This window comes from Pezoporus flaviventris, unplaced genomic scaffold (assembly GCF_033815535.1).
Source record: "Pezoporus flaviventris isolate CSIRO_AGI_PZ_B2104156 unplaced genomic scaffold, CSIRO_AGI_Pfla_v1 ptg000081l, whole genome shotgun sequence".
Lineage (NCBI taxonomy): Eukaryota > Metazoa > Chordata > Aves > Psittaciformes > Psittacidae > Pezoporus > Pezoporus flaviventris.
The window spans coordinates 2,463,206-2,585,101 of NW_026892629.1; the positions used below are offsets into that span (position 1 = coordinate 2,463,206).

General features: G+C 40.6%; 1 long non-coding RNA gene across 2 annotated transcripts; it reads right to left on the reverse strand.

Moving 5' to 3' along the window:
- Positions 1 to 47,914: 47,914 nt before the first annotated feature.
- LOC133280323 (uncharacterized) lies at positions 47,915 to 118,500 on the reverse strand. 2 transcript variants are annotated; one of them, XR_009747122.1, is made up of 3 exons: positions 118,420 to 118,500; positions 103,362 to 103,468; positions 47,915 to 49,088 (listed from the first exon to the last, which is right to left on the reverse strand). It is a non-coding gene; the product is annotated as an uncharacterized LOC133280323 (long non-coding RNA). The 2 variants fall into 2 exon arrangements; XR_009747121.1 differs by lacking the exon at positions 118,420 to 118,500 and adding an exon at positions 114,413 to 117,097.
- Positions 118,501 to 121,896: the final 3,396 nt, after the last annotated feature.

Genomic DNA, 121,896 nt, shown 5'->3' on the forward strand with positions numbered 1-121,896 from the left:
TGTTGTCCAAGACCTTATTGTACATTTTAGATTAATATGTTTGACACATTTTTTGTTAGTTATTGGAAGATATGAGTAAAAATCAATAATTTGGAAGGCATGTATTTACAGTGAAAGTAATAGAAGACACCCCATGCATAGGAAAAGCATGTTCAAAACTTTGCCTTGGGCTTCTCTGCACTACCTTGAAGCCCCCTGTCAGATGTGTTTACCCTTCCCTGAGCCTCCTTGGAGGCCCCTCTTCTCCTTTTGTCCTTCCTGTAAAGAGGTAGCTTTTCCCCACAAACTGACTTACTTTTTTGGCACAGCTCCTGCCACTGATTTCACTCAACAGCTATTCTGCACTCTGGTTGCAAACCCAATGGTCATGCCTCAAGTGAATTTAAATTTGCAATGATCCCTGAAGCAACCTGGGCCTTAAGTCGTTCCCTGTATGAAGCCGTCAAGAGAACAGAGCACGTTAATGAATCACCTCAAGATGACCATTGCTCTGATCCTCAGCCTAGGACTGGACAAATCCTGTGTGTGAAGTTCTCCTGAAATAGACAGTTTTATGTGAAAGGCAGGTCCCCACAAACCCTAGGAACACATCACCGCAGTCTTTGATGTTTTTGGGATATAAGAAAAACTTCTGTTTTTCTACAGTACTCAAAATCTAGGTATCTTTACAAGACTTTTTTTCTTTTTTGTGAGAGACTGTAGTCTATAGAGAGAATTTAGTATAATGCTTTCAGGATTTTATTGATGAAAACAAAATGCTGAAGCAGCCCTTCTTCATTTTTCCCCCATTCAAAGTTTTTTTTATACTTAAATGCCAAGGTAAATGTGTCTGAGATCAGGTTACTTTGTTGTTGTTGTTGTCAGTAGTGTTGTCAGTAGTTGACTATCATGTCATTTGTCTATAAATCCTATCCGATTTGTTTCTGTCCCAACTGTGCTCAGTAGTCAGATGCTCTCTGTTCGCAGAGTTTCAGACAACACAACCAAAAGTGTGTAGAGTCATATTTAATACGCTTGCCCTGGTCTGCTTCTCATTAGCCAAGAAAAGGAATTCAGGAGAACTGCCATGTCATGCATCCCAACAGGATGTGGCTACATATTCCTGCTTCAGCTCACAATCTTAATTTCACCATTAAAATATATAGTGCTAATATTCACTCACTGAGGACATGTTAAATTGCCCTCTAAAGTTTCAAACTTCTTTTAGATAAGATTATTCAAAATTATATGACGTTCATATTTCCAGATACTTCTCTTTTTTTTATATATTTAATGCAACTACCACAAAGAAGAAGAGTGAAAACGCAACTCCAGAGAGTTCAGGGTAGTTACACAAGAGATCAATTTAGGCCCAATTTCTCCAGGGAAAACTGGTGATCAACAGAGAGTGCGCTCCATGTATGAATTCTTTGATGCTCCACTGCACAGTTTGGCTATATGCTCCAGAATGCAATTCCTATTTAAATACTAGTACCAAATCTATACTGTTATATGAGAAAGGTGAGTTTTTTTGAAAAACATTCCTGAAATCTAAAGGCATTAGTGAAAAACATGAACAATTTAAGCATTTGTGTAGCAGTCATGCATGTGCAATATGTATGCACAAAATACCATGCATAAATTCTGAGAGAGACAGGTTACTTTTTCTGTTTAAAGTAATCTTTCTGACATTTTGGCCAGAATGTTAAAAAGTGTTGTCACTTTCTGATGAGCCAAGAGTAGGTATTAAACAGATATAATGCCCTTCTCCTAACTGTTGAACCCATTTATTTTGTGCACAAGGTAGAAAGAAACCTGGTTTCAGAAAATGATAATGGCTTTGGAATAGAGTTTAGCTGCAAGTCACACTTGCTGTCTGAAAGAGCTTTTGGTCCATTTGGTACTTCAGTAATAGTCAAAGTTAGGGAACCATTTTTCTCTCTCCTAAATATGTTGTAGCACCAGCATGATTTTAACAAGACAGCTCTTAGCTTTTCTTTCTTTCACTCATTCCTTGGGTTTGTTGCCAAGAGCAACACAAAGAATGCACCAGGGTGTCATAATAATCCTCCATTAAATCCCTAGTATTTGAATTTTAATGCTATAATTCAACAGCTGACAAAAGCCCATTGAGCAAGTCTAAGGAGAGGAAAAGAGCTGGTCCCATTTTCTCAGGGGGTGATGCTATAGCAACATGGAATGAATTTGGGGTCAGGGAACAAGCTGTCTCCAAGCTTTGTTTGCATTTCCTGGCTAAAAGTAGAATCTGGTGTTATAAATTTTACCAAAATAAGTGGTTATTTGGAGCTGCATGAAGATTGCTCACTCTGTATAACATTCACCTTATAAAAAAAGAGTGGAGACAACAAAACCAGCAGCCAGAAAGAAAACAAACTTACAGGCTGGTTTAGAAAGTGCCAGCCTAAGAATTATTTCACAGTCCCTCTTCCTTCTCTGGTTTCCCTACCTTCCAGTGCAAACCCTGCACCAGAACCTGAAGTGATGCAACACACTAAGTCCATTTTAAAGGAGTAACACAAAGACAGCAAAGTCAATAATGGTGAAACAGAGACCTCTTATAGCCATCAAAGACCTCAGGAAAGTCTGGTATGTCATTTGTTATGCTTAGCTGTCTGCACACTGAAGGCTTTTGTGCTCTGGAGAATGTTTTTTGGTGGAGACAAATGAATACACCTGGAAGACAATTGTCCATTGTGCAGAAGGCTGCTCATCGACAGCACAGCACAGCCCCCTCCCTGCTGCTCTCCCCTCCCAGAGCCCTCCTCTTTGCTCAGGGCTGAAGTCACTGTGTGCATGGCTATTCTTTAGTGCGGATTAGAGCCCAAGGTGTCCTTAGATAATACAACATATTGGCAATTTCTGTGTTTTTCACTGTTTTTTATGGCATAGTTTAAAGAAGAGGGCTAATGCATTCTTCTCTCATTTAAAATAATAAAATAAAATAATTTAAAATATCTAATTCTCATTAGATAATAATGATATAATGAGCTATAAAAGATTAGAAATAACAAAACACAATTCTGTGTGTGGAGATACAGATTTTGTCGCTAAATAAAACTATCAATGTTTTATTGTATTGGAGAACATTGAGCTTCTTTCTCTATTTTTCCACTTTGAAATCCATTGCTGATCATCTGTAGCCAGCCAGCTTCCTGTCTGCTCCATTGCCAGAGCTTGCTTGCAAGGACCTCTCAGCTCTGGTACTTCTTGTTCAGGCTGAGATCAGAGCAACCTCAGCATAGAGAGTACAGGTGTTAGCAGCCTGATGTAAGGTGGGTTGAGTGCGTTTGGCAGGTGAAGTGGCAAAGCTAGGATGCATGAAGGAGGGAGGAACTGCTGTGACAGTAGGGTGGAGAAGTGAGATAGGTGGTTTTAAGGCCTTTGAGAGTTATATGCATATGTAAGAGCAGGATGCTCTTGCAGGGTGCATGGGAACGAAAATGCAGGCACTGCAGCAGCACGTCTCGTATGTCTAATTAGCCCTTGGTCCTGCAGGCATTGGTGGTGGATCACAAGACACATGGAGTAGAGGGAAGGTTGCCTTGAATCTCAGTGCCTGCACATCTTACTCAACAGGGTGGCATTTTCTGTCATTCACACAGATGCTTCTGACAAGGCTTTGCTGTTCAGCAGGAGGCTTAGGAAGCCTTCCTCCTACCTTCAAAAGCTTTCTACAAGCAAAACAGGGCTACATCATGTCTTCTTCAATTCTCAACCTTTCCTCCTGCTTGCTTCTGGATGGGGTAAGCCACTGAGAAGTCAGTGAAACACCTTCCTCTTCAGCTTCCCTTGTGACAAAAGAAAATCTCCCTTATTTTGATTGTCAACAAATTCATTACAACAAATGATTGTTTTTTCCAAGCCTGCATTTCAAATATAGATAGGCCAAATTTGTATTACAGGTGCTACATGCAATATATGTGACTGTTGTTAGGCTGTCCACATACTGCGTTTTGGAAGTGGTACATCCGTTTCTGATCTACATCATGTAAGCATTAATTTTCTGTCCATTATTACAGAACTATTAAGCTGCTCATTCGCAATCCTTTAAAAACAGAGTACCTTGTGCTTGCATTTTCTTTCCCATGTCTGTGAATTGCTTTCTAGTTCAGTTTTTCTGTATCTAAGATGAAGAGATTTTATGAAAATTCCATTCTTTCTCCCTATAAAGAACTGATTTTCAATAGAAAAGCTGTGAGCATTGGAGCCCCACTCCCAAAGAGTTCAGCTCACTTGACTTCGAGGTCTTTAGAGCAGGAATGATTCCTGTCAGCCTGCTAGATCTAAAAGGGAAGCAGTTCATGTGCAAACAGCTTTCCATCATTATCCTGGGAAGAATCCCACTGGGAGAATAAAGAGTAGCCATAGGAGAAAATTTTTGCAGTAATGGCATGTCATTCCCTTGACGCTCTGCTGAAGCGTTCATTTCTGTTATAGCTCAGGCAAGAAATATGACATTTTATTTTCTGAGATTTCCAGGCAAGCATTCCTGAATGGGGTGCAGTTCTCATTGGGTAATAATCTACGGGACATCCAAGAGGAAACAAGAAACTTCACTGTTATAGCTTTAGAGCCTCACAAGTTATAAACTGTGAAGATCCTTTGTTAGATATTTTTTATTTAATGTCCTTTGTGTGACTGAACTGATTTACATACAGATCTTACTGGATTTATATATTATCCTCACCAATTCTGATTTTTCCAAGCAATGGGGAACAGAGGCAGAGTTTTAGAAGATTTGCCAAGGCTTTGAAGCACCTTTTCTGTTCTTGAATTGTGGATTCTATAGATAAAATGAAAGTCTCACAGCTTGAATTATGGAGCTCCTGATCTTTTGCAGCAACCACCTGTTGCTCTGAAACTACCCCTAAATGCTGTCCTAATGTGACTGAACTGGTGGCCACATCTGGCAGCAAAGTTTAGAGATATACATGAATGGCTGTGCCTGGCATTCACTGCAAGGCAATACTTCACTGAACAGCATTTCACTATTTAAGTGCTGGTCTTCTAGTCTTGGTGTACATCGAGGCTCTTGGAGGAGCAGCATGCTCAGGCCTTTAGCATGTCAAACACATACATGTAAACACATACTAAAAATTCCAGCAATCAACCCTCAGAAAAATGCTGCTTGAAGATTTCCTTATTTTACAGCTATTTCTTTTCTTGGCGATAAGTCTTGGAATCAGCAAACTAAATGACTTCAGTGTAAAACAGATTTCATGTGTTAGAGAAGGAGAGTTGAAACTGAAACAGAATGGACCAAGATGAATCAATGCTGAAAACAGGGCTCACTGCATTTATGACACTGGGTATGTCTATGCTGGTTTGGCACACCCTGTTGAGGATTTGTTATGGCTATACATGCATCAGTCTCAGTCTAAAGGCACCTAATTTTGTCAGTACAATATTGGACTGGTGCTGGGCCATAGCTGTAGAGCTGAGCTCTGAAACTGCAGTGACTGTATTTCGATTACCTCCATTTTCAACATGAGTAGGGTACAAATGTCCTTTCATGCTAATTTTGCTTCTTACTGCCTGTGAAAGCCTCTTTTAGTCCTGTTAGTCTGGTGTAAATCCTGAGTACTAACTATAGTTCTGTTTTAGATCTTCTTAACTGTTTATCGAACTCCTTTATAACTTCTGAAAGGCATCAAGTGATACTTGCAGCAGATTTGGCTGGCACAGTCATAAAAATTTTTCCGTGGCTTTGCCCAATAAATTTTGTCATGTATCTCACAGTGAGGATTTAAAAGACCTGTTAAAACTAGCTAAAAATATGTTGGAACATCTCTTCCTCAATGATACTAATAATTTCAGTGTAATAGACGAATGAGTTCGGTCTCACAGGTCGGTGTCTCATGTGCAGGTAGTATTAACATACTAAAAATGGAGAAGTAGAAGACATCATAAGACAATTCATGGCCTAATGCTCTGTTATGTAGAAGGCAGCACTGGAACTCAGGGTTACTGTGACTGCAACACTGCTGATTTCTGCAAATGAGTACATCCAAGTGTTAAAATGTCTGGAACTGTCATACTAGAACCCAAAGGAAAAATATAGTATTATTTTTTTAACATTATCTTCAGCACTTGCATACAGCTTCAGAAGAAAATGATGCATTTCTGAAGCATTTCCAAAAATCCTGTCATGTACCCATGATAGTGACTAGGTCTTTGACTTCCCCTATAATGTGCTAGCTTTGGGTCTAACTCTTCCAAAAGGTGCTCCCATCAAAATAACTGATCTCCCTTTTTGAAAGACCCAATCTCTTTAAGATAAAACAAGTCTTAGGGAAAGCAATGGACAGCTTACATATGAGGAATCTGATGTCCAGAATGAGATAACATTGGAGTTTCCAGTCAAGGGCTCTCAGAATCTACCCAAATGGCTTCCTTCAAGTTTTCCATGGTCCACTACATATAATCATGAGAGAAAAGAATCCTATTGCTAACAAATGCCAATCAGAATCAAATCTGTCATCATAAATGTATCCTTGTGTTTTCTACTCTTTAGTTCCTGTTTTCATGACAAGCTGACTTACTTCTTTGGGCAGAGAAGTGTGAAAACCTAGCTGGGAAGCAGAAAAGGACCTCCTTCAAACTGTAGGTGCTGCTGAAGTATGTGGATGCTCCTAAAGAAAGACTATTCTTCTTGTAAAGTCATGTGAGAAAGGCTCTCCCTGACACTCCCCATATTCCCATGAAGAAATCTGACCTAGTCTAACCAATGGAGATTAGAAGGTTCTCCATAATACCTTTCTGAATTAGTCAAGGCAAGGAAACTGGTGAGATTAGAGGCAGATATTTAGCTGGTGGCATATAATTAATGAACCTGTGATGCTACCTTGCTTTAGTGGTCTGAATTACACTTTAACACTTGGACCAGATGAGGAAAGACCATAGTGAGAATGATTCAGGGTCTTTTAAAAATGCCAAAGGTGAAAAGGATGGAAATTCATAGTTATTTAGCTTGCTGAACAGAAGACTGAGAGAAGACATGAAATCTTCAAACAAACCACAAGTTACTGCAGAGAGGAAGGGCATATTTAGTTCTCCATGCCATTGCTAGGCTGAAACAAAATCTGTGACCTCAAATGCAACAAGGAAGTCTATATTGTAGATAACACTGAATATTCTTACAGGAAGGGTAATGAGGGACTGAGACATATTATCTGGGAAGTTTTAGGAATCTCTATTGGTGGAGGTCTTAGAGAACATGACATCTAATCATTTGCCAAGTGGGACCTAGACATATCTGGTCCTCCCTTGAGGCATGGCCTGGACCATGTAATTTCCCTCCTTATGCTTCTGTGGTGTTGTGGGGATTTTTAACCTCATCACTGAATGGGTGTTTACATGGTCTGTATTTTTTAATGGCAGGCATATAGCTTAGAATACCTCAAGCCTTTATCCAAACAGCAGAGCCTTTCGTTAATCGTATATTTTTTTTTACCAGAGCTACCCTTCCATCTTAACTGAGTTCCTTCTGATTAAGGCTGGAAACAACATTACTGTACTTTCAGCATCTTGGTGGTTACATTCCTGCATTTCAGGAATGAATGTGGGACCTCTCTGTAGCCTGTGGACATGAAACACGTAATCCTTATCCACTTCCTAAGCCATTAGAGACCATTTTTCAGGAGAAATATGTACACATTTTTCCCAACTACAGATGAATGATGGCAAAGGAATAACGTATAGGATATTTCAAAGAGAACAAGAAACATATTACTTCCCTTTTTTTTTTTTTTTCCCAACTTGTTTGGAATTTGTTGGTGGTAACTGTGGCCAGTTAAACAGCAATATCCTGATGTTACTTATCTGTCAAAGGAAAGGAAAGTTATTTCACATGATGAAATCAACAGATGTGAGTTTCACCCTGGAAACTTAACCTCAGTCAAACAAGTACTTCTTGAGAGTGAACAGTACAAAAATTAAATTAAGAACAACTTAAGTTACATTTATAGTTTAAAAAGATGGATTTTTTTAACCCTTTTCTCAGATGCAACACATTTGTTAGCTGACAGTTGCTATGAGAAAGATACAAAGTTTTTTAGTTTTGAAGTTAGGCAGTGTTTTGCTATGTGTTTGACTAAGCAATTGTAACCATGTTAGTGAAAGCTGATTTGGTTCCCTGTCTGTGTACTGAGAAGGGCAAACACAGAGTCAAGAAACTCCTAACAATGACGACTTTAGTGTAGGTACTGAAAGTGCTCCCATGTTTCCATGGGGGAAATCCTGGGCTAGAATGCATGTATGCATGCACAGGTGGCTAACATATGCAGTCAGAAATGGTTTTGGGTGCATGAGACTAGATGCAACAATTGACCTCTGAGAGTATGCACAATGAGCCCAGGGGTTTTTAGGATACCAGTTTCCTTAGTTTTCTTTGTAGTATCATTTTAGAGATCATTTAATTGTTTTTAAAGATAACTGGTCAGAATAAACATTCCCACCTTAAAAGGTAGGAATGTCTTCAAAACTATAAACCTTAATCTGGCAAGGAATAATATAATATTGTCAGATGAAAATGACAGTCTTTAACTTCTTAATTTGCAACACTATTTTGCATTGTCCCCATCTCTTCTAGGGGCAGAAAAAGAATTAGGCCTTGCCCTCTGTGTAACTTATCTCCATTTGTAGAAGTGTTGCAGAAGCATAATAAACATCCTACTGAAGTTCAGTAGTAAAAGTAGTTTTCATTGCTTTATATTGAGAAAGTCATTGTGACAGTATGAACAAGCAGCTGAACCTGTCAGAAATCTAGGAGACTTTGTTGCTGTGATGTTGCAGTCTTTATAGCCAAGTGATATATTTCTCTTCAGTTTGGTCAGTCTAAATATCAGATTCTAGGAAGCCTTCAAATTTTAGTTTCTCAGCTGCTGTCCAAACTTTGCATGTTTATCCTTATATAGAGACACTTGGACCAATCATCTTCTGAAATGAAATTATGAAAGGAATAGTCATGCCAAGTCAGATTCCAAGGTTTAAGGTTTCTGGTTTTGGGTTGCCTTTTTTTTTTTATATATATATAAATTATTTTCACACACAAGAAAAGATCAGCTGCACACAAGAGCTGTACTCTGCAGCTCTGGATCTGCTTCCAAGTCTGAATCTGAAGGTGGGATACGGACTTCAGATATTTTTAGCCACAAAATATGTGAACCACAAAAGTATGTAAACTACACACATATATTTGCCTGTTTTTTCAAAGGAATTCTCTTCACTGCAGTAGAAAAAATATTGCCCACAGAAAGTTGGCAGAGCAGTAGCCCATGTCCCAGCAGATGCCTATGGAATGTTCCTGACTGCTTTGCATGCTAAAATGTGTGGCTTTATAAATATTAAATATTCAGCTCTAGGTTAAAAAAAAAAAAAAAAAAAAAAGAAACACAAACATATTCCCCCCAAAGTAAACGTAGTATGGACAATAAAAAATGCGCTAATAAACTGGTCATTCCCTAAATGCTTTTTGCTTTTCTCATCTGCTGCTTTAAAAACACAGCCAGAGTGGGCCCAGTTAGGTCAGAAAGGACTATTTTCTAATTAAGGTAATACTTGGGGAGAGTGTGGTTGATGCAATATGGTGCTTATTCATCAGCAATTTCATATCTAATTATGATCATAGGCCTAGATTCAGGAAAGCACTTAGATGAACACATAGCCAGTTTCTCTTCAAAACAGGTTATGAATACTTGTTGTATTTTAGTTAAGCATCTGTGCCTGTTTTTTTCCTAGTAGCTAATTCTAATTACTACTTTGCTTAACATGTAGTTTAAGCTCTTTGAATGATTCTTGAAAGCATGCTTAGTTCTCCTAGACATGGAGACTTAAAGAGAATTCAGGCTGTGTAAGTGTAGCCCAGGATGATCAACCTGAAGGAGGTACGTACTTCATCCAAATGAAATTTTAAGGTATGCTTAGAGTTAATCATGTTCTTATTTATCTTTCTGAAGAGACAATTATTGTTTTATTAAAACAATTACATACATAACTAAGAGAGTTTTTCATTACCTTAGTATCTTTCACCCGATAACCTAAAAATATGTTTTAAATGTGTGTGAATTAAGTTAGTAAATATTCCTCAAACATGAATAACTATTAACCCTCAATTCTTAATATTCCTATCAAGGGGTACATTAAATTCTCCTTCTCTCTGATGAATAGTTATAATTGAATCTGCATTTTCTCAGATAATATATTTGAAAATATTCTACCTTTGCTCTGAACTGGGTTAATCTTCATCACACCACTTGATAGTCTAGGCCTAAATTCAGCTACTTCCAAAATCAAATGGTTTGCTGCAGTCATATGATATTTCTGTACCTCAATGGAATGCCTGTCCATTTTATGCAGTTGTCAGCTGTGAAAGCTCATCCTGTTTCCAAGGCTTTTGTTACTCTTCTTCCCCCTTGTTTGCCATTTGTATGTTACTGTTAGAACATAAGTACTGAGCCTGGTTGAAATTGGCTGATGGGTTCAAATGTTGTTGGACTGAAACTTCTGACAGGCAGAGATGCACATAACACAATCTCCAAACTGTTAGTGCCTTATGCAAGAAACCAGACTAAAAGATTATGAAATAAAATATCCACCCCACTCTATCCCAAAAAGTAAGACATAAGCATAACAATCTTCTGCAAGAATATTTTCCTCAGAGAAAGAAAAAAAAGCTCTGACAAGTCCCAGATGCCCATTGTGGATTCAGATACTGCTTGTGATTTGATGTGAATGTCCTTCCTATCCAACTGCGTTACCTATGGGTACACAGCTGGATGATAACCCCAAGCAGATAAAGGTGGTCTTCAACAAACTACTCAAGGCAATCACCAAATCAAGTTTCACATAAATCACCGAATAATCACAATCTAAAATAGATCATGGTTGTCCCATGTGTATTTGCTCCACTATCTGCTGTTGATGTCAAATATCAACATAAATCACATAAACAGATTTGTATAAATATCAGCATCACTGTTGAGGCAGCATGAGCTGTTACCTACCTTCTACTTTGCATCTTGAGAACTAGATAAAGGGATTTTATTTACTACTTAAAACTGCTAAACCAGTTTTAAGTTTGAATACTTAAATACTGAAAAATTATTAAGTGCTATAAGCTGCATTTGTCTTTGAGCTGTTGCTCTGCCTTCATGCTCATCCTCATTAGACTTGTGCCTGTTGCATAGATATTAAAAAGTGCTATGCAGTTTAACCATAAGACCTTTGAAAAACAAGGCTGTAGGGCAGGAAGTTTGTTTCCCTCTGAAAGGTTCTCCTGTTTTTCTACATTACATAAATACTGAATTAAAAAAGGAAAGTCTTAAAACACAGACCTTGTCATAAAAGTTTAACCAGCCAGGTGAAAACTTGTTCTTAAAAGCAAGTCTCCTCAAAGAGATTTCAGATTTAGTTTGTCCAGATTGTATGAACTATAGAAAAACAAAGCTGCTTTTCCTTAGCTTATCAGAGTTGAAAGTATATTTCCATAATTTAGCAATTAAATATGTAAATTAATAAGGTCAAACTTGATCAAGCTTTGCCTTTTTGATGGCTTGACTTATTGGCGTGTTACCAGTTCTGCTTCAGCGCCATCATTTCCCAGATCTGTGAGCTGGCACTAATTTCTTATTGCAAAAATAGCAACTGTATTTGCTTTATGTGTTGCCAGTGCATTATGAGCAGCTCACTGATTCTTGAACTTCCTTGTCCCAAAAAGCAGCAGAAGAAAAAAGAATGCTCTACCCTGAGTTCTTTCCACTCAATACTCTGTAAGTTGCATTTTTTCCATTGCTTCGCTTCATATTATGCCATGCAGATGACTTGATTGTATGAGGGTTGAAATTCAGGTATGTATCTGTACTAACATGTATTGGAGACCAACAGAGGAGAATTTGTAGGGCTAACTAATTGGTGCTGAGGACCTGACATCCAATATTAGGCATATTTCAGCATTTCAAGGGTTTTCAGGCTTCAGATTAACCTTTACCTGGTACCAGGAGCTAAATGTCTGACTTGAGCTGGAAAGTGCCAGCTATGGTCCCATTGTCCAGCTACAGGAGTAATCTACTAGTTCCACAATGCACAACAAAGCACAGGAAGGAAGTAGGGCTGTCATATTCGCTTCAAAAGTGCAGTCCAGTTCAGTCAAACTCTAAAGCAGATACACGTCTCAGAACAAAGACCTGCCAAGACCAGATACCCTCTCTTGTAGAGGTAGTTTATGGGAAAGATGCAAGAAGCAGGACAAGCACATGGTGATTTTTGCTTTCAAAACACAGTTTTTAATGACTTTCTGCTTGGAATTGGCTGCAATTTCTCACGAATATTAATATGCTGTATAGGATTGTCACGCTAATCTTGTAACTGACATGACAAAGAACAACACTACAGTCCTTGAAAAGTTGATGTGGCTTTGTATAGTTAAGAGGAACGGACACAAGCCCATCTGTTCTTGGTTAAACACAATTTATGTTTGCATGAAGGGCAAGTTTACCTCTTTCAGTGGTTCTTACCTTCCCCCCTGATAAGTACTCTTATTGAAAATGTTAAATACATTGCATTCCTATGATAAAACATCATTGTCACCGTAGCTTGATTCTAAACTTTCACATGACTTACACATTTGTGAAAATGATGTTTACCTATTTGTACATAAAATGGAAAAGAAAGATGCAGTAAGTGTGGAAAGCAATTACACTTCTTGCAAAATACACATTAGTTCTTTGCAGAACTAAACCTCAGACTGGTTTCTCTATGATGTGTCCCTTTCTGTCGCTGTATCAAAACACTTTTAAAAAAGCAGGTCTTTCCTTGAACCTTTCAAGGGCTTGTATGTGATCTCCTTCCTGCCTTTTCCACTTTGGCTTTGCCTGAGGAGCAAATAACAGTTCATGTGAGTAGGTAGCTCTGAGAAGGGCAGCACTGGTGCACAGTGAAGAAAGCAGCAAGTAGACAAAGGAAAAAATAAAATCACACTGAGCTTGGCGAATCAGTGTGGCAATGATGGCTATGTATATACATCACTCGGCCTTGAGTCAACGTAATAAAATTCCAGCACAGATATTGTATTTTTGTATGCCATTTCTCTCACTTTATTCGAGACCAGCATTTACCCATGTACATGGATCTTAACTACAAATCAGTGTAAAAATACAGAGGTGATATTTCAGTGGGATCTTACCATTTCCACTGAAATCAGGCCTACACTGTGCTGAGCATTATATGCATAGTAAGGATCTCTGTCTTCAGGAGCACTGGGATAAGGTGCATAAAACCTGGACACAGTTCCCACTCTGACAGAGTGGGAAATAGAAGAACAGAGCTAAATACAGATGATCGTCCAAGGCAATGCAGGCAGACTGTGCCAGAAGTGAACTTTGCTGCAATTAAACCCATATATTTTAAGATCCCTATTTTTGTGCCTTACTTTGAAACAATTTTTTGCCTAAAATGCAATGATGCAGTTTGGGCTTTTGTTTTTCCTTAACCTCAGTTGTTTTCTCAGGCTTAAACGGCTACACTGGGCATAGGGTAAGAAAGCCAGGCCTCCTAGACTGAAAAGCAGAGCAGTTTAATGCAGATATGAATGTTAGACCTTAAGACAGCACAGTATAGTTACATCTTGTTCTTAGAGATTATAATTGTCCGTAGAAGACACAGTTTCACTGAAATGGTAGATCCTTAGTCAAAAGTATGGAGAAGGCTCTCTGTGAAGGTTCACATGTTCCAATACTGCTTTTTCCACAATTTTTCTTGTAACAGTTATTAAACTCAGTCTAATAGCAGCTCTGATGATACGTAATCACATCCAAATGTGCCTGTTTGTGGAGCTTTAGAGCTTTCACTTTCATTTTTTTGTCTCACATCAGTTTTTTCAGACATTCCCACACAATGATGTGAGCAATGTGTCTTGCATGGGATCTCTAGAAGGAAGCAGACCAGGGATCTTCAGTGTTGTGTAGCTCCACTGTGCTAACAGAATAATATTTGGACCACGATGGGCTGGAGTGATGAATGTGGCCTCCAAGTCAGGCATGCTTCATCTTTTCCAAACAACATTCTTGTACAGATTAGAGGATAATCTGACAGGCAGGCACAGCCAATTAAAACAGTAATTGAAATAGCTGAGAATGTTTTATTTGGCAGAAACTGATCTTTTAGCTTCATTTTTTAAGGATCAAACAAGTAAGGTTAATCATAATAGTTTGATTAATTCAAGAAGTCATTTTTCTGCTAAGACAATTTCCTACCTTGTATTCCTAAAAACAAAACCAGAAGAGACAGACAGAAAGAAAAGATTTCTTTGGACTTTGGTGGGACACTATAAACATCAGTCAATGAATAAAATCCTGAAATGATGGTCAAACCACAAAATCAAAACAGTTCCCCTTTTGGCTAGAGGTAGGCAAAGGTATTTCAGTTGCAGGGAAGGGGGAAACCTCAGGAAGCCCACGCTCATTAAAGGATTGAGGTTCATTTTCCTGAGTCTCAGAAACATTTAGGAAAACAACATTAAACAAAAAGCAAACTCAAACTTCCTCTGCAACTTCTATAACCTCATTGAGGCTCTTGCAAAGAGCTAGGACTTACTTTCGTTCCACCCGCTTTTGACCAACCCTTTATAGTAAAGAAAAACCAAGAAAAAAGAACCTAGTCCAAAAGAAAAATTTCAGGTAGGAAAGTAAATATAAGGCATATTTGAAACAACCAGCACACATTGCTAATTGACAGTTGCTTAGTGATTTACAGGAGACAGCTTGTTAGCTTTGGTACAATGCCAAGTGGTACCCACATCACTGAAAGTATCTCAGCTGGCGTTTGGATGTGGATATCTCAGACTCTCCTTCCTGATGTCCGCTGTTTAGGAAAGCATCATTATTCATCAAAGTACTTAGGCCAGACGCTCAATTTTAAGCATGTGCTTTCCTCAAAAGGGTTGCATTTAAATGTGCACTAGAGATTTAAACATGTGCAAGAGCTGTTTATGGAATTGCTCCTTCCAGCAATGGCATACATCTGAAGGCAATACGGGAAGTATTGACTGCCAAGATGAAAACTGTGTCTTTTCTGTGGGTAATCTGTGGATCTGAGCCCTCAGACCAACTAATTTGGCACCTTGCAGAAGGAATTTAAAGATGTCAACTGTTTCCTGAAGATAATGAGTGAATAAAAAGACACTGTGTTCAGTTAAAAGTTGGAATGATGCATTCAGTGATATTGACAAAGAACACAAAACACTGATCTGTGTGATTTAGACTGAAGCAAGGGCAGCTGTGGGAACCACAATGTACTTTGGATTTAGCAATTACTTACCTTCAAACATTTTCATCCTTGTTAAGTATGTGTTAGGTTTTCCAGTACAATGTGAAGGCAGATTTAAGTTGGGCTAGTCAGGGATGTCACTCCCAAATAGCAGAAATGTCACCCCATACCTTACATTATATTGCAGATGCACATTAAAGCCTGTCTTCTGTGAACTTCGAGTGTTGTGAAAAGTCATGCAGAGTTTTTTCATTGCTTCTGACTAATTTCCTGAGCAAGAAGGAAAAATGTATTGAAGTGCAAGAAGCAAACACCTTTTCTCTCACAGTCCCATTGTTACAAAGGAATCTTGGCAATTTAGCTGCAAGAAGAATTAATCACAGTACTACTGGATATGTACTCATGGATCATTTTCTCGTTTTGTCGATAAGCTGGAGTGGCGGGTCTGAGCCATGTAAGATGCAATGAAATGAGGCCACATCTTGCCAGCTATGAACCCTCTCCTCCTCTTCCTTGCTAGTCATAGAATAGGCTGTGCCCTTACCTAGCTTTTAGGCCATAGCACAGCTACACCTGCTGCTTCCATAGGGACACTCTATTCAACATGCACGGGTACCCACAGTTAAGGATTTTGTTCAAATAAGGTCTAGGATTCTGGTGTGCTCTGCTGTAGAATAATTTGAGTAGATGTGCTATTCAGCTATTAAGATGCTTCCTTCTGCTTTTCAAGTCCTAGAAGGACAAATTTCACAGAAAAGTTTTCCTATCAGATGCTGCCAAGTAGATCAGAAAACTCCGGCTTCATGAGTTACCCTAGATAGCTCTCCTCTTCAGTTCTCCTCTCATATGGACCATATAGGCCACCTCCAACCTCCCTAAACAAAAGCAGCTTATTCCCTATAGCACACTCACAGAGCCTTACAGGAAACAAAATTGATTCGTTGCTTCAGTACTTCCCCTGGGCTTAGAATATATCTATCTCGTAGCAGACAGGATGGTCAGGTTGCTGATCCCTGGAGCACACATGTTAATCTCAGCAATAGCAGAAAATGTCTCATGACAGCATTTGCCAAACTCTGCATTGAAGTGACAGCTCATCTGCACTATTTAGGGCAATGCTGTGGTGCTCTGAGCTGGCTAATTCAATGTTATACAAAGCCCAACATCCAAAATGCACTTTCAGCTCAAACTTCAGTATCTTAATCTGCCACCATAGGTTCCCATAGGTTCAGTCCTTGCTGCAGCTTGGCTTTATCAACCTGTTGGCCGTTTAGACTTAACATCTGAGATGAAAAATTCTGAAAGATATAATACTAAAGCACCTGAGAAAAGTAGTATATTAGTTAATATCCAGACAACAAAAATATGATGTATGTCATTGGTAAGAGTTTAGGCAAACAGGTCATGTTTCTGGGAAATTTTATCTGTTGCTTTCTTGGCTTTTTTGTTTGTTGCTTCCCCTTGCAGTTTCTTCATCGCTTGTTGAGTCAAGAGCTCTCACAGCTGAAAAGCTCTGAGGCCATGTAGTCATCTGCTCTGGCGGTTTCTCTCCATACTTGTCTCCTTCTGCCTCTTTGCATCAGCTTATTTCAAAGCCTATTGCTATCTTTTCAAGATGACTGAAGGTCAGAAGTTCAAACACAGACAAATTACAGTGTTATTGCAGAAAAGCTTTAAGTAGGAGTGTAAGCAACTGTCTTGGTGCCCTTATTTCCATTTGTTTTCTGTGTGTAATAAATGCAGCCAAGTATATTAATATTCTAACCATTACTTAAGGCCACAATTCCATGATCTGACTGAGTTAAAGCTGAGATTTGGAGCTAAGAATCATATTCTATTTCTATAAACAACCACAGTAAAATGTTGTGCAATCGTTTTGATGCTATCTTGTTAGGATATTTGGAGTCCCTTTCCATGCTCAGGATGGCTTAATAGGATTGTCTCATTGTGAAAGAAACATTTATCCACAAGTTGAAGAGGTGGATATTAAAGATTTACGTACTACACCACAGAATGGACTTTACCTCAGGATGTGTGTGCCCTGCGTCAGACATAATTTGTACTGCAAATATCACCAGATTTGCAGAAAGAAGCTTTTCTGGAGACACCAGAAAAACAGCTTTCTCAGCTAGCTGTGCTTCTTATCTTTCACTTGAGAGAGCTGTATCATGTTTGAGATTTTTGTAATAATAAAATAAATTCATTTTGTAATACAATAAAGTAGAAGTAATTTTATTTTAAATTGGAATTATTGCATACCATAGCATTTGAATCTGGCAGGTAGAAAAGAAACCACATCAATAAATTGTACTATGAAAGAATACTTCTTGGTTTTATAATGTCTTTCAACTGAAGATCCCAACACACTTCATAAACTTATATTACCTTTCATAACATGTTTGTGGGTATCTGAAGCCTTATTAATTCCCACAAAAATATGAGACATAGATAGAAGACCCAGCCTGCCTAAGGATATACATATTTTACAATCTGTGACTCTGTGAATACCCACTCTAAGAAAAATCCAAAGTGTGATCCCTGTTTGCCTGCCCTAAACATAATTTTGGATATAATTTTTCTTAGTGAATGATCACAAGCAACATGGAAAAAAAGACAGAATTTAAATTAAAAAAAAACACTTTTGTCAGAGGTTTGCAGTCTTTGAAGCAAAAACTACATGCATAGATAGATTTTTCTGCTGGTTCAAAAATTCTTATTGTGATGTAGAACAGTTGAGCAAATGTAACCAAATTGGCCCAGGAGCTCAAATTCTTCTAGCTGCCTCTGCTGTTATAAACTACTTCTGTACGTATAATGATGATGCTACTTTTCCTCGTGTTTTTTTGCAGATAATAATCAAACAGACAGCAAACCAATTGAAAAGTCTCTTCAGCCTACTGTACTCCCTGTTGCCCAATACCCGTCTTAAGGCTAATGGTTAATTACCCATGAACTGATGCTGTAGTATTTGGCTTGTTGGTAACATCTCATAAGATCTGAATAACCCTCCCAGTAACTTAAACTTTTGCTGACAGGACAATCAGCAAAAAAAACAGATATGGAGTTCAGATAGAAAGAAGGCCCACCTTTAGGAAGCCAAAGCATCAGACCTGTCTGCAACAGGTTCTGTGGCTTTTCCCAAATTTAATGGAAGTTTGCAAAGAGCATGATTCAGTTACACTGCATCCTCAAGACTGCTGCCTGCACAGCTTGCTTTCACAGAAAGGCTGTCTTCCATGTAATTACAGCCTACTGAAGTACTGTCATGCTCAGATTTACTTGTTTTATCTGTGTGTGGTATTGCCCATCTTCTTAAGTCATCGTGTTCGATCATGAAGAGACCATCACTGTTTAGTTAAACAGCATATTTCATTGGAGCTATTTCTGTCACCTTATATGAGGAAGATGCCATGGCTCTGGTTCCAGGAGTCCATCTGTCTCTGCCAGGAACAAGGGATAACTAGGAACTTGCATTTTAAAAACAGGTGCAGAGTGGTAAAGGAAACAAACTACAGGAAGGGAAAAAAATGAAGGAAAATTGAAGAGAAGCATTCCTGTATTTAGGGAGTGGAGGCCAGAGGCGAGGAGACAGCAGGGAAGGCACAGAGGTTGTCTTTGTCTGATAAAAGTAGGAAAGGTCAGTTCATTCCAGTTTTTGTGCCCACTGCTGCCAAACTGTGGAATAAACGTATAAAGCTTTCAAAACTTCCTCATTCAAGTAAACAAACACCAGTTGAGAGAATCTCTTGTATTTGGTTTTCAGAAGCTGTCTGGTGTCCCCAGATTATCCTAACTATTTGGATACTATCTACACTCTTCAAGTAGCCCCCCAAACTCATGTGCTTTTCTCTCACATAGGTGTAGCATCAGTCAGACAGATTTTTTTGACCCAAGTGGATTACTTTTAAGAGTATTTGTCACTACAAATATTTTTTAAACACAGAGCCATCAGAGGCCAGTCAGCCTCACCTCTGTCCCTGGGAAGGGAGTGGAACAGCTCAACCTGGATGTCATCTCCAGGCATGTGGAGGAAAAGAAGGTTTTCAGGAGTAGTCAACATGGAATTACTGAGGGAAATCATGCTTGACCAATCTGGTAGCCTTCTATGATGGAATATCTGGCGGGATAGATGAAGGCACAGCAGTGGATGCCATATATGTTTGACTGCAGTAAGGCTTTTGACACTGTGTCCCGTGACATCCTCACAGGTAAGCTCAGTGAGTGTGTACTAGATGAGGGGACAGTGAGGTGGATTAAGAACTGGCTGAATGGCAGAGCTCAGGGGGGGCAGAAAAGCACCCAGGATCTAGCTGGAAGGCTGTAGCTAGTGGTGGGCAGTACTGGGTCCAGTACTTCCTCAATAACCTGGATGAAGGGACAGAGTGTAAGGACATCAGCAAGTTTGCTGATGATACGAAGCTGGGGGGAATGGCTGATACACCAGAAGGCTGTGCTGCCATTCAGTGGGACCTAGACAGGATAGACAGCTGGGGGGAGAGGAGCATAATAAAATTCAACAAAGGCAAGTGTAGGGTCCTGCACCTAGGGAGGAACAACACCACGCACCAGTACAGGTTGGGGGCTGACCTGCTGGAAAGCAGCTTTGCTGAGAAGGTCTTGGGAGTCTTGGTGGATAGCAAGCTAACCAAGAGCCAAGAAGGCCAATGGTATCCTGGGGTGCATCAGGAGGAGTATGGACAGCAGGTCAAGGGAAGTTATTCCCCCCACTCTACTCTGCCCTAGTGAGGCCACATCTGGAGTACTGTGATGATAGAGAACTGTGTTCAGTTCTGGGCAGGTTTGCAGAAGTAAATTATCCATTCGTGATTTTTAAAACACATCTGAGCTAATGAGTTTTCTGAAATTCACTAAATGAATGCAGTGCACAGCAGAGCATGGGCATGCTGTGTGAACAGCCATATCTCTGCCCCTTTGTGAGAACACTCCTAGGGGGTTGCACTAACCCTTCCACCCTGCAGGGTCCCTGCTTACCTCAGAAATAAAGCAGAATTGTGTCTCTGACTTCAACAGTAATAAGTCCACAGATCCTTTGCCAAACCATGCAGTGAACATGGAGGAGGATGTGCCACAGCCACTGCTGTGTACCACACAGCTGCCATTAGTCTCCCTTAGTGTAATAGCCATAGAGAGCCTTCTGCACAGATTAAAAAGTCCTTTTGCAACTTCAGGCCAGAAAAGGAGAAAAATACTATATACTTGGCTTATCCAATAAGGTAAAATCATAAGGGTAACAAATAAGGTAGGATTTAAGCCTGGCTATAAACTCCCATCTTATTTGGAAGAACCTAAGAGTTTCAGCTATTCCCCAAACTCTGGAATTTACGTTGGAGAAAGAAATTTGCAGAGCCACAAAGAAGAGGCAATGCCACACTGCCTGTTGCTAGCAAGAAGGGCTGGAGGGGGTCCACAAGATACTTTTTATGTCAGGGAACAATTATTTTGTAGTGAGACAGAAATTATCTCATTTAAATAACATTTTTCCTACAGTACTTTCCCAAAGCTCAAGGGCTGCTCTTCCAAAAAAATGACATTTTTGGCAGCCCCAGAGCTTTTCTCGTATTTCTGTCTGTCCTACTCACACTATAAACAATATTCTTACAGAAAGATTTCTAGACTACAGTTTCTCCATCAGGCCACTGGAGGAGGAAGGAAAAGAAAACCCTATGTTTTATGTAACTTAGCAGCTGCAGACAGTTAGTCAGTTGTGCTGTAAAAGCCTACCATTTGTTAGCCAAACAATCCAATTCTATGGCTGGGATTACATGGGAAGTCAGACTAGATGTTTGAATAACCATTTTTGGCATTAAAAGCTATGAAAACAACTATTATTTCAGTATCATAAACAGTGCTATTAAATATAAATGCAAAGTGTCTGCAATGCTAACAGTTTTTATGTTGCACTGGATTCACTCATCTCACTGAATGTACTTTATGGTTTGGGGACAAATTCAAACTTCTTAAAGGCTGGAAGAGACTGGATGATAACCAACACATACTAATAAGAATCCATGAGCACACAAAATTAGATTTGAGGAAACCGTGTGAAAAAAATCCTTGTAATTCTGCATTCAACTTCAAAAGCAAATATCAGCTTCTGTTAACTACTGTATTCAATTTTCATCTTACAGGGAATCAATCTAGTCTTGGAAAAAAGGCAAGGACCATTATGTTTGAATATCCAACGATAAACCATTTCAGAGTGCTAAATCCATTTTAGAATAAAAAATTAAAGTTGATTACTTTCATAAATCATGTGAAGATCAACTGAACTGTGATAGGTAATTCTGAAAAAATATCAGATAGATTGAAAGTGTTCCCTTTGCCTTTATTTCTGTGTATCTGTGAATAACTGAAATACAGTCGTTGTCCTGCTAAATCTAGTCAGGGGGTTTGGTTGAATTTGTGAGCCATTTTGGCAATAGCTAAACCAATTGTTTTATTGATCAATTTCTAATTTGTGAATACTTTTGCCCTGCATAGGTGTCCAGTGTTGTCCTGGATGTGGATTGAATGGACAGAATGTAAATTGCCCCTCCTTCTGACCAGGGATGGTGGTTGTCAGTTTAGCAGTCCTGTGATGCCCTAAAACATCTTGGGGACACAGAACTCCACAGGAAACCTTGAAACTGAGAACAGCCACTCCACCTGGGGCCCTGAGTACAACTCTGGCATAACTGTGAATCAGAGACACCTAATGCCCTAAGCTCCGTGGCACCTCCTCAGTCAATTCTTATTAAAACAAAATAGAAGATGATCTGCCAAGCTCTTTTAGACTTTCTGAAGAGGGGAAAAAAAAAACCCAAATGATCATGAAAGCAACTAGCTGAAGCAGTAAGGGGAACTGTGAATGGCTCCACCAAACAGAGGTTTAGACGAATAGGCTGTTTCCTCATAGGTATTTTAAATGATATTTTTGTATTTTATATGTTCTATAAACAATTTTAAATGCAGTGGAGTTACTGGTGATGAAGGGAAATACAAGAAGTGAGCAGGGTGGGAGTGCAGGATGAGGGAGGATATGAAAGATGAAGCTGTCTGAAACATGAAGATCTTAAGTACTGGTGTGTCTGGTTGTTTAAGTGTCCCTAGCAGTCAAATAATGAGCCTTCTTCATGTTTTGCCTTTCTGGACTTGGCTTGCTTAGAGAAATTCGTAGGCATTAGGGTCTGTCTGGAGTTAGTTCCAAGATCTTTTTTTTTTTCCCTTAACATTTTGCAGCTGAGGCAGCCTTGTGAAAAAGACACTGAAGAGAAACATTACCAAATATGTCTTTTCTCCTACCCATATCTTCTATTTCCACAGGAAAGGGACGCAGGCACAAGCAGACCAATGGAAATGCAGGAGCAGCCACCGTCACTGGAGGAAAGACGAGCCCTGCCTGAAACCCTGCTCGTAAAAAGAGGAAGCTGCTGAAGGTAAATGTCTTCATCAGTAACGGGGACGCTGTCACCTTGATGTTTCTGCCAGTTTTGCAAAGGTTTTACTCAGTGCTTCATCCCCTTCCAGCCACCCTTGGCCATTCCTGGCCAGCCAGCTCCAAAGATTGTTTTGCTTCCCTCAGCTGCTCTTTGCGAGCTGCAGACAGCAAGAGTCTGTCTATTTTTGTCAGGGGGCATCACTCACACAAGCAGAATAACTGAGCCCTGTGCCATTAATGCATCCTGCCAGAACCTCAGCTGCAAATACAGCTACATAACCTGCTCCCGCCCCTGTGTTTCCAAAGATTTTTAGGTAATAATAGAATGAGAGTGGAGCAAGAGCTACTTGTTCCTTTTTCACACAGTATCACAGTATTACAGTATGCTAGAGATTGGAAGGGACCTCAAGAGATCATCTAGTCCAATCCCCCTGCCGGAGCAGGAACACCTAGATAATGTTACACAGGAATGCGTCCAGGCGGGTTTTGAATGTCTCCAGGGAAGGAGACTCCACAACCTCCCTGGGCAGCCTGTTCCAGTGTTCCGTCACCCTCACTGAGAAGAAGTTTCTTCTCAAGTTTAAGTGGAACCTCTTGTGTTCCAGTTTGTACCCATTACCCCTTGTCCTATCATTGTTTGCCACTGAGTAGAGCCTGGCTCCGTCCTCGTGACACTCCCCCTTTATATATTTATAGACACTGATAAGGTCACCCCTCAGTCTCCTCTTCTCCAAACTATAGAGACCCAGCTCCCTCAGTCTTTCCTCATAAGGGAGATGCTCCACTCCCTTAATCATCTTAGTTGCCCTGCGCTGGACTCTCTCCAGCAGCTCCCTGTCCTTCTTGAACTGAGGGGCCCAGAACTGGACACAATACTCCAGATGCGGTCTCACCAGGGCAGAGTAGAGGGGAAGGAGGACCTCTCTCGACCTACTAACCACCGCCCTTCTAATACACCCCAGGATGCCATTGGCCTTCTTAGCCACAAGGGCACAGTGTTGGCTCATGGTCATCCTGTCGTCCACTAGGACCCCCAGGTCCCTCTCCCCTACACTGCTCTCTAACGGGTCATTCCCCAACCTATACTGGAACCTGGGGTTGTTCCTGCCCAGATGCAGGACTCTACACTTTCCCTTGTTATATTTCATCAAGTTACTCCCTGCCCAACTCTCCAGCCTATCCAGGTCTCGCTGGATGGCAGCACAGCCTTCTGGCGTATCAGCCACTCCTCCCAGCTTAGTGTCATCAGCAAACTTGCTGATAGTACACTCAATTCCCTCATCTAAATCATTGATGAATATATTAAATAATACCGGTCCCAGTACTGACCCTTGAGGCACTCCACTAGTCACAGGCCTCCAACTAGACTCAGCCCCATAGACTACAACTCTCTGGCTTCTCTCCTTCAGCCAGTTCGCAGTCCACCTCACTACCTGATCATCCAGTCCACACTTCCTCATTTTAGCCATGAGGATGCTGTGGGAGACTGTGTCAAATGCTTTGCTGAAGTCAAGGTAGACCACATCCACCGCTCTGCCATCATCCATCCACCGTGTTATTTCCTCATAAAAGGCTAAGAGATTGGTCAAACATGATTTCCCCCTGGTGAAGCCATGTTGACTGCCCCTCATAACCTTCTTATCCTTGATATGCCTTAAGATGGTACCAAGGATAAGGTGTTCCATCACTTTCCCAGGGATGGAGGTGAGGCTGACCGGCCTATAGTTACCCGGGTCCTCCTTCTTGCCCTTTTTGAAGACTGGAGTGACATTTGCTTTCCTCCAGTCCTCAGGCACCTCTCCCGTTTCCCAAGACTTGGTAAAGATGATGGAGAGTGGTCTAGCAATGACTTCCGCCAGTTCCCTCAGCACCCGCGGGTGCATCCCATCTGGACCCATGGATTTATGGATGTCCAGATTGCTCAACTGGTCTCTAACCCATTCCTCATCGACTAAGGCAAACCGCTCCGTCGACCTGACTTCATCTAAGGTCTCAGGGGTACAGGGCTCTTCAGGACTGCCCGCAGCAGAGTAGACAGAGACAAAGAAGGCATTCAGTAACTCTGCCATCTCTTTATCTTCTGTCACCAGGGCACCCATCCCGTTCATCAGTGGGCCTACATTGCCTCTGGTGTTAGTTTTGTCTGCCATGTATTTAAAAAAGCTCTTTTTGCTGTCCTTGACCCTTCTTGCCAGGTTTAATTCTAGGGATGCCTTAGTCCTCCTAGCTGCCTTCCTACATCCTCTAGCAGCAGCCTTATATTCCTCCCAAGTGGCCAGCCCCTCCTTCCATGACCTGTAAACTCTCCTCTTCCACTTGAGCATACCCAGCAATTCCCTATTTAGCCACGCAGGTCTCTTGGCCCTCTTCCTTGACTTCACTTTTCCTGTGATTACTTTTCAGATACAAAATGTTGTTACTAATAACCACTGCACATTAAAGTCCTGAGTAAGGAGGGTCTGCTTTGTGCTAGGATGCGTAAAACAGTCCTCAATCCAAACGGTTTGCAGTCCTGTTCATTGCCACCCACTCCTGCAATTATTAAATTATTCCCCTCCAGAGAAAAAAGTCCTAATCTCTGGAGTCACAATTATGTAAGTCGTGCTTTACACATACTGAAAGTCCTCCCCCTTATCCCAAAAATGTTACTGTGAGCTTTAACACAAATAAAAACAAACTTCCTAAGTAATCATTCTTTCCTTTCATCACTCTTTCCTGCTACTCTCCACTCGCCTTTTTCTGCATCTTATGATAGTCATGCTAGACTTGAGACAGTATGGACAACGGTTCATCCAGAAACACATAATGATGGTTTCTTGTCTGGTTCTTCTTCTGACCCAATGGGAAGCTGCTGCCAGGCAAAACCTCCTAAAGCTGTTTTGCCTTCCTCTCCTTTTGGAAGGAACTTCTCTGGCTTCCTTGCTTCTAACCAGCTTTCATAGAACTTGAAAACTAAAACTTTGTGAAAAGTCAGGTTGAAATTAGCAAATGCATTCAAGATACCAGAGGTGATCAGATAAATAGGTCAGGTCAATAATTCAATAAGTCTTTTTCCATAGGAAAACAGACAAAAATATTTCTAGATGTTTCGTGTGTAACTAGAGAGAAAAACTTAAAATTGTGGCTATTCCATTTCAGAATAGGAACAAATCTGTATTATTAATATAACTGTTTTCCTAAATGCTTCTTCTGCAAATCCATTTTTAGTAGAGCTCTTTGTTCTGCTTTTTGTACTGCCTTTTTCATGCCATTGTAGTAAAATACAATTCAAATCAAGCAGGACTTGTGAAATCTTGTTCTCCACAAAGAGCTGGAGTGACATTACACTTTGACAGCCCAAGCAGCTGTGCAGAGACAGAGTCTGGACTCAGCTGGTAGGCAACTTTTTGTTGGAGTTAACAGATGAAGCTGCAGATAGGGCCGGGACCAATAAAAAAGAAAGTTAAGAATAAAGTTATGTCTAACAATAACAGTGGGCTGGGGTTTGGAGACAGTAGGTAGTCTCTGTGTACAGTTTCAGACAGAAACAGTGGTAGGTTTATGATGTGTCTTGTTTGGTGATTGCAGGCTAGCAATGAGATAAACCATAGGTGACCTACTGGTAACCTATTTGGAGCTTAGGTTATAACCAGTGAGACCTAAAATTAGATCTAAGGCAATTTGAAACCGGTAGAGGGGCATCACATGGTAGTTTTGTTTAGTTTTAGTAAAAAATCTACTTCCCATGACTATGTTAGATTAGACAAGAACTTGAAGGAAGCAGAGGGCTGAGAGGAGGTTTGAAGCCACTGAATGTAGCTTGGCCAGGACCTAAACCACATCATACTGGGTTTAGGATTTTGGCTAGTAGATGGCTTTGGGATGGGACAGAGGATGAATCCAACACACCACGTACAGTCAGGATTTGGTGAATTAGGCAGCACTGCAGGAATGGTTGAATCAAATCAGTGCTGTGGGTGGGACAAGGAAGTAACCTGTCTGTGACATGAAAGAAGAGATCACTATGAAATCTTGTATTAAGAAGATGTTTGTAGACAATAGACCATACCTGATTTTTCTTAAATCTAGCTGGCAGGGCTAAAAATGAGGTCTCTGACTGAACCCAGCCACATACTAGCTTTCAGGGCAAAGAATGATTCAGGATAGCAAAAGTTGGGTGAAATTTTAGTGCTACAGCTAATGTGCAGGACTTCAGGCAAGGCTATGTCTGGGGCTGGCAGGCAGTGCCATCAGAGGGCAGTCTCAGTCAGCAAGGGACTTTGTGCCAGAGCCATCAACAAAAGCTGCTTGTAGTGCGCACTCAGGAGAGCACAGAGAAGGGGAGCTCTCGGGATCTGGTTAGGACATGGCATAGAGGCACCTTGGGCCAGGGATAAGACCACAGTGGAGGTTCAGGCCTGGGGGGGTTATTTTGGTTAAACTGCAGGCACTGGGTCGATTTAGGATTATATCTATACATCACTTTTTTGCTAAAATATGGTTAGAGGCAGTAGACAGCTGTGAGCAAGCAGTAGGTTAGGAGTCCGTCAGCACCCTGGGAAGGGTGCTCTGTCCCAGGGCAGCTAGCAGTTTGGTGCTAGGATTAAATACCAAATCCAACAGATTAGTATCGGAGCTCCACTCCTCAAAAGACTCAGCTATATCTCTAGGCTACCAGTCCTCAATTCAAACTCAAGCCACATTTATAGCAGTACCTGAGATTACTTTTCTCTAACTCATTAAAATTTCTTTAGAAGAAACAATCATAATCCAATTTAGTGTTACCTGTTGGCTTCAATCCTAACCCACCCTAACAAGTGCCTGCCTACATCAAGAGCTGCTAAAAGGTATCGTCCTGTTTACATCAGTCCTAGTTCCCATCTGAATCTCAATACCAGCCCAGTGTGTTGCTAAAGTCTTTAGGGGTATGTTACACCCCAGACAGATTGGCCAACCTAATTAAAGGTGAAAGGTGCATTTCCCTACTGAACACCTGCAATTATTTTATTAATTATATTTCTGTGACTGCACATTATTCTTCAGTGTAACAGAAAAAAAAGCACAGGGACTTACTTGCACCAGCCCATGAGAGATGCAGAGGTGCCTCACAGAGACTTTCAAGGACTGCCCTGAGGAAAGAGATCATGTCTGCACCACAAGAAGTTGTTGCATTGCTTCTTCTGAACACCTCATGAAGGGCTACAGGCTTGTGCATTTACATGTGACGATTTCATCTGCAGTAATAAATAAAACTAGAAAAACAGCAGAAAGTAAAATGGGTAATAGAAAAGAAATACATGTTTCTTTTCAACAAAAAAACATACAGACAATAAAAATGGTGGCCTCTGCATTTTCAGGTATGATATTCCCCCCGGCCCTTAAGCTGAAGCACAGGGGGAAATGACTCAGTTTTCTACTAACTGCAATCAGCAAATAGTTATTAATAATTTCTAACAAATATTCTTTCCCTTTGGAATAGCAGCCAAATAAGGCATGATACTCCCTGTTTACTTCCCGAGGAGACGGGTAACAATTGCCTCCTGTAATGACTGCACATAGATCCAGCCCCTCCTGCAAATCCCATGTGTCACTCATCCTCCTCTTCCCACAAAGCCCTTGTGCCTGCATGGATAATTACGACCATTCTGAAATTTTGATCTCTCAGATTTTGGGTTTTTTTTGTCTCTCCCGTGCCCATTTCCCTCTCCAGCCTTGTAATACTCTGCAGGCTCTGAACAATGGATTAGCTGTTCCCTCCAGTCAAGGTTTCCAGAAATAGTCTTTAGAGTTTTGCCATGTGTTTATCTTTCTTAATACTCCAGTGAGCAGCCCCCTCATGACTCACGGGCAAACAAAGGTCTTGAATAGTTTGTTTATTCTTCTGAGCTACATGGCACTGCCTGGGGCTCCCCATGTGGGGAGCTCTGAGGAGGTGCATACTGTTGCACATATTTAATTACAAACAACACCGTATTTACCCTGACCAATACTGCTATGAATCAGAATGAATGTCAGAAAATCTAGCCACCCTCAGGTAGCCCCACTTGGATATTGTTCCTGGAAAGGGTTGGCTCCATGTGCCAGTGTGCTCTTACATGTACACCCTTTCTCAGCCGGCATCGCTGCTGGGAGAAGCAGAGGAGGAGTAGGGAGGAAGCCACCCGAAATTACTCCACTTCTGACCTTCTCCCACTACGCTCTCTCCCACTCCTGACAGAGTGACTGAATGACCCTTGTCCATCAGCGGCAGGGTGTATTTTGCCTAACAAAGAACAAAAGCAACAAACAGTACTGGAGCCCAAGAGTTCAGTATTAAATAAATAAACAACTTTACCATACTTGACAAAGACAAAACCCCAACAGACACTCACAAAATGAAATTCCCAGCAAAAAGAAGACCTGAGCTGCGGGGCTAAGCAATGTTCTTCAGAGTACTGAACAAAAGACTGGCTATCATGTCCAGTACTGGGTGTGCAAAGCCATGCAAACCATTCAGGTATAAAACCTTAAAGAACTTCAGAGGCTGGAAAAGAAACGATGTGGGCTACTCAGTCACACATCCTCTCATGGGAAAGGATCAAGGTGAAATAAGTCAAATGTGATCCAAGCAGGTACCTAAGCAATCAGTTTTCATACACTTACTCTGTGCTGGGCTGGCAGCTCTGACTAAAAACATCTGGGAACCCTTGCTTTTCCAGAGAAGTTGCTGGAGGCTGGGCACAGGATGCTATTTAGACATCTTCTTTAGGGCCCAGAAACCACTGCTGAGAAATATCCATTTAGTAATGCATAAATATGGTGGGGGCACACATTGACATTGATTAAGGCCATTGGTTAAGACAGAAAAGCGACAGGCATTGTGTGATACTTTGACAATCTCCTCATAAGTTCTGGGAGGGTGTGCTGGTAAGATAGATACAGCTGCTGTTTTACACATGAAGATCTAAAATAAAACAGTTCAAGGAAAATATTTGAAGTCCTGGCCTATGTCCCTGAGCAGAGCTCCTGAAGTGTTCATGGTCATTTAGAAAGGTCTGAATAGGAAAACTTGGAACTCAGAACAGGGGTGAGCAGGTAGCTCAAAAACTTGAGAGCGTGTTCCAGAGGAAAAAAAACATCAGATCACCAAAGGAGGAAGATGAATCAAAACTGCTGCATGCTCAAAAGGAAAAAAAAAAAAAAAAAGAAGGGACTGGGACTCAGGTGTCTGAATATCAGTGTCTGAAATGGCAGGAGACTGAGTGTCCTACCTGGTATGCAGCAAAATAACACGGGCCTCCCACAGATATGAGCTGTGCCATGTCTCAGGTACCAAAGGATGACACAGGAAAATTGTTCAGACACATGGATGGGTCACAAACTGCCTGTCATCTGTGTGAGATCTTTAAAGACAAACTAGGTAAATAAGGACGTCTGACCTTTCCGGAATACAGTGAAATGATGAAAACTCAGTAGCAACAAGATGATTAAACTTATGTACCTCCTAGCCAAAGTCACAAACCTTCTCCAAATGCCTAGTCACTAAGGTGGACTACCCCTGCAAGATTAGCATATTAAAGATTTGGAGGCCCAGGAAAGAGGTGAACTCCAGCAGACTCCCTTTCCCTTACAGACAGGGACCTTCTGTTCAAAAGACTCTACTGATCACAGCTGTGCAAATAGGGTGAGAAGGAAAGCCTTTTTCTGAAGGGAGGGTTTATGTCTTTCATAGGTCAAGCTCCATCTGAAACATGGGGGAAGACCAGGACAGGTAGTGAGTGAAGCCTGAATAAGGCATATATAATCCAAGATAGTACTTAGTATAGGAAATCTTTGTTAAAGGTTAAGAAGGGATTGATGATATGTTGGCAATATTTCCAGATTTGCAAGTTTTCAACATCAACAGTAAATGAAAAGTGAAAAGGGAGGAGAAGGAAGAAAGATAGAATGTTGGCAAATATTATGTTGCTCTCTCTGAGACACTCCAATCATCACAAGTCAAAATATTTTGCACCAGGAAGGAAAGGATAACTTGTACACTGAGGTCTTTTATAAGAAAGGAAGTTCAGTCAAAGTGTGTATTTCCTAAGCGTCAAAGAAACAAATACTTTCAGCATCAAAAAACGAAACATAAAACAAGTATTCCGGGCACAGCTCACTTCTTCTCACAAGGCAGGTAGAAGTCCTACAGGAAGAGGATGAGACACAAATTTACATGCTGGAGAGCTAACACTGTTTCATGTGTACTGAATCATGTTGAATTCCATGAATACTTTGAAACTAAGTCATAAGGTCTAAGCCTTTCTGTTGTCAAACTTTCAGGCATATGTCTTTCTTTTTATTTGTATATTTATTTTCTATAATATACCACTATCACATATGGCACTGTTTCATCTTATATGAATTACATTGGCTGTACTGTCTTGTAGCACACTAACTGGTGCACTGAAAATGGAACAGGTATCTGGCCATGTTTATGTAGGGCACTGCAAAGGCTGAAGTTTACTGCTGAACAAATGGATTTCCAGAGAAAGCAGAATAGGGTTTTTTTCCTGTTTTGAACATGGACGGATAAAAATATTTTTTGCACAGAAGTATAGTATAGAATTTTAAGGCCTCAAAGTCAAGTGTTCTGTTTGAGGTTTATATTATGTGTATACTCTGTATATTAGACATTTTCATTTAGAGATAAAGAATCTGCTGCACTGTGACGCTTTTGGATTTTTTTCAGCATTATTTCTTGAGCAGGAGTAATAATATTATTTTATAGAAACCATCCTGTATAATATTTGAAAGGTCTATAAAATCCATATCACTGCAAATCAAGGTGCATAAGATGCTTTTTCTTTCATCAGGCCTTGGGCCATTGAAGTAGGCCCTAAAGATCAGAGAAGATTCTGTACTGAGTTTAGTGAAGACATACCAGGCTGCTGCTTTGTGGAACTATTCACTGTTTCTGCTGACTTTTTGTCCAGGCTTATTCTTGTAAATGTAATCACTGCATGTGACATTTTAAGTACACAAACAGTGTTAAGGAATTCAGCTGCATAGCAGAAAACAATAACTCAGGCTTACACTCTTACAAAAGTGTCTGCACACAAATGGAAGTAACCGTAACAATTAGATATCAGGAAGAAATTCTTCACTGTGGTGAGGCACTGGCACAAGTTGCCCAGGGAAGATGTGGCTGCCTCATTCCTGGCAGTGTTCAAGGACACTGGACAGGGCTTTGAAGCAACCTGCACTAGTGGGAGGTGTCCCTGCCCATGGCAGGAGGTTAGGACTTGATGGTCTTTAAGGTCCCTTGATTAATTTTCCAATGTTAAAAATATGCAATTATTTCTAGCTGGGATTTATCTAGTCTTAGTTTTAATCACTGACTTACATAACATTTTTGCTGCTAGATTAAAGTGCAAAATGCTAACAGGAATCTTTTCTCTGCATAGACGGCTGCTGCCTAAAATAAAATCACTGGTAAGCTGTCTTTAGGGGTACATACACTGATGTTCTTCTTAAGTGTTTTATTAGCTAGTACAATAGCACTGATTGTAGCCATCATTGTTCCATTCTTTTAATCTTTATTTGTTAGGTATGTTAGTTGTCATGCAACAAATGAGAGACTGTTATTGTTTTGAATTATTCCCTATGGCACCAGTCCAAGGTGTGACATGTCTTGAGTGACTCAAAGTGAGTCCCGACTCTGCCCAAGCTTAAACTTCACAGCAGCAACAGCAGCAGCAGCTCCTTGCTGGGCTGCCAGTGAATACAAAGGGCCACAAGCAGTCCCAGAGTGCGGGTGAAGGGTAGACGATGGTGAAGCAGGAGAGGGAAGGGGGTTGATGACTGTGCTGGCACCTTCCCCTCATGTGAAACTGACAATTATCAGCTGCTGGCATCTGTAGTTCCATCCAGTATTTTGAGCCATCCCAAGGCTCTAGGGGTTAACTCACCACCTCCCATCCTGTGGGTCTTCTGCCTTGCCAAACAGTTCTGCGAGGTTTTGGCATCCCCCTATTTTCCCTGGGACTTTGGCCTCACAAAAAACCCTAAGGCATCACACTCATATTTTTATTTCTAAGTATTTTTAGCACAAATAGAGATGTGACATGTTTTTAGTTGGCAGGGATACACCCTTGTCATGATGGCAGCTGTCTGGATTTCTGCCTGGCTTTGGCTTCATATGCCAACTAAATAATAATTGTCTTCTTGCCATCTTTAAAGCTGCCTCCTTAAGGAGAGTGACTGATTAGCACTTGAACTCTAATACTGAGACTTTTTCCCTATCAGCAGGGGATTTCTGCCTTTCTTAGCCTACCATCCTACAAGGAGATAATCTTTTAATCATTCATTCCTTTGAATTTGCATCAGGCATATTCCTACTCAGCAGTAAAGATTCTTAGGATCCCAAATATTGGAGAGATACTCACCTGCAACATGAAAGAATATTGTCTAAAAACCATGCCTTGTTCCTGAGCCAGGGAAGATTTGTATGCTGTGGAAAACAATTCCATCCCTGACTTTCCCCCCGCAAAAAAACTACATAGACTGTGAAGGAAAGAGATACCAAAGAAAGTGAAGGACATTGTTATTTTCCACAGGGAAAAGAATGTCTAAATATTTCTTAGCATGTTCCTTAATAAGTACAAGTAGCTGAGTGTCTCTTTCACATTTTTTTAAGGCAGCTGCATGGCTTCACAGAATTGTAAAAGTCATGACCAGGTTAAATGACCTAAGATGATATGCTCATTTTTCCATTCCTCTCCTGTTAATGATTGTTCTCTGAGCAATGTCTTTGCAGTGCTTTTTCTCAGTTCTGTTTAAGGGAGTCAGACAGTAGGGGTTCCCATTGTTTTCTCAGGAGGTTATTCCAGAGCCAAGAAATTCTCCCTAGATGTAATCAGTAGATTTTTCATAATACTATTGTATTTTTTGCAGGTCATTGTTAATTTTACTCATGCTGAAATCGTATCTTTGTGGTGTTTGCACTCTCAAAATCTTTACAAGTGTATACACCTGTATATATATATATATTTGTGCGTGTGTCTGTTCCCCAGTTATGTCTTGGTCTTAAATGAGATCTATATCAGTTGGATCCTGTGCCTGTCTAGAGTTATCTAGGTTCAAAACTGGTTCAAAAATAGTGATCCACTAATTCAAAATGTTCCTTCAAAAATCAAATTTTCCTTGCTGTATTTTTTTTTTACCAGTTTTCTTTTAACTCTTTCCCAATTGCCTTTTTTCCCCCCCTGCATTTTCTATAAATTAAATGTAACTTTGTAGGTTTAAAATATGTATTTTGTTGTTTGGGAACAGATGTTAATGTACCAGTTCCTCCCAGAGAGGTGAAGTTTCTCAGGTACTTAGAGCTAAGAATACACAGAATGAAACTTTCTTATCTCACAGATAAGCACCATACTTTTTAAGGTGCTCCAGAAGAATCATTCACATTTTTAACTTGTACAGCTCACAGGCAAAATATAGAAAACTTATTCATATTCATATCAAAACTGAGACAATTTCTGCCTTCATTAACAGGTGTAGTGCGTACTGTGACCAACAAGCCACAAAAGCCTTGCTGCTGATATGATTTGGTTTGCAGTACAAAAGAAATGCATTTCTATTTGTTTAATTTGACTGTGAGAAAGCAATCCTGTAGAAGCACATACTTACCGAGCTAAAATGTGACTATAAAAACCATTCCTCTGTTGTTAAATCTTAGTGCCTCACTAGTATTCCATTCCCATTGTGAATGTGATGAATGTCTAAAAAACCCCAAGTTAATTTCTGCTGAAACTTCATTGAGTCAAAATGCACTATAGATTTTTTTCAGAGCACCGTACAAAAGAGTTGTCAGACTACAGCACTTAGAATTGCTGGATGTTACAAGTACCTAATGAGTATGGTATGCTAAAAGCACCTCGGTTCCATTACACTTGCGATAGTACTTGAAGTCGTTTCCATCTGGCTGTCTCTCAAGCATTTGCTGTTGTCCCTTTCTGAACTACAGCTAAACAAAAAATAAGAAAGGCTCTTTTCCACACTGCATTCCACATTTCTCAGATCAGATTTTCTTTTTCTGAATCCAGATAATTCATTAGTCTGGAAAGCAAAATGAAAGATTAAAAAAAAGAAAAAATAAAGGGAGCTTTTCAAGATGATGTAACTTGGGTTGCAGAGTAGATCAGGACAGGAGTCCTAGCCAGTGTGCAGAGGAAATTGTGTGGCTTTCTCATGCAAGGTAGGGGAGGAAGAAGTGAGGGAGCTGTACATTACAGATATCTTGACATAGGTGCTACCTAAGGGGGTCAAATCGTAAAATCACTGGTACTACTTATTACACCCTCTGTGCAAGTGGAGAAAAGATCTTACAGACCAAAAAGGCACAGCCAGGGGAGAGCCAGTGCTGCATGATTCCAGCTTTGTGGCATATTTTGCCTTATACCTACTTCGAAACCATAGTTGGAAAATGAACTTTGCCTTTTCTCAGTAACACAGTACTTCAGATATCTTGAGGTTGAGCTAAGAAAAATAATCGTTTACTGCAATTGATGGAATCTTTTGCCAAATAATTGGATCAGGTTGGGAGCTTATAAATATGAAATTTCCTTCATGAGGTTTTTTCATAGGGATGTCACCAAAAACTATTTTTAAAAAAAAACTAGTTAAGTTTAAATAAATGATGCCAGCCACCTCTTACAGCAATTGGAAAGAAATCAGCACTTACAAAAGGTAATTCCCCTTGTCCTCCCTATAGCCACCTAACAGGGGTGGCTTGGCCTTTCTATCTGTGTGTAAGGGTAAGGTATTTGCAGAGTCTTTCTTCCTGCATTTGCCAACACAATTTCTTAAACCAACAGGTACCTCATATGCCATGGGAAGGGGAGCTGTGAGGAAGAGTTAATGGGAGTAGGCAGTGGGCAGTCAGAACATCTGTATACTCATGTTCCTTTCCGCACTGAAGAAATGCAGTTTTAAATATAAATACATAGATAAATTTGAATTTAAGTAGAGCCCCTTTACTATGCTTATCTGGCTTCTGGCAAACTGCTTGACTAAGCAGTAGAGCCTATTAAAAATATAATTGCCTGAAACAACTGGTTTTTAAGTTTCTAAAAGCCTGCTTAAAAGACTCCTATGCCTTCCTAAGCAAGTATGGCTGTTCAAGGATGGCTGTTAGTATGTGAACAGCTTCTCAGTCTCCAAAAGAAAATGTTGCATGACCCGCTGTACCAGACAGAAGGTGAGGGTTTTCTGTTTGCTCGTTTGAGGAGGCAAGTACTTCTGAATACTGCAGAAGGCTTGTATATAGATTTGAGCTGTGCAACAGGAGCTCAGACATATTGTCAATGATGTTAAACTGAGTGTTATATATACATATATACATACATATATATAACTGCCAACGAATTGCTACATACATAGGTAGAAATTTTAGTTACTCCTCCAAAGAAACAAAATACCTCCATTTGGTGACAGGGATTACCATCATGCTATTGCTCAGGAGAAAAGCATGAATATCATTCACAGATGAAGTGTCTCCTTCATGGGAGCTCTGTGAGGATAACAGGGAGAAGACAGCACTGGAGGATTTGGCACTAGACCCACATTCAATGTGCTCCCTACCCACAGGGATGCAACATTAGCCTGAATTGTTTGTGTTGGGCCAGATATCATATCTGAAACTCATGGTTTACAAATACTTGGATCTGTTTTCAAACTAACTCTACATATTCTAATAACATTGATAGTAAAAGATACTCATCAGGCACACAGTAATAATGCTACTTTACACAGCAATATCTTTTAGGAAGTAGTTTTCTACAAAGAATTGGGAAAAAGTAACTAATTCCCGCAGAAGGCTCTAATCCAGTAACTATGAAGTCAGTAGCCATTTATGCCTAGATAAGATTCTAGCATCCAAACTGTGAGGCTACCAAAATCCCAAGAGATATCCGTATGCCAGATGAATCACATGTCTCTATCATTCAGGAATGGAAAGAGCCAGTAATGACTGCATTCAAACAGTAAATCCAAAACAAGCTTTCCAAGCTTCTGCACCCAGAGCAGTGCCAGTGACAGCAGACAATATACTTGGCCTTCGGAGTTTGGGCGCGCGTGCATCTGCGTGCAGTCATCCTCTTCTATTTCAAGCAACAGGTTTATACTATTGTCTTGCACACAAATCCAGAGCTAAGTGAGCTGAGGGGAGCTGCAGACCAAGTTATTTACACAGTATCCACAGTCTATTTATTGAGGTGTAATGGTTTTTAAATCCTCTAGTGAGGAGTACACTGTGTTCTTTGCTTTCTAAACACGCTGGGAAGCACACTGCATGTGTTGTCTTAGCAGGTTTTGGTGATGTGAGTTTCGTGCCATCCTGCTGCAGGTGAGTAACATGTAAGGCTCTTTTAGTGTAGTCCAGGCATGCAGTGGTAAACACAGACTTGAAATCCTGGAGCAGGCAGGGATGCAGAGAAGCTGGCATTACTGGGACATTATACTAATGAGAGAAATCTGTTGTAGTTTCATAACCTAAATAGATACGCAGAGATTTACTATGGAAATCTCACCTGATTCATTGATGTTATCTATCCTGTTACATATGGTTGATAAGAGAAATACTCATAAATGCTTTGATATCATTTCACATAAATTGCTCCTATCTCTATATCTTCACAGGGTATACAAAAATGGAAAATGAGAACATGAAGGGAATACAAAAAGGGAAAATGAGTGCCTCATCTGCTCTTAAGCTCTGATAGCTAAAAAGAAAGATAATTTTGTCATGAAGTTCAATGAAGCAAAGATGTCTTCTCTGAATATGAAATCTTTCTAATCACAGCTTTTTCCTATGATAAAAATACATTGTATTCTGTTAATGAACATCAGTTGCAACTTCATACAGTTACCTATTTTAATATGCTAGGGGACTGGCAAAAGCTTTTATTTTGGAAGTTTCTTTTTATAATCAAATTGCGTATGAAGACCTGATTCACCAAAGTTTACCTACATGGTTTTCAAAAGGACCAAACTCACAAATAACTATTGTGGTGTTGGGTGCTGCAGAACAAGTGTCAAGAGTGGTCCTCTTTAATAAGCAAACCTCTTCATCACTCGTACATAGGGGCCTCTAAACATCATTAAAAAACTTTAAAAGGGATTGTTTACGAAAACATCAGGAAGTTGAATAAGGTCAGGAAAAGCTGTGACGAAAGTGAACTCAGCAGGGATATTATTAACCAATCCAGACAACGTGCTGGTGATACAAAGTAAATACCATCGTCAGGTAAACCATCCTTCCCCAAACGTCTTTGGTCAACACCTGAGCTCAATTCAAACTTTACTGGAGGTCCAAGAGAATCATTACATTCTTCTTAGGCTTTTTCCTGTTTGTCCGCACCTGCCCTCCTCAGTTTTAGCCTGAATTAAGTCACTTAGTCTTAGAAGTCATAGTGGAAATTGCAGAACATCAGAATGACACCATTGCTGTTGCAGAGTACTACCTGATTTTCCAAACCTAGAGTCCAACAGCAACTTTACCCAATCTGGCCCTTTAAACAAGATCAGTTCTCATACACAAGTTCTCAAGTCAAGCAAACTGGCATCAAGAGCAAAGCAAGGCAGGGATGAGAGGCTTTGAACTGCTCCTAGGCTAAAGAAGAGGCTCTTTGCTGGTGCTGAGGCTGCCTGCAGCTCATGCTGATACAAGAAGGTGTTTGTACCAAGGGGAGAGTAGCTGAAGATGTAGGCTGGGAAAATAACCCACAAGAGGAAACATGAGCTAGGTGAAGTTTAGGGGGAAGAGATCATATTGCAACCAGCTTTAGCTCACTTTAATTCAGACTGCAAAGATCTAGCTCCTCCTGAATTTCAGCGGTGCTTAAGGAGTGAAAAGGCTGACAGCACATATCATCTATAGAGGAGAATCACAAACTACTTTCATTCTTGGTGCTCCACTGTCATTTGTGACTCTGAGTGCTCTAGAGACAGGTATTTGAGCTCACCTGAAAGAGCCTTGGATGTCTGACTGCAGGTTCATTCTTCCAGGTGTGCTTCTGATAAGCCTTTGTCACAAGAAGTCTGTGGCTAGACGCCCCAAATCAGCCAGCCTTGAGGAAGAGCTAGACAGCACTTCGTATTTCCTGTTGTTTCACAGCCAGGTTTAGACAGTCTCAGGTATGAAAGCTTCATTTGCTCCAAGACTTACCCAAGCATAGGACAATAGAGGGCTGACACTCATTTCTAGTGCAGGCATCATCACAGGGGCCCTTTCAAAGCCTCTGAAGTCACTGTGACCACCTAATTCATGTCCCACAAGGATTTCAGTGGTTCGTGGGTTTGGTCTTTGATCAGTTTGCTGTAGAGCGGCCTAAGGAAAATGGGATTAACAAGGAGTCCTCAGCACTCTTCTAAACCTGCTTCTGTTGAAAGCAATGCCAGCAACACATGAAGAACTTCAGGGCCATTTTGAAAGTCCTTCTTCAATCCCACTTTTTCAATGACAGGATAAGGTATTTTTCTTTCTAAAACTTGAATTTTCCATGCTGCTTTGTGAATGGTGAAAAATATTGAGAGGGTTTTTTAGCTCAAACTTTTGGGACAGTTTTAAGCTAGTTACTTAAAAGTAGTTAGTTTTATACTCTCTTTCCTCACTGAGAGGGGAAAGAAAAGTTAACAACTGAAAAATGCACCTAATGATACTGTGAAAAACATGCAGAGATTGAAAAGTCCAGGTTCATATGCAACTCTAAGGAGCATCACTTCAGTATATTTTTATTTCTTTAATGAGCTCATTTTTCAGTGACTTTTCTTACCTGATATTCCTGGAGGGCCCTTGACATTCCTCGCATTTTTTTCCTTTTTGCTTTCAGCTGCTTCGTAGTCCCCGTTCTACTTCAATCTCTCATTAAGATACTAAGCTGAGTGGCAGACTTTAATTAGGTGACATTTGTTGCTAAGGAGACATACTTATATAAACTAAATAAGAAGAGGTTACTTTAAAACCCAAATGCACTATAAAATGTAGATTTATGTGTAGGAGGGTGCAATAGTTTTTATCAGAGTGGTCATTAGCATATTTCTCATTTGCTATGTTGGAAAGAAACTTGCAATAACATTCATTTTTTGCTGCCTAACATAGTTCCAGTCTTGCCAGTCTGCCATGCTAATTAAAACTTTTTCACAAGTGTGCAGTTAAAGTTGGCAGTGCCTGGCAAGCCCTTTGATTTAAATCCTCTTGGAGTCAATGCTGTGTTGTTATAAGAAGACCTATGTTTTTAGCATGCTTATTTTGGCATTTTGCAGCCCTAATTCTAGTAATGATAATAACTAAAAAAGTTGCTAGCTTTACCTTGAAAAAAAAAAAAAGAAAAAGAAATGGTTCATTTTCAGGGTACCCAGCTGGGTTAGGTCTTGTCTGAATTCCCTCACTGGTAGAAAGAGTAAAAGATGGAGGACACGTATCATTAATTATGGGAACATGCATGAAAGATTAAGACTGCAGTAAGGTTAAGACATCATAGCTGGTTTCACATGTGAACAGCAGCATCCATGGGGATATTCATGTGTTTCAATTTGAGCCATTTGGAACCTTCTTGAGTCAAAAAAAAAAAAAAATTGGATAAAATGTCCAAAGACTGGGGGCAAAGTTTGATAGATATTAAAACAAGTATAAAAAAATAATATAGTCAATTAATATATAGCTGGGCAGTTATAGACAGTTCTTGTAGAGATTAATGGATATTAATATACCAAATTCCAGAGACTTCTGAACGTCCCTTACCTTTTCTTAGTGAAATGGAACCTTATGCATTTTAGAATAGTACCTCTGGTACAATCTTGGTTCAATTTCTGTAGGTGAAAGTCCTATAAATCCTTGAAGATCTTTCCATAAGAACAAGAAGATTAAAAAAATGTTGTTTAGAAGTAAGTGAAAATTAAATTAAATTTTCATTCACATAAGAGAAAAATAACTTGATATCTCAAATTAGCATCATCAAGAAAGGAAATAAACTCTCGGTTTGTGTAGTAGTAGTGATAAGGGAGATCACTACAGCCATCTTAACTGCAGTTGTTTGTCTTTGACCTTGCCTTTTTCCTGGACAACATGCTTTTTCCAGTCTGGACAAAAATTGATGGCAACAAGACAAGAGAAAGAATGGAACTCTTCCAGTCCAAGTTACAAGGGCCCTAAAGAGCTATTGCTGCTTTTGAACTAGTCCAGCAAAGCGTTTTGGGTTAGGTGCACATTTAGGATAGTGAAATTTATATGACACACTAAAATTTTGTTCTTTGTTACCATGACAACTACATGGTCAACCATTGTTTAATTATTCAGTGCAAAATACATAATACTCAGTTCAGAAACACCCTTGAGAGTCTTAATGACAGTCAGAATATACTTAATAATAACTTCTTAACTGTTATGCTGATCTAGGTAAGAATCCTAGCCATCTCATGTACGTTTTTCCATTTGACTTCAGTCTGAATAAGCCTATCTATGACTGGGCTCTCTCTGTCACCATTGGTGCCCTTTACTGCATTATTTCAGCAAAACAGGATATTGTCCAAGAGAAAAATGGATTTTCCTTTCTTTTAGCTAAGCTTCGCAACAGCCATTTAGCATCAGGATTTTTAATCTTGAAATCTAGGAAATGGGAGTAGAGGTTTATCCAACAAGAGGAGGGAAATGAACCTGGTTTCCCATATCCTGGCAAGTGCCTGAGTAAACTGCTCATGCAGAAGAAGACAGGGGTAAAGAGTTCATTTACTCTTATAGCATATTAATTAACTGTTTTGTAGTAAATTTGAAATGTCAAGGAGCTCTGGTAAAATGAACATAGAAAGAACAAAAGGATTTTACTTTCATAATGCTGAATTAAGGCAGCTCTAGGAAGAATGCATGCAGATAATACTGTCTGCAGATTCCCCTCAAATATTGCGCTGTGTATATTTTTGTTTGAAAAACTTTGCAGAAATAATTACAATGTTAAACCAAAACCAATGTAAATGAAGTAAATGGGGACAACTAATAATAATGAACAAACTATAAGACTCAAAAAAAAAAGACTTATTGTAGCTGGTGTTTGCACAGCATCAAAAAAAAAAAAAACGAGAGCTCTGACTGATAGAAGGTGCTTCAAACACATCAATAAAGAATTTAAGCACATTTTAATGCTTTCCTGAATCAGAATTTTTGTCCAGCATATCTTAGTGCTGTTGTCTTTGCTAGAATTTCTAGTATTTATTAGAGCAATGTTAAGTGGTGCTCATTTTTCCAAGATGATGAGACAGGTAAATTGCTCTCACTTCTGTTTTTGTTTCCCTAACAAAGATGACTTCAGTGGAAATTTCAAGATGTATTTCTTCTAATCTTTTAGATTAAAAAGTATATGGAGAGTTTCAATCTCTCTAGTTATCTGTTTATGTCTGTACATACCTATTTTACTATTTATATGCACAATTACATCTTAAAAAACACAGGCAAAAACCAAAGATAATTTATTAATTTAATTTAATGACACAATAACATGCCTGACCATGACTTTAGTCTAATTTAATTTAAAACGAACGTAGAAAAATATTTAACTTTGAATAAAAGTCAGGGTTTGACCCCACCCTTCCTCCCACATCCCAACCCACCAGCCCAAGAGAGAGCCTAAAATAATAACAGCCATTCTGCAGTATGGCCTCAAGGTCAACAGATTCAAGTTCTGTTCAATCAAATACAAATTTGATCTTAAAAGCTCCTGACTGAAACAGTACTCCTCTGTTTAAAATTCAGTTTTGCATTCAAGTGCCTAAGCGGATCTTCATGTTGTGGTTACATGCAAAAGGGGAGGTTACAGACAGCCAGTGCTACTCTAGTTTTCTTAGTGGGAAATATGAGTATGTGCAGAGTCATTATTCTTCACTAGCAGATGTGTTGACTCTACTGACTTCATTTAGACAATTCCTGATGTATTATGACATCAGGAAGGTCAGTACTAAACTCAGGAAGCCACAGAGGCAGAAATTTGGTCGAGTTCTTTTCCAGCACCACAACAAAAGTTAGCATTTTTTTTTAGAGGTGTGTCTCAGCTAGATATCCATGCCTAGGGTACATCACAAAAAATATTTACTGTATGGCCTGCTTTTCCTTCTGTCCCTCTCTCTACACGCAACTATGCAAAGGCGAATCTGCCAAACATGTTTCTAGAGACTACTTTGCAGCTGCTACTGTGTTATGCACCCCTCTTCCATTAGCATTGTTATAAGGAGATGGCCATGGTACTATTTACTCCTTTTGAGACTTTTTTAAAAATTTGCTTTTAACTTCTAACTTCAGGACCAAAAGCTTCTGAGGGCCCAGTTACCAGTGGAATTTAGGTGCTGAATCAGACCTTAAGCATTCTTGAAGATGAGTATGGGCATGGCTAAACAATTTTGTTTGGGTGCCAGGACTCCTCTGAAGATTGCAGTTGAGAGTTGACCACAGCTAGATTGCTTCCAGGCCTGTCACTGACTCCCTTTGTGTGAGTGCCAGTATCTGTCTGTTGAATGCAGGGCAGGAAAGCCGTATAAACATACAGCTCATCTTTCAGTTCTTCCCTTGGATTCAGGGGAAGCCTGGAGATTTATTTATCTGCAATGCTGACATTCCTTTTTCCTTCTTATGATGAGGTCAGGAGAGAATTGCCACCCACTCTGAAACATAATATGGTAAACCTCAAAGCAGTGACACGGGAAAGAATAGCAGGGTTTATTTTCCCACAGAGAAAGAGATGGATTAAGTTGTCAGAGAAAGTCTTGTGATTGTGACTCTTCCAATCTTTTGATATGATTGGGTGAAAATTATGTCCACAATTTGTCCTTACTTCCATTAAAGAACAGTCACTGAAGGTGTTAATAGTACTTTGCTGCAAAAAGGTACAAACCACTGGCAATGGCATGGTTCTGCTTGGCTGCAGCTCCTAAAGGCAGCTTCCTTAATGTAATGTCTGGTTCTTCACCCTTTCAAGCCCATTTGCAGTCAATGCGTTTAAGTACCACTAAGACACACGTATTTTGTGTGACATGGTGCGAGTACATAGGGACTGGAACACACACTTAGGATCAATTTGGATAGGATAAAAGCACAAGAAGAAAGTTTCCCAGGGAGTACTGCCCTTTGCTCAGATGGTGTGTTTAGTTGTGTGCTGTCATGCATTTTCAAGTTGTCTCTTCTAACCTGAAACACCCTATGATCCAATGAACTTGATGCCTAGCTCACACACAAGTGCAGGTATCCACAAAGCAGACCTTCCTCCTCCCTGTCCAAAGGGGCATGCAAAGAACATACCTAATGCAGTACGATACTGCCACAAAAAGCAATGAAAATAAACATTTTCTGTTGAAAGATTGACACAGCACGCAGCAGGTCCCTTCTGGCAATCTGCTGGTTGCTTGCTGATGATGCTGACGAAGACAGTTCCTGTGTGGAATGGTACTTGTCCTCAATGCTGAGTAACAACTGCCACACAATCCACGGGGAACTTGGATGTTTAAAAGCAAGGTATTACAATGCTCATTGCTGTAGTCTCCAAATAGTTGTTTTTTTTTTTTCTAGTTTTGCTTTGGGTTGGGTTGGTTTTTTTTCATGTTATTTGTCCTTTGGGTTGTTTGAAACAAAGGCTGAGATCTTGAAGATAAACTGGTGCCTGTTTTGTGTCTTTCCAGAAGCTGTTCTCTTAGGTGCAGAACACTGTCCTATTGGAACTGCAAAGGAAGCTCTGAATGTTATTGCAAAATCTGGCCATCAGATCCCTAAAGCAAAAGAGGAACGGCATAAGTATAAATTCTGTAGTTAACTACAGGTCTCCAGATCATACAACTCCTGTTTCCTTGCCTTGTAATTGAATTTCAAAAAGTAATAAATGTTAAAAACACCAAGGAAAATAATCAGGCCATGAAATACAAGTCTGGTGGACTAAGGTAGCCAGATCTAGTTCCCACCCTTGTTAAAAACAATAGGAAATCCATTTCAGACATGAAAATAAACTTCTGCAGAAGAAGTCTGATTTGAAGCCAGAATGAAATATGGTCTCTTCACACAGGTTTGTGTTTGTCAAGTTGCTATTTAAGCAAGGTCTTTTAAGCAGCAGAAAAAGAACTAAAAGTGCTGAAATAAAGAACAATCCATCCAGGGTAGGAAAATAATTTTGCCCACACTAATATCTGAAAATGGAGTAGAGCTTTATTACCTTTGCTTGCTCGACAGCCACTTTGGATTTTTTAGCCTGTATGCCTGTGCCAGACTGAAGCTCTATTTTGACAATATGAAATGTCTGTGGCAACACTGATCCAGGGTACTTCCTTCCACTGACAGACAACTATAAAGTTTTAGAGGCCAAATGTCTTCATATACAATGATAAATGTGAAGAAAGGATAAGCTGATCAAAACTTACGCTTCTTTTGTACTGCTCAGAACATTCTTAAAGTGCCTCCACCATTTCTGGAAGATTATTCCTATGTTTGGCATTGCAAGGGAGTATTGTGTACTGTAGGGATAGGACAAGGGGTAACGGGTTCAAATTTAAACAGGGGAAGTTTAGATTGGATATAAGGAAGAAATTATTTCCTGTTAGGGTGGTGAGGCACTGGAATGGGCTGCCCAGGGAGGTTGTGAATGCTCCATCCCTGGCAGTGCTCAAGACCAGGTTGGACGAGGCCTTGGGTGACGTGGTTTAGTGTGAGGTGTCCCTGCCCATGGCAGGGGGGTTAGAACTAGAAGATCTTAAGGTCCTTTCCAACCCTAACTATTCTATGATTCTATGATTCTATGATTCTGTGATTGTGTATGGACAGAGGGTGACTATGTATTCTACTGATCCTGGAGACAAAAGAATAATCTGTCCCTTTTCATCAAGAAAATAAGGATGGTAGTACAAAAGCCTCAGGAAAATAATCAAGATATAAAAACATGTCTATGTCAACTTGGCAGTGAGACACTGGCCCACAGTCAAACACAAAGCCATAGACTAAATAAAGATTTCTTACCCATAGAACGAAGTGCAGACTTCTTCAACTACCTGTCGTGGTTTAAACAAAGTCAGCCATAAATCAAGCAGTTGCTCTCTCACTCCCCTCCTTTTTGCCCTCCCCCTGCTCCTGGGGGGATGGGAAGGAGAATCAAAAGAATACAACTCCCACAGGTTGAGATAAGAACAGTTTAGTAACTAAGGTATAACACAAATCACTACTGCTACCACCAATAATAATAATGATAAAGGAAATAACAAGGGAAGAGAATGCATCACCTCACCACCAGCCAACCGATAACTTGCCCCACCCCGCCTGACTGAGCACTGACTGATACCTCCTCCAACCACGCAGTGAACTAGCCCTTCCGGCTAACTCCCAGTTACATCCCGGGCATGACATGCTGTGGTATGGAATACCTCTTTGGTCAGTTTGGGTCGGGTGTCCTGTCTCTGCTTCCTCCCGGCTTCCCCTCCTCCCTGGCAGAGCATGAGGCTCACAAAGTCCTTGGGCAGACCAAACATTTGAGCAGTAACTAAAAACATCAGTGCTATCAGCACCGTTCCCAGGCCAAAAGTCAAAAACACAGCGCTGCACCAGCTACTAAGAAGGAGAGAAAAATGACTGCTACTCTGAACACAGGACACTATCACACTATTTACTTTTCAATACTTTGATTAGTGCATTACTGTTTTCACATGCTTGATTTCTTAAGCAATTACCGCTACAGAGAAATGGGAAAGATATTGCCAGAGGGAGAAGGTTATTTTATAGGAAGGCTGGATTCTCTTTGACACCTTGCAAAAAATTCTGATTGTGTTGTACCATGAAGGAAAAATTCCAGGTGCACCAGATTTTTGAAGAATATACCAAATGGTTGACTATTCTGCTGGACACTTCAAACAATACTGTTAAAGACAAAATTAAAATTGACAGTGGTTCTCCAGAGATTTACTGCAGCGTGGAAAAGTACCCAAAACAGGGAATACTTTTCTTGCAACCTGCAAGTTAGCACAACTGAATATTTTGTGAAATCAGATTTCATTGTGCAGTGAAAGCATGGCCTCTCTTGGAAAGACCCCACAAAAAGAATCAGATGTCACGCATGACCAATTTTAATTTCCTTACTCAATGAAGAAAACCTCTATGTTATGTCCATAGATTCTCATCTTTTTGAGGCAGCTTATCTTGTCATTGCTTCCTTCTCCATCTATACAGGCATGGGTTCATATATGAGCTGGCTTCAATAATCCACAAGGTTACTGAATATAAGGTGAAATAGTTATTAAAAATATCTTCTTATTTAACCCTATTTTACAAAAGTATATCCTTACTCATAAATTCAATTACAGGAATACGAATATTCAAAAATAACAAGAAAATGGTGTGAAGGAAGCACAGCAATTCTCTCCCACAGACTTCTTTACCATATCCATATCTGAGTACAGCCTGGTTAGAAATTCTTTGCGAAACTGAATTGTCAGCAGAAGAGCCACCAAAGCACAAGAAGCCAAGCAGGCAGGGGAGCAGGGAAGAGGTGAGCTTGGAAGAAGCTGGCAGAGCTTGCTCAACTTCTGCCAGAAGGTTTTCCAAACAGCTGAGGTCTTTTCCATTCTGATAGTCACCAGACATCAGAGAAACTGACATTGCAGATCATTATTTTGCTGCCCAGCTCTAATCATGACAGAAATTAGTCTTTCTGGAGAGAGAAAAATATTTGTCAGTTTTAAATCTAGGATGCTGATTTGAGCAGTCACCTTGACACCCTTTCAGAGAAATAGCTTTGTTCAGATGAAGACTGAAACATGTGCCTATGTCCCATTTCCATCAATGGTTATGCATGTATTTTAGACTAGGCACATGCTTGACTTTTTACTGAGTAGCAAAAGATCTAAACACAATCCTCATGTAAGGTTTCCCAGCCAGTTCTGTCACATGTCAGCATGAACTGAAACACCTTTAGAAAGCTGGAAAGGAAACTCTTCTGAACAGAAACCTCTTATGGCCAGTTATGTCACCCCATGGGGCAGTTAAGACCATTGGGTTCCTCAGTTCATCCAAGGTCAGAATTTGAGCTGAACTTGCAGATCCTGGAGTGTGACTCTCTGGATGGTTCTACCAACAAAGACCTGCATTAGTAATAAGGTCATAAATGAAAACCCAAATGCTTCTTATATAACCAAACACATTATCTCTCCTCCTTCCATATTACTACTGTGAGTCATTACAGGACAAGTCTGTCTTCATGACATGAATTTCTAATTATTTCCTAATGTGGTTAAGATTTTATGAAATTAGCAGTTTTGCTTCCCTTGAGCAGAAAAACTGCCTTCAAGGTTTTTTAGATTGGAAGCGCCTATTAGTGGAGTTCAAGTTTTCACTAGAAAGAAGTAGTTTTGATACCTAAAGTAGAGGTCCTCACCTGGACCATCAAAGCCAGCTCAGGGGAAATTTAATCAGCATGCAACTCTGCTGTGCATTGATTTCCACCTCTCCACACTTCTTTTTCTCCCTGAGGTATACAACATATTTAATCTTGTTTGCAGTATATTTAATCTTGCTGGGGCTGCGTCTGAGATGCAGTTTTTCCTACTGCCTGTACTAATACAAGCAGGCATAAAGTGTGATTTAAGGATGTAATAGTTATGACTATTTGGCTTGCACTGGAAATAACATTTATTTTTCACATGTGCTTTGAAAGTTGAATAAAGCTTGACTTAAGAAAGGGGCTTTCTGTGATGGCTGCATCTAGATGGTGGCACTCTTACAGAAAGAACAGCATTGTCTTTACTGATATTCTTTCAGAGGTGGAGTGCCAGATGGTTGCAGGCTGTCCAGTTTCACAATCTGTAAGAAGGCTGTATTATAGTTTCATTTAAATATGTACTTTCTAAACTGTGGTGACATCAGTTATTTGTTACAGCCTGGACTGTTTCATTAATGTAAGAGAGTGTGGAAAAGAAAATTCCATCCTGTACCTATTAAATTAGACAAGGAAAATGGGATTCTCCTGCAGGCCAACCTCAGAGTATTTTCTAAAATCCCACCCATGGAGCGATTGTAAGAACTGGTAGAAGTCAGTACCCACAGAGTTAAGGCCTTCCTTAAATCATGGTTCGAAATACCTAAATTAATGAATTCAACATGGGGAAAGGAAAATCAAAAGTCAGAGAGGATTGTGAGGTTTGTGTCTTCCAAATATCTTTGTTCTGGACAGTTTGTTCACAATTATAGCATCTGAAGGCCAAATTGTCTGGTTTGTTTCATCAATCTTGCATTAAACAAAGTGAACGTATGCCAGACAAAAGGATTCACTGCTGGAGAATTCCCACAAGACGAAGTAGTCTTTGGCCACTTCAGACGCTGCGTGGAGAGCTCTGCCATCAGTCCCACACACCCATGTCATCACCTGCTTTCCTGGACACTCATCCCCTGCAGTAAGGGAAAACAGAGTAAAAATTACTATTTTCCCTATGTTTCCTATCCAGAGCAATTCAACAGCAGGTTTATTTTACAGTGAGTAAGTTAGAGGGGTGCTTTTCACAGCTAAAGAAGCCCCCGTTTTTCAAGGTCCAGTTGCATGGCACACTTGTCCCACAGGGCAGTTCCTTGGTGCTAAGCCTCTCTCACTTCTCCTGGAAAAGGATGTGAAAAACTGCTCTACTATCAAATGGATGCACTACCCAGCCATGCCACATTGTATATCCATCTTGTTACTATACTTTTATCAATATGGGGTTACCCTTTTCCTAGCGATTCTGAAAGTTACTACAACAATTGTTTTTCTAATCTGTCTCTTTACTGTCACCTTTTTTTCCTTGCAACTTTAGCTCTGTTTCCTTATTCTTTCACATGAAAGAAAAAATTCAGGCTCCTCACTAGCTAGTTATTAACTCTCCTATTTTTTCAATTACAGTGATAGTCAACTTTGACCTTTTGCAGTCACGTAACTTAACACAACTGAATTTTCAAATATGGTCCGAAAAGCAAAGCCATTTTACAGGTTCAAATCCCTGTTGAAATATCTGTTTTGACAAGATGCCTGGGAAAATCTTGTCAAAAGTTAGGCTACCAGAGGGTAGATCACTGAACATACCTATAACCAGTCTTCTGCTGGTATCCGGCGGTCATCTTCTTTCAGAGAGACCATAAATTTGTGGGAAAGTTACCCAGTTTTGATCTTGCCCACCAGTATTCCCCATGTTGTGTTGGTAATCTATGACTATAGCTCCTAGGCACAATGCAGACATTATCTCAAAAATGTATTATTAGTAAAAGTACTAGGCAAGGTTTTTATAGCTCACTTTTCCATCACAATTGATTCAGGCATTCGGGAAGTTTCTCTTTTGTCAGTCTCATGCTTAAATTTCTAGAGCAGTATAATTCATAACTCTGCTTAGTTTTTCATAGCTATCATAAAAAAAAGTTGCAAAATAATTAATACATTAAACAAATGTGGCAGTACTTTTCTCACATTTTTCTAATTGGAGTTTTTACAGGTGCATGCAGAGATTGGCTTTTCCTAAATAAAGCCCATGATAAAAACATCTTACAGAAAAGAGTACAGTTCAACTAAGTTTACAGGGACTTAGCTCATCCTACCAAAATCTTTGAGAAGGAAATCAGCCACTGATACAGGCAATACATTCTAAAGTGATTCCAGTAGAACACTGATGTTTTTAGAATGTGATAGATTTTATTCAAATCATACTGTTCAAATCTTTTATGTAAGAGATATCATCACACCAGGCACGTCATGAAATGACATTCAAGAAGTCAGCCTGCATGGCTTGGTTTTTGTTGCTCATTAGCAAAACAATATAGATACAGACCTCGTGGACAGAAAAATGTCCACATTCATTGGAAGCTTGGTAAAGCTGTGCTGTTTTTAATATTCCTTTTGTAACGTTCAGCTTTTCCCATTTCTTAGAAACAGAATAAAATTACACATCTATTTCTTGCCAGGTTAGAAAACAGGCACTCTGGTTTACCAGGCTGGCAAAAATGCATTCCTTGTCAGCTCTCACACAGCCGCAGCTGAACAGGATGCCAAAAGGAAAGCTGTTCTATATGGAAGCTACCTCTCACTTGATGCCTTATATGTTGATGTGGGACATTTCAACTGAAAGTAAAAAAAGTAGAGTCACAAAATCAGCACAGCTGGAAAGTGGCCATCTTCATACCACCATGGTATCTGTATAAACATCTGTATAAACCAGATCCAAGTTCCCTCTTTCTCTCATCCAACACAAGGCAATGAACCAAGGAGTAGCAAGCGATGACCAGAGTGATTCATTGAAGTTGAATTCTGACCTGTTGAGGTTTGTTTTACCTTCTACTTCATTCTAAACTGTTTGGAGGGAGAAAATGAAAAGTAAATGATTCTTCTGTCTGGCAAGTGATTGATCTGTGGCATAATTTTTGGAAAGCCACATCATATTCTGACCTATCTTTTACTTGTCAGGGTCACTTTGACCACTGTCTTTTAAGAGCAGAGCCTGTCTCTCATCATGTGTTTGCACACAGCCTAGCAACACAAGCTTCAGTTTGGACCAGGGCCTCTAAGTACTATATAAATAGTTATTCTCAGAGAAACAAAAATCAAACACAAAAACTACGAGGAGATGAAAGCACACATGGTTTCCTGGTGACTCACTGTGCTCAGTCCTGAACACGTTGTTTTATTTTGCTCTCAAAGGCCAAGTCACACATGGTGCCCTCCAAAGAAGAGTAAGGATGCCAACACAGAGGAGCAACCGACAGCAGAACTCAGGGCAAGTATTTATGGACTGGGCTGTTTTTTCTCCTTCTTTCTTCTGCTGAGTACTGCATCACTAAGCAAGTATCTCTCCCTGGCAGTTATAGACAGATACTAGTGCCTTATCGTGTTCTTGCTCACGGGGAAAGAATGTGTATCAGCTAAAGAATGAGACACCCAGGAAAGCTGCTGAAAGGAAACAGTATTTATCATTTTTAAAGCCTCTCTCCTAGAGTCAGAGGCATACATTCTTTGGGAGTGAGTTTCTTGACCTGGTAAATGACATGATGCTTTATATGCAAAAATATTAAAAGGAGATTATGTCACCAGTAAAAATGTGCTGAAATGAGACCTTTCCCTTTTGCAAGCCTTTAAAGGAACTTTCCAAGCTTAGCAAAACTGTGCAGTCATGCTGCTGACAGGCAGCCAAGTTCACATAAGGACCAGGCCAAGGGCACCTTCAAAGCCAGAGTACTGACGGACCTCCCAGTATAAACTGCAAGGTGTGTTAAACATGACATTTAGCAACATGGGATTGCAGTAACCGGAGCCCAGAAATTATTATCTTCATTTGTTCTTGTATCACAAGGTGAATCTTGAAATAACTGTAAGTCATGACTCGAGAAAACATAAACGTGATTGGAGAAATAAAAGCCATGAAGACAAGGCACTGGACACGGATCAACAAAACACAGGCCAAGATCCACATAGGTATTTAGGTTCCTATTCCATCTATTTATTTCACAGTGAGCATCGCTGCCTGGAAAGGAGTTAAAGTCTTAAATCCTTTTGTAGATTTTGTCCCTCTGTTTTATTTTCAGGCTTTTTCAGCTGATAGATCAACTCAGCTCTTTCTGGAGAGTTCAGTTCATAACTTCTAAAACAAGTGCATAGCAGATATGTATCACAAGGACATCTTAACAGAATTGATGTTGTGACATGAAGGATGACAGACTAGACTCAGGCAAAAACATTTTCACCAAAAGATTGAACATTCATTCTGCCTGTGTGGTAGGAAGCGCTTAATGTTTCAACACATACTTCCAATTGAACTCTTGCCAGTTCAGCTGCAGCCATAAGCAATACAAAGGCCAGAGATTTTTACTTTCAAGCAAGGGAGGGCAAATTAATTAGTAAATTGTTTCCTTGGAGATGCTTATCCTTTGGGTCCTCCATACAGTAAGCACCTAACTCAAATTGATTCTGTTTTATTCAGATTTCCCAGGTAGAAATTATATTCACTGAATAATTATCACCCAAGATCTTAGGAATTGAAATGAAAAAAAAAAAACAACCACCATTGTATATAAACAAAAATGTGGTTAGGATTTGGCCTTAAAAGGAGTAAAGATTAATTAAAAAAATAACGATCAACCTGTTCAGTTTTGCAGTTTGATTCTTTAGGAGACTTTTTTTCTTTTAAATGCTCATTATTTTAAGCTTTAGAAATGTCTTACCTAAAGCATGTATAGTGCCAAAAGACAGACCTATTTTTATGGTGATATATCTCAGCTTGTTTCTGCAATGCAAATGCCAAAGTATTTGAAAGACTTTAAAGAGGTTATAAACTTCTAGAATATACAGGTATGTCCCTGTCTTCAGGGGAGTTTGGCATGAACCCACCCACAAGAGAAAGCATTCCAGAAGGAAACTTACTGCAATAACTTTTTTGCTACAAGTGGACTGTCCAGGACAAAGTAATACTCACCATTGCCTGGGTTCTATAAAACTTATAAAAAAGGCTGTTAGTATAGTATTGTCCAGATTACACCATGGTTTTCAGTGCTTCCTGTATGCCTTGCTATAACAATCTGTCTCCTTCAGACAGCGTATAAAAAAGAAAAGTAATGTTGGAGACCTATTTCCTTTCAGTAATCCCCCAGAATCCTTTCTGGATCTCAACAATAACTGCAAAAGATTGCTCTGGTTTCAAATTTAGCACAATCTCAGAGGAAAGGGATGCTAAGTGAAAATGGATACCTCAATCACAGATAACTGTCCCACATACAAAAAAGATAGACGGCAACAAGAACTGTTCTTCCCCATACGCCTGAAGTTGCATGTAGCAGACCATCTCCTACTTCTGGTAGAAGCCATGAGACAGTGAATTAACCTCAGCATGATTAGTGGCGTCTGTTGGCACTTCATTCTTGCTTGTTGTTGCAATCAGAGGTCACCTAGTACCTCTCAAACATACTCGCATTCTACAATCCCTTTCCTTTCACATGCTGCTTTGTGGTAGTAAGTAGAAAAATGGGTTCCCTTGAGAGTTCAGAGAGAAACAAGGGACGAAGTAGCTTAGTGTTAGTGTGGCAGCTAGTAGACCTTTGTTTTTCAGAAGCAAAATTCTCATCCTGATTTTACTAATAACTGTTCTAGAATGAGAAAGTTTTGCTTTGATTTTTTTTTTAATACCAACAGAGACCTTTTCTAAAATAAATGTAACTGCAGACAGGAATCTGGGCTACGTATGGTAGAATTACACTAGCAGACTGACATCAAACTTAGAGAGCTGCTCCCAAGATGTATACACATCCTTTATTCTTGAAAGTGCTGGTCTTTGATCTCCACTTCAATTTAAACCACAGCCTGGGTCTAATTTCCCTTTCTTCACATTTTTAAATTCTCAAAACCAACTCAGCAAGTTCTTATCCTCCCTTGCACCTGGGGAGAAAAAAGGCCAAAAAGGCAAGAGAACCAGCCAAAAGGAACAGGGGTGTTCCTGGGTTCCTAACTGACTTTGCTCCAAGAGGCAGGAGGGGGTAAGCTGACCCACTCCTTGTAGGTGTTGTCACTCCAGTTCTCACTGACTTCCATGTGTTTAGAATGGTAAGCAGAGGATTAATCCTCACTGCCAGCACAACATGCTGGCATGGACATGCTATCTAGTTTTCTGTTCATTACGATCTGCCAAAAGTCTTTTTAATACACCTGGATGTCTCCACATACATCTGCTCTTGGCCTCCGATCAACCATGCCCTTTCATAGAATCATAGAACAGTTAGGGTCGGAAAGGACCTTAAGATCATCTAGTTCCAACCCCCCTGCCATGGGCAGGGACACCTTACTCTAAATCATATCACCCAAGGCCTCGTCCAATTTCTTAGTACCTTTAGAAGGTACTAAGATATACAGAGCAAAGGAACGAGATAACAAAGACGACAGGCATAGACATCAGAGGTCTATTAATATTTCTGGAAAAGCCTCCTTTATTGAATTTATTAGGGAATAAAAAAGGGGGAAAAAAATGAAAAAAGAAAAAAGTAAAAGCTGATGGACTGATGGACTGGAGCCCCAGTGATCAGACTCAAATCAGGACTTGAACTTCATTGTGAATTGTTGAGGGGTTAAGAATGTTGCCTGCTCTGTTTCCTAATTTCATTGCATGAATGACAAGCCTGCCTTCCCTACAAAGAATGTGAATATGAATTAGAATAGGAATATGAATTGTCCTTCCTTTCTGTGGAGTAAATCTGTTTTCAAAAGTCAGTAAGTTGCACAAGGTAGTCTGCAGTGTTTGTCACCATTTAATCTCTTTTGTAAACCCAATCAAGTTTCCATCTTAATCATAGTGGGAGAAAAATGAATAAGCATTTACTTGGAAATCTACATAAACTTTTCAGTAAAAACAACTTAATTGATCATGATAAGAATATAGGGAATTAAAATAGTTAAGAGCTAAGAAAAATCACATCTGTTTCACGTAAAATGAAATGAGTAAACAGGACAGGAAGACACTGCTTGACACAGTAAGAATGCTATTATAACTGACTACCTACATTTGAAAGTTGCAAACACCATAGAGAGAGAATCACGTATAATTATGAGTGATAATATGACATTAAGCAACACAAAATGTTGGCTTTATATCTGAAAAAACCTTCTTTATTACAGACAAATTTGCTGTATAGCAGCAGACTTAACTCCACATTAGTTTTCTGTAAGTGTTCCAGTGTCAGGCTAGGGAGGCCTTTGAGCAATATACCATACACAGTGTACACTACTGGCAGAAAGATAATCATAGTCTTCTTGCCCCTGGTAACTAAGAATGTCACCTACTTAATGTCCATATTGTTGTTCCCCATTTCCTGGTATTGTGTACATCTTCCTGTATAATCCTCTCCAGCAAGCTATGTCTTAAAAGCAGTTAGGTTCCTTGCCCCAGACTCATCATACCTCTTGCAGTACTGCCAGTTCTTTCAGTTTCTAACCCAGGGTGATTCACAGTCATATTAAAAAAAATACTTTTTTTCTTTTTTTTCTGTGCAACAACCTTTAAGCTCACATAGTTCCTTCCCCTGCTTTCCTTCACCCATCAATGTACTTAGGGAGTGTAATCCTACCCTTTCTTTCACTGTGCTAGGCCGTACAAGCTAGTCCTTCTTGAGTCTCTCTCTTGCAAGATACAACTCTCATTCCCTGGCCATTCCAATCATCCTTTCTGCACACCTTTTGTTTAAAGTCACCTTGCTGGAGAAAATGTATCAGGTGCCAGAGGTAAAATCTGCAGATTCAGACTCATCTCCAGGCTATGCTAGAAACATCGTATCTGATAAATCTTAGGATGATGTCTGCCTTCTTTCAGGACTCGTCCTGCCTGTGTTTCATAGACATCCTATGACTGCTAATATCCTCAGCTGCTTAGCATACACTCCATCCTTATTACAACAGATGAACTCCAAGTTTCCAATGGAAAATTTTGCTATTTATTTCTAGATGTTTAACTTTTGCACTTTGGCAATTCAAATGCAGGACAGGGATCTAAATCATGTAATAGTGTAGAATCTGTTCAGCTGCTATGATTCTTTCTGTCTTGAGAATGGTTAGCTCTTCCCCTTTTATGGAGAAAAAGAATGACCTAAACAGAAACACAATGCATTGCATGTTTGCATGACCTCACCCTAGTCTTGTCTCTTTGGAAAGTACCCTACACTTGACATGCATTCCAAGTATACACTGCTTTGTAAATGTTTTTTATTCCTTCTTCCCAGAGCTTATTTTAAGCCACTAGTTCCTAAACGAGGGTCACAACCTTACTTTTATGCACAAGCTTGGCAGTATAATTGGAAGTGGGGGCATGACCCCAGAAGTGGGTCTTGACAGACAGACGTTCTGAGATTCAAAACCCCTTCTGACCTCTCTTAACACCATTAAAGTCTCTAGCAGTGTGAAACACATCATGAATGCAATAGGAGAAGATGAAGCTCTGCTTACCATCATTTGGGCAGTTCTGATGTACTCTGCAGTTCTCAGCCTGAGCAGCAGGCATGTTGCTGATGTCAAGACATAACTCTCATGTGTTTGCCTAATGTGCAATTGGAAATACTATTTTCTTTGTGTCCGTACATGGTATTTTTAAGCAACCGCAATGCAAATAATACAGCAAAGATCTTAGTAATACACGGCACTTTATGAATACTGTAGAGCTTATTCTAGGCCTCTCTGCTTAAGCTGTGAAATTATTCTGATGTGCTGATAAAGTCTTTCCAGGCTTCCATAGGGATCATATACATCCTTTCCCTCAGCTAAATTGCACTCAGTTATTCTTGTGAGCTAAAATAGTTTGGTTTAATTACAGACCAGCTCATGCCCAGATAGTGCTCTGGAAGGAATTAAAGGGCAAACAGCCATTTTTCATAGAAAAGGGACAGAAAAAAAAATAGATGCAGACTGAGTCCTGGTGTTACAAACATTATTATGTAGGTTCATATTCTAGGGCACTCATAAAACGAGGAAATGCCTTATCATATTAGAGTGGGTGTGGACCAATGATGAGATGTTTGCCTGCTCTGGTCCCACATTTGTCTGAGTAGTCACACTTCTCACTTATTTACCCAAATCTCCTTCTCAGAACAGTCAAGGCATGAGATTGCCTTGCTCTCACTTCAGAACATGGCTGGGAGGTCAGTGGACATATATCCAGATCCTGGACTTCAGAAACTTTCTGCAGTCCACCACTTTAGACAATGAGGCTGTGCCTATGCTGGTAAGTTAATACCCAGAAACAGTCACAAGCACTGGAATGCAATTGTCTGCATAGTTCCCTATCAGAGGGCTCCCAGGCACCCTCTAAATTCTTGCCAGGCAGCACCCCCAAACAATTCCTGAACACTGCCTGCAGCCTGAACATTCGCAGGATCATTCTCAGCAGAGGTTTTGCATGCAAGTCCTCTGTTTTGCAGGCTGAAAGAGTTTATTAAAATAGACAGACTCTTCCTGCCAGTAAACTGGTTTGAATTATGCATGTAGAGTGTTAAAGGTTCCATTACCTTCAGCAAAGTTATCCATGATGTAACATATTATTGTGGTTAAGGCACTGGGATCCTCTGTAGGAAGGCAGTAATGAAGCTTTCTGAAATACTTTGAACAAGAAGTAAGAGTGTGAACAGCTTTTAATGGACATGAAGGAGGCAGAAGTATTCACTTTGTTCTGATTGTTATTGTGTATCTGCTCATATTCAGTCCTGTCTTCCCCAGAGAATGAAGACAGAGCTGGCAGAGATGCCTGGGGAAAGATATAGCAGCCAAAACCACAAACTCTTGGTGGTGGTAGATCATCTGTGACAAAGGGCACTGATGGTACAGCTTAGCCCTTTCTCTACCCCCACTGGAAAAGACAATAACTAAACTCCACGGGTCTCAGCCAGGAGAGTAGCTGTCTAGTGGTTCAACAATGTACATCCTAATAAGAAAGTCTCCACCACATTGACTGTAGGGGTCTTCATTTTATGTGTTAATGCTTCCCTTCATGCTATCGCTTATTTTATTTCTTTCCTGAAGAAGAATAGCTGACACCAAATAGATTTTTTTTTTCATGTCATGATGATGATACTACCTGCTTTTCCTTTTTTGGTTGAATTTTTTTTCTCCTTGTGAACTACTGACAGTTTTTTTTTTTCTTTTGGTGCTGCATTCTCCATTTTTAATTTAGGCCTGTGTTTTGTCTCAATGGTCACAAATTTGCCAAAGGAAATGAGCATGCCTCTGCGGGGGAAGTACTTACCACTTGCTAAATGAATGTGCAAATGTCCACATCCAGGACTTCACAAAAACAAATCATCCTCTGCTATGATACCATCAGTTCAAGGTCTGTGGCTCTGAGCCCAAGTGCTTTGCTGTGCTCAAGCCTCACAAGCCAGCTGGCAGGACTGTGCATCAGCAGCTAGTCAGGCTTGGTCTGCTGTATTTATTTATTAAACTGCTCTAGACACCTGGCACTTTTGTCAGTATTTTTGTCCTTGTGCTTTAGCACATATGTTCAGCTATAGGACAGCTCTTGAATGTTCAGGGTCCATTTGTATTTGTATCTGAATTAAGTAAAATCTGGATAAAAGTGTGTAGTGTGTGCTGTGCCTTGCTTTTCCAGTAAGAATGTCCAAAAACCCCCTTCTCAGATGACATACTTTCACATTAACTTTTATCTCCTTAAGATAAAACAAAAAATCTGGCAATGAATATTCATGCCTACTTGAGTAGATGGGTCTGGTGATTATAGCTACACATGTGTGTAACCATACGGAGGGCTCAAACAGTGAGTGACAAAGACAGTACAAACCTTTGAAAAAAGCCTGAATCATCATGCAGTGGATACAGCAATTGAGTTGTACATGACAATACCCCTCATCAGCACCTTCTGTTCTGTTTGATCATCAGTTTGCTCTTCTGTGAGGAGCATGATTGGAATTTAGGCTACACAAAGCAGAAATTCTTTTAAGTTCCTATTGCCTCCTGTTTGTTGCCTTAGTATTTATGTTGTGATTAAGAGTCTTAAGAACCTCTTGCAAGGACCATCTCTAAGAGTCAGACCCATGTACACAGCCGTTACCCTCAGTGGCTAAGCGGCTCCCTTGTTTCATGGAAAGTAGGTCCATGTTAGATTTTGTCAGGCAACAAAAACAACCAACACTTCATGCCTTTGTCACGCCCTCAGCTGAGGCAATTCAGCTGGTTTGGATTTTCTGTTTTCTGCCCAAGATGAATGAAATACTGCAGATGTAACAAAAGCCCTATAAAACAAAGGTGCACTTTTTAGTCCGGATTACATTGTTACTGTGACCAGAGCACAATGCCACAACTTTATCAACGCACTGGAGAGTGCAGTTTTTCTTACCTTCCCTCAGAGAAGACTTTCCCCTCTCCTTTCCCCCTTTTGGCTTGTTAGTATGACCGTGGGGCCTGAGGACAGCTGCCTTCACAGCTGTGCCAGGGCAAGTCTTTGTGGGGTTCCCCTGTAAACTCTGCACTGAAATGGCAAGGGTGGGTTTCGCCCCTCCTGAAGCAGTTGCATTCCTGCCCTATGTCACAGGATGGATTACTGCAGAGAGAGCTGCACTGTCACTGAGAGGAGGAAATCGCTGCATCATGGGGAAGGCAGTGGGCATGAAATTTCATTTATCTTTACCCTCAAAGATTTATTCTATGCTTTGATAAGATCGAACCCAGACCTAAACCCCATCAGAGTATGCACATGTCAGGCCCAGTTTGGGAGAACTCTGTACACCACTGCTCTGGATTAAAAACTACTCTCACTCAATAAAATAAGAGCTTACAGTGGATCAGACCACAGGACCGTATACATAATCTCTGGTAGTGTCTTCAAGCAAATGCAAAGGGGAGTGTCCTAAGAATAAGTCAAGTGTCCATGATGTTTCCCCATTATTCTGTCACAGCCTCTGAGAAGCAGATAGGGCTTCAGTGTGTTTAGAAATTCCCAACAAATTTCCCTGAATTCATCCAGTTTCCCTTTGAACTTAGGTCAGCTTGTACTACTACAACTGTGTTAATAGCCTTTTCTTTTTTCCACCCTGAATCTGGCTCTTACTAGCATTATTTGATTCCTGCATTTGATGTCCTGTAGTTTTACTGCTGGAAGAGATACTTAAATCACAACCACCCCTACTTACTTTTTCTGTGTTACTCGTGAGTTTATAGACCTCCACTATACATCAGTCTGAGTAATCTCTCTCCCAGACTGAAAAAATCTTGGTTTACTTAATGCAGAAGGTATTCTGTATCTCCAGCCATCCCTGTTGCTCTTTTCTGAACTCCTTCTAGTTCAGATACACCATTTTTCAGATGACAGTATGAGGGCAGCATGCAGCATTCAAGGTGTGGGTAAGCAAGAGTGTAATGCTGTTCCCTACTTTATTTAAACTTCCTTAACTTTTAACCTGCTCTGCATTTCCATCACCCTCATTGTTGATTACTTCATTAAACAGCAGCAGATAGGGACCTGATGGTTTATTTCTCTATATATTTAGGCCTTTTTACAGGAATTTCAGCCTGTACAAATCTGGTGTTACACATTGTGGCAGTTAATTTGTCAATCTACTTTTTTATTAGGTTATCATTGACCTCTAGTATGACAGCAGTGCCAGAAGAGCTTACTATGTTTTCAGGTATATTTTGTACCACTATGTACTGTGCTAATCTTTCTTCCACCAAGCCCCCCAGCATACCCACTGTCAATATTTTCATGAAGACCTATGTACTCCAGTTTTCACAACTTCTTTATTAAACTCCTTGTAATCCTCTGGAAGCATTCATACTGCTCATTTGGTTCCTGGCACTCCAAATGACAGTTTTCCATTTCTTACGTGGCTATTGATCCTCTGATCTGTCTCCTATTTGGATACAGAATCCAGAATAGAAGAATTGTTTCAAACCATGAACTCTTTCATACCCATCAGCTTCTTTTAATGCTCTTCAGTTTAAAAGCTCATTCACAGCCCGAAGTGCTATAAGTTTGGTTTCTTTAATGTCTATTCGAAGTCCTGTATCTGTATATATTTTCCATATGACAAAAGGATACCCCACTCCTATGACCTGGAATACAAGTGTCTGCTCCTCTACCATCTTTTCTGCTGGACATTAAAATTCTGCCTTTTGTCTTCTCTTTCCAGCCGTGCACAGACTGCTGTAAACCTCTCAGAGAGCAATGCCACAGAAGCCTTGCTGGTTTTAAGGCGCCTAGACTTAGCCTCCCAAATTTATGTCCCACCCCTCCTTTTGCCCTTGGTGTCTATGAGGACTAGGACTCCAGGATCCTGCCTGATGCATTTTACAAGGCAGCCCAGACTCCTAGGGACATCTGCCACCTTTGCAGACCTCCCCAGCCTGCTCCCAGCCACTGGTCACACCTGCCTCCCAAAGGCAGTGGTACCTCAGCTCTGCTGTAGCTCCATGTGTGAACTCAATCCCCGATTTTTGGGATCAAAAACTTTGCACAAGAGTCCAAAATACTGGAGTCACTCTGATGGCAACAGACCAAAAATTCTGCTTTGCAAGAAAAGTTAAGCAGTGCTCCTTTTTTTCCCTAACCAGCCTGGAGACCCCATGAACTCCCCCCACCTCCTACAGAGCCACCTGAACAGCTAGCAAGGAGCAGCCAACCCAATTAGTCCCTTCTGTTTCAAAAAGGACACAAACCTGTGCCAGATGCAGGACACTGGGCCCTGTAAGAGCTGTAGCATAGGCAGGCACAAGATGGCTTGCTTCCTTTTAATTACTTACAGTTATAAATCTCAGAGTATAAACTCTGCAAGGTTAAACAATATCTTCTCCCATGACTTATTAAAGCTGAATGGCACTCAGTCTTGTTCTTTTGCCATGCTGTTTCACAGAGCTCCGTCTCAGACCAGTTGGCGAAAACTCACTGTAAGACGAAAAGCTTTTGGAAAAAGAACAGCACATTCTGAGCACATAACAAGCACTCTGAGGCAAGAAAGGCTTTCTCTTATTTTTAATGTTAAGCTCATTAGGGATTGGGTTCATGTTTTGTAAGTGATGTCGCAATGGCAACAAAGCTGGCTCTTTAACCACTCTAGGTGGAGCAGACTCACCTTCTCACATGTTGCATACTTTTCACCCTTCTGCATACTCCTCTCCCTGCCCAGATATCTGATCTTACCTTCAAACCCGCCAACAGATCTGCAGGCTGTGCATCCCCTCTCACTCTGCCCAAGAGACCTGTGCCTGACTGACTGGCGGACGATCACAGACCACTTTTAATCTCTGTCACCAAGTGCATGGTTATCTTCTGCTGCAGCAGTGGACCAGTTAAAACATCCTCTTGAAGCCGTTTGCAGCTGTGTTCTGTGTATCTGCAGATGTGCTTGTCATAGTCTTTGCTTTCTCTACTTTTCAGTATTGCAGCATTCTAGTTCACCAAACACAAAACCACTAAAAAAAAAGCTCTGATCATACTTTTTCTCCTGCATGAGGGTAACAATTCTTGTCTTTACTCCAAGGTCATTTAAAACTCTGTCCCTCCTATTTTTTTCCTTTTACATCACAAGTCACAGGTTCAGTCTTTTCCTATTTCAGGTCAATCACTCTCCAGTCCCAAAATTACTTATTTCAATCCATAGTCCTCATCTCTTTCAAACTTCTTCTCAAGTTTGCCATTTGCATCAAACCCTCAGGAAGAGCAAAGATACCACAGTATTTTAGAAGTCAAACAACTTCACAAGGATGTGGAAAGCAGAATCAAATCACCGTTGGACCCCTTTGGAGGATCCTGTTTGGAGAAACAGGAACAAGGGACCATCACATGAAACATGCTTTTCTAGCTTCTCCTCAAAGGTGCACAGTTTTGAAAGCCTATGTGCTCCAGCGTGTCTGGGTAGATCCCAACATGCAGCAGTGCTCTGTGTTCAAGGAGAAGGCTTTTCTTTGGCAGTAGTACTTTCTGTGAACTGTTCTGCCTTTTTCTGCTGTTTACATTTAGAATGACAAAGGTAACAATTATGTTCTGAATTGTATTTGCACCTACTCATTTACTACTTCCATGTTTTGCACAGGACAGAAGGCAGGTTTTTTTCCCCTGTTCATTAGTAAATAAAAAAGAAATGACAGATTAGTTTCTTTACTTTGTCATCTTTTCCCAGGTAGACAACTAGCTTTCATTTTGAAAAACTCAAGTAGTTTTGGTGAGAAGCCAATTATTTTTCTAGACCTCAGTGTTTGATATGCAGCAGGTAAAACCTCTTCCTTGGCTGCACTATCACAACTTTTACAAGGCTGTGAAAAATAATGACAGTAAATATGGGGTATCTGCAGGTAGAAATACTGGCTATGGGTTCAAAAAGGACTTTGACTGTGATATCAAGAGAAAAATACACTTAAACATTATGTTGCAGGAAGAAAAGAGCAAGAACTTTAAAAGCAAGTTCTTGGCTTGAACCGATAGCAATTGCTGTCACAATTTGTTTTTGTCCATGCTATTGTTAAATACATATATACATGTACAGAAATGCACCCATGAGAAAAAAAAAAAAAATCATTTTGGTAATTACAAAGTGGCAGCATCATATTCTGTGCTGGATTAAAATATTTTATGTTAGCCAGATCAAAGTAAAAATTTCAGTAACAGCTGACAACTTATTTCCTTCAGCTGGACAGAAGAGAATGAAAAGGAAAACAAAACAAGGAAGAGAAGGAGCCACAGAGACAATTAAAAGTAGAAGAGGAGAGGAAGGCAGCCAAAACAGGTCACAGATTTTATCAGATGGGCATACAGCAAAGCTGGCTTGCATGACAGAACAAATACTTGATGCTGTGAACACACTGCTTTGATGCAGTCACTAGTATCCTACCTAAGAAAAGACACTGTGTACAAGCGCCACATCATTTTACAAGCACTTGACACAAGGCATTAATCATTTTTTTTTCTCACTAGAAGAAGCTTGCCAAGTATTGTTCTCTGTTCTGGGAGTGAATTCAATGAGTACTGCACCTATCTAATAGAGGCTGAAAGCTGGCCCAGGGTTTCACTTTGAGGGCATTTTGCTGGAGCTTTCCTGTCATAATGCATTCACTTTTATAGGATTCAAAACCTTTATCCTTAAAAAGCTACATGGGGACACAGATATGTAAGCGTCACTCCATGCATTTTAGCATCCTGTCTCCAGCAGCCTCCATTTACCATCGCTCTGGGAAAAGATGGAAACCACCCAGACAACTGCATAATGCTCTCATGGGGGGAAATGCCTTCCTGGTTCCTGTGGAGATCAGCATGTGCCCCAAAGCATGAGATTTGATTACTTTACTCCAGAACATAAAACTTCTAATGCTATTAGAAAGCCTTCAGGCTATTAGGCATTTTCTTGAAATACTGCTACCATGTCTAGCTTGATGACTCCCTATCGAGCAGGCCATGTGCCTGGCATTTCCTTGTAGTAACCACGAGCCCTTAATATCATCACAAGAGCCCTGTTCATAACTGAATGTCCATTTTCAAGAAGCCAAGGGCCACCCAGTCTGAGCTTGCACCAGAAAAGAAAAGATCAATCTCAGATTTGGGACTAATAGGAAAACTTGCTTACAAGAAAGGTCTTTTCCTCCACTTTCTATGAGCAGCTGTGAACCTATCCCACCCAGGCAGCCCAAATCTTCTCTGCAGCAGAGACATCCTCAGAGGAAGCATGCACCTGACAGCTGTACAAAGTGGGTCAGCAGCCTGACCATTATAGCATTTTGCCCAGGGGATTATTCTCAGCCTCAGTGGTGCACCTGATGTTTCGCCCAGGGGCCTGGATAGAAAAAAGCCCTGTGAAGTAACCATGGTTTGGAGAATTTCAGGCCTGAGCTATTCTGGGAGGAAAAGGCAGAGAAAGACGGAGCAAGATAGTTTACTGCTGGCTAAGCCTGTGATCCCTTGTAATAAAACTAACAAGCAAACTGCATACCTATAGGCAAACAGTATTATGTCATTTGCTTGGTCTGCATCATAACCACAGATCACTCCAAACAGACTAGAGAAAAGATATTTTTTTCTTTAATCCCACCTCCTGCAGATCATTCAGCTGTGAATTGTGCCTTCCCCGAGAAAAGACAAAATGTTCTTTAGAGACGTTACCTAGGGGTTTGCTGGAAGTAAAGGCCCTGCATCTCACTTGACCAGAAGCTGACCTGGTAGCATCACTGAAAAAAATCCTTCCTTCACTAAATGAAGCCAGGGTTCCAATCCCTGGCCTTGCAAAAGCTTCAAGTTCTACAATTTCTCTACAATAATCAGTGACTTTCTGAAAGCTTTGCTCTAGAGTCTCCCATTAAGCATTTTTCCATTATATGCTAACAGGTTTTACAGGCAATATAGTCAGCTTGATTATACCAAGTAGTGCTGGGGCAACTCACATGGCAGCCCTACAAGCCTCCATACAAGTCTTTAACAGAACGAACAGCATGCAGAAGGATGCGGCATTCTCCTCCCACAGGGATAAGGGGACAAACATACAAAGATATTTGTAGATCTTGTGCTATCGAAAGATCTGAAAACAAAAATAATTAATTCCACATTGAAAATGCACAGATGGCACAGAAGAGTATAGCTGAATATATAGCTCAACACATATATTTCACAATTTCAGAAAATATACGAAGAATTGAGACAAAAATAACCAGCACTGCATGGGTGACACATAGGTATCAGAACGAGAGGAAGAACTCAACAGCCTCCTTCTCACAAAATGACTGGAATTAGAATCGTAGAACCATAGAATGATTTGGGTTGGAAGAGACCTTAAAGATCACCTAGTTCCAACCCCCCTGCCACAGGCAGGGATGGGCAGGGACACCTTCCACTAGACCAGGCTGCTCAAAGCACTGTCCAACATGGCCTTGATCACTGCCAGGGAATAGGGCAGCCACAGCTTCTCTGGACAACCTCTACCAGTGCCTCACCACCCTCATAGTGAAGAATTTCTTCCTAACATCTAACCTAATTCTACCCTCTTTCAGTTTAAAGCCATTTCCCCTTTGTCCTATCCCTATATGCCCTTTAAAACATCCCTCTCCAGCTTTCTTGATAGCCCCTTTAGGTACTAGAAGGATGCTTTTAAGGTCTCCTCTAAGCCTTCTCCAGGCTGAGCAAGCCCAGCTCTCTCAGCTTGTCTTTACAAGAGAGCTGCTCCAGCCCTCAGATCCTCTTTGTGGCCTTTCTCTGGAATGAGGTTAGGATTGCTGTCTGCTTTGTATCTGCTTCATTCTTTATGTTATCAAATCTTAATTTTATTTGAATTTTATGTTCAAATAAAGGCAAGAACCCAAAATCAAATTAAGGTAGAATAGCAAGTTTTGCCTAATTTTAATGTGACATCACCTGATTTTAGAGAGTTTCTACCTGAAAGCACTTTTCAAGTATGCCTTAGGTAATGGAGGAGATCAACTGAGCTACAAAATTGAGATCTGGATTTTTAACCCGCTTTTGTCTTCAAAGTTTAAGAGCATTTGGAGTGAGACTTTTTTTTTTTTTTATATATATATACAATTTATTTTAAGAGCTGCAGATGTTTGTAAATCTTTGACTGAATCTACACTATGAAATTTTCTCTGTAACAGGACACTAGACAAATTGTAATCTCCCTCCAGTCTTTGGAGAGGCCATTCTGAACCCTTTAGGCTTGATTCAATTGTCACTAGGCTCAGGGCAGAACAATGCCTTTCAGAAAATATATCTCTATTTACATGCAATGGTTCTCCACATGAATCAGAGGTTCACTTTTTGTTTCTGGGAAACTTTATTTCTGGCATGTTATTTATGCATTTTCAACATTAAACTAGGACAATCTGTCAGAAATTAACTTCTGCAAAGAAGAGATCTGGCAAAAGCCAAATTAGAAAAGTGTCTAATGTCTATCTAATAACCTTTTCTCCATTTAATTAGAGAAGAAAGTACAGAATAAGCAGGGAAATGATAGTACTTTAAAGTATCTTACCAACATTCTGTGACTTTAATTCCCTGCTATACATATAGAGTAAGTGATTGTTAAAAGCACATTTATTGAGTATTTATATTCATGAAAAGGATGCATGCTTCTTAAGCTTTACCAAAACTGTTTTTAATGATCAATTGGCATGTAATTAGCCAAGAATAATGAACATTTAAAATCCACATTAAAAGTGTATTGGAGACATTTGTTTCAAACTGTCACTGAAATATTTCTTAGCTAATAGCGTCAACATTTTTATTCAGAAATATAGAAATAATCACAGGATCTTATTTTTATTGTCTCTCACTGGAGAAGGCCTGATTGGAATAATTATGTCATTTTAGATTAATCCCTTCTGTTTCTTAGAAGATGAATATGGGTTCCTCCCCACATTTGCATTCATTAAAACCCATATGCATTGTTTCCTGTTCATGCCAGCATTCTAATGACTTCTTAAAGTTAACAACATTAAGGTCTGAGAAGAAAACCATTAATTAAAGTAACTCTGTTCTCATAAGCTTTCTCATTGCAGCAGCTCGCTAAAAACTTTGCAAGTGACATTGGTGGGTAGGAAAAAGCTCACTCTGAACTTGTTACCGCTGCAGAAGAGTTTATGTTTGCGCTGCTCTAGAACTTTAACATTAATTATTTTTAATTAAAAAACTGAAGAATAACTTGTCCTGTTGAAATATGACCTCTCCTGCCAGTAATTGTGGCTGAGTTTGGGTCAAGCTGTGGGAAAAACTGAGCTGGTTCTGCTCTGCTACTCACACAATGTGCTGGTGGCTTTAGCACCTAGGTTCAGCCCCTGGATCACAGGGACTATTTCCCCACAACAACCATGCACTTACATCAGGTAACTGCAAACTGATCCTTATGCTGGTTCACTCAAAAAGCCCCATGACCACAGTGCTTGGGTATGTTTTGTTATTTGCTAAAGCCCGTTGTCTGATTAGAGGCAATAATTTCTATTTCTGCCTGTGTGGGCCCAGGATGGGGACTTACATTTATCAGTTTGTTGATAGACTTGGAGGGGTACTTGACAAGAAGAATGTAAAAGAATTATTTTAATGAAATTAACTGTTTCTTATTCTCCTGTATTTCTAAGTTACACCTCATATCAATGGACTTTAAATCCCCCAAAAGAAACAAAAAATGATCAGTAAACTATAATTGGGGAATCTGTTGTGGCAAGAGCTACGCTTCCAGTGTCATGTCAAGAAATGGAGACTAAGTGTTAACAGTTACTGGGTTGGTCTGTGCTAACTAGTGGCTTGATTTTTTAAGTTTATTTTTAAGAGGCTGCAGCTCTCTGCTTCCTGAGAAACAATAAAATCTTGATTACACAAGAGGAAACATTAATTTGTGAGAATGTATTATTTCAACCTTTCTCTTACACTTATTTTTCTGTAAAACCCAAGGAAAGAGGAGCAGTTTCTCTCTACAAGGTTCCAAGGAGCTGTTCCTCTGTTCCTAAAGAAGAAATCCTCCTCTGTAGTTCCACAGCACAAATTCTTGTGCTTAGACTGAGCTTCCTCATGATGAGAATAAATAAATAATTAAAAGCAAGACCTCTTGCCATATATCTTCATGATCCCTTTCAGAAGGATTAGTTTAAAAAGTAATGTGGCCCCTAATACAGCAAATATCTAGAAACCCCACAATCTGAGTTTATATAAACTTATGTGACAGAAATTCTATGCTTTACATATGGTAGATGTGAAACTCCAGTGCAAGGCAAATGCAGCCTGTTGTGGCTCTGTTACTCAGCGGTTTGGGCAAGATAACACAGGAAGTCTGTGACAGAGATTTTAATTTAGATTTCCTAAATTTACAGCTATCCCCCTGACCATCCTCCTGACTTTTCCTCCCATCAGTAATATCACCGGAATGATCATTACCAAGCATCAAACATGAATCTGGAAAGGAAGTGGGAGGTAGTTGCTAAAGCTAAAAAGAAAATCTATGTTTTAGAAAGAAAACAAGCCCTGTACTCTCCACTTTACTATGGCACCCACAGTTCAAAAATAAGCTTTGCTTTATATTCAGGGTGCGATTAAAAATGCTAGTTGTTACGGATATACACAAAATATGCATAGAGAAGACCTCTCACAAGCTGGGAATGAAATAACTAAGCAGCCAACACCACTGAGCCTTGAATACCCTGAAAATTGCTTTCTGTAGATGAAAGACTGATGAAGTGTGATGACTTTTCACAGCTGGCAGTTCTCTCCTTTTTCTATGTGCATAAAGGAGGCTTCACCTTGCTGTGCTCTTGGCTTCATGACCCAAGAAGGAAACTCTCCTCACCTAAGTGGCACCATGGCTGGCCATTCAGAACTTAAACCTTTCCATATAAAACATCTGTGTTAATTTCATAACATAGCATTGCTGTGGAGAGATATGCTGAGATTGGAAATTGCGCTTATGAAGTAGCCTCACATTCCTGTGCATCTCTGGCATGCCATCACCCTACCTAGTCTGCTGCCTCCAGCAAAACAATGTGTTTTTATAGAAAAGGCCCCTAGCCACAAGAGCAGTTAAGGGTCCGCTGTTTTGAAGTGACCTTAGGCTTGGGCCGCATCCATTCATAGGGCAAAGAAGAGTATGTCCTCCTTATTATCTCTTCCAGAGAGAAGTAAAGCACGTGAGAAGGCAAAACTGTACAGTTATGACTGACAAATATACAGTTAAGTGGCAAGTCTGCTGTAAAACTCTGCATTTCTTTTCAGTAGTGGAATGAAACTGTGAGATAAGGCTGAGAAAAGCAATCCTCTGAAACTCACCAGGAAGTGGTTGCTGTTTTTGTTGTCACACACAGATGACTTTGCCAGAGCAGTGAGAATCCAAGAGAACTTAATGTCCCCATTTGGGCTGAAAATGGCCACGATAAACAACTGGAGTGTGCTGATAGCATATTGCCCTACATGCATTCTCCACAATACCCTTGCATTGCTCATTTTGAAAGAAGAAAAACATTTCCTGCCTGGATACATAACAGGGGAGGGCGAATGTTCTGGAATGACCTGAGACAAAGGCAGGGTTTTTGTTTTGTTTTCTTTTGTTTTAATGAGACTCGGAGAAAAACAGTGGTTCAGGATACCAGCAATAGCCCAGTTGGTCTTTTGCTCTAGTTCTCAGAAGAAAGAAAAACAAGCTCCCTGGACTGCTGACATTTTTTCTCCGTATCTATCATACACTGCAACTGGGAATGCCTGCTAAGACTGGGAAGGTGGTACTGCTCCTGCTTTTCTTAGAAAGACCTTCAGGTATAAATATTACTTTACGTTAAATATTAAGCTGTTGCCTTTTCTTAAGATATTTCTCCATTGCATAGCCGCAGTTGTAGGAGCTATAGCAACTGTAGAAGCCGGGTGTAGACTTGGCCTATCAATCAGCACTGAAACAAACACAAAAAAGTAAAAAATAACCTCTACACTCAGAAACTATCATTCTAATAATCTTTTATTATTTCACATAAGAAAACAATTGGCATTTAAAAATGCACAATTTAAACAATTAAACTGTTTTAAAATATCTTGAATAACATTAACCCATCAAATTCATAACCAGAGAAAACTAAGATTTGGAGAATCTGTTGGACTTTCCCCTCAGAAGCAAGAGGCCTGGCTTTGAACTTTCACTAGTATTTCATTATTTTTTTCATATGGCTTGCAGAGAACTCTTAGCACCACTGTTAAGTGCAGTAGGATCCATGGTCAATGTTTTGAATGCATTCAAAAATAATTTCTTGTGTAACAGAGGAATATATACAAAGGTATTCAACTCCTACTTCTCAGCCCCACCTTCTGTACGGTATATCAACAGTCACAATAGGTTTCCACTTTCCTCAGCTCTTAGTTATGAGGAGAAATAAAAGCAAGGGGCACATGTGGGATGATTCTGCTTTCACATCACTGAAAATCAGGACTAGTTCCAGAAAGATTAAATGAGCTGTACTAGCTTAACATTAGCATATGTGAGGACACAAGTGATATGTAATACTGCTGTAATTGTTGGCAGTAAGAGTTCTGCCCTCTTGTGTATTTGTTCTTGTAGTTTTGACTGTCTGCCTAGTATCTTTTCACATGCTGAATCTCATGTTAGTCCCTGTTTATTTCTTTTTGTCTGGTGACACCCACTCTCAAACATTTTCTTTGAGGTTCTCCTGATAAGGTTAGGAAGTTTTGGTACATCATGAACTTTGAAAGGTGTTTTAACATTGAAAGAAGACTAACGTTTTCTCCTTCTTTAGGCCAGAATTACAATCTTTGCTATAAATCTCCAGGTTATTTAACTTTAAAAATCTTGATAAACAACTTTGAACAACTAATAATAACTCTTGTATTTCTCTGTTCGACTCTCCACTGGTATTTTCAGGAGTCTCTTTGCTCCCCACCTTTTTTAGCACAGAACGCAATTTTTTGTTAACAGCGTGCACTATGGGCAGTTTCTCTAGGTACGCCTCCTCTTTCTTATAAATGGAACTGGCAACATTCAGTGCTATCTCTTCCTTCAAACCTTTGCATCATCTCATCTCTAATACTTAAGTATTATCCAGACCTGGAGTCGAACTCATCTCACATAACCATCCCAAAGTTATGGCCTCTAGTCAAGTCAATTCCTTTTGTTTCTTCTGTAGTCAAAAGAGGAAAAACCATTATGTCAAGATAAAAGTCTTTCCACTTTAAGATCAGTGTGTTGAATTGCCTTACACCACTTAGAGCCTTACCCTAGACAGTTAGTGTGAACTAGATATCAGCTTTCAAGTGGCAATGGTTAAATGAACCTAAATTCTGGTTGCAGGAGTTGAGGTTCCCAAGCACACAGTGAATGGAAAAGATAACACCAGAAACAGTGTTTTGAAGCAGAGATGATAAATTTCATCACTCTCATGTCATTTCATTTGAAAGTATCTGCAGGGATAATGTGATGGGGCTAAGGGCAGCATAAATTTCATTAAAGCATCCTTTTGCAGTGTGCACAGGAAAGAGTACAGTTAACTATATTGAGCACAGCTACAGCCACTTATGTAGATATGACAACTTACATTCCATTGAAAATGGAGTATAAGAAGACTCTTCAACAGATCAGAAGTACTAAAAAATTTACACAGAAGGTAAGTTAGCATGGTTTGATGGTTTGGCAAGACAATGCACAGGCAGTATTTTTTTATATTTTGCAAATATAATGCAGGACCAAAAAAAATAAAAAACAAGATAGGAAGAACATTTCAATTAAAGAGCAGCAGGGACAGAGGACTAGATGGGAACACAGAGACTGCAGACACACTTAGGATTGTTGTCAGAATGGCACTGTAGAAGCAGTGTAGCAGCATGGCTATGTGGATGTGTGGTTAACTCTTGGTTTTATGTGTGATCCCAGGAGAGAGCCTGAGACCCCTTTGTCTAACAGAAAGTAGGTTGAAGTAGAGAGTGATAGCTCTTTTGAAAGAGGTACTGTGGACATGTGAATTTACATAGTACTCAAGCCCCTTTTTGGTACCTCCACAACACATATTGCTGCTAAAACAAGATTTCTTACAGTGGTTAAAGGGGTGAAAAAATAACACCGCTCATCACCTCTCCATCCAATCTATGCTTCCTTGTTTTTAAAGTGAAGATTTTGCTAAGTGCTCCCACATGGGCTAATGTCTCAGAAAAGTGTCTAACAAACATGAACAGTTACTTTATTTTGCAATTTAAAACAGATGTCACTCTTCCAAGATAGGAAAAAGCACTTCCACAGCAACCTTCTGCTCAAACTACCAGTAGGAAGGTCATAACCCCTTGAAAGTGAGTTTGAAACTGGAAATACTGCAACCATTTCAGCAGAAGATCCCCACTCGTCACTGCTATAAGAAGGATATGGAAAGAATCATACTATGACATCAGCTATCACTTTCTTCAAGAGCTTAAAATGTTTTCCATAAAATGTTTTTATCATCTTACCAATGTTGTAAAAAATCTTGTTGCATCCCTAAATGTGGGTCAGATTAGGCAGCCAAAAAGGAATTGAAGCACCATTATTTTAATCAGAACTTGCTGGTACAAGTAAGCACTTTTTGGATGTATCAAGTGCTGTAGAATCTGACCCGGTATTAATAGACACTAATGGTATGCTATCCATTTATAACTTTATGCTCAACTTAGAATAAACCTTTTACTGGTTTGAAATACATGAACACTGTGCGGAAGTGTTTATTCCATGTCAGTACCCCAGTAACAAAACTCCATTTGATACCAGTGGGCATTTTACCCTTTGAGTGACCACTTCCGAGGAAGAGATTAAAGAGAATTACAGATTTGCTTCAGTTATTTTTATTCCAAAAGGAAAATATGTTCTGATACAGAACTTAACCCAGACAAAAATACTTACTTGCTAAAGGGCAGAAGTTAAAATAAAAATAATCCTCTAAGGGAGCAGGAGTGGCAAGGCTCGGGATAGAAGGAATGAATGCAAGTGCAAACTAAGGCATGGAACACATGCAGAGTGTATAGATCAGACTGGACACTAGATCCAAAATCAGAAGTAAGTTCTTGCAAGATAGGTATTGCAGTATTCAATTTCTCCAAAAGCTTAGATCTCCAGTTTCCTTTGTACTACTCATCAGTGAAGATGGGCACCTGGGACTTCAACACTAAATCACCTGCACTCCATCACTCACAGCTGCCTAGAGACAGTAAGATGGGACAGACTGAGCCTTGGTACCTGCTTTCCTCTAATTTTCAGTTAATGCCCAAAGAAGCCTGAGTCACTTTATGTAAACATTAGGTAAAACATAGAAACTGCCCTGCAATCTGCTAGCACTTAAGTGTCATGCTCCCTCTCCATCTCTTCTTGGCCCAGTGAGTGCTGGATTCCAGATCACATAAGGTTTCCTCTTTAACAGAAGCTGTGGAAAACAAGTTTTCCAAAAGCCAGACAATTAAGAAATTCAAGGACATCTGAAAACAGACATCCCACAAACGGCAACAGTGCTATTAGATTAAGTAAACTCTTGAGGACTAAGTAAGGTAGTAGAGGACTAAGTAAATCCTACCCCAAGTGCCCATCAAAGTACAAGATGTTGCTTTAAATCAGAACTGGACCCTGCACCCCTAGTTCAGAACTAGCAGGTGTCCAGACTTCTGACACTCAGATATGACTACATTTGAAAGAATTTTAATTAGCCCTTTGCTTGTTTATTTGTTTCTGTAAACAATGGTCTCTACTCAGAGATCCACAAAAGTAACAGCACAGCACTCATTCACCACAGAAACAGATTGATATTTCCTTCTTTTTATAACACACTTTTTATATCATGTCTTTTTGTATCTGGGGTCCAGTGACAGAGCTGCTATTTCAGGCTATGGACTACGTATTCGCTTTGAATAGCTTGCATCCTCAGAAAGACCAAGAGCAAGCAAGCAACAAGTGGGGCCAAATCCTCACTGCCAGCCCACCACATTGGGATTCTGCCCAGCACTGGGGACTGGTGCTGACAAAGTGTGAAAGTTTTCTGCTAAATACAGTCAGTATTTTGGAAGCTTTCTGAAGGCTATCAGTCCCCTTTCCCTGGGCAGAATGAACTCACCACTTCAGGAAGCTGTCCTCACAGTACCATGGTGGGGTCTGAGCACCATATGCAGGACTGGCTATTCTCCACCAGATGCAACTTAGGTGTAGCCTGGGATGGTGTTATCAGCCCAAACTTGTTTCTTATGATACCTGTCACGCACATGGAATCATAGAAACAACTCTGTTTGAGACCTTTAAGATCATCAAATTCAACCATTACCCCAGGACAGCCAAGACCATCACTAGACCATGTCACTGAGGGCCTCATCTACATGGTTTTTGAACACTTCCAGAGACAGTGACTCCACCGCTTCCCTGGACAGCCTGTTCCAATGCCTGAACACCCTTTTGGTGAAGAAATTTTTCCTAATATCCAATCTAAGCCTCCACTGGCACAGCTTGAGGCTGTTTCCTCTTGTCCTACTGATTGTAAGTTGGGAGAAGAGACCGACCCCCACCTCATTACAAACTCTTTTCAGGTAAAGAGCGATAAGGTCCCCCTGAGCTTTCTTTTCTCCAGACTGAACAACTCCAGTTCCCTCAGCCCCTCCTCATGATGGTTCTGAAGTCAAATATATGCTTAGGAACTTCTGTGTCCTCATGAGCCTCAGAAAGTTACATCCCTGAGAGCCCAATCCAAGTGCATTTTGGTCAGCCAGATTTCCACTGGCTGTAGTCAGGGCTGAAGTGACAGCAATGCTTGCTGCCAAGAGCAGCATTTCCTTTAACAGCTGCTAGGTAACTGGAAGCTTTCGATCATGGGAAACAACTGGAAGCTGTAATGCTGTATAGTGTAAGTATCCCCAGGAATTTGCTTAGGAAAAGGAAGCTGAGGATACTGAAAAAAATTCCTTTATTTTAGTCTCCAAGTATCATAACAGATTAATCATCTCTTGTAATATTTAATGGCACTTTTTCCAACTAAGTACTTTTGTGAAGCTTTTTTGTATATAACCTATGTGTTAGCTTCTACACTTCGCCTCTCTCCTATTAAAATTTAAAAAAAATATATCCTGTTCTGAGCTATTGTCCTGTCTCAAAGTAGGGCACTTTTGTGGCTTGGAAAGTGTTACATCCCACTGTTTTTGTGGTGGTATCTAGCTCTTACGAAGATGTGCTTCCTACTCACACCATTTTTTTTGGACTGCTTCATGCATGCTAAAGGACATTACTACAGCAAAAATTATAACATCCAGGCAAAAATGCAGCTTGGAGCATAATAAATCCTTTAAAAAGACACAGCCTAACACTTTTCCTGTGACTCACACTGTCTCAGATGCAGTTTCTGAGAAGATCCAACCCTACATGGACCATGTTTTAACATGGCCTACCTCTATTCTGCATTAAACGGAGAAAACATCCAGATCTTCCTTGAAAACTGGAGTTGAAGAGGAATAAAGGTAGCAAAAACTTCCCACAGAAAATTTGATAACAAGCAGATATGCTTGAGTTCATAGTCCTTGATGTTCATTTGATGTCTTCCTATGGAAATGTCTTTCTGGCCCACAGCCAATAATAAAACAAACAGTATACCACATGCCACTCTCCTTGGCCAACTATACTGATAATAGGGTCTTCTTATGACCTTTGCACAGGACACATTTGAACACCATACTACATTAATATTGTGTTTGCACTGCTTTCAGACCAGAACGGGACAGGCAGCTTGGAGGTCAGAAACAGTTATTCAAGTCTAATCTGTACCCATTTAGAAAAAGATGCCCTTGTAAGATTTTTCGTATCTTTCCTGGATGTTTTATGCAGGCAACACCTGAAGTAATGTAGACTCAACTACGCGGAAAGAAAAGGGAGTTTCACTTCAGAGCTCATACTCTCAACTGCTGGGAATCAGTGTTTCTTCTCTTGTTTCTTTAATTCTTTTTTGAAAATGTAGTTATTGTCTGGGAAATCTGACTCCAGTCAGCCACCTGCCAAGTACTGACTCACTTCTGTGTACAAGATGTTCCCACTTCTTTGCATGTAGTTGTATCTTTTTGCAGAAGGTATCAGATCAGCTGCTTTCTGCATGCTCAATGAGAAAGGGGAAAGGACCACCAGTATAACCAAAGGGTTGTGTTCTGGGGTTTCCTTCCCTCTCACTTGCTTCTACTTGTATTTTTCCACTCTCTATGCCTTTTGACAGAACTGCTTCTTGTAGCTTGGAAACACTGTCAGGGACTCCTGGGTCTGCAATTATTTTCTTGAATTTTCATTCTACAGAAACAAGGAATGGAAGGGGAATAGGAAAGGGAGGGAAGGGAAGGGAAGAGAAGGGAAGGGAAGGGAAGGGAAGGGAAGGGAAGGGAAGGGAAGGAAAAAAGTAGTTACTATGTAGCTAAGACTGTCTAAATCACTTAAAGAATCCAGCCTTTGTTCCTGAATATCCCTGAAGTGCAACTTCATTGAAGTGATACTTTCCAAGGGGATGAACACAACTGCTGTTGAAAATAAGAGTCCCTTCTGCTAAACTGTCAGACAGACAAGGCCTATAGCTCTGATGTTTAGATACCAGAGGCAGAAACCGGAGCTGGAGATCAATGTTTGTGCAAACATTTTGCTAGCCCTTTGGGCATCAGCCCCCCATAGCGTGGAAACTGAGGTGACTATGGGGTGGCCCAAAGGAGGTTACTTCAGAGTAATGCAGTATGGTTAGGAGAAGGGGTGGACCCTGGTAGGTGTTCATGTACCCATCTCCCTAGCATTCTCTTGACCTGTGGCCAACTATGCCTGGGGAAAAGTACATGGAAGAGACATGTATAGAGTGGAATGGACAGTTTCCTAGCTATAAGCATAGCCTGAGTTTCTCAGTATTTGGTTTATAAATTTGGACTTCTTAAATGATTGAAAGGATGAAACACTGAAAGCAGAATGGAAAAAAACAGAGAAAACAAAGTCTGATGTCTCTTCAAGAGCAACACGAGCATCCACTGATGCCATTCGGCACAAGTCAACCATATAATGACTCCGCAGCATATGTGACTGCTTCAGAGCACCTTAGGATTGCTTTCATGGTGTGTTTCTCCTGAGTGCAGAGTATATTCCTTGTTTTGTTCTACCACTATCACTTTCAGCCCTAGCTATTTCTTTAGCAGAGATACAGAAAAAAACCCAAAATCCTTCCTGCTGAGGAAGAAAACCTATTCCCACTGTGTTAAAAGTAGATGTATGGCTTCCAAAAATCAACACTTTTCTTAAGCAGCTGTACCTGAAAGTGGTGTATGTTAGAAGCAAACAAGAAACAATAGTAAAATGGAAATTCTCCACAGTAAATAATGTCACAGGTACAAAACTCCAGAGAGGGAGACTTGGAATCACTACGAGACTGAAAAAGATAGTTTCAAGACAAACTTTATAAAATGACATAATGATGCCTGCAACTATGTATCATTATAACGACAGCTATAGTACTATTTGTCGTTTTTTTCCCTAGATTCCTGAATCTGACCAACATGACCTCGAGGAAGTACTCCTGGATGTCAGTAACAGTATCATTACCTTCTGGGACAGCTTGCATTTACCATACAAGTCTTGCAGTACCACTGATCAGCAATCCTACTCTTATCACATTGGCTGCCCAGCTTTCGGGAGCAGCTGCAGTGGCAACATAGCTGAAGCTGCTGCTGTGTGCTTCAGAGATAAAAAAAGAACACCCTATCTGACTCACTGAATTAACATCTGTCAGCTCTGCCAACACTGTGTTCAGTGTCTGGGAAGCTGATATAGTAAATTTCTGCCCATATTGGTAATGGCAATGATTCACTGAAACACTTGGAAAGATGTTAGGATCATGTAACAGGATTAGGACTTCTCTACCTGGCAAAAGAAATAGGGATTTAAACTACCATAAATTATCCCTGAATCTTTCTTTTGTGTTGGCTTTCTTTTCCATATTTAGCTGGATTTCTGTTTTCAACTGTCTTTCTTTGTTTCCTTCATTCCTTCCTCTCTTTTCCCCTTCTCTCTTTGCCCCTTTTCTCCTCTTTCTTTCTCTTTTGCCTCCATTCCTTCCTTCCTTCCTCCTTTCCTCCCTTCCTTCCTCCCTCTCTCCCCCCCTCCCTTCCTCCCATCCCTCCCTTCCTTCCTTCCTTCCTTCCTCCCTCCCTCCCTCCCTCCCTCCCTCCCCTCCTTCCCTCTCATCCTCCCTTCCTTCCTCCTTTCCTCCCTCCCTTCCTTGCTTCCTTTCTCCCTTCCTTCCTCCCTTCCTCCCTTCTTTCCTTCCTCCCTCCCTTCCTTCCTTCCTCCCTCCCCTCCCTTCCTTCCTTCCCTCTCATCCTCCCTTCCTTCCTCCTTTCCTCCCTCCCTTCCTTGCTTCCTTCCTCCCTTCCTTCCTCCCTTCTTTCCTTCCTCCCTCCCTTCCTTCCTTCCTCCCTCCCCTCCCTTCCTTCCTTCCTCCCTCCCCTCCCTTCCTTCCTTCGTTCGTTGATTCATTCCCTCTTTTCTCTTTCTCTCCCCTCCATTTCTTTTTATATCATGCTCTATTTCTGTCTTTCCTCAAAAGTGTGTGGTGGGAGAACCTAGGAATAACTGTTATGACCCACTGATAAAATTCATGTGTATCTTCATAGTATTTCACAGATTGACACTTCCCCTAGTCCCAAGTGAAAGGATATGTTTCAAAAGTCAATTCTAGAAGAACAGACTGAGGTAAAGAAAACTTGTTGATAACACAAGATTATATGCCTTTGGGCTTTAACCTCTTGATACTAACTACAGCTGGGAGCCTGTAGTTTCACCAACATGACTATGCAGAAATTTTGGACCCTGCAGTTGCCATGGGACATACCTAAACCTACTTCCCTTCCTGCGAATTCATGTTAGTTTGCTAATGACTGATTTAAGACACCAGACAAAAATAACTGGTATGTAGAAATATGGTTTTAGGTGCGAGGGAGCTGGAAACTCAAATGGATTAATGGTGAAGGGCAGGGAAAAGGAAGTTGCAAGGTTCAGGCATAACAAACAAATTTGATGCTTTTCTTTTGGATGGACCTGCAGGAAAGGAGTCTGAAGGGCAGAAGACAATGTGAACATGCGGTTGAACTGAAATTGAATTTAAGTGCGCTAGTTAGGTGGAAGCTGCCACTGAGCACCTACCACATAATCACTAGAAACTCCAAAGACTTTCACTGGAAAAGCTGAACTTTCAAAGAGGGGAAAACTGCCATTCATTGGTCATTTCCCTCACTATGCCCCAGCAATAGCTTTGGATATCAAGTATGATATGATACTGAAGTATGTGGAGGTCCAGGGGTGAGTCATCAGTGGAATCTACCTAATATTCATTAAAGAACACTGTATTTGTTAGTTCTACCTTCAGCAATACCTCTGAAAACGAGTACTGTAGCTGTCTGTGCAAAAAGAAACTCTTTGCTTACTCTGGTGGAAATCAGCATAGATAGGATTCTGCTGGCTGAGGTGAGACTGGAGATCCAGATCTCTTCCTAGGATGCATTTTCTTCAAGCGAAGCCCCAGAATGTATGTTTATAAGTATCTGCTAATGTTTTGGGGTTTTTTGAAAAATTAAGCAGAAAGAACCAAAACGAAGTGCACAGCTTGTTTCACTCAACGTGGCATAACGGAAACAGACAAGACCAATGTCTCACAACAACATACCATCTTAGACTGTACTTGGTACATAGCATTCATCAAATATTGAAACAGGACTGTGTTTAGATCTGAAGTTTGCTCAGAAACACTGGAATGAGGAAAATACTAGAAGAAAATAGTTGGCTACCACTTACATGGCTTCTGTTTGTTTGGAGTTGGGAGGAAAAATGTTACTAGAAGCAGTAATTGGTGAGACTTCTGAAATTATACTGAAAGGGACAAATTGAGGCCTGAGTTGGTTAGATGTAACTATTGACCACTAGCTGTGAAAAAAAAAAAAAAAAAAAAAGTGCACTTTTGTGATCCTTTTTTTGCAAAAAGTACCCTGTGGCTTCAGTGAGGAACTGGAAAACTTCCTTACCTTGGCGCATCTGATATATGGTGCTCGATGCCTTTTTTCCCATGTGTGGTATTTTCACTTTTGGCCATGTAATCGAAACCTGTAAACCTAAAAAAAACCCTAGAGATCCATCTGCAAAGAACATGCAGTACCAAATAACATTTGAGGGTGATGTGGTAGAAGAAAACGGATCAGCAATTTATGAATTATAGGTTAGACACAAATGGGGGAAAATGCTGTAATACACTTTGCACCCTCAAATATTCACTGTTTCCCTGGTTTCACATGGGGCCAAATTCTTGATCTCTTGTGTACATCTAGTCATTACAGCTCAACAGCCTCAAATGCCAGTGCAGGATGGCATTGACCAGCTCCTTTTTAAGTATCTTTACCAGGAAGTGTGAATGTTTGCAGATTAACTGAAGGCTAATCATTGAACTTCCTCACTGAAGGAGACACAGTTTGGTCACATTGGTCACATTTTTCCTTTTCTTTCTTTTTCCTTTTTTTTTTTCCTATTTTTTTTGTGGGGGGAGAGGTGGTGTGGGGGGAGATTAAAAACATTTGATTTGGCCTGAAGTAAAGGTGCATACTTCACACATATTTCTAACCAACCCCCAAAAACAGTCTTTGGCTTTGAAAATGTTGAACAGGAAGCCATTTAGTGTTGGAATGCTTGCTTTGCCGATCCAAGAAACACACGTTCTTATTACTCCTGGGCTATCTAAAAAGGTTCAGGGTGAAAAAGTTTAATTTATATGTAGAACCTTGTTTCCTGTTTTATTTTTTCCTCTTGTATGCCAAGTCTGTTTTTTAAACTCAGTGATAGGAAACACATTTCCCTTTTTCTCCCTTTCATCTCATTTTGTTTACCCAGCTGTATATTTCATTTCAATTTATAGCTCATACTCTTACCTGGCTTAAAGTCCAAAGACATGGTGAGAGAGAGGGAAAGATGTATGTTGTGTTTTCATGGTTACTGGGAGAAGGGAAGAATCTGGGTGGAGGTGAAGCTGCCTTTATAGCAATATCAAAGGAGTGGTGGATGAGGACTTTTCTTTCAGGATGTGCCACGCTATATGTGGAAGAAAGGTAAGGAAGAAGGCACAGGGAAAGCAGTGGCATTGCAGAGCATCCCCTAAACATTGAGTGAACTTATGCATGTTTTACTTTCTCAAAACGAGATACCCACCTCAGCAATTTTGCTTAGTTTGGAAATACTTGCATGTAGAAGCATGAGCAGCTAAGAGTAAAATTAAAATAAAGTGAATCACAGAATCATAGAATTGTGGAATAACAGAATCATAGAATGGTTTGGGTTGGAAGGCGCATTAAAGATCATATAGGTCCAGCCCCCTGCCATAGGCAGGGACATCTTCCACTAGACCAGTTGCTCAAAGCCCCATCTGACCTGACCTTGAACATTGGTGGAGCAGCCTCAGCTACTCTGTGCAACCTGTTCCAGTGCCTCACCACTTTCACAGTAAATAATTTCTTCCTAATATTTCATTTAAATCTCCAGTCTGTCAGCTTAAAGCCATTCCCCCTTATCCTATCACTACATGCATGACCCTGTAAGAAGTCGCTCTCTGGCATCAAGCTGGTAGAAGTGGTATGGATTGATGTTCCCCTCCTCCAACAACTTTACTTTAAAGCATTCTTCACCAGTTTGGCAAGCCTACGATAGAAGGATTCCCCTTCTCTGACAGATGGATTTCATCAGCCCCCCAAAGACCAGGTTTCTCAAAACGAGTCCCATGGTACAAGTAGCTGAACCCCTGGCTGTGGCACAAGTCCCATAGCAATTTGTTGATTTGCCAGATTTGACTAGCCTTTTCCAGCCCCTTTCTCTTGGCCTTTTAAGTAAAATAAAGCAAAAGAAAACAAAAGAAAGCAAAATAAAATAAGGCCAGTCACAGATCTTTTATATATCTAATACACACATGAATTTATGTATGTACTCTGCAAGGGAGTTGGCACCCCAGAGGAAGAAAGGCCTTCTTGAACAAGGACTGTAGCATTTCAAAATAAAATTGCGCAGATAAACTATGATTTCTGCAATTAAAACCAAATCAGGGAGTGTCTGTAGAACTGGGGTTTTTTATTATCTTTATTTTAGGGCCACTGTTTAGAACAGATTTTGAGTAAATGTATGATATTTATTTCTTGGGAGGTAAAGTGATGGCTAATGAAATCCATTGTGCGCATAACTATACATGTCTATCACAGCTAAAGTGAACTTCTAGGCATGCTATTCAGTTCAGTTCAGTACTCAAATTTTTAAGACTACAACAGCCTTTAGAATAGTTTGAGGCTTTTCTTCTTTTGCAGTCCCAGCATTTTGATATTGCTCAATATAAAAAAGTCCAAGCTATTAAATGGAAGGGAATATGCCAAGAAGAAGCTTCAGGCTGTGCCTTTTCTCATGTGTTGTACTGGGGGTCAAGTGATGTAAAATACCACTGCTCTGTTTTGAATTGCTCTTCCTTTAGAGGTCAAAGTGTTTATCTTCATAGCCTTAGATTTAAAATTTAGTATAAATCATGGAATAGCTAGGGTTGGAATACATATGATTTCTTCTGTATGCGCAACAGGTCCTTCACTTCTTTGTACCTCTATTGTTAAGATCACCCAAGAGGCAAATAAAATAGTCAGTGCACCCACAAAATCTGTCCAAACCAATCCCCATTACTTCAAGACCATGTGGCTGGAACACACAGGCTGATAAGGACTTATGCCTCCAGAAGAAATCACTGCTGCTGTGAACTCTTATGGACCACCATGCAGCATCACTTCTGCACTGTTGCTAGAGGGCCAACCAGAGGACTGAAGAGCTTTTGCCTGCGTTTCTGCCACCAGAGTGCCAGGCATGCAACAGCTGGTGCTGAGGCAGGACTGTTAAAGCTCTCCAGGAAGCAGAAGCTCTCGGAAAAGACTGTTTTGTTTGTAGCACATTTTCCATTTTCCTGTAGGCCTGCGAGCAGTCCCCTCCTATAGCTGGTGGCATATCCCAGATGGTGGTGTGGTGAGAAGGCTCTGCTCTGTGCTGGCCACAGTGGGTCTAGAGTTCAAGATCTTTCATATCCCAGGTCCTTGCCTTTTCTGAAGAGAAGGTTCAAGAACAGCAAGAAAAATGTTCCCTTGTTTCCTGCCAGAATGGCACAATTCTAGAGTGTCTCTAGAGCAAAGCCTCATGCTGGTTTAAGGAACTGTTCTGCCTTTTCTCCCTACAGAGATTTGGGATACAGGGAAGGAAGGAGGGCTCAGCCTTCAGTGTATATCACCCTGCTCAAGGAGATAAGATGCTGCATTTATAACTCTTGTTTTTTGTATGCCAAAAATTACGCAAGGAACTCACCCAACCTCTAGACAGCAAAATAAAAAGTCTTCCCCTGTCTGTCAGAATATTTTCAAAACAAAGATAAATTATGACTTTTTCTGACTAAATAATATAAAACCGAGGCACTTATCGCACCATTTCAAAGGCTGGATGCTAACCACCAGCAATAAATATGTTTCACTGGCAATTGAATGCAGGAATTATGGTAGAGCAAATCACTATTTAGGTCCTGGCTGAGGCATATTACAATGAACTATTGGCAGAAGTAGAATGAGCTTCTTTTATCCAGCTAGTGTGTTTTTCATCCATCATCCCTCTTATTGTCTGAATAGATTGTAAAAATTTTTCTCCTTAGGTTTTCCTCATTCTTCTGAGAAGCCTTAAAAATACCTGTATTTCTTCCATGTTTTAGGAATTCTCCATTTTATCTCTGCAGCACCAGCTACACGCACGTTTCCCCCAGGGAGTGGTCCTACACCAAATAGCACGGGGTGATTTGCATCCGTACTGCTCAGGGCTATACTGTGAGCATCTCACCTTCTGTCTCCTCTGGAGCCCACTGGAAACCCCTGTGGCCCTAAGACATCATTATTTTACATTGTGACCTTTCAGAATATTTCAGTCTACTGCAGCAATGTTTTTACAGCATGATGTCAAATTAATGCACACCATGGAGCATGGTATGAGTCTGTGTGAGGGTACTCAAGAGCATGAGTTTTCTAGAATAACATAGAAGAACTGTATTGACATGAACAAGCCAAACTAATGTTTTCTGGGCGTAAATTAGCCCCAGAATTATTTGTGGATTTTGCATGTAGAAGCATGCATGTCTCAGGGAAGACTAAATTTATGCACAGCCTCTGGCATTTCTAACTAACCCCTTATCTCTCAACTCTTCTTCCTAATTAGACATAAGTGGCAGTGCAAATGACAGCTGAGCATATCCTTATCTGCTGAGAAGCTCTGCATGATTTCTGGAAGTTTCCAGAGGTTAGATGGTTCAGAAGATAGAGCAGTTGCCTGTGCTTCATTCCTTCTTATCAATGCAAAAATGAAAAGTAATGGGATTTGCTACTATTTTTTACCATATCCTAAATGAAAGAGTTGATTAGAACTTGGTGTGACAAAGCCCTCCTCCTGTTAGTTTGGTTTATCTCAGTAGGGTCATTTGAAACTTGCTCACTACTGCGCAAGCAAGTCTAGCTATCTGCTCTGGTGAGAGGGGATTGAGAGCCTGGGAGAGATACTCTTGATAGGCCTTCTGCTGTCTCAGCCACATTAGTTTTGGCCTGACAGTTCCAAAAACTTTAGGCGCCTGACTGTATGCTCAGCAAAGTTTGTGATAACAGCCCTGTTCCTTTCCACATTTGCTTGATCTGGGTCAAAGCAGACACTTCATAACAAAGTCACTGGGGGTTGAGCAAAACAAATTATTTGGAGAAACAATGACCAGAGGGTTCTGGAGGATCCTTAACTCAGCCTTGTATAGGGCCCATCAAAACTGATGGTAAGTCTCCACTGACAGCAATGCAAGTGGGAGCAGGGTGTCACATGGGGCTTTTGGAAGTCACCACTTAACTAAGGTGTAAAGCCTAAACACTTACTCAAGAGCAGGTGTTTGCTGATAAGGCCTAGAAAACTAAAATCCTCATTCAATGCCTAAGAGTTTTCCTTGCTGATATTGGAAAACTTACTGACAGGGATTTAAAACACCTGGCAAGCTCTTCGTACGCTCCCTAGGCCAAATGGTTCAAGCTATTTAGAGAGCTTGTCATCATCTGTTCTTCTCTGTTGGTATTAGCCTAAGAAAAGGTGGTTTTATTCCAGTTCTTATGAAAGTTTGCAAATGCAATTAGTTTCATTTAGCACTAGTCCTCTGACACCTTCCCTAAGTATCTTTCCAACATACATTGTATATCAGTGCAAAAAAGTTCTTGTTAACAGTTCAATCTGTTGCCAAACTAAGGGGTTTCCACCCACCTTTTTCCATTACATGACCCCTCAAGCATATTTCTATCCCCACAATTACTATGTCAAAACTACATTTGGCTCTCTGCATCTGGAAAACACTGTTCTCTGACAGCCTGGAGAGAAGGTGCTTCCATGGAGGCAGACATGTGCCAAGAGTGCTGAGGCAACATGACCTGGAGTTTGTCACGTCATGAGGACCCAGGAGTGCTCTGAAAGGGAAAAGCACTCAGGAACACTGCAGGAGGATGAGCTGGGATACCTGGTTAAGTAGCTCTTTAAAGAGCTTCACTATTTCTAACTCATCTACATAGCAATCTATTACAAATGGTTGCAAGAAGACAACGGCAGAAAGTCAGCAGCCATGGTCCTTATCTAATGTCTAGGTGAACAAAACCATAGTTACCCCAATACCAGTGATTGTTTAAAACAGGGGGAAATTACTCAGTGCAACTCACTGTTAGCTCAGCAATTCCCTGTGATGTAAAACTGGGGGAACAGGATTGTGTGTGTAACTTTTTAAATGTATTTTGATTCTTCTCTGCCAACATTGTGGGAAGTGAAGGTAACTTCTCAAGATTCTAGATCATTAACTTCAGCTTCCTCAAATCCCAGAGCAGACTTCTTAAATTGTACCAAAATTACCTTCATTTTTCAAACCTTGCTTTATCTGTGTGGCTGGTTATTCCCTCACCAGTGTATTTCAGCAAAAATAAGATTATTTTTTATATCATTAGTATAAAGATATTAGTATGTCTACAAGAAAAATAGACTTCAATTAATACTGTGCCAACGGAAATGAGGCTAATGAAGCTTATTGCATTGCCTGTCCATCAGCTGTAATTTACTTTGAAGATTAGAAATGGAAATGTTGACTTTTTATAGGTGACAGATACTGAGGAGGAGAAAGTGACTTTTGCTTTGAACCCAAAGGAAGAAGAAACATTTCAATTCATTTTGGAGGAACTGTCAAAAAATAATCCCAAAGAAGGTTAAGAACTGCAGTCTATAATTCCCTCTGCCCCCTCAAACTCTTGAGATTGCTATTTTTCCTCTCCAATTTATCAAGAGTTATCTTTCTCCTATGTATGACAATGAGGTAAGTTTTTTTTTAGAGAAGATTTTACATTTGTGTTGAGTGAGCAAGCATGCACAGGTAGCTGTGGACAATTTCAGGCACATAGTGTCAGGCTGTGTTTCTGTCTGCATTAGGCTGTATTTTATGAATCATTTTAGCTCTAGAAAATGTTATCCGAATGTCCTTAGTGTCTTTCTAGGATCTAACTCACTCTCTTAAAAAACACTAGTTACAAATCCAAGAAACCAGTTCCTTTCTGTTAAACTTATGACTGCTTCCCGTAACTAGTATTTTGGGAAATGGGCCTTGATAAACATTTTCATTTTCTCTGAAAAGTTTTGCATGTTTATACATATCTGCAGATAGTATCAATGAATTCATTGTTTATCGAGGAAAAAATTAATCCATATATTAATGACTTTGTTGATTCCTACTCTTTTTTAACTTGTGAACCTGGTGGGACTTGGGTTTCTTTACTGTTTTATTTACAGATTATGTAAACATTACATTTTTCATTGTATTTGCATCAACTCCTGCAGAAGTCCTGTAAGTCTCAAAATAAATAGTTTTCTGTGTGTTGCCAAAGCACTATTTAAAGCCAGGTTGGCATTTAAGGGTGATTCATGTTTACTGTCTTTCAGTGACTTCCCACCCCTTTTTCTCAGTTTAAAAGTGAAAGGATGCTTGTGGTTTTAGCTATGAGGCCAACGAGCTGTTTCTTGGTTTGAAAACAAGGTGGCATCTTCCCAGATCATGTACAAAATCATAGAATCAGTTAGGTTGGAAAAGACCATTAAGATCATGAAGTCCAGCCATTACCCTAGGACCCACAAGACCACCACTAAACCGTGTCACTGGGGGCCCCATCTACACAGCTTTTGAACACTTCCAATGACAGTGATTCCACAATGAATGTATCATCATCTCTATACCAGTCCCAGTTGCAGTAAGACATTACTGTCAAAAAAGAGACCTTGAGAAGACCACATGCCAGGAAGGCACCATAGCATGCAAATCATTTCTGACAACAAGGCATGTTATTTGTGGTGGCGTAAGTGGCAGTGCACTAGGATACGATTGCTAGCTTCTACTTATCAACCACACACCTGACCATGGGATCAAAAGAAATATGGTATTTTACCTGTAAATGCATTTAAATTTAAGCCAGAAAGAAACAAAACCCCATGACCTATACCAGCATTTTTAGAGAAATATTTCAGAAGTTAGACTTCTAGTCAGTCTAGCCATATATTGTTATGAGAGAAGGATTTCTCTCCCTTTGCATGAGTATCTACTACTATCTAGCAAATAAACCATTCTTGATGGAGTTCATTATTTTCCTTTTGCTAATACATATATCATTAGGCATCACTACATTTGTCTGTGTTCATGTAAGAGGTCTGCATTTTAGTATCTTGATGTTTCCTGGGAAATGGTCCTGTGAAGATGGACAAAGCAGTTCAAGTAAAATAAAAGATTTTTGTCTATTCTTAGAGTCACTACTGCTCAAGGCTTGCCTTGCTTCCTGAAATGTTAGGTTGACCTTTTTTACAAATGTTTTACTTTTGTGCTTCCAGATCTGAGATAGACATGGAAATAACTGTCCACAAAAGAAAGGCTGAAACTGTGGTAGCGCCAAGGAGGACTTGAGATATTGAAAATCTGTTGAGAAACTCTTCTATACAAATCACTTTCTTTTCAATTTCACAATATCAAAACATTTGATTTACTCAGAGTAAATCAAGTACTTGGATAAGAGTCTGGGCTCTCCAATATCTGTCCAAACTGAAAACAAACTAAAGTGAAGTTACCAACCTTTGGGGACAAAAATATTTGGGCGCTGGGTAAGTTTAAACATTATAGGAAGCATATTCTAAAAGCTCCAATATCCACCTGCTGTATAAAACTCTAATTGTTTGAAATTCCATCATCATTCATATTTTTGTTAAATGATTGATTAAAACCTGAATTTGAGAAAAAAAAATCTCATTAATTCAGTCCCTGTACCTACTTTGGGAGCAGTGACTGAAATCTAGGGAATACTTTAAGAGGAAAAGTCCTGGTCAGATCTCCAGGGCAACTGACTGATGCTTAGCTAGGAGTCTTTCTAGAGGCCTTGCTGAATCTTGAATCAGACCCTAAGATGTCAGTTCACGTGTAGTTTGGAAGGCAAATGCTACATAAAAGCATGTGTACACTGTGCCTTTGGACCTGCAAAAGTACAGATCAACAAAATACAGATTGGAGCGAAAGACAAATGTGCTGGTAATTAAATCAGACGAAACTAATACATTTTCCAGCTGTAGTTAAGATCTGTTAAGCAAATGGCAGTTCCATATTTTCAGCTAACACAGGAATGTAAGTATTTCATAGCTGTTGAAAGACAGGCTTTATAAACCACATTTTCAAAGTATAAGCAATCAGTTCAGTTTTTACTTTAATTTTCCCAAGCTTCTGCCTTTTCATAGTAACAACATAATAGTTCTTGGGGAGAAAAAAAAAAAAAAAAGAAAAAGAAATTGAAAGACTTTGGACTGTGCAGCCAATAATGATAGCTTAGACTTCACATAATACTTTTCAATTATAGATACTGAGTAGAGGTCCCATGACAATCTACTTCAGGGAGTCAATAAAAATATCAACACTAAGTTCAGAGAAGTCAACTAAAGCCAGTATTTTAAAAAGCTGTTTTTTATAACTCAATCCCCAGTTCTTAAATTTTCTATTTCATAGATGAATATAATACTGCTTCCTACTACTAATGTTATCTGAAATATCACATTTCAAGAATTTATTTTCAGTTAGTTAAGAGTGTATGAAATTTAACTTTTGGGTATTGTATATCTTCTTGAAGATGAATGTTTCTGAAATGTTTCAGCCAAATCTATATGGATGTTCCTGAGAATATGCAAGAACTGAAGAGACTCAGTGCTTTTGTTTTCCTGACCAGACTCATTTCACAACTTGGTCATGTTTCAGCTGGAAGTGGCTTGGTCTGCTAAACCCAGTGCTGTGGGCATGTGCTAGGCACACTAAGTTATTTCTTACAACATCCATTCCCATTGGACTTAGGCACAGGGAAGCTTACCTTACAAAACAGCAGAACGAGGCCATTATCTTCAGAGAAGCTCAGAGCTGAGGCAGTATAGAGATGCTTTGTGTTGGGGCTCTTCAGGTGGATGCAGACTCTGTCCCTAAAGACAGGCAATTTCTTCCAAATTGTTCTGGCAGCTACATATCTCCATCCTACTGAAGTGAAATGTAAGTCCATTTGCGCATCTGGGATGTGAATAAAGAGCAAGATGTGCAATGAACAAATACCAAATTGTTTCTTATTTAGTAAGCCCAAGCCAATTTGTGTCTACAATGGAGCAGGACTTCTCTTTCATAACAGCATATGAATGTGTGCTGCATCAAAATGTGGACATGACAAGGTGTTGAAATTAAAATGGTGTCTGGATACTTCCTAGCTTGTCTTTGACTTTGCATCTTCTGAATAATAACAAATTGTCACATGTTGGGAGTTTCTGGGGTGGATGACGTAACTAATTCATTTCCTTGTTTAATCTTTTTTCATGTTGTTATGCTTTGAATCACTAGAAAGTCCATAGTTACCCCATAATTACTTTAGTCTGTAGAACATGAATGAAAATAAACAGAGAAGTGAATTGTTAGTGATGTATGTCCTTTCTTTGAATGCAATCAGGGTAGTATCCTTCCTGTCAGACTGAAAGTAGGCAAATCATTATCCCCTCCCCCCGCACTGATAGCTCAAGAACGTAAAGTTTATTCCCAAAGTCTTGCTGAAATATGAGGCCTGTTTTGCACACCTGAATATATGGCTAGGTAATCATAACAGACTGCCCCTCTTCAGAGTAAAACGCACTAATGTCAGTATTAAGTCTGTTGAGCAAGCTCTAAAAGGGTTCCAGGAGGCATCTCCCCTCACATGAGGAGCTCTAACACCTTTGTTACAGCTCCAGAAACTGCGCCAGATCACAGTATCACAGTATGTTAGAGATTGGAAGGGACCTCAAAAGATCATCTAGTCCAATCCCCCTGCCGGAGCAGGAACACCTAGATAATGTTACACAGGAATGTGTCCAGGCGGGTTTTGAATGTCTCCAGGGAAGGAGACTCCACAACCTCCCTGGGCAGCCTGTTCCAGTGTTCCATCACCCTCACTGAGAAGAAGTTTCTTCTCAAGTTTAAGTGGAACCTCTTGTGTTCCAGTTTGTACCCATTACCCCTTGTCCTATCATTGTTTGCCACTGAGTAGAGCCTGGCTCCATCCTCGTGACACTCCCCCTTTATATATTTATAGACACTTATAAGGTCACCCCTCAGTCTCCTCTTCTCCAAACTATAGAGACCCAGCTCCCTCAGTCTTTCCTCATAAGGGAGATGCTCCACTCCCTTAATCATCTTTGTTGCCCTGCGCTGGACTCTCTCCAGCAGCTCCCTGTCCTTCTTGAACTGAGGGGCCCAAAGATGTTAAATGACAACCAGCAGGTCCTGTATTACTCAGTTACAGCCCATGAATTGTCTTTTTCTAACTGTCAAGAAATTGAAATAGCTTGAGCCATTTATTAAAAAAAAAAAAAAATCCAGAAAAATGCTTCTTTTGCTTTTCCCCACATCCAGCAAATTGTACCAGTGTTAGAGTCATACAAATGTCCTGCAGATGATATAGACAAGTTGTCTTCTGTATGCAATGGTTCTCTGACAGTCCAGCATTAGTAGAAAGGTGATCTGGCTGTTGCAATTTACTTCTTGTTAGAACTCAGTTTTAAAAACAGCCCTCTACTGTTTGTTTCTTCTCCTAATTAAAATCTTGCACTGGGAAAATGTGATGACTCACCTACTTCTCCTTTTTGCTATAGTAAGATAAAAGAGGTTGTTGGCAAGTGGCTGGAGAGCAAGATGAAGTCAAGAAGAGAAGCCTATTCTGTCCCATCACAAGCAGCATCTGGCATCTGGCAAGCACTGCCTCTGTAGACCTTTTCTTCAGGTGACTCAATCTCCCACATTGACTGTAATCCTGGAAAAAGTGCTCATGCCAAATAACCATCCAGATAATGCTGCAAATTCCAAGCTAATAAGGGAAATTGCCTATTCACTTGAACAACAGTCACAGGCCTGGGAGATGCCAGCCTCCAACTGCAGTCATGTCTTGGCTCATTAGTCCTATGTGCCCCTGAAACTAAACTGTCAAAGGGGTGTTGAGTGCACAAAGCACTGGGCAGCATCTGAATTAAATGCCTGCGCGGAACCAAAAATAGAACACTTTGAGCCCCTTTTCTGTTGTGAAGAAAAAATGCCGGGACAAAAAAATGCTTTTCTTGGTATTATTTAATGTGTTTTTCTGTCTAAAAAGCTAAAGATTTTTGGCCTCAAGGGGTGCTAGCCTGTTACCTTAGAGACTGTTTCTTTTAGAGGCAGTGGAGTGGCAGAGGGCATGCCTTTGCTGCTTACCTTGGCAACCATGAATTGCTAAATGCTGTTCCCATGAATGCAAGCCTTTCACTGCCATTAGTGCTTGCCCACAGGTATAAACATTCCTTCATGAAAAGGTCCAGGGGAATGTACACTACCTCGATAAAAATCAAGACGACAAACAAAAGCATATTATATAACAGAGCAGTTATATAAAATTAGATTTTAAAACAAGATGTGTCTTTAATGACATTGATCCTGGACGCAGTCAAATTTCCTGTTCCATTTATATCCCCTACAGCCATACCAAGCAGTGGCAGCAGGGATGGGAGGAAAGCGAGAAAGCTCGACAGGATATTCTTGTTTCTGTAATTGCAAAATGGAAGACCACTGTGCCTGTACTCAGAATAAATGTGCTGGAGAGCTTCACAGGAATAGTACGACTCCAGGAGTCTCCCTCCCTGGCACTGAGGCAGATGAAGGCAGGAGGAAAGCAGAACTTGCTGGGGCTGTGCAATGGCACTAGCTCCCCCAGCTCATAGGAATTCTTTATGGTCTAGCTGGGCAAACACTACAGGCAACATTCTCAACATGTTTATCTGTATAAACCCTTGTGCTGCAAAAACAAGAGATTTGTTGTATTCTTCCTGTAAATGAGGCTGTTGATCATGGAGGAATTAAGTTCTAAACTTAATTCTCCCCTCCCCACCCCCAAGTCTCCATTTTGTAAACTGATTCTTTAAAAAAAACACAAGATTTTCATGCTACTATCAAGTCAGTTCACTTTCTCTGGTCTCACCTGATAGTCAGTACTTCCAATAAAACCTTGGCTCATTTGGGTTTTTGGACTGTAGTGAGGCATATTTTAGAAAAAGAATAACCTCTTGGGAAAAAGTCTCCACTACAAGACATGTCTCTAAACGTCTGTCAAAGGAGAGGCAGAAAGCATCATATGGCTCAGACCTCAGCAGAACACAAGAAGGCTGTGATCTTGATCTACATATACATGAGCAACTTCATTCAATATTAGGATATTACCCTACAGCAGATTCTTGGGGCCATGAGAAGGTTCTTCTTGCCTTGAGAAAATCCTTGTAGCAATGGAGCTTGACATCTTCCATGTGAGCAGAGTGGGCTGGCCTTGCGTTCCCCATGTGCCATGACTCCTGGCAGACAACTGAGCTCTTGAAAGCTGAGCCTAAGGCAAAGTCAGCATTGTAGAGCCTCGGGATCGCCACTGAATCAATGCCAATATAGCTGCACTCAGTTAGCCACATGTATACGCAGACAGCCCACTTCTTCTTAAAGATTCATGTTCATGCAGGAGATGTCAGTGGAACAGCAGCTCTTAGGATACCAACCTAAATGATTCTGTGGTTCTATGTCCAGGCCAAATCCCAGCAGAGCCCCACTGATGCCAGAAGAATGGCTAAGCTATCGGTTTTGCATGCAGTGCCCTGATGCACTGGGTGTCGCTAATCTGTTCATTAAGAATCAGATCCACTATTTGGTTTTGATGCAAAGTATATCAAGATTCTCCTTTATAAGGCAGTAGCAGAAAAATCATGCCTTATTTTATGAGGTTTTTTTCCTTATCCCTTTTTGGTGAAGCACAGAGGATTTTTTCTTTTTTGGTATTAGCCAAGCTCACCCAGTGCATCCCCTTTCTCCTCCCTCCCCTTCAAGTGATTAAATGGTGGACTCAGCAGTGTATGAGTGGCAGGGATGGAGACTAACAGGGAAAGGGAACATCTCAGTCAGCTGAAGACCCCTTATGTATTAGATAAAACTGTTATTTTTTTTCAAAACTTTCAAGTGAATCTTTCCCTTCTTTGTACAAAGGGGAAATGTCCATTGCTACCAAACAAATGGCAGCAGGGCCAGCAGGTTGATGAAGGTGATCCTCCTCCTCTACTATGCTCAGGTGAGACCCCACCTGGAGTACTGTATCCAGCTCTGGGGCCCTCAGCACAGGAAAGACAAGGAACTGTTAGAGAGGGTGCAGAGGAGGGCCACAGAATGATCAGAGAGATGGAACATTTCACCTATGAGGAAAGGCAGAGAGAGCTGGGATTGTTCAGTCTGGAGAAATTTTTTTCTCTCAAAAGAGGTAATGTTATACTGACAAGAAAAATATTCACAGTTGTCACTAGAAGTGACGATAATTCTCTCTCTTTTTCTCTCTCCACTCTCGTAAGCCCCAGTCAAGTGGTTCTCAATTCTTTGCTGGTAAAGCAGAAGCGGTACAGGCTCTTGTCGTGGCTTAAGCCCAGCCGCCAACTCAGCCACGCAGACACTCGCTCACTCCCCACCCCCCCCAACCCCTTTCTACCCCCTGCTCCCGGAGGGATGTGGAGGAGAATCGAAAGAATGTAACTCCCACAGGTTGAGATAAGAACATTCCAGTAACTAAGGTATAACACAAACCACTACTGCTACCACCAACGATAATAATGATAAGGGGAATAACAAGGGAAGAAAATACAACTGCTCACCACTCACCGACCGATACCCCTAGACAAGGCCCAAAACCGACTTTTCTTAATTTGTGAGATCAGACAAAATGGTGGTGGGTAAAACACACTGTATGCATGCCAACATGGTGATCCCCATCACAATCAGCAGGCAGATCTCAAGGGTGCCTAAAGGCCATTCAGAACCTTCAGAACTCTCAAATGATGCTGTAAACGGTCTGGTGGGTAGGCTGGGAATGTAAGGGAATGTCTCCTTCAGAAGTTTCTGAAACTTGTTGTCGAGGACTCCGTTCATACAGCTGCCTGCCATCTCTGATGCTTTTCCCCTTGCGTACAGGGGCAACCGATATTGGCACAAACTGGTCCTCTGGTTTGGCTGCAGTGATTATCACTGTGGTTGGAGTGTCTGCAGTATCTGTTGTCACGGTTTGGGTAGCTGCTGTACTTGTCACTGGGGTTGGCGCAGCTGCTGTTCTTGGAGCTGGAGTAGCTGCACTGTCTGTTGCGGTCGAAGTTTGGGTAGCTACTGTACTTGTCATTGGGGCTGGTGTAGCTGCTGTGCTTGGAGCTGGAGTAGCTGCGCTGTCTGTTGCTTTGCCATCAGATCCAGGGACATTTTTTTCCCTTTGAAGGTGCTAGATAGTGTTGAACAGGGCTCTATCAGCATAGGCCAAGCCCCAGCACATTGCCATGATTTGTCCCTCTCTGGTATGACCAGAATGACAACACACCTCATTTAAGTGTTTTACTATTTTTTCTGGATTTTGCACTTGTTCAGTGGTGAAGTTCCAAAGCACAGGAGGGGCCCACTGACCTAGGTACTTTCCCATACTATCCCTCACACCCTGCCACTCATAACTGTCCAGCCTCGGGGAAAAGAACTTGCTCCTCCTATATCATCGTCTAACCCTTCTGGGTAATTGCCCCCAGTTTATATACTAGGCATAACATGCTGTGGTATGGAATACCCCTTTGGTCAGTTTGGGTCAGGTGTCCTGTCTGTGTTTCCTCCCAGCTTCCCCTCCTCCCTGGCAGAGCATGAGGCTCAGAAAGTCCTTGGTCAGACTAAACATTACTGAGCAGCAACTAAAAACATCGGTGTTATCAGTGCTGTTCCCAGGCTGAAAGTCAAAACCACAGCACTGCACCAGCTACTAAAAGAAGGAGAAAAATGACTGCTACTGCTGAACCCAGGACAGCTCTTCTCCTGGTGCAGCTGGCCAGCTGCCCCCAGAAGCCCTGCCTCAGCATCTCACCTCACTCTCTGATGTCCTCACTTCCCCTCACAAGGCCTGTTGTCAAGGACTGACAGCCACAACAGAGACGGGAATATTCCCAGCACCTCTGTGAGTGCTGGCCAACAACAGTATCATCTCCCACTGCAGTGGCACAGGGTTCATGCCTGCTGACCAGCTACTGCTCTGACTCTTGACTTCTACTGATGTTACTGGGGGAACAGCTCTGTGCTTCTTTCTGCTACTCACACCGGCAGTCACAACACCACTGTCACCCATCTGTGACATACCACCAAGCCAACACAGGCCAAACCCGCCGGGAAAAAATGCCATTACAAAGGACAGAGCAGTACTTACACTTTTCATCCCCAAAACGGGAATGTACTTGTCAGCAGCATTAAATACAAAACCAACACCAAAACATGAGAGCTTTTCCTTGGTTTCTTGATTGAAACAACCTTCCTTCACAGAACAAAATGTGCCACTTTCCAGTTGTTTGTCAAGTGAGAGACAATGGTAGTTACAGGACATTTCTATAATCCACAACTGAGGAAAATTGAAGAGGCATTTGATTTATGAGATATGAAGTAATTGTGAAGCAATGCAGTTATGAAATCCATTAGTACAAGTATCTTTCAAGGAATACTAAAAAACTGGGGACACGTAGATGAAGCTAAGCATTTTTTACAAAATTACAATGTTTGGTGTGTAGAAGTTATGGTGCAACTGAAGAAAGCAAACAAACAAAGTCTTAATGATATTTTACCTTCTTTTCCTGCATTACCCAAGTACATGAAATTATTCCAAGTAACAGAACATTTGTTCTGCTCAAAGTAGCAGAATACGTAGCATGTGTAAATTAAATAAATTAAGCAAAAAAAGATAAACATTTCTAAATCGACTATGAACTTGAGAAAAATATTCTGTCTCTGTTCTGCGTTCAAAACCTGTTGCTGAGGTTACTTTCTGAAGCCCTCAATATACTAAGACCAGTATGAGCTCTGGCATCTTCTTCAGGAAAAAAGAAAAAGAAGAGAGGAAAACAACCAGGAGGACTGGAATATCTGTGAGCGTCCACCATCTGCCAGCTGAGCTGGTAGCAAGCAGACTTTAACATTTAGAGGCAATTAATTTTTTTAGTCAAAACCATCAAAAATCCATTTCCTTTTAAAAGCATGGATAGTTCATAGAATCATAGAATAGTTAGGGTTGGAAAGGACCTTAAGATCATCTAGTTCCAACCCCCCTGCCATGGGCAAGGACACCTCCAACTAAACCATCAGACTTGGGGTCCTTTCCTTCCTCTAGCTCAAAGACACCCTCACCTTCCTTCCTTGCTCAACTCCATTATGGAAGTTCAGGCCAATGGCTGCCCCTGTTTCTTTCCTGGCATGGAGCAACAGTAACAGTTTACCTCAATGCAACATAAACCTAGACACATAGTGGCATGAGTTATCAAATAAAAAAACCCCAGCTATTAAACAAACCTGAAGACTGGTAGGGGAATAAAGATAAGATCAAAGGCTACAGTCCTCACTCCAATGTGAGCTTTTCCATTGCTTCCCAGTCATGCCATTACTGCTCAACCAAGAGACAACAGCCCACTGTCTTTCAAAGTTACCAACTATAAACACACACAATAAGGTCAGACACTTCATTATTTTTGTTTTATAGCATCTCTGTCAGGTAACATTTAGATTTGTTCAGCTGAATTTCCTGTGTCTGGGCTGTAAATTCTTGACATATTCAGCTATTTTTCCACAACTACAGCCCCCAGAACAAAATGTTCTTGCTGTGCCTTGCCTTGCTTTCTTTCCCACAGAAACTTCCCACAAACACTCTCTACCTTCTCCAAGACAGGAATTTGGTGTGGTTCAGTCACCAAGTTAGGACATCTCAGGTTTTGGAGGGTGGCTTTCTCTAGGTCCATGCTGACCTCAGCCCCACTGCAGCTGGCAAGCAGGTGGCCCTGGTTGGTGGAAGGCAGCACCGCCCTAGCCTTGACTTACACGATCACTGGGTCTGGCATACTTCCCTGTGACATTCAGAGCTAATTTACAGGGTATAACAGTCTGGGTGGGTGCAATGAAATGAACTGGTAAACTTTCAGTGGAAGCAGGTAGCAAGTGATTTTGGTTCACGACACTGAATGTGTTAAAGGCTGAGAGTTACCAAGAATAAGGACCAAGCAAATTAAGGGATATTTTTTCTGTAACATGGTGAAATTAAAGAGAAGTTAAAATCAGCATTCTAACAAGAGCTTTGCAGGTCCCGGTTCTGCCACTATTGAATGAATGAGCTGAAACGTGGAGGGAAAAAAAAACTTGCTACTGGTAGGGAGCTGCGAAATGCCATGATTATCAGGGAGTAGCGGAAACATTCCCTGTAATTAGCTAGTGGTCACGTACAGGGCTTTTTTAATTAACACCTGAACTTCTCATACCTACTGTGAACACACCAAGGGAACAGCCGTCATCTTCCCTGCTCCAGATTTTTGCTGCGGGCCAGATGGCCCTGACCATTTTCTTTCTCTGCTTACAGAAACACTCTAATTCACCCACCAACATAACTTGTCAGCTTCTGCTGTAAAACAGTGATCACAGTTTGAAGGTATCAATACAGGTGGCCTACCATGATTCTCTTATATTGCTGTACCAAAGTCACCATCAAACATTCCTCATTTGAAAGCAACCATAGCTAATTGTGTTACTGATTTACGTCACAAGTTATTGTATTACCTACTCATGGTTAAAAACATGTTTTACTCTGAAAGTTTTGGACTAATAAGTATTTTTGATGGTTAACACCACAAGAATATGCTACCAATTTTTACTTGTACAGTGGCTTAATCACTGCCTCTATAGTGAAGGAATGGTTGCTGGAATGGTGGACAATAAATATCTAACAGTACTCAACAGTGCTGTGCAAAAGTGTAGGGCTCAAACTGAGGAAGAACACCATATCCAATTGAAGTGGCAGAGGAATGCAATAGGAAGAATGTAATTACTTGCATGAGAATTTGCCCAGAAAACTGAATCCAACACCCCCTTTCCTTTGAAAAATGTACTTTTTATCATATAATCACCTCAGTTTCCTTGCTAGGTGAACATTGCTTTGTTAGAATGTTGGCAGGAAAGTTAGGAGAAAAACAACACATACAACAGAATGAATGTTTCCTGAATATCTATTAATTTCAAGCTGATATAAGAAAGAAAATGTCACAGCTGCCTAAGGAAAACAAAATGGAAATCAAGAAAAAGGGGAAATAAGATCTGTTTTGACCTTTACACATTTCTGAACTTCTGGAAGGCAGGGACAGAAGCAGAAAAAAGCCAGGACACTTCTGACCCAGGAAATGCTAAACTCCACACAAATGCCTTTTTCCCTATAGGATTTAAGACCTGGGGCTAGACCTACATTTGGAAACTGCCAAAAATGGTTTGGCCATTTGTTAGGGTTTTGATGAGGGCACTCAAATGTTTAAAAAAAATGACCTGGGATCTTTTGGATGCCCTTAAATCCTGGAAAGAAGACCTTAATTCTACACTCATTAGTAAGAGCAGAATCCTCCATCCAGAAAGTGATTCAGAGGCAGCACTGTGGGAATGCCTCATGTTTAGAAAGCCGGCACCCAGCCCTGCAGTGCTGGGCTCCTACTACCAGGCACTGTGCAGGGGGTGGCTACAGGGAATGGTATTCACCCTGTGTGCTGCTAGACTAACACTAGAGAGTTCCTCAAGCTAGTAAGCAGGGAAACCCTGAAGGAGAGGTACAGATTTAACTCTGTCCTCTGTGGCCCATGTGTTGTACGCAGTTATTGCAACGAAACTTCCCCTCTTCAAATTCACAGCCTGTGGGAAAGCAGCCTAAATTACAACACAGGGCAGAGGTTTGATTTGCAAAACTGACCTCAGGACAGTCTACAGTGGCCTGGTTGACATTTGCTGTTGGAAGGGAAGTGGCTGACTCTTACTCACCTTGGTCCTTCAAAATTCGGCTCAAAATTCAAAACAGACTCTGCCCTTTCCTATTTCTTTGCAAAGTTCCCAATCCAGCCAGTAACAGGCACGTGCCCTCCCGCCTGCTCAGACACCCTGTGCAACAGAAGGATAGATGCTCTTGGACAAAGGGAGAGCGACTGGTAATCTGTACATTATGTACAGAGGATGAAGAGGGGTAGCTCTCCATGTTAACTTTAATCACAAGGGCCCTGGAAGCAGCAGAGGTAATAAAAGCATATTAGCTGAAGCATAGCACCACAAAGCAATATTAACCTTTCATGCAGAAGCTAACTTGTGTGTGCATGGTCTACATATGTGCCAGAGCCAAAGGAGAGAGGGGATAGGGATACCTGGCCTCAATCACTGCTCTGGTCATCTGTTTGTTATGCTGTCTGACTTTCCACAGGTGATAAAAACGGGGTGGTCTGGCATCTGTACAGGCTGAAGACAAACACTATACATTGAAACACAATGGTATACAGTTGCAGCAAGAAAGAAAACAGAAGAGATTGGGGAGACAAGCTTCAAATATAATTCACTTTAATGACATCTCATATTTTAGGCTGGCCTCCCTTCACAATGATCCACAGAAGGAGCGTGACCAGCAGGTTGAAGGAGGTGATCCTGCCCCTCTACTCTGCTCTCGTGAGACCTCACCTGGAGTATTGTGTGCAGTTCTGGTGACCTCAACATAAAAAGGACATGGAACTGTTGGAACAAGTCCACAGGAGGGCCATGAGGATGATCAGGGGACTGGAGCACCTCCTGTATAAAGACAGGCTGAGGAAGTTGGGGCTGTTCAGCCTGGAGAAGAGAAGGCTGCGTGGAGACCTCAAAGCAGCCTTCAAGTATCTGAAGGGGGGCCTATAGGGATGCTGGAGAGGGACTCTTCATTAGGGAGTGTAGTGATAGGACAAGGGGTAATGGGTTCAAACTTAAACAGGGGAAGTTTAGATTGGATATAAGGAAGAAGTTCTTTCCTGTAAGGGTGGTGAGGCACTGGAATAGGTTGCCCAAAGAAGCTGTGAATGCTTCATCCCTGGCAGTGTTCAAGGCCAGGCTGGACAGAGCCTTGGGTGACATGGTTTAGTGTGAGGTGTCCCTGCCCATGGCAGGGGGGTTGGAACTAGATGATCTTAAGGTCCTTTCCAACCCTAACTATTCTATGATTCCATGATCCTATAAAACTAGTCTTAACAGAGACATTTACAAGCACAGAGTATAGAGTTGGAGGAAGCAAAGACCCCTTTCATTCCAGGAAATAGAGAGAAACTTTCCATGCCCACATATGGATCCATGCACTCACAACATCTCCTCAAATGTAACTTTAAGAGAAGCAGCAGCATTGATCAGCTTGGATCAGCCAGAACCACTTCATTTTGATTGAGGAGAGGAAAAACAACAGTAAAGCTCAAACCGCGCAGTTCAACAATTTGGGCCAAGTCCTAAAAATAGAACTGCTTTCTTATGGAAAGAAATACCAAAAAAAAACCACCCCAACAATCCAAAACAAACAAACAAAAAAATAATAAAACAATTGCCAGAAGATCTGAACTGTTCTCAAAATTGTCTGAATTTGGTGCCAAGCACACAGGGCAGCCTAATACCTAAGAGGCTACCTGTGCCAGTTCTGAATCCCTTCTGCAACTAGAGACTGTATATCCAAGACTGGGAAGTGACTATGGAAAAAATCCTGTTTTCCAGTGGGCAAGCTTTCCTGCCATTTTAACCCTTGCTTCCACGCTTGCCTTGAGGCCTCATGATGCAGTCTTTCCCTGGCAGACTGCCTCCAACTGCCAGCACTTGTAGCCCAGCATGTTACCAGTTCCTGGCACCCACCCTATAGCAGCTTGTGGGGTGAAGCAGCAGCTTTAGAGCTTGCTAGGAGAGGCAAGGCCAACATCTCCAGTCTTCCATGCTGCCTGGGCTGGGCATCTTTAGTAGCACCCATCTGCAAGAAGGAAGACCAAAGGCTCCAGCTGGGGGGGTGCTTCCATGGGCTCACCCCCACCATGCCCACTGGGCACAGAACAACCTGCCATCTTCCTCCCAGCAGGGAACAGGACATTACTGGTGGAGAACGGGTTTGCTTTTGCACAACAAATCACTAATGTGAATTATCTGGGTGAAATTATAGTCATGGAGTAAGGCCTTCCTGTGCTTGGTGCTATACAAATGCAGAAGGAGATGTGCTGTCAGTGGCCTGTGAAATAATTTAAGAAGAAAGGCAGTTTTCTGTTTCCCTGCCTGTACTGTTCAGAATGGGCGAAACAAAAAATAATGTTAAGAAAGAAACAAAGTGGCTTACTTTTATCCCCTGTGAGACTCCCTATTATCTTACTTAGACACAGGCAGAAATACAGCTTCTCATTATTTTGCTTTCATGCTTTGCCCAATTTCAAAATGTATGGTAATAAGAGAACATATTTACTTCAGGAACAGAATATAGGAACAAATGTTTTCTGCACATAATACTGGAAAGAAATATGGGTCCTCATTATCCATGCAGGAAGGCAGGATTCTGGATTTTCACATATCACATTACAGCTTCACGCTAAAATACCTGAAGTGTCACTACCAACATCTGGCAAAGGAGTTCCCAAGTGTTACCAAAACTGCACCTCCTTTTTCTCCCTATACTGATGGTCTAACAGATGTTTGTCCAAAACACCTGAAGATGCTGCCTGCAAAGAATCCAGGATGGCAGCTCTACCATTACCCTCTGAAATCCTTCCCAGACCCTGGAAATGCCTGTGAGGCTTTTCACTTGTGGTTCAAGGCAGTGTCTGTATTACTGATTTTGACTTTTGCCTTCAGTATAAAAAGGTATTAAAATAAGTATATTAAAAAAAAAAATCCTTAGTAGTACATTGTTAGTTAACTTCATCAGTTTTATTCCGGCAAACCAGGCTCCACCACTTTCCATATAAACTCCAGACCCAGTCCTAGCTTCACTTTCCTGAAAACCTTTGTTAGGGTGGCAGGACAAGCTACTTTCTTCCACCCCACATGACTGAAATTTGTATAAAGAAGAAGAGAGGCAGGACATTTAAGGAGGAAAGGTCACTTTTCATGTAAAAAGGATTTTTAAGAAGCGAGGATCCTGGCTGAATTTTTGTATGCCAAATACAAGAAATATAATATGAGAGAAACAGCAGTGCTATTTTGGGTCACATAAGTATCGTATTCTGAATTACCCTTTTATTAGCAGGCAGTCCTTTCCTGCCTCTTCTTTCCAGCATTTACAGACCTCAGGTTCATACAATTCCATTGCTGCTTTGAGGAGGGCGTCAACTTTCCTTCCCTTAAAAGATATAAGTAAATCAGAACATGAACTTAGCAAGATGCACATCACAAAGAACAGAACAGCAACTCTCATAGTTCTTAAGATGTGTTTTTAAGGAGAATGTTAACATTTTTTATATTAGATTTATCTTCTTCCTAAATGCCTGACCCAAATAAGCAAAGAGAATGAAAGCCTAAAGCAATCAGTTCGAATTTCATCATGTGATTCTGGCCTGGTGTGTAGGAAAACACTCTATTAATTTAATAAGCAAAGTGTGAACTGGAAATATTGTTCTAAGCATTTAATGGAGTTGCATAACTCTTGTGTGTTTACTAGAGGTAGTAAGCCAAGGGAAACATTTATTTTCCCAATTAATTAATGCCCTATTATTTTAAGAAACAAAGTTGCTTATGCTCTTTACACATATTTAGCATCAAAGTGCTTTTGAAAACCATTATCAAGGCTCTTAAGGTACCATGTTTAATAAAAATAGTCTCTTTTGAACATGATAATATAAGAATTGAAACTTCTTTTTTTTTCAGTTTTGCTTTCCAGACAGCTATCACAAATACTTTCACTTCAGAGAACAGAGTGGTTAAATTTGTTTATTCAAGAGTCTGAATAAATAGGGTATTTTCTCCCACTCGTCATTTTAAGTTTAACCCTATGTATAAATTTTAAAGCTTTCGTGTGTTTTGGACCAATTGCAAAAGCCCCTTGGAACTGAAGGGGCTTCTGTCAGAGCTGTACTAGACACAGCTCTGAAACTGAGGCCAACCAAGTGAGTACAGGAACATTTTTAATTACTGCACCACCCTATGGATTTATGATTACTTAAGTGCACTTGACCCCACAAGTTGTCTAATCCTTCTTTTTAACTTCTCCACGGTCTATTAAACATCCCCTTTTACGAGACTCTCTGTTGGAATTACACCCTTGGTGGCTGTCTTTCCCACTTACAATGTTCTGACAGCTCTTAACATATTCCAGTCCAGATCTGACCTCTCAACAGTATGTGTCTAAATTGAGTCGATCTCACTGACAAAGATCAAACTGGTACTTAAAGTGTCTCGTGGCTGGACTTCCTTCCCAGCAGACACACAACTCCAAGCTGAAGTAAACATGAAAGGCTGCAGGCAGCTGCAAGTGGTATTAGAATGGAGAGCAGCGGAAGCCTCATATGATCTCAGCAGCAAGTGCTCCTGCGGCAGCAGCACAGGGAGAAGGCAGGGGAAATAGGTGACAGGCTCCCAGCCCTAGAGTAAATCCATGCCTAGAAAGCATGATGGTGATATAACCTGTGCATGATTAGTGATACCTGCCACACAACTCATGCACAACGATGATACAGTCAGCACCAGATAAATAAGTTCTCTGAATAGAAATGGAAGATTTTAGGCTATTTCCCTTGATTCACTTGTACTTATGGCTCAGAAGTTTTCACAAATCCCATCCAGAAAACCAGCTTCCCTACAAATCCAGGAGATCCAGCAGTGCAACATACAGTATAGGTCTTCTGCATGGAAAAGAAGATTTGCTGGTTTCAAGTACATAAAGTAATTAATGAAACCTGTCCTGAAGGTGATTGCCTTGACATCAAAATAGAATAAAGAATCTAATTCCTACTCTTTTCCACAGAAAAGTCACAAACAATGTAGACAAAATTACTGGTTTTGCAGGGAGATGAAGAGTCTAAGCAAAGAGCTACAGCATCTACAGTTTTATCTGTGAATTCATTATTTACTTACAATCAGGCATTTCATTTTCCTTTGATGTTACATCCTCTTCTTTAGGACAAATATTCTAGCAGTCAGGGAGGAGAAAGCTCTTGATTTCACTTTCTTGAAAAAGCTATTTTACCACTGAATACTGGAAAACAGCTGACAACTATCTTCCTACAGGGCCTACAGAAACAGAACTAGTACAGAAAAAAAGTATTTGAACTAATTCTTGTAATACCAATGTAAAAGAAAATCATCTGCTTGCCAGACAAGTTCTTTAAGTCTAAGACAGAGAGAATGTGTACTTTGAAAAAGAGAATCTATTTCCCAGCTAAAAATGTTCTTTGGAAACCATTCCATGCTCCTAGAAATTAATCCGTGAAGTTTATTTTCTGGCTACGTGGGTGGGGGAACACGGATCCAGGAAATACACTCATCATTCTCAGTGGATTAGAAAAGCGAATGTCTGTCTTGCACAGCTCTTTTAACATTCCTTGTTTCTCTCCTTATTTTCCTAGCCATTGTTTTTCCACTCAGTCTTGCACTGACTCTGATCTCACTGAATGCAAACTTGTCAATCCTGGATTTCTTTATCTATATCCCATTCTTGAAGAACTGCTGTTATTCAAAGACTCCTAGTAAGTCCAAGCACCAAGGAAAAGAAACCCAGAGCCTTGGTAAGATCTCACTGGGTGATTGTGAGGGGTTGGGACATCAAAGGTTCTCTCAGGTTCAAGTGTTAAAAAAATTATACCTCTTACCATCCTCGTAATGGAAGGGAGAAATCAGTTAAATTGGGGGTTTCAGAAAGCACCCAAACCAATTACTTTATATTTTGTTCTTATAAAGCAAAAACAAAACAAAGACCCAATTGCCCCTAGATAAATAGGTGAATATTTGTTCTGTACTGTACCCTAGCAGTGAGAAAACCACTATGTCATTTCAAGATATATGTATGTAGGTAAATATAACAATCACTAATATGACATATTTGCTAAGAAATGTTCCCTTCTTCATGTATTACGGAATGAACTGAAGAGTTCTCTTTATCCCCTCTCAGCTCTGTACTAGCTCTCCTCCTTGCCAGGGTGAAAAACACTGTGGCATTTCAATTCCACTCTGTAGCTAAGCATTTTCAGTAGACACCGTATGTTTCTTGCCTTGAGGCACCAAAGGCAATTTGTCAATTTGGTTGTTAATTCAGGGAGAGAGGGGTGTCATTTCACGGCTTCTGTGTAGTTCTCCATCCCTTAGCTATGTCTGGTTTTCTTCCAAATATACTGTGGGGTTTGGAATTTGTGGTTAAGTTTAGAAATTATTCTGGGATTTGCTTTTTCTCTCAAAAGGTACTTAAATTGAGGTATCTGGCTAGTACTTGGCAATTATTACTTAGAGAATAAAGCTTCTTGCTAAATCCTGTGTTGTACCTGGTGTAATACCTTCAGGCACTGTGCTGAAGGAAAGTGAGGGTATTTCTGGGGATTCCACTGGAGATGTGTGAAAACTTAAAATTTTAACACACACGATGTAACCAGCTCCTACTGTTTCTGAACTCCACATTTCAATAATACCATTGTTTTTCCTGCCTGCTATAAAATGTCACAGGGTATGATGACAGTTAGCACTTCCCCTTCTCACATGATAAAAGGTGATGGCATCTGTCTTTAAGTACACACATAAATCTGCTGGAATTGCATACTATGAAACATTTTAGTCAAGATGTCAATTTCCTCTAGTATGAGAATATTATGCTGTGGAACTAAAATGTAGAATAGGATCAACAGTATCTAAGACATTTAATAGCCCTGAAGCTAGGCAGGGATGAACTAGCACACAGATTTCTTTGCACCCAGGATGAGCAAGTCTTTAACTAATGTAAACATTTTAAAAGCATTTAATGTGTATCTCATAATTACAGGAACACAGCAAGCCTTTTGTTGCATTGCTTTTTGGATGTTTTAAGTGGTAAATCCAGTATGCCATGTGAGTATCTGCTTTTGTTACAGTTGTTCTGGTTCCCAAGAAACAAAATCCTCCGCTTTTAAAAGCTTGGTTTTTTTCTTCAATTTTGTTATAAAAACTCATAGGATATATTTCATTTGCATAAAATTGCCACATACTTTCTGTGACTTCTTCCTGGGAGCATTATTTTTGACTGTGCAAAAACAAAATAGCTGCATTTTACAGTATTAACATAATCTGTCAACATAGAATCATAGAATCAACTAGTTTGGAAAAGACCTTTAAGATCATCAAGTCCAATCATTACCCCAGGACAGCCAAGACCACCACTAGACCATGTCACTGAGGGCCCCATCTACATGGTTTTTGAACACTTCCAGGGATGGTGATTCCACCGCTTCCCTGGGCAGTCTGTTCCAATGCCTGAACACCCTTTTGGTGAAGAAATTTTTTCTAATATCCAATCCAAGCCTCCCCTGTCACTGCCTGAAGCCATTACCTCTTGTCCTATTGCTTGTTACTTGGAAAAAGAGACCAACCCCCAACTCACTCCATCCTCCTTTCAGGTAGTTGTAGAGAGCAGTAAGATCCCCTCTGAACCTTCTCTTCCCCAGAGGAAACAACCCCATTTCCCTCAGCTGGTCCTCGTTAGACTTGTGCTCCAGACCCTTCACCAGCTTTGCTGCCATCTTCTGGACCCGTTCCAGCACATCAGTGTCCTTGTAGTGAGGGGCCCAGAACTGAACGTGGTATTTGAGGTGCAGCTTTAATAGTGCTGAGTACAGGGGAACAATCACTGCCCTAGTCCTGCTGGCTGTTATTTCTGACAGAGGCCAGGATGCTGTTGGCCTTCTTGGCTGCCTGGGCACAAGCTGGCTCATGTTCAGTTCCACCAATCTGCACCCCCAGGTCCTTTTCCACCAAGCAGCTTTCCAGGTATTCTTCCCCAGTCCTGTAGTGTTACAATGCTTTACTTAAGTCCAAATAAACATTGTCCACAGCTTTTCCCTCATCAGCCAGGAGGGTCCCTTTATCATAGAAGGAGATCTGGTTGTTCAAGCAGGACCTGCCCTTCATAAGCCCATGTTGACTGGCCCTGATCCCCCTATTTTCCTGTATGTGCTTTATGCTCTCACTTAGGATACCAGCCAATCTCTGATCCGATCTTCTTCTGTCAAAAATAAAACTACAATAATAAACAACTTAACTACTGAGCTGATCATCAGAGATTTCATTCGGTCTTTGCTAGATTCCTGGACAGGACAGAAATAATAATTAATACACATCACAAAGGCTGCTTTGATAATTTTGACAGTTAAACCCACTGAGTTTTCTGACTTGAACTTACACGTCTTATTTGAGGTAGTTTTCTCTCATCTGAAGACTAAAGAACCTTTATGAATCTGTGAGACAACACTTTCATTGGTACAAATTCTTGCAGTTCCTCCTTTTTAGCTCTCACATCTTATAATACAGAGTTCATCGAAAGCCCTATTCAGACCTTTTCTACTCTTCCCAGTAAGTGAGCATTCAAGTATCAGTGCAAAACCATAATACTTTCTATTTAAATACTGTACATATCTATTCCTTGGAAAAAATATACTGTAAAATGTCCAGGTTCTTTGGCCAGTTCAATTTGCTGTCATTGAACCCTCTAATTATATTCTTTGCCTGTGTCTTTTTCTCCCTCCAGCCATTTTGTTCTGTTTCAAGGGCCTGTGCTGCTTTGGTCAGTTAATGTTCCCCTGTGAGAACTCAGCTTTAGCATAGCTGCTGAAATACAAAACAAGGCAAAAAAAAGAAAAAAAAAAAAAAAATTGTCTTGGATCCTTCATATTTTTCTGCCGCTCTTCTCATTTCCAAGTCTTCTTCCATGCCAAGACAACAGAACTGCTCTCTTTTCCATGGTATGGACTCTAGGAAGCCCTTTCTCTTGCAACACCTCTTCTCCCTGCCCTTAAATCCTCAAGTCCTTCTTCCTTTTGTGACATGATCATATCACATATCTCAGATACCACCCTGACTTTCTTATTTCTGGTTTCACAGGGTCATGATGTTTTTGTTAATCCTGAATGTGTCTATAACTGACTTCAGAAGTCAGCCTAACTGGGACAGCACACAGGAGACCTTGGCAGGAAGAATGCAAAAGCAAAATCTCCAAAAAAAGGTTTCTCACTGGATGTGGGATTGTTACATGAGACTTTCTTCCAGGATGGGATACAGATTTCAAGTAGTCTGGTTCTTAATACCCAGGCTAAATCATCAAGAACAGTACAAACCATGGTATTTCAGTTAAGAAGAGTAAACAGCAATTTTCAGTAATGTTGTTGCTCTGTTCTAACACGCTGTATGCTGTGGCTGAACCTGCCAACATCTGGACTATGAATATTCACTGCCAAAGCTGCACTTGGTGGTTGCCAAACTGCTGAGCCCACGTGTGGCTTCACAGCTTGATATCCAGAGAACTCAACTATGATTCAAATTCTGAAAAATCTCTGGGTCTATGGTTGCAGTATGATTCAGCAGTTTGGAGGACAGCCTTCCTAAGGGAAAAAAGGAAACAGCAGCAAAAAAAGTCCCACACTGACCATATATGGCATACAACTCTTAACGAAGAAGTCAACTCCTTGAGCACCTTCAACAGAGCTCCATAACTTGACTGGTTGGTACAACATACAGCTTATCACATGCATCAGGAGCTGAATTCTGCTCCCCATGCAGAACTATGCAAACTCAGATGAACTCCACTAATTTCAGTGGTACACATCTTGTTTAAATATAAATATACAGAAGCTCCTCGACATGCCTCTTGCCGGTGCTATTTGAAGTAAGCCTGAAATCATTAACCAGGTAGACAGCAGCTTCCTTACCAAAGAAAGCCTCCCGTGGCATTCCAGGAATGCAGTTAGAGAGGTGGATTCAGTCCCCACCACACAAAGATACTTGATTTGTAAATGAATTAAGGCTTGTGAACTGACAAGCAACAAAACCCCTGGTTCTGCACACCCATAGAATGCACTGGGAACCTCAATCCTACACTAATTGCTCTGTGTGCTCCAGGGATGTTTGCACACACATAAAAGTTGACCATAGCTTGCCAAAATGAGGTGCCTACCAGCCTGGTACATGGAAGAGTTCAGCTGCTAATTCACATTGCAAACCCTATTCCTCAAACTTGGCTCCTTGCCTTCTTGAAGATAAAAATAGTTAAACTGTGATTTTTGCTTCATTTATTGATCATTCGGGTGGGCCAGCACTCCACCAAGGCATGAGAGTGCACAGCCCTCATGCTGTGCTGCTCAGCCCTGCCTCGTCAGACAGGCCAGACACCGTCCAGCCATCTGTACTGCCCTCATTCTTCTGGTGACGAAGCCTATGCTTCCTTTGCCAAGCAGAGTGGCTTAAGGAATAGTCTCTAGTCCTTACAAAATACATGCTCGGTCATTCGGGAAATAAATGAAAAGAAGTGGAATAAATGCTGCTCCAGTTCAAGCTGAACAATTTGTTCAGCACTACAGAATGTTGCTTTAGGAAAGCTTCCTTTTAATATAGTACATGAGACAAATGGACCCCTTTTTTCTCATTCCCTTCTCTTTAACAGTAATTGAATGAAGTGGAGATTGTGAGGTAAAATCAAGCACATCTGGGTCAATTAGCATGGAAAGTCAATTCTTTAAAACCTGATGGATGCCTCTGGGAATCGCGCACTTCACAGCACGAATCTCAGCGCAGTGCCGCACTCTCAGCCACTCAACTCAATTAAGCCATTACGTGGTTCTTTAAATCTGGGGATCCAGGGGAATTGGTTAATTGTCTGCTTGTCATGGTTCCTCCTCAGGGAGCATGTAAATGTCTTCTGTTTCTCCTATAGATGCACGGTGCACATAAGAACAATCCATTTTAGCTGACTTATTCAAAGCTTATTTCTCCCGTGGGAAAATTAATCTTCCTCCTCAAACAGTGCCCAAAAGAACAAAGCTTTCCAGTGGAAACAAACCACCCAATCAATATGAAATAGGTTTTCAATTACTACAGTCAAGTTTATATTTCTTTTTCCCTACAAGACTCAACTGCTTCTTCATGCTTTCACTTGTTTATAGCTTTCACAACCAAACTCCTCAGGACTGCAATGGGGTTTCACCATTCTCTGCAGCTATGAGCAGCTCAGCTACACCCTTGGACTTACCTATTGTGCTGTAAGTCACCTGCTGACTTTGCAGTCATCAAAGCCCAAGGGTGCCATTTAAGCGCTTATGAAGCACTTTACTCTGTGGACAAAACTGAGCATTGACAGAAGATAAGATAACTCAGATCACATCTGGATAGATGGGCAGGATGACACATCCAGGCCTGATCATCTGTCCCCACTGAGAGCGGCTCCAGATCCACTGAACCAAGAGGTCCACTAAAGAGATTTCGAATAACCAGCCTAAGGCAGACATTCCACTTTTAGAGAGTAAAATTAGTGAGATTAATCTGAGCCACATCTCCACACCACTGTGACAACCACCCAGGAAAGACAGACGGCTGTCCCTGTCTCACCACACCACATCAGTGAGCTCCTCTTCATGTGCACACAAAAGGCTGCTTTCACTCTCCTTTTGCTTCATGTTTCAGACTGCTGGACACCCAAAATCTCTAGTTGGCCTTGGTGGGAGACAGTTACTGGGTGCTCAGGGTTGTGGAAAACAAGTGACCCCATTTAGCCCCTAAATAGAGATTCAGAAGGCTAAAATTAGCTTCAGGTTTTTTTAAAACTTGGCATGGTATTAAAATCCATCCATGGGGTGAGTTAATTTTTTACCATCAAAGAGAAGTAAAATGACTTTTTCAAGGTCATACAGCAGGATGACTAGGATTAGAATGCCACAAATTCCGTGTGCTGTAACCAGAAAATTATTCTGTTTCCTAAATGTAACATAATTGAGACATAGTTTGATAAATGGAGACTGAGTAAGCCACACTAAATCTACTGATGTGTTCTGCAATGTCTGGATGCATCCCCAGCCCTAGCTATGAAAGGAAATGTAATTACAGTAATGGGAAAGTGCAGTCCACCCATCATTTGGGTTACCACACAAATACGTAGCTGACTCCAAATATAGAACTGCAGCAATGTTTCTTACACTCTTATCTCTCTTAGATGTCTTTTCCTTAAGTTATTAGCTTGCCGTCTTCTCCTCTGACAGGAGAAACAATCTATTTTAGTGTAGCCCTACCAGCAAAGGGCTGTCACATCCTTCAGGACATAGGGAACAGCTGCTCAAAGTTTTCACCAGAGAGCTGCCATTGGAGACAGACACCTTCATTTGCCCACGTAGGTGTAACCAGAGTGTTTGCTCAGGCGCAATGCTGGGGATGAGGGAGGGAAGCTAAGCCTGAGGAAGAAAGTTCAAGTAGGAGAGGAAGATCAGGAAACCAGAAAATTTCAAAAAGCACCCTTGTGTTTTGGAACCTATACCAATTTTAAAAACGAGGCATATGCCTCTTAGTGCAGTCTCAGCCATGAATGCAGGGCAGTGTAGAAATTCATAAGCCTCATTTAAACAGCCTAGTTTTGCTCTAGAGAAGCCAAACAGCATAGCACAGAGTCCAGGGTAACTTACACAGCTCCTGCGATGGCAGTTTAGACCGGTCAGCTCCTCAGGTGTAGAAAGGTAAATTTACATTGGGATCCTTAGCATATATCACTCACTTGGGCTACATCATCTGAAGTACCTGTCTTCAGAAGTATGTGTGTGTAACTTAAAAACTTCAGCTGCAGTCCCAGAGTACGTGCAAGGAATCCTGACAACAAACTTTCTGGCTCTCCTTCCTTTCTGCAATCCAGGGACACAGTGCCAGACACTTTTCCTCCTGTGGTGGACCGGCATGCAATTATTTTTGTGCACTTCAGCTTGCCTTGGCTACAGAAAAGAAGGGAGATATTTGATTAACTTTCATGTCCTGCACCAGAGTGTGATAGATAGCTGCACTTCCAGGTTCACCAAGTTTTTGTGGGCAAAGGAGAAATGTCTCATTGCCAGATGTCTGTGAAGGCATTTAGTGGTATCTAAAGTTGAAAAACGAGTTCTGACTAACTTTAAAATGCTAGCATCTTTAGGTTGTCATACCTAGATTTTTACCATGAGTTACAGGAGTATAATCAGAGGCAGCAGTGAGAATTAGAGAAATGGATTGCGACCTGCACATCCCACAAGGCTATCTTCTTGGAAACATCTTGCTCTTGCACTGAGCAACAGCGTGTTGCAGCCAAGTTGTCCTTCCAGCCATGGCAGGGACAGCCAGTCCCAACCAGTCCCAGCATGTTGGTGGCAGCTCCTTCGGCGTTCAGAGCTTCTGGACACAGCCACAAATCAGAGCTTCACATTGAAGGGACTCTGTCCACTTTCCACCCTCAACCAAAGCAACATGATAGCTCTGTTCTCAGTGAAAATAATATGGATGCTCATGTACATGCGTCTGGACCAATTGTCAAGCTGTTGCAGATCCAAGATGCTTTAATTTCCTATTTAGAAAAAAAAGGGAGAAAATAAATCAGCAAACTACCTCTTCTGCCTTCTGCCGTTCTTATTACCTGGAATTCACCAAGATTGGTGCCTGATCAACCATGGCTGGAAGAAGAAAATAAGGACTAGAGTAATCACAGTAAATTCAATCCAAACAAGCCAACCGCAGTGTGAAGGCTTCGTAGATGTTTCCTAATTCACATGTAAGGAGTAGCCCCAGTCCACTTTCTGCTAAAAATGTACCTGCATCCCAGAGTTAACACAGAGGCCAGTGGCAGCTGAACTGCCTTCCAACCATAATGTACAGTAGCCCCTACAGTTGAATGTATGTTATATATATGTTGAGGAAGGGACAGACCATTGCATGGCAACTGCATGTAGCATAGCCAGTTCTTGACTGCCCTGCATATTCTGTGATTAATCTCCTATTCTGGTTCAGAGACTGTGTAAAATGCTGTTACCATGTTTACATTGGCTTCACTTTGATGCAAGGGACTATATGAAATATCACACACACACAAAAGACAAGGCCTTCTTCTACAGCTGTCGACAGCACCTTTGCAACAGTGCTAAATAAATAAATAGAAAGGGAAGCATTTGCAATGAATAAGGACTTGCTTTTCTGACCCTCCAACACCCAAGGCAGTACAAAACCTGGTATGTTCTCCTTGGCATTACAAATATATACACACAGAAACATACTTGCACATACCTACATAGACCCAAAACCCCTTCCCCAGGAATGTGGCCTTCCCTTTTCAGATACGTACCAGCAGCAATGCATACACTGAAGAAACAGGGGCAGAAATCAGTCACGTTTTTTCACACAGTAGTTTTTATTCTGCTTGCAGCAATTCCCTCCTTTTCCAGCCACAGACAAGGGTTGAAACTAGATGAGCCAAAGGCAGCCTAGGCGGGATGTAAATGAGACCACACCTTCCAAACACCCTCCAATCATGAGGGAAGAGCATGGATGTAAATAAAACCACACCTTTTGCTGGACCAGCCTCCTCTTCTTGCGTAAAACAGTTTCCATGTACATAAGACCACTCCCTCAGACAGCCTGCCTATTTCCATTCCTGATGAGAGGCATGCAAGGAAGGCCAATCCTTTTTACAATCTCTAAAGCAAAACAGACAGGAGCGTAACATTTACCCTTCTCTTGCTCAGAGAAAAGCTAGTTCCTTCTTTGGAAAGCACTTTCTTGCTGTGTGTGGGATACCATAAGCCAGCACAAATCTCTCCTCAGTTTTCCTGTCAGCCATTTTATGAACAAATTGCCTGCCTACAGGATATGGGTACACATTTTAAGATGTAACTTCTACTGTGCACTGACAAGCCTTCTCAGTCTTTATACTGACATTAGATAGGTGCTTTCCTTCCAACTGGGCAGAGTTCAGAAAAATGCAATGGAAACAGTGAGATCCTCCTCCGTTTTCTCTTATATCCTTCTTTCCACATGCACATCCAGAATTGATTTAGAGATTTCCAACCCAGATCAAAGCAAGAGGCTTGTCCCAGAAGGTAAAGAACTAAACTGCAGCCAGGCTACAGTTTAACTTTTTCCAGATGTCAGAGCTCACTACAGTCATCTCTCAAATTGATTCTGGTTTGGGCCAACAAGCAACTTAAATATCAGTAAAACATTACTATCAATGAGAATCATTTAACTACTTAGATACACTTAAGGTGTCTAGGTTAGGCAAACAACTTGAAGGAATTCTGAGAGGAAAAACACTGTTCTCATCTACACTCTTCACAGTAAAAAAGTCCTGGAGGAATGAAACAGGCAGACTCCAACTTCCTAGAACAAGATACATGAGGCAGAATGAAAGTGCTTCCATACCACACACTTTAGCCAAAAAGGTGGTTTTAAATAAAATTGGGGGTGTACTCCATTCCCATAGAAATGGTGGAAACACAGATGTTGTCCAAGCTTAGGAAACAAAATTGTCCACATTTTTGATGTTTGTACCAAAGGAAAAGCTACTGCTTTGAACATTTGATGGAAGACTGTTAAAGGAAATCATTATTATTATCGTGGCTCCCACCGGTGTTACAAAAGACCAGGATCTGACAACATTTTCCTTATAAATCCATCTTTCAGTAGAGTCTGAGTTGGCCTGAAATAGCTAGTTGGACCAAAATCTGGATTGTGATATCTCTGGAAGCAAAACTGCATCTGGCTGTTTACAAAATTCTGGTCTACAGAGACTGTGAGAGCAGAAGAGGGAGCATTTTTAGTGGTTAAAGCTGTCTGTCTTGTTTGTGCTGCTTTACAGCGCTGATCAGCAATCAGCATCCAAAAAGGAAGTTTGGAATTAATGCTGATGAGCATCCAGAAGTCTGCATGCACATTCAACCATCTCCTCCAGTGTTTTCTTCTGAAACATGCAGCTGGCACAAAACAGAGGTTGTCTCATGATATATCTGGAGCTCACATTTCCAAGGACATCCTGGACAAAACCCAGCAAGGACCACAGAAAGAAAAGAAAGATTCCCAAACATTCTTGATTTTCAGCAAAGAATTATTTCATGCCTCGGCTTAAAACTAGGCTATGTCTAAAACATGATTATTATACTAATTTAATGAACCAGTTCATTAGGCTTGAAGGGTACCACTCAAACCAAAAGACAGATGGGAGTTTTCCTTTTTGAGCCAGCCCCCCCAAAACTGCCTACCCTAAAGATGTACACTTTAATGGAAGCCAGAGAAGAAGTAAAATGAGAACAGCAGTCATAGGGTAAGTCTGATTTGACAGATACTTCATTTCATGGAGTAACAATACTGGTTCCCATCCATAGCTCCTGCGTCACTGCACTGTTCAGTGGCCCAGGCAACGCTCCCGTACATGTAGCACACCCCAGATCTCTATTTGCTTCTACAGCTTCCTTTCACACTTCAACTTCCATAGTTGTAAAAATGAAAGGAGACAATTGTGGAGTTCATTATTATTTCCCTGTATGAAGCTAATTAGGCACTGGGCAGAACAGCAATGGGCCCTGGTACAAAATCTACCACAGGCTGCTCTTTCAGTCATATGTCTATATGTTTTTCTGCTTTGCAGTTTGTTTATCTTCCCTTCAGTGTTTTCTTCTCTTACCATTTCTGCTCCAGTTTATGCCACACACCTCTTCTTCCTCACTCCTCCTTCTTCATAATGCTCAGCCCTTTTCCGGTCTCCATGCTCTGGCTACTGTCGTCTTGCACTTAACCTCCACTATCCTTTCAACTGCAACACCCCTAAACTCAAACCACCTAACCTGCACTCTCAGGAAACACCCATTCTGGGTTATTGGTTCTCCCCTATTTTACCAGATTTTACAAGCTCTTTTACACAAAGATGCCCTTAATATGTGAAGCACAACTGGCAAAAAACAGAACATGAGCGTGGTCTCTTCAACACAGTGACTGTTTTATTGTGCATTCCTGCAACACTCTGCACAATTGATACCCTTTGCACTATTAAAAATGCATTACCCCATCAATTATGTCTTAATTTTGCTAGTTCAATAGGTTAGATAAATCCCGTACATTTTAATTATCTAATTACTTAGACCCTTTAGGGACACAGTCGCTTAAACTTAGAACTATTTTGTGAACAAAATCTATATAATGGCATCTGAGATAAACCTTGAAACAAAATATTACAAGAAAGAAACTGCTTTTGGTGAGAGACCAATAAACACACTGTAAATTCTGCCGGTTTGCACAAGAAACACTGAGTCGTGAATGACTATTCCAGAAATGGAAAAACAGAGGGTCTCTTGACATCCAAATAGGGTGAGCAGGCAGTGCTCCAACAAACAAATCAGAAGTGGAAAGAGAAAAAAAAAAAAAGTCTTCTCGTATCCAAATAGTTTTGAAAATGAAAACAGGGACTAAGAAAGAAGAATTAAAACATGGAAGCTGAAGCCTATTCCCATATTTTATTGCGCCACTTCAAATAAAGCTAAATGCAGGCTCAATCTTGGTGAGAAACAACATACTCTGTTTTTTTCCAGTGTTAGATAAGACTCACTGACGAAGATGGAGTTTAAAATAAAATGGGATATAATCCGTGCACAGAAAAAAAGGTCATGCTGCTGCTTCTTCTTTTCTTAAATGCAAAGACGACTTTTCTAACCTGTGCACTTGGGAGGTGATAGATCAGGTTAATAAGGCCCCCACATCAGCTCCTCCCCAAGCCATTCTAGAAAGCAGTGAGTCTGAAAGAGCAACTGCTGGTAACACTGACAAGTGCTTAATGCTACTGCTTTTTGCTACGAAAAGCAGGAAAACCTCTGAAGGAATAACCTGCACCAGCAAATGCAGCCCACAATTGGGTGCTCTGAAAGCATCCCTGGAACATCACCCTTCTGGGAGATGCTTGAAGGGTTATGGCAGAAACCGAACTACAGCTACTCTGGAAAGTGTTAGATCAGTGTTAGATCCTTTCTGCACGGGCACTTAGATGAAACCTGATAAACACAAAATGGTCATGAAGCAGCTGTGAGAAGTAACGCCTTTGTGTGTGAGTGCCATGAGAGAATGGTTTAGTACCCCCAGGTCTCCAAAGAAGCTCTCACTAGACTCAAACCCTCCTGCTCTGTGTCTCAGGAACCTCCCTTGCAAACCCAGCTTTGAAAAAGTACAACATGCAACTGCTGATTCTCTACAAGTAGTGAAGCTTTAGCCAACACTCCCAACCATAATGTGTACTCAAGCACAGGACTCAAGTAAAATCACAGAAGATGCAGAATGATGGCTGTAGGTCTCCAGAGAAGTCACCTTTACCTGATGGACTCACTGACCTGTTATCCAACACTGACCCTTTGAACTACCCAATCCAAGGCTCTGTATTGCAGACATTCACAACAACGAGATTTGTTTTAGAAACAATTACAGGACAGAAAACAGTAAAAGTGCATTATTAAATTTGCTTTTACACAATAAGCTTTAATAACTCTAAATGAATCATAGAATACTTTTTAAGTATTCTTTGATGTGGGCCAGAAAATGGATTTCCTGCTCCTTGAAGAACACTGGGTTTCTAAATGTCTCTCCAGCCCCACTTACAGTGGCAGACATTATAAAATCTCACTCAAATCATTTTTCAGGCCAAGCAAGACCAGTAGGTCATTGACACAAAAAGAATTTAAAATTAAACTCCCCCAGTGTTTCTCCCTTCCAAAACCAAGCCAGAACACTGACATGTTTAAAAACAAAATAATGCCAAGGTTTTTCTAAGCTTTATTTTGCAGAAAATTCATGCAACTGATGCACAAGATCTGTTTCATCAGGACGCCTCTTCCTAATGAAAACAAACTCCAATTAAAGCTTCCCAGTTGACAGAGAAATTTAAGGAGAAAAGACTACAAATGTTCCTGGTGACTTTTTTTCTCAGCTGAGAAAATGATAAGCTATATAAACTGCATTGAGCAGATGAGCAGGCAGAGGCCCCAACTTTAAACACACAATCAAAAATAGAGAGATGGAGATCTGAATGGGGATCTGAAGGGGATTTTTGTAGCCTGTCTGTAGTTCTGCCTGGTTCCCTGAGAGGAAAACAAATATCTGACTGGTTTATATACTCTTGGGGAAAAAAAAAATAATCCTGTCATAATTTTTAAGTGTGTTGATCATAGTTTATTTTTAGATCTGATAAACCACAGAAACATCTCCAGAAATATTCTAAAGAAACACAGTGACCTTTCCAGCTTGGAAAGCAGAGATGCTTTAACAACAACATCCAATGTGTGGTACAGGCTGGATAAATCTAGAAGACCCCTCGATGGCCTACCAAAAAACCTCCCATATTCACCTATATCCTGTCCCATAAAAACTTCTCACCTAGGTTACCAAAGGTAGTCTTAACTATCAGCTCATACTCAGAAGCAGATCAAGGAAGAGGGAGCACTGCTCTGAAGACAGAAAAGGATGCTCATGGGAACCCAAGCTACAGGCAGTAAGAAACAACTGCTAGCTTTACCTCTGTTTGAGGAGGCAATTCACCTAAGACCCAAGCAGAAACAAGGAAAGGTGCTGAAAAGGCACTGAGAATCAGACTGCTTCAGGAATGAGAAAATAACGGTCAGGAAAAGGAGAAAGCTTCCAAAATTAACTGGGATTTGATACACAAGTGATGCAAAAGTAAGTGAATGCTTTCCAAAGGGCAAAGGTGGGCAGGGAAGAAAGTTTTACCCCGTGCTCTGGTGATGACATGCTACAGCTGGTCAGGCAGAATGCCACCACTGTCCTATGGTCCATCTGCTGAAGCTATGTATAGCTGGGTATTGTATTATGTCTAACAATTATCTCAGCTCCTACACTTACTTGCCAATTCAAAACTTCCTTCCAAGCAAGAACAGTCATTAGCCAAGAGGATCACAGACCTTGGGTCTTTCTTCACCAGAAGTCTCCTGGCATCAATACTGTGGCTCCATGTCACATAAATTATTGGCACTCTACTGTCTTAACCTTTGGAGGTTTTTTCTTTCCAACTTCCCTATTATTCTCATCTTAGCTCCCCCCAAACACCTAATGCATTGGTTCACTTAGTCTAGGACTACCAAATGTACTTTAAGTCCTGCAACTACGTTCCTGCTTGGCTTTCTTGGTAAATATGTGTGGGACACAAGTTCTTGTTACCTTGGCTTTTTGTGTGTGTGTGTGTGTGTGTGTGTGTGTATTAACAGGGTTTTTTTACTAAGTGATGATAATGTACTGCTCTGTGTTGGTCTGCTGGAAAAGCAGGAGAAATGAAGGAATTTTGAATAAAAACATAACTTTGCCAAGATCTGCTCTGATAGCCTTCGAGAAACAAAAATTAGACACCTCATCCATTCATCAACAAATTTGGCTTGAAATACAGCATATGTGGTTTTCTTCATGGAATTATATCATAATAAAATAACCTTTTTAATATGTCAAAAGAGTATTACAAATCTGCTGTGGACACAATGTAAAATGAAGCCTCTGCAGGAAAAAATCTGTGACCTCTAGCACCAGAAACACGCATTTATACATTTTCAGCTAAAAGAATGATTCAACAGTAACCATGCTGCCCATTCATCCTAAACCACAATGAAGAGCAGAAATAGAAAAACACATCTAGTCAAAGTGCTGGATGCCTTAAACCCTCAAACATCAAAATCTTTTTTGGCTTTTTTTTTTTTCCCCTGAAAAGATACAGTGATGAAACCAGAAAAACCATAGAAAAGGTTTGGAATTATAAACCACTTAATGCTTGTTTGACTCTTGGCTTTGTCTTTGTACAGGTATTGATTCTTCAAATATTCCAAAACATATACCATGTCCAAAATTAGTATCTTGACACAATGCTTTGCTCTAATCACACCCTGGGTTTTTATATTGTTAGCTGCCTACCTTTTGATTCTCTTCTTTCACACAATCAATCATACTTTGTTGCCAATTTCCTCAGCAAATGTTCTAGGAAGAAGCACTGACAAACCAAGCTGAAAGTGCTTTAGAAAGAGTGGAACAAAAGTGTAGGTATCTTTAAAAGTGATTTATGTGACACTGTGACACTGACCCAGTTCAGTGCTCTCCAGCTTTTTATTCCTGCAAGAGTCCAGGTGAGTGCAACAAACTGTGGTACAAGTTTCAGTATGTTTCTGACTTTAATACCTTCTATAACTCCTGCATCACTGAACTAAGGGATATTTTGATGCTGCTCTGAATTTATTTCATTTTCTATTTTTCAGTTTATTTTTATCTCTGGTTAACTCCATTAATTTGTAACAACCAGCCCTAAGAATAAACAAGAAACATGAGGTTTAGGCACAATTTTGCCAAATGTATAAATATTCTTGTTATCTTAGATGTTTATTGTTGAAAAAAAACAGCCTTGCATTCCTTGAGACTTCTAATATACTCACCATAGTTTCATTCAAACCTCAATACATTACCTCCTGAAAGCAAAACCAAATTCCTTATGTCTTATTTGGAAACTGGACCATTAATTTTCTTCTTTTGTGTATGTTAGGCACAAGGTTGTGGAACAGCCACTGAATTTATCAATATACTATACACAAAGAACGTGGATTTCTCCCAGATTACTTTCGATGACTGTTCAACAGTCCAGGAATAACAGATGTACAAAAAACCCAGAAAAAATTCACCCAAAGTATTGTTTTCCTTCCCATCCTATGTTTGCCATTAAAATCAAAAGCAATGACCTGCTTGCCATATTTTCCTCTGCATTCTAAAATAACACATTTAATAAGTAATACACAACATTGTAATTTCTCA